Genomic DNA, 144,179 nt, shown 5'->3' on the forward strand with positions numbered 1-144,179 from the left:
AAATATAAAAGAACAGCTCAACTGGCTGGACGGTTAATATGCTCATAAGTGATGGAAATGGCACCTAACAGAATTAAAATGTTACCTTTCACCACAACTGCGTGGGCGTTGTTAGAATAACACAACGAACATGATCACTGAACTAAATCTTTTCATTAATTACATATATATTACCTTATATATTTAAAAAATGACTGCATTATATTAATTATAATACGATAAATTTGTTTTACACAGCAATAGATTTTATTGATAAATATTTTTCGAGAAGTAATGAACTCATTGATTTGTTCGTGGTAATTTCAACATTTAAAGGGCTTTCCCTCCTATGTTTGTATTTTGATTTCAGTTGTTTACACCTGCTGCTGGACCAGGGGACACGGAGAGAGGCCGAGTGGTCACCGAAATGAACCGAATAAATCAGGATCAATCGAACAAAAACGAACATACACAGTACAGTAATTTCAGTACATGAAATGAAGCAAAATTTAAATTAAATTATAGCTGAGCTATATAGTGTACAATATATATATATATATATATATATATATATATATATATATATATATATATATATATATATATATATATATATATATATATATATATATATATATATAATCTTCATAAAATCACACGGGAAAATGGAAACAACGGAGCAACTGAGTTGCCTCTGAAGATGTCTTGAATAAAGACGAAAGCTAAGGTGCTCCGTTGTTTCCATTTTCCCGTGTGATTTTATCAAGATTTATCTTATCCACGTTTTCATTGTGGATTTACATGATATATATATATATATATATATATATATATATATATATATATATATATATATATATATATATAAATATATATATATATAAGAATTAATTCAGATACGGTACCCGATATATGTAAACTTAATTTCGATGGCTATTCTTTACGAATGTATCCGAGAGAGAATGTTTTAAGTGGTGTTATGTGCAAGGCGATAACACCTATGAAGAGTCTATTGTGAAATTAAAGTGAAGGGAAGCGAATCAAGCGACACACGTATGTGTGATGTGATCACTAACTTGCAATGAGATCTTTGATGGACAACTCAACAACACAAAACCAGTCAGCCTCTGGTAATGGCTATGGGACGAGTTGGTAGGGGCGTGAGTTGGTAGGGGTGCGAGTTAGTAAGGGACGAGTTGTTAGGAGACGAGTTGGTAAGGGACGAGTTGGTAAGGGACGAGTTGGTAAGGGACGAGTTGGTAGGGATCGAGCTTGGCTTGGCCCGGATTGACCAACATTCTACCAAATAGAGTTCATCCAAGACCAGATATGCCTGAGGCATGTTTCATCACACTCACACACACTCACACACACACACACACACACACACACACACACACACACACACAAGTTCATTCCAATATCTTAGTGTTAATACTGTACTTAATGTAACAGTGTTGTTGTGGTTACATTAAACATCGTTAGTACAACTATTGGTATTATTTGTTTCATCACAGCATCGCATTAAGGTCACATACTTGGCGTTGTTATGGCAGTAGTGAGTCACCAATGTGTTGATGCTCTTGCGCTGTTATTAGAGTACCTGTGTTACTCTCCTACACTTTAACCATCAGTGAATTATTGCGGTCGTGAGTATGAGGAGATATAATCATTTCTTCAAGTATTAGTATGAGTGGTTTAAAGGTTATGTGTTACTTCTGCCAAAGTGTAACATTTTCAACGAGGTGTAACCAGCTGGTGAAGTCGTGAGGATAGGATGTTACACTGGCTAACAGGAAACGACAACGATAAGAACATACACTTCTTCAGAGCTCCGAGTTGTGTTTTAAGATTTTTTTTTTACAAGTTATCAACCGCAAAGCTATGCAACAATTATTATGAATATATTATCATAATTTCAACTACATTTTGAGATTCAATTTCTGAACAAACATGCCAAAAAGGAGCAAGTCATATCATGTTGTAACCTTAAGATAACACAAATTGTCGAGCCGCTATCGGCCTCGTATCCTTTTGGATGTGTGGAAGTCCATATTGTAACATCAGTAAACCACAGAATAGTGCCAGAGGCAGTTGAAAAAGAAGCACCGTCGTAACGACTGTTTTTCTCAAATTTAATAGGCTTCATCTGACCAACTACATTAAGTGTAAGTACAGTTTCTCCCACCATACATTGTATCTCTCTTGGACGGGTAATAATAAAAATTTAAAACCTAAATAAAACTTTGGTAGACACAATAAACTAGACGTGTGTTGATCATTATAAACATGCGAGTGATTAGATAATTCTATATAGTATTCACTAATTTCATAGGAACACAACTGGCTGGACCTAACCTAACCTCACCTAACCTAATCTAACCAACATTATTCCTACTTGTATCACAGTTCTACCAACATTTCTGGTAATCCATTTTGAAAGTTATTAGAATTACGGAAGTCGTTGTTTTGACAGATGGGAGAGAGCAAGAAGTACAACGTACCCTCCGCGGAATTCCAGGATAACACTATTGGATGGTGCGGTGGGCGGTTACTGGTTAAGATAACTATCTTCATCAGCCTTATCATCTACCTCACTGGCTCCATCATAACCGGCATTGCTTACCGTGTTTATGAAGGCCTTCCAGGTTAGTCTTATGTAAGGAAGATACTGTACAGGTATATAAAGGTGAATTATTTCTTCTATGGACGACTACCAGTTGGGTGACCGGATAAAACCCCAACGGACAAAACCCCAGTCCCATATATAAAATATAAAATAAAACACTTTTATGTTTAGGTTAGGTTAGGTTAGGTTAGTGTTGACAAATGACAACCCCGTCGGGCTTTTGTCCGTTGGGGTTTTGTCATGGAACCACCAGTTGATCTCTAGTAGTAAACAACAAGAAACTAATATTGTATACAACATACCTGTATAAATGTGATTTCTGATAAAGAAATATGAACTTGCCGTGGGGCCCCAGGGGGAGCGTGTAAACCAGCAACAATGAGTGATTAAACCAATCTAGTTTCTTCTGATATATGACCCCTCCCTTGATCGCATTATAATTGATTTTCACGGACCTATAGACCAGAAATTATTGAGTAGTAGATTTCATCAAAATAATATTAGATCGTCCCAAGTTTTCCGCGCATGCCCAAAAGAGTAGTGTGGACGCTTTGGCCTGGGTGAGAGATGTGATAAGGATGTTATCAAGTGTGACTATCAAATATCGCAGGTTTTCTCAGGGTACACCAGTTACCTCCAATTACTGGACAATAAAGGTCATAAAGGAGAACAGATCGACCGCCCAAACAGCTGGTAAGCTGATAAGTGGTGAAATGATACGTATTTGAAGGGAATATAATAGTTACGCATAGTAGAAAGGAAACCAACCCAGTTTTCTATGAGCTTTATTCTCCTTTTTGGGTGAAGGGCATCCTAAACTAAAACTACTCTCTCTCTCTCTAGTGTATACAACGACTCTAGCATAAAATAGTAATGCAGTTCTTAATGCTGAATACATTGGTGGTAATGAAAGTTTGGAAAAATGCATAAGTATTGAAATAAGACCCTACCTACCACCATGTACTAAAAGTAACGACATTATACGTATCTATTGAGTAATTATTCTGTGTTAGTAATTACACTATTTCATCATAAATTAAATCTTCTGAGATAAAACTCTCCTGACTTTGATAGATCATAATTATAGTGTAGTAATGGTACCTGCTAAATACAAGTTTAGTTGGTAATATGGTTTTCTTTTCATTTTGCAGTTAACTGTACGATGGATGCACGCTTCGATTCCACGCATATATATGTCTACGAAACCCCGTTTGTGGTGGTGGGACCCTGCTTTATGTCCGCTGGAGGGGCTGTCCTTACTTTCCTCCTTCTCCAGTGGGTCTTCTGTCGCCCAACACTCGAGAATTAGTGTTGTTTATCATCTCTGTCTTCAAAGAGCTTTCTTGTTCCTCATTTTTCTAAAGGCCTCCGAAGATCGACTACCAGGGAACGACGACCAGCTGTCTTTGAACAACGCGTAAATCCTTTCATAGGATTTTGCTTTAATTATTTAATTTTCTCAGATTGTTTGTTTACATATTCATTTATGCTCTTGGAATAACTTGGAAATGATCTGTGTAAAGATGTTATTTATCAAAATTAACCTTTAGTATGCAAACCACTTCACAGAAAAATTTCTAATCTTCATTGATCTGAAGACTCGCTTATTGTAATGAACGATAATATACTGTGGTTATTCCAAGCGTCAATAAACCAAATGATGTCATAAACAGTAAAACCATTTATAATCTCTTTTTGACTACCTTTTGCTTTATACAACATTCCTAATGTAATGTCTAGATAAATATACTAATTTAACTGTTCTTAATAATAGTGTTTACTGGGAATATTATGTAAAATACCTTAGTTGCACAGGATTATTTACTGTATGTTTGGAACTGACAAATAAAACTTTTAATGGAAAGTTAAAAAGAATGGTTTCAATATTTTCCACACAATTTCCTAAATAGTTCACAAGTTCTCAATAAATTCTTCCAGATGTGCTTTTCAGAATTTTCTGCCTTTGGATGTTAATTGTTTACGATAACAAGAATAAATTTAACTTTAAACGCTCATATTTACGGATTTGCTTGAAAAACTTCCTCAATACATATGCAGTTGAAATGATTCTAAAGCCTTTTTGTATCTTAAATTGCGTCATAGTTTTAGTAAGCTTGAATAACCCAAAATCCTGACAACATAAACCGACAATAGGAAACCTGCTTAACTATTATCAGTTCACAAAGATAATAACTCACTCTCACATGTCTCTTATTTTGATTTAGTGGAAATAAAATAATGTGTCTCGCAAATAACCATACTTCATCAACACCTGTAGAGCTGCGTATAACGTTGTTCGGTCAGACATTCACAAAAGTCTATACCATATGCACATTATATATTACTATGACATTCCAGTTTTAATAATGCCTGTATTCATGATGGCCATACAGGTAATATACAGTATATACGAGTATATTGTTTATTTTTTTTTACAAGCACTCACGCGATCTACACGAAAACCTATGAAGCGGTGTGTGTATATATATATATTTTTTTTTTCTAAGACACCTTCTGTAGGTTGACGAGTTTAAAAGTGACAGCTGACAACTATACTGTAATATTCTGACAAACACTTATCAATACCATTAAGGCTATTACCAAGTTTACCTAAAGTTAGAGAAGGACGAGTTGGAGGAGCATAACTGTTTCAGGTGGTGAGTGCCATGTGACCACCGCGAGTACTTTGTGCCACCGCTCCGACCGCCACTGGATTTCAAACTTCGACGCCGGCGCTCTGGAAGCTTTTAGAGAGTATTGATCCCGGTCTCCTTCTCTCTCAGCAACATCAGCAGCAACAGCCTCGCCATCCTTTCCAGAGCTAAGGAGAGTCCCCGTCTGTGATGTAGCACCATATTTCATTGGTGAATCTTTGCTACTAGGGATTAACACACCTTTAGTATTCTCAAAAGAGTCTTGAATATTTCATTCCGTCACCTAATGCGGATGAGTCTTGTTTTGTTATTAAAAGGATCGTTTTCCAGAGAGTGGATAAAGAGTGGTGTACAATGCTGCCACCTCTCCCTCCTCTGCTCTCCGTAGTTAGGCTTGAGGCATCACTCACAACACACTCAAATATCTTTATTACTACACTATGTCGCTCTTAGTTACACCCGAGAGTAATTAATAACACATAGCACACAGTACACTTAACCTTTTTTCTCGGAACCTCCAAAAGCTAAGATGAGAGAGAGGAAGGCCGCACAAGTGTTGGTATCATTCTTCTTAATACTGTTAGTAGCAGCTAGTGGGATTCATACTCTCGTAAGCAGAATATTAGTAAGTCTACCGAAGAGTTACTCAACTAGTCAGGGGCACGCGATATAGCATTCACTGTGCTAATGAGTGCATAAGAATGCATAAAGAAGGAATCCAATTCAATCGAACTCTTGATCATTTACAGTTTATACCAAAGTAGTTCATTGTTCTTTAACGAAATTACGTTATTTATTCCTCTTAGGTGATATTTGGTGTTAATGATACTGAGTTATATTGTCTACCATAACGGATGACATCTCCATTCTGAGATGATATGAAAAAGTGAGGAGGCTGTGAGATGAGATGATGCTGGAGGCGAGCTGTCCTCACTGCCGAGGATAACAACAAGCTCCGCCCTCCGCGCAGTGGTGGTCGCTTCATCCCCACCTGGTTTCATTCTTACAATCAGGCGATATTGCTCACATGCAGAACTCTGTCACGGTTAGATGAGATTTCTATAGTTATTACTGTTACCAAGGCAACAATTAGCTGTCAGGGGTCATTACCAGGACCTGACTTACGTGGCCAGAAGAGGCTATTACTGGGGTCAGACAGATGGAAATAGTTACTAGACCAGACGTGCTTTCAGTGGCTGATACTGGGGACAGACGTGTAATTTACTGTAGATGCTACTGTTGAGGCCAGACCTGGCTGCTAGCAACCCTTACCTGGGAACAAGTAGCTTTTAGTAGTTGTAACTAAGGTCAGATGTGGCTGTTGTTATTACCAGATGTGACTGTTGTTATTACCAGATGTGACTGTTGTTATTACCAGATGTGACTGTTGCTATTATCAGATGTGACTGTTGTTATTACCAGATGTGACTGTTGTTATTACCAGATGTGACTGTTGCTATTACCAGATGTGACTGTTGTTATTACCAGATGTGACTGTTGTTATTACCAGATGTGACTGTTGTTATTACCAGATGTGACTGTTGTTATTACCAGATGTGACTGTTGTTATTACCAGATGTGACTGTTGCTATTATCAGATGTGACTGTTGTTATTACCAGATGTGACTGTTGTTATTACCAGATGTGACTGTTGCTATTACCAGATGTGACTGTTGTTATTACCAGATGTGACTGTTGTTATTACCAGATGTGACTGTTGCTATTACCAGATGTGACTGTTGTTATTACCAGATGTGACTGTTTTAGAGCCAGATGTGATTGTTTGTTTGTTTCCTTTTTAAGGGCTGGACGGGATTGTTATTAGAGATAGACAGGATTGATGTGAGTGCCAGCTATGATTGTTCTTAAGACCAGGTGTGACTGTTGTTAGATCCACATGTGATTGTTAGGAGCCAAATGTGACTTTTACTACGACTTAAAGTGGGTGTTGGTGGATGTTACTGAGACATAGTTAAGATAAAATGGAAGAAATTCAGTAATTTTCACGTTAATGATATTCCCTGGGGGTAAAATATCACATTATAGGATTACTTTTATGGATCCCACCTCTTGTGGTTGATCGCAATAATGAAACTTGATGCTGAAGTCAAGATATAAAGTTAAGGATCCTTGACCTCTGCCTCACAAGACGCACCTCGCTTCTATTTTACTATACGAAACCATTTTAACTTAATCTGCGTTAGCGACCTCTCATAATGACGCCATTTTAACTCCTTGGGCACTGAATAAAAGCGACTGGCGTTAACAAAATAAAATATTAAAAGTGGCATCCAGTAGTGAAGGGCTAAACTTATGCTGTGATATTGATGATTTGTCACTAATCTTACGTAAAATTTCCTTATCACTTGAATTAGATTTTCAAAATTTCTGTCTACGTATGAAGTTAAATAAAACTTGGGACTGAACCTGTATGAAAAATTACTGCCTTCGCCTCAGTGTTGTTAAGGGGAAAAAGAAAACAAAATCAATGGACTTTATATTATTAACTTAATGAAAATAAGAATAAGACAGAAACGAATGAATACTAATAAAATATATAATGAGAATTGACAATACAGTAATAAATAAATAAAAGTGATAGGCTTACAACTGAAGTTATATGAGAGCATTACTACTTTACTGACAAGATTCAGATTCAGATTTGCCCCCGAGGGGGCTAGTTTATTGGGCACCCCCTTACTTTACTGACAACTAACGTAATGTGATCCTTCCTTCTCTTTGATTATTTGTAAAATTTGAATCAACTGGTGTCTTCAAATTTTCCATATTCAAAAGCAGCGATAGTGGATGAAAGAGGTATTTTTCGATCATGCAGTCGTAGAATTTATGAAGCAAATAAATTTAGAAGAGAAATCGAACAATATATGGGATTTATAATAACAGTAAGACAGAACAGAAGTACAAATTGCATAGTTACATATCAATGTACAGTTTTACGGAAGGCAGACATAAAGATATTTGTGATGTCTCTCCATTCTTTGTAATTTGTATACCCAAGTTGCCTCATAGACAAAACGCCAAAGATATATATATATATATATATATATATATATATATATATATATATATATATATATATATATATATATATATATATATATATATATATATATATATATATATATATATATATATGACACTCAGTATTGTCTTTTATGCCCAAATGGAATGAAATTAGTGCATTATTCTTTTACAAGGATCAACAGAGATGTAACCCTATGATGAACTGAATCGATGCCAAACTATCTTTCATCAGTTTTGGTTTGTTATACATGTGAAGACAGCTCGTTGCTCACGTCAGGAAGCTTTACACGAAACCTAACAAGTGCCAGCAATGTCTGTCTGCACCTACGCCCTATATACTGCCGACCGCACTACTCTCTTCCTGAAGGCTTCACCGCCTCCCACCTTCCGCTACACTACTCTGCTGCCAGCAGCAGAAACCCTCCTATATGGTCACACTCCTTTACCAAATTTCTCCTTCCAGTACCAACACTTTTCTCCTTTTAATTACACAAGCTTCCTTTGTTGCCAACACCAAACCCTTTATGTCGCACACGTCACTCCCCTGCCAGCCACACTACTTCCTATATTGTATATTGCTTGTCATATCAGCCACACTAACCCCTTTCTGCCACAAAAACACTTTTCTTCTGCTGGTCACACCATTTCTCTCTTGCCGGCAGCAGAATTTGTTTCCTCATGGCCACAATACCCTTTTTCAGTTGGTTGAACCACACTTCTTCTGTCCAGTATTCCCCTCGACAACCATCAACTCAAGCCAATCGTTTTATACCCTCCTTGAGTTCCTCGTCTATACCACACTCCTGTCCCTTACACCACCCACACTGCCTTGCGGCATGTCGCCTGTCACGGATACACATGGCGATTTCATGCCACATATCACCGCACGTGTTTTACTATCGTGAAGAAATTCTCTAATTCATGTTCAGACATTCACCGAGTTCCATATACTTCCATAATAAATTTTCAGTTCTCCGCAAGGAACACTGTCAAGGTACATTTTGTCAATTATCACCACGTTCCAGAATCAATGGCCACACATCCACTTATCTCCAGCAACTGTGTCAAGCAGGAGCGTCCGGTCAAAAATCTGTGCTGACCTTCCTTCACAAGGTTGTTCCTTTGTAGGGTCACTCATTGCACCGTATATACTATTCAGGTTAAACTCACTGACCGTGCTGCACGGTAAGTGTTTTGTAAAGAGCTCTAGCCGCCTGCAATTATATCCAGACTGCATTTATACCTTCCTATATGGCCTGCACCTCTCAGACTATGCCTACACTCTCCTGTCAGCCTGTGAACACAAGAGCTCTCACAGCGCACAGCAGGGAAACATGTGGAGATCATGATTGCCTTCTTGACTCATGCTCGGTGGGTGAGGAGCGACTGTTATGTCGTCGCCTTATTTATAGGGTGATTGAATGCGTGGCTATGGTCTCTGATAACTGAATAATGTGGTTTAGAGTCTAAAACTTTTCGACAATAGTTGGTTGGTTCTGAACAAACTTCCATTTAGCCAATAATAATCTTTTTTACCAACTCCTACCTCTTTTACATAAATTTTCATATTGAATGTCTTATATTAATGAAAAATAAAAATTTAATGTAAAAGTGAGTGAACCTTTTAAAATATATATATACAATTTTGGTTATGAAATGTACTTAAAAATATATCGTACTTACTTTTGAGGGCGCGATAATAGTTTACCTATCGGGGACACGCGACTGTAAACAAGGTCGGGGTTAAACTGGTCATCAGCCAACCACCAGTCTACGACACGGGATGTTGGTTATGCCGAGCTCACGGCTCGCTCGAGAGTCGAGCTGTCGAGGGACAAGCCCCAGTGTTGGTCTGGACCCGGTGTAAGGTGGTTGTGCGCGAGTTTACTCTCAGCACAAGCTCTATTTCCATATAAAATTCATCTTCTTGATGGTTGTATTAAGTAAGAATGTAAAGAAATAATGGTAGTCTGTAAAATAAAGTGTATATTATCTTTTGTAATGAGTGTCAATAGAGTGTAGTGATTAAAGTGTCAACATCAAATGTACATCCTATGGTATGCTCCATCTTATGGTTAATTGATGGCATCACCTAAAGAAGACGGAATGAAAATATACCCCAGAATGATATAAAAGGAAAGGGGGGGTTGGTAAAGATCCTGAGGATCGACACATGAATGTTATGTCAAAAAGACTAGCTGGGAAGCTAGACGATTGGTGGTGGTAGTGTGCGGTGAAGCTAGTGCAGTCTAGTTCGTGTTGTCTGCTCCATGTTATTATATCACTCGTCTTAGCTGTTCACATCTACGTTAAGCTTTTTTACATATAAGTTCTCGAATTGTCACTTGGAACATGTCCTTGTAACTAAATATATTATATGAAACATTGAACACCATACAACTACACAACTGCTCGCTACTCACAAACGTTCGCGGAACACACGAGTTAAACCCAAACATAATAGTAATTGGCAACTCCCCACCCTGCCACTGCACAGTATATTGTCCAGTAATTTTTCATCCATGGCCATTCCTTAATTTATTATTTTTATTGTTACGGTTAAATGTGTGTCTTAAGATGAAGCAATGGCTGAAGTAGTGCATCTACATCAACAATACAGTATATGGTAGTGAAGGAAATATGGTAAACTGGATATATGCATACTGTCGACTATATAATTATACAGTACATGCATGCATGCTAATTCATCTTGGCAGAAGCTATTAATAAATAATTGTATATTCTTCAGCTACTTAAGTGAGTTTTGTGAAAAACCTACACGCCAGTATTAGACTTTCTCCTTGAAAACAATCTATCGGACAAGTGTGTGAATACCGTGACGTCACGTATCTCAGGTGTGTCAACAGCGTCGTAGACATTCCATGCAACCTTCGCATTAGGTGAGTATATAAGTGACATTTCGCATGGAAATTATCATATGTAGTCATAATAAATATTCAAAAGTGTTTCTCCCTGTTACATATTTTTTAGTAGGTAATAAGTACCATGGAACATTATTCCCTGCGTTTACACAGATGAGTTCTAAAAAGCTAGTTAATTCTATTTGTCTGGAACCCATAATGAAAAGGCACAAGATGATCGCCTCGTTATTGTGAGTGAAGTTAATTTGTGTGGACGCTAGGTGATGGTTCCAGCCTGGCCCTGGGGAGGTACACGTGACCATCAGGTATTAAACTCGTAATTGGTTAATCTCAGGTAGCTTTTCCCTTGTCTGTCCGTCGTCTTCTTTTATCTTGTGTCAATGATTTTTTTTGCTGATTATGGTGAGTTGCTGCAGAAAAATGTGTTTCTTCCGCCATATTGTTTGCGCACCATATTGCTAACTTTCATTGTGTGAAAAATGTGTTGCTGCCACATAGTGTGTGGCAGCACACACACACACACACACACACATATATATATATATATATATATATATATATATATATATATATATATATATATATATATATATATATATATAGTTCCACAATAGAAACGTGGACAAGATAAATCTCTATAAAACCACACAGGAAAAAGGAAACACTGGAGCACCTTAGCTTTCGTCTTTATTCAAGACATCTTCAGAGGCAACTGAATTTACAGTGACTGAAGGAGGCTTATATATAGGGTGGTCTTACATAACAGTTGCCTCTGAAGATGTCTTGAATAAAGACGAAAGCTAAGGTGCTCCAGTGTTTCCTTTTTCCTGTGTGGTTTTATAGAGATTTATCTTGTCCACGTTTCTATATATATATATATATATATATATATATATATATATATATATATATATATATATATATATATATATATATATATATATATACAGTATATATTAAAAAACAAAAACATATTCGACTCATTGAATTGAACTTGTTTACTCCCATAACAGCTATCCTAAAAGGAACATTCATCACATAAGTTTCCTATTCAAAACACTTGTAATCTTCCAAAAGTTACTGTACATCAGTGTTCACAAACGTTCTTTCATGATACTGTTTCAGATGTCTTATTAGGACCCGTACGGCAGCAACTGTTCATCTGGGTTCTTTATTAATGTACTATATAAAAGAATATGTAAGATATATTATTTTTATTAACCATCAATGGGCTTCACTTAGCCTACAAGCATTTCCCCCAAAAATATTAAAAATTTACAAAACAAACGATCACAAGAACAACATAATGTGACTCGAAGTTGCACAAAGAAGACCGTTAAGTGAGGAAGGCAGGCGTTGTGTTTTTCGTCTGTTTTGTTCAACTGGAGCAGATATTTAACCATTTTCATTCTACAGAGAGCTGCACGTGTGAGTACTCTACTGTTAGATTATTAATTCATCTTAATGGCGTGAAAATTCGATGGCTATCAACTCGAGAATTGTTCATCATCGAAGATCCTTTAGCCACACACCTGTACCGTATACCGTGCAGGAATAACAGCCTAGACGCAGGTGTCACTAAAGGACATGATTTCTCGTAGTTTAATTAAAGTTCCAACCTGCACGCCAGGACCCAACTTAGGACAAAAATGACCTAAGGCAAAGGGTCATTAAAGGGGCCCTTTTCACTAAGAAACAGCCTGCGTTGCCTCCTTATTTACAACCTGGGAGCTCCTGTATCAATATGGCTAATCGGGCAACATGTCAAAAGGTCATCATGCAATCCCTCTAGATTTGATAACGTTTTAACCTGTTTTTCTTTAAAAATAATATATTTTTGTGTTACTGTATTCATTTTTATCCATAGTTTCTTCTAATTTATTTCTATTTCTAACATCTTGGGGGGTCCTGTTTGTCCTGACTCTAATTAGACCATGTACCGGTATTGCACATCATTTATCGTGTATTTTAAATCTGATTTACTGATGTCACTTTAGTTTCCATAAGTGATGATTCCTTTCCAATAACGAATTTATAACATGTGACCTTGAAAAAAGAATATCCTTAACCACAAAAATAATCTCTTGTTGATTATGTTTGCAAATAGTTGAATTTTTTTTGGATGGGTATTACTCTAGTACTGGAGCGCCAATATACCGGTACGTATCGCTTCTTCCATTTTAATCACTCACCTACGTGCAGTCCTGAGGCTACCACCAGCACCTTGGCAACCACACTTTCTCTCAATCAGTCCCTCTTATTAGATACATAACCATGAGTTTGGTTCTGTTAATGGCTCCAACTCTTTAGTACTATAGATTCGGTTCTCTAATTATCTCATAAGTGTTGATGACCCTAACGACCCTATGGAGAAGTTAGCTGTCCTCCTCCTCCTCCTTCTCTTCTTCCTGGTTATGCACATTAATCTCTCCACCGGCCACATTCCATCACCCTCCATTACACTGGGCCCCAACACACTCCAGGTTTTGGATTTTATCAAGCTCTTCGGCGTCGCTAAAGATAAACCGGACTGGAAAGTACACATCAGTACAATCAAAAAATCTTCCTGATATCGTCTCCACATGATTTGACGCCTCAAATCCCTCCAAGTTCCCGCGTTTGAGGTGCACTCAGTACATTGAACCTCTCAACTCTCTCTGAATATCACCATGACCTCATCTGTCAGTTTGGGACGAAGCAACTACACTATCCTCGACACCCTCTCCTGCTACCACCTGAGATCCCTCGTCTTCAAATTTCTGTTCGATACCACAATCTTCTTCCAGCCCATAGGACCACGTACTGATCGCTATAAGAACAGCCCCATTCCAATTTCCAACCACTGTTAAGATCATCAACAACTCATAGATAACTTGTGTTTTCACTCATTATCAGTCTCTTGTAATTGTAACTTTGCTGAAATTCTTTGTTAAATGGCCCTTCCCCCCCCCGCTTGTCATTAACATATACTGTGTATGTGTACCACTATTTGTATATTTTTAATTTATGGCTGCTATATTGGTTAACAAACAGATTATTATTATTATTATTATTGTTGTTATTATCATCACATATATATACTGTACACACAGTAATAATAATAAAAAATATATATGTGTGTCTAATTTTATCAGTCCACCGAGTAAGGCTCCACAAGTGTCTATAAACTAACTAGCAGTATCTTTAGAGGTGTTCTGTCCTATGTGGTATATGGTTTGACTACAGGTGTGCGGTATGTGTGTTAACTAAGTGACTTTTTTGAGGTCCCATGTAGATGCACCCTCTTTATAATTGCGTTAAAATAAATAAATACAATTGTTAATTGAAAATGTATATTTTTTGGCCCCGAACTCTCTCATTCGTTTTGTTAAGATTAAGACTTGTTGTATGTAAAAATTGTAAAATGTTGGAGAGAACCCGTGTCATTAGTGGAGCAATTATATGATTGTTCGGTAGTGAGTCTGTTTATCATTATTAATGTGTGTATGCACCTTTGTAAAATATACTAGTATGCTATAAATTTACCTCTGCATTCTTTATATAACATGGAGTGTGTGTCCAGGTTATAGGTGTGTAAGTATGTCTAGTATATTATTGTTGTACGTATTTACTGTATTGTATGTACTGTACCTAATATTATGTGAGCAATGTCTTAAGTGGAAGGTACAGCATCTATGAATTAACTGTATATGTTACGGAATTTTTTACGAACTTGGTCCTTTTGCAAAAATTCCAAACAGCATAATGATATTATATGTGAGGCCCCCCACCTAACCTAACCTAACTTAACCGTACCCAGGCATGTTAATGACATTTTGCAATCATGCCAGCTGTGTGGTCAGGGTTAGGTTAGCTTAGGTTAGGGGCCTGGCATTTAATATCATTATGCAAAAAGGCCAAACAGCTATTTGGCCTTTTTCAAAATTAGCTAACATAGATATACTGTACAGGTATATGGCATATGTGTCTGGAATATGGAAGTGAAAGTGCACGAGTAATCTGTGAAGTGCATAAAACTTGCATCCATTTATGTTTCACATACCGGTACATGAGGTGAATGAGCTTGTGCGTTTTTGTTTGTGTTGCCCGCAGGTACGTACTGTATTATTTGGTGCGGATGTTTTTGTAGGTTGTACTGAAAATGTTTAATTTATCCTCTCACCGTTATTAGTATTCCTTATAATGGATAGCAAGATATTAGTAATACTAAATTTGTTATGTGCCTGCTGCTACTAACTACCGTGGGCAGGAATAAAATGTTACAATTATTTTAGATGTGTTTTCATGCGCCACCATTTCCGAGTTTACAGTAGTCTACATGTAACAGGAGAATGTTTTTGTTAAGTTTTGTCTCTGTTTTACTGATTCTAATGCAGAGCTTACTGCAGGCGGTCTCAGAACGCTGTAGTATGTACTTTATAATCTTTACTGTATATATACTGAACATCAAACTGAAAATTTATCGAGAACCGCCTAAGACGGGAAATATTTTGACATGTAAACGAAACGTAATGACAAAGCGAAGTTTGCCGACTAGCCAAGGACAGGGAGAGTTGCCATGTAGTCCAACGTACAAAATCTAATATTGATTATTCTGGTGAACCCTTCGTCAGTTTGTTGTGGATTCATCATTTACAATTCATCAGGTCTTTTAAATCTCCATTCACGCTTGGTTTTTTTTTTCAATATAAAAAACTTCTTGATATCAACTTACGGGATTATAATGACCTACGAAGATTTTCAATGTTAATCACTTGATATTAAAAGTGGTAGTGTGAATGAATGAAAATAACTAATGAAAAAAGTTGTACATTTATAAGAACTGGCGTGAATAGAGTTTATCTGATTTCATCAAGTTTCCGTGATGTAAAGACTAAAATCAATAGGCTTCACCACTCAAACGGTGCTCCACCCAATCAGCTCTTTGAAACGGAAAGCCCTTAGGCCTCCCCCCTCACCCTGCACCTTCCTTCCTTCCTCTTGAGTGTCGTACTGAAAAATCTTGCTGTCCTAAACTAATCGACAACGAGGCAGCAGCAGTCAGAAAATTGATGGAAGCAGCAGAGAAGAATTTAGAGACCAACATGCCTAATTGTCTATATAAATGATAACGATTTACTGAACGGATGAACAAGGCTTTTTAGGATATGCTGTGTGGAAATAACTGCTTAATTCGGTCAATAAACTGGTAAGACTGGAAATCGTTACTTTTACCATTGAACAACATGATCTATTTACAAATTATTTTATCTGAGTAAATAAATCTATATCAAGAAAATGAAAGACTGTAGCAGCGAAACACGTCATTAACTGAACGACCCCTGCATGGCATTACGCAAAGGGTGTAACATAACCCGGCGTACCTATAATTATATTGGAAAAAGTATGTCTGCCATATATTTATAATGTTATAAACTAATCTTGATATATTGTACTGTATATTTTTTTCTTCTTACATAACTATTCAATTTCTGATATACATTTCATTTCTTGATCTCTGAAATCCTTCATTTTTTCTTGGGAGTATAATATAGGTATAGCCTATGGGAAAGTCTAATTAAGCTTATATTATTAACAGGTTAACGGGATCACATTCTCATTAGTGGGAATGTTTGTTGTCGAATGAGTTTTATGATTGTGTTATGGTGAATGTTTGGTTTATACTACAGGGTAACTAAAAAAAAATAAGTAGATAAACTGCCTTACAGATTTTCATGGATATCGGGTGAATTTTTGTATTGTAACTGTGAATACATTTTACTGAGACACCCTGTAGTTGGTAAATGTATTTGTGGTAGATGGTACAATATATTTTGTTTGTAGTTGACGAGGCGAATGTTTCTGTTTATGTTTTTGGAGGGGTTTTGTTTGTAAAGAGTGAATGTTTGAATGTGTAGTTTGTTTGTAGTTGGTGAATAATTATTTGTGTTTTGTTCATAAATAATGAATGTTTATGTATCGGTCAGGTGGATTTTGTTTGCAGGTGATCCATGTTTGTGTTTGACAGTGGGTTTTGCTTGAAGCTGCTGTTTGTGTTTGATAGTGGGTGGATTTTGTTTGTAAGCGCTGAGTTCTTGTGTAGGGATGTACAGTTTTGTTTATTGAAGGTAAATGTTTGTATGTTGATTGGTGAATGTTATTTGTATGTTGCTGCGGGGTCTTGTATATTACTATTGTATGTTTTGTACGTTCAAGTGAGAGTTTGAATGTGTTGATGGTGGTTAGTTTCTTGTATGTTAATGGGGAATTTTTTTCTTGGTTTATAATGAATTTTATGCGTTGTGAATTTTTTTATTTATCGTAATTTTGGTTTTATTTATCTGGAGGTTTGAACTGATGATTTTTTTCGTTATATGTTATTGATGTTTTTTATTATTTTTTTCACTTAGCTACTGTGGAATGACTCACAAGTAACGTTTCTTTACTCAAATTTGACAGACTACTATCAGCAACTTTCTTGAGTAGTTATATGGAAAGATAACTGTGGTTAAAAAATTTACACTGAGCTGCCTGGTATTACGAACTAATGAGGCGGATTACTGAGCATAGATAACATTTACTCCTCATAATGAAGTATTAAAACGCAAACAAAAACTATTGTATAAAACCGGAACTAGAATAGTCTCTCTCTCTTTAGCTTTTACTAGAGGCGAGGTAATATTTCCACACATGCAGCTAGTTCCCCCGAGTGCAATTCCCATAGTATTGTTTTTCTACTAATTTTGTTTGCATACTGAATGAACTATGAGTGATTAAGCTTTACGAATTGCTTACTACAAAACGACTAATATCTCTTCCCGCTTTTCTTTTTCTTTCCGTTGTCAGTTATCTCATGATGGGGGCTCTATATACTGCTTCCATTCTTCACCATCTGGGTCGCTAAACTATACCATTCTCATCATTTGTATGCAGTCGGTCTTCCTCTTTATCAGGCTTCTTTTGTACTCTGTTTATCCACTTTATTCTTGGTCTTCCCTTTCTCTCTTTGTCGTTCTCTTTCTTCCACACACTCCCTATTTGTAAGAGGTAAGACACATCTCACTGTATAATTTATTCAACAAAGTCTCCCCCATCGTTACAGCTATTTGGAACAGGATAATTTAGAACTGAGGGGGAGGGCACTAAAGTAGGGAGTCCCACTAAGTCATTACGGTTCTCTGACACTAGCCATTGATTTCTTGGAAAACTCGCTTCTTTTACTTAATCTTCAAAGCCCATTATATAATTATCTATTACCTTCAGCCTCTCTTCTTGTATCTTCGTTAATTTTACTGTTACTAAACCTAATTGCCAGCTCATAAATTTGTATTATTCGCATCTCTAGATCATTCACACCTTTAATTCTTTCATATCTTCCTATCTCACAAAATTCCTTGCATTTTTTTTATACCTTTGCACCTAGTTACTTGCTATTATCACCATCCTTACTCATTGTCATCTCACTGTTGTTTGTAAATTTAAATCATTCTCTCCCACTTTAGCTATACATTATCTCTGTCTACTCCAAGTTTATTTTGACTTCATGTATCATATAACTCCACTATTAGTCTCTTTAACCCTTCCAATGCTCTTCACTATAATAACTAAGTCATTTGCATGTGGTTGATCGAGTATCTTACAATTACAAATATGGGGAGTATCTGACCTATAGGCTCTCTCCCTCTCAAACTCCCCAGTTGTTTGTTCACCCACTTAAACAATTATTATTGATGTGTATATATTCCCTCAATCATCATCGTCTTTATTTCCCCTACCTCTTCCTCTATACCTCCGTCCACTTTATGAACTTTAAATGTGAACGCGGGACAGTGTTATGTGTCTTTCAAGGTCTACAAACTCGATGGCTATATATTATCTGAACTTACTCTTTCTTCCCTGTTGATTCTCTGCTAACTTACTCACTCCCGCTTGTTTTATCCTTGCTTCTATAATTTACCCCTATAAATGCTTAACTGAGTTGGATAATGCCTCTGTATCGTACTGATTTCCACAAGTTTCGTCTATTACTTTCCCATTATGGAAGTATCAGCCCCTTCCTACAGCCTCCTTGTATCTGCCTTGTCCTAAAACACTCCTTAAACAAGAGGTTTCTGCCCCGCTCAACTCCTGTTTGCCCAGCGCTCACATCATACCCACAATCATATCATCCCTTCCATATTATTTCCCACATTTCATCCTCTTAAACTGTTCTCTTCGCTGCTTCTTTCGTTATGTCTTCACCTTTATCTCCCTCATCATTGGGTGTGGTATTCTCTTATCCTTGTGGGTTCAACAGGTTCTCAAGGTATTCCTTCCATGCTGCCACCATCGTCTCTATTTCCGAAACATTATTCCTTCGTCTTTATTTTTAATGCTTTTTGTAATTTACTCTTGTTTTAATGTCCTCTTTGATGTATTTTTTATCGTTGTATATCAATCTTGTTATCTCTACTTCCTCTTTTTTCTTATTTCTTTACAATTCCAACATTCATATATTCATATATATATATATATATATATATATATATATATATATATATATATATATATATATATATATATATATATATATATATATATATATATATTTAAGATATGTTGGCACTTTCTGCACTTTAACTCTAATCTAACTTTTAGTTACTAATCCGGACTACGTAAACAGACTAATGCATTTACTTAAACAAAAGTTGAGTTACCTTCTACTCCATGGCTGGACTTCAAGCAATGATATATTATTACTTTGAGGACGATGATATTCTACCATGACGATTTCAGAAGACTGTCATGACGACTTCACCAAATTAAATTTTTAAGGGAAAATTATTTGATGAAATCGCGAGTACTTTTTTGACGTTAGGTTAGGTTGGTTTCCAGTCTTACCGAATGCCAACAATACCGGTCGTGATTTTACACCCGTATGGGATATCTAATGTGTTCAACAATATAAGCAGCACTTATTTAAGAATTAATGACAAGACCAATTTATTTAATTAATGTTCACAGGCGTGTAACATAGCATTTGTATCAAGAGTTTTGCCTGGCTGGGATTTCAACACAAGTCAAACCAAATAAAAGACAAACGTGGAGTACAGCTTGTTAGCCGAGTAATCATATTGTTTGCCTCTGTGAGCACGGGCGGCTGATTACTTTTCTTTTGGCCAAACGTAGCCGACAGACTCTGGTATTTTTCATTTCCAAATTAAAATAAACTTGGTACCGTACTGAAAAATGTGTTTGGTCATAAGCAAATAATCGGGTATAAACGATGATTTTGGAAAAGAATATTGGTAAAATTTGTTACTTGGCAATGTGATGAAGACGATGGTAAACAAAGTTGAAGATGCTAGAATATCATGACGCGAACATGACGTAAACATATATAAATCACGGAAAAAATATGATTCATTCTCTGTTAACTTGTATGACAGTAGAGCCAGAGCGGAGGGCGATGACGGTCACTTAACAATAATAACTGGTCTGTATGACTCGACTCAGTGATGTATGAACGAATGGCTTGATTTCCGCGCCAGTCATTCTATCACATGAAATTAAGCTACCCGTTTATTGCCTTGTCATAGTGAAGGTTTCTGTGAATTCAGTGAAAATTTGGTAATAAAGCAGTTTACTCTATTAGGTAATGAATTTCGACGCATCTGCTAATGGTTGTACAATCAGACTTAACAACACCTGTAAGAGATATTGAAGGGCGGACTGCGGCTAGCTTGAGTGTGGTTCCAGTCTCTCTCTCTCTCTCTCTCTCTCTCTCTCTCTCTCTCTCTCCATCTGTACAGGGGGTACAAAGTTGCATTTCATATCCTCACAATGTTTGGCTCCACTTGCTGATGTGAGTCTGCTTTCTCTACCACATATTTAGCGAAGAACAAATATAACTCCATCACCAGTGACCACCTTTATCATTGTCTTAGACTAACTATCACATCATTTGTACCAAATTTCAGAGAATTGACAAGGACAAAGTGTCACTCTTCACACTAATGATCATTAATCAGTTAATGAAGGCCCCACAGGACACACCCTGACCTGCAGTGTTTTAGGTTGTAGAGATTTGGGTAAATTTTTTATTCACCCCCCCCCCCAGGGTCCCACTTCAACGAGAGGGAACGATGGTTACTTTTTATCCCACTGTACACATCATGACCTCGCTATTTTTTTTTACAGGGAACTAATTAATTTCTTTAATTCATTTGCATTGTCAATGCAATTTGAGATTATAAATACATGTAGCTGCAAATAAATCGTAATATGTTCTGTTATTTGTTATTACGTCATGTTAAATTAAGCCTTTCAACCAGGCCTTTGCCACCTAGGAAATTTATGTGACTGGACCTTCACAAATAGTAATTGAGTAAACCCTGCAGCACTTATCTCTACGGTTTCCAGACTTGCAACTTAATAGAATTTTGAATGAACTTTTCAGGAAGGTGTTCTCCCCGTGTAAAGCAAGAAACACGTTTACTTATTTAAGCAAATTTAAACTTAGTGCAGTGTACCAATTCAGCTCATTCGGAGTATGCGGTTGACGCCCTCCAGGAGAACCTCTTATACACGTGAGCTGTTTCACAAAATATGATAATGTTCCGAAAAGGTGACCATAAAGGGCCACTTTTTTCTTCTTCTTTTTTAACTTGCGATAGGCCCCACCCAAAGCCTTTCCAAAGCGGATCGGCCAAATCGGATTTTTTTTTTTACAGTTTTTCACCGCTTGTGGTGTGGTGGGCAGTGCTCAAATATTATTGGAATTCGTACCTGAAAAGTTCGGGAGATTTATCCATCTAAAGCAATCCCCAGAAAATAATGTACACAATAATGAAAATAAAAATTGTGATAACCGGCAATTATTAATTTACAGTGTAAAATTATTGAATCAAACTAAATGATGAAACTTGTCATATTTTGTTTTATTAATTTAAACCACGCTATTGTTTACACATGGTATCACTTTAAAACTCTTGAACTTAACAAGGTAAAGTTCAGGACATATAATTTATCCATGCTGAAACCAGACTCCTGCTTCACATGACTCTTATCCCATTAACCTAACCTAACCTAACCAACAGTCCCATTTTAAGGTCGTTAAGTTAAAGGTTTGGTGGTGTTCTGGTGGTCGATATTAATAATATTCGAAATTATTATTTTTTTTTTACCTGCTTTACTGGATTGGCATTGTCTGGAATTCTTTTTTTTGGACAATACATATAAATAAGCACAGACCCTCCATGAATTTGACCAAATCTTCATTGATTCATTAATTGGAAATATCACAAGTTTTCTCAAAAGTTAAAACAAAAAAGTCTGCGAAATTATGAACTACCAGAGCAATATGTCAGGTTAATAGGAGCAACACACGATGGCAGGAGATGTCGTCAACTTTTACCTGAGTTTTATGTTACGTGTTGTGTACTACAGGGGAATGTTCTGCTCTTCTGCGTGTTGTACTTATCGATTGTGGTACGAGGAGAACGATTGGTGATAAAAGATAAAGTAATTTATATTATTGAATGGGTAGAAAAACAAATATATGCACCTATATAAGTAGACGATGTGGTAATGGTGAGTGGAAGTTCACGGGCTAGAGGAGAAGAGGAAAAAAGATGGTCTGACAATCAACGTATGAGAACTGAATTGGTAATGGAGGATGATATTATGGTGGGACGTTGAAATATTTGGGTCAATTAGTAGACACCATGGCTCGCTTGAGAGAATGAAGAGAGTCAATCAACTTATGGGTATGTTGACTAAGGTTTGGAAATCACATAAATTGACAATCTACATCAAATCGAATCTATACGTGGGTTTGGTGACGACTGTTCTAGTTAATGAAACAGAATCATGGTACGATAATGAAACTATACTGATGGTTTCAGACACTCGAAAATAAAGCAAGAAAATACTGGGAATAAGACACCTGGATCCAGTCAGGAATGAGATCATAGGGGAAATTACGAACGTTGAGGACTTGTTGATGAGAAACCGATGGAGATGGTTTGGACACATTATTGGTGTTCAACCTGAGAAATAACAAGAGAAGCTGTGATGTGGACACCCGAGGGAATAAGAAGAAAGATGAAGACAAGACCCACTTGGAGTCCCATCATGAGGAGAGAGACGAGGACAACCGAGACGATACATATGAAAGAGCTCAAGATTGGGTTGGTTAGGGTGATTACGTGGAGTCTGTATTGGTCGTACGGCGTTGAAGACGATAATTGATAACGTATCTCGCTGGTGACATTTTAATTGGAATGCCAACCTTTTGAAGTATCAAAGATAAAGTTTAAGAAAACACTTACTCCTCTTAGATTATCCAACAGGAAACTGAGAATTGAGGCAAGATCTTCTCTAAAGGTCGAGTGGGTTGGGTTGAAGTATAGACTGCACTACATGACCACTTGCTGGGAAAACGCTCTTCGTATAGATAGACAATGTTTCCTGCTGTAGAGTACTGGCAGGCTTTGGCCAAGGTCACAAAGAATGGTGTGTCTTGCGCTTCACTCATGGTAATTTTTTTAATGAATTTTGCTGTTTGTGTATATACTTTGTACCATTACAGTAAAAACTTTGCTGGCCGGACGCTTAGCTGACGAGGGTTTAGGGTGGCTGGACTTCTTTATTTTTGTGGGGGGGAAAATTAAGTCGGAATTTTCAGAGGAAACTTGGTGCTTTTCCTTTAATTTTCGTAAAAGTCTGACCAACCATAAATTAGTTGAGCTGTTGAGAGGATTACGTGACGTGCAGCAGTAGTCTCTCCTATACCTTTTACCGGTATTGTGTTTGCCGAGTTCTTTATGTTTCTATAAGGTCTATTGTCATTTAGCAGTTATAATATTAATGCTCTACTCTGGCTTAAGGAATAATCTGAAGTAATTTGTATAGTTTTAAAAGCTATACAATCTATAAAGCTTTTGTGGTACAGTGTAAACACACTCGTCTCGCTACTTCGTTCTAACTTTATTAACTGGGTCGGATATGGTAAAGACGTGATGGGCGTTATACAGTGTGGCGCTACCAAACATTATAGGTTTTCTCTGTGTACTCCGGTTACCTTCTGCACTATCACTGGACAATAAAGTATAGTTCATCCATTACGTTTAGTCAAATTTGGTGATGATTTGGGAGAGATTCTTCATTACAGTACTGGCGATGGAGTGGAAACACAGTCATCCACATCCGCACACATACAAAAATTCAGTAAACATAATTTCATACATATACATTTCGTCATACACACACACTCAAGCACATGGTCACAAATATAGATCATTGTAGGAGACATTATGAAGTTTTGAAGTTTATTGTGAGGTGACTCCAGGTTAATAAAAATGGCCGCTGATTATAATTTTGAGCCACATACTTTTTCTAATTAAATATAACATTACAGGGCACTTTTAAGAGAGAAAAGGAATAACTAACATAAAATTTCGAGAGACATTTTAGTTATAGCTTCACCTTTTGATGTAATAAAACGATGTTTCTGAGCATACTGTACACACCCAGACATCTTTTGTTTCAGGGACATTAAGTAAAAAAGTCTTGTGTACCGGAAGTTCTTCACTTACAATAACTGATTTTATACACACCTCTCAATTGTTTACTGAGGAGAACCGGTCTGTGAGAGGTATTTCAGTTTTTAATGTTTCGCCATATGAATAGTTCAGCTTTAAGAGATTTGCGCGGCGTTGAATATACATGTGACGCAGCCAAGCTCCAGCTGGGATACCTGGCCCGACCAGGGGGATGTATGGGGCGGTCAGGCCTTAGGCTCCACTGGTCTTCCTGGGGTACATGGGGCGGCCAGGGTTCCACCTGGGATATATTGTGCGGGCCCCCTGGAATAGAGGTTATGGGCAGGGTCCTCCTGGATGAGGACGCTAAGGCTTCACCAGACATGCGTGGCGTGGGCAGAAACATGTGTTTAATGTGCACTATTAAAAAAAAATTACGTATGCGACACAAGCCTTAAAAATAAAACCAAGGCATTGGTCTATATCGCCTTGGTAGATGTTAACAAGCTTCGTCACAGCATCTTGGATCTCTTCAGATTCAAGTTGACTCAAAAAGCCAAATTGGGAGCAGATTAGCTTCTTAGCGCCTTTGAAACGGGGGTAGCCTTACATAAGTGCTTTACTGGCTTCCTTCCTGAATTACCAGCGCGTGATATTCTCGTTTTATGTGCACACATCTTACTGGCAGTTCTCTACGATTTGTATCAGAACTATGTATCCACTGTATTTATTCTTTAGTTTTATTTGTAGACTGTCGTTGATTCTTCACTATTAACTCATTAAGTGATAAAGGTTTCTCTCAACTGAATAAAATCGTCTGGCGTGAACTAGAATACAATAACCTGTGTGACAACTACTACTGTTTTCAGGGTTAATGTACACGTTAACTATGGCAGGTACTACAGTCAAATTCTACCTCGTTTTAGTCATACTTTCCTTCGTTGTGTTTCCCTCACTCCCCCAAACTCTATTTGTCATTCCATTAAATTTGATGACTGCAGCTGATTTGTCGCCCAGTCCCCTAAACCTCCTCTCCTTTTGCGCGAGGGGAGGCAGAACTGAGGGGAGGCAGAACTGAGGGGAGAGAAGGGGGACGAGCTGATAACGGGGAGGGGGGAGGGGTGGAGGGGTAGGTAAGTGAGGGACGGTGTGGAGTGATGAGTCCCTATTCTCCCTTTGTCATTAATTATGCAACAGAGGATAATGATCAAAGCAATTATCAACGTGTTGTTCAGTTTGCTGCTCTATATACGTTGTGTTGTTTTCCTTACCGTCGTCGACACTTCCACCACTTGCTATAGGGGTCGAGAGAATGTTTTAGTACTTATAGAGAATTCGCTCAGTACTGTATATTTATCTTGATTATATTTGTCTGTTGTCCAAAAATCATCAAATTAGTGTGTTGTTTATTTTGTTTGTCCGTCTCCTTGCTTGTTTGTATGATTGCTAACGCTTGTCCTTTAAGGTATTGCTTAAGAGTGTTATAACATACAAGTTTCAGGCTGAAGAAAAGGAAATTTGCGTCAAGAACAGTTTCAAGGACAATTTTGACAGTGAGCGATAAATTGTTTTACCTCAGGTCTTTTGAGTTCTTATTGATGTCGATAACTGCCACAGTCACTCGAGTTCTTACCTTCACTCTTAAGATTATCCAACTAATGGCTTCCTCGGAAACTTACTGTATATGTCTAAGTCTTGTCAATGCCGGATACAGGACTAGATCCAGGTCACACTCATTTTATATGGAGAATTGAATATCTACCTCCGAAATTTTATGGACTACAGCCTTCATATTTACTGAGTACGTTACTATATTTACACATGGAAGCTATGATATATTTATTGGTCAGCTGAATCATGATGCACACACTATTAAGTTCAGCACCTGAGGCACTTATTGAACACTGGAAATTAGACAAAGATCAATGACAAGAAGAGTTTTTTCGATCTACTGTAAGAAATTGCCATCAAACTATTAAATTAGATTGCAACTTTTATTTGATCTTTACCAGACAAATTATAATAATGTTTACCCAGTAGCCAACCTGCCGCCAGATGAACGGTCTGAATAAGAAGTCATTAGGGAAGTTGGGATGTTTATAAAGATTGTCCTTGAGTCTTTATTAATGGTTTGTGTTGGTTTGTACATCACGATTATTACTAAATACTGTATATAATGTTGATCTGTTTGTTATAGCTGATTATTTTTGTATTGATTTACTCGCTGAATCTCTTACATTTCGAGTTGTGTCTTAGACTTTCATTTGTTAGATATATTACAGGTAACTATAATTGTCTCACGAGCAGCAACAGACTTACTGGTCCAAGTTAAACTACTAGAAAAGAAAAGCTAGACGATGATTTACACGTTTATAATAGATAATATTGCTTCAGTTTGTGTCAGTCATCAGTGAATCGAAACTATATCACTTCTATTAAGATCACAGATAAACATTTCAGGAAACACAAGGAAATGCGTCAACAGAAGTAAGACGTATTTCTAAATGTGGTTGAACACCCAAAAAAAAAAGGAATTAATCAAATTATGCTGAGATCAATGATTATTACTACTACTAAACCCAGAGATCACGTGGAGAAGTTAAATAATATGAAGCCAAACTACGCAAACTATATTTTACCTTTATTTGTGGGGATATACCTGTAACGTCAACATTCCGTTTAGCGAGAATTAATTACGTTTACACTCTGTATCAAAGAACTCGGCAGTTTATTCCACTCTTCTACTATCGTCTTTGTGTGGCTCCGTAGAATTGCTTACCGTTTAATGTGAAGGTTTTAGTTTAGGTGTTTTGGTGTACATTACTATATTATCTACTGTAGGATTTTCCACACCTCAGTCATGTCCGCTCTCAGTCTTTCCTACTAAGAGGAGTAAATGCTGTGTGTGGGTGTGTGTGTGAGTGGATTGTTTGGTGTGTGGTGTATGCGTGTGTGTGTGGGGACTGTGTGGGTGTGTGTGAATGGATAGTGTGTGTGTGTGTGTGTGTGTGAATGCACTGTGTGGGTGTGTGTGTGAGTGGATTGTGTGGTGTATGCGTGTGTGTGTGGGGGGGTACTGTGTGGGTGTGTGTGAATGGATAGTATGTGTGTGTGTAGTGTGGACTGTGTGTGTGTGGGAGGGGGGTGTATTATGAAGTAACAAGTTATTGATCACTGGGTCAAGTCACGTTATAGTGATCTAACTCAGGAGGACTAACATGGAATTTGTTAATAGTCATGGTGAGTTAATGGTCCACTAGGTGCAATTGTCAGGCGAGGATTGTGTGAAAAGCGGCCGCTGGCAACATGCACTTCGGTAAGGTGCTTATTTTCATAGCAGTATATGAGACAATAACCGGGTAGACTATTATTGTTGTGTTTTAGTGACAAATATTGTTGTAAGTTTGATGTATGATAATGATAAGTTGTTCGAATTTATAAGTAAATTACGTTGAAATGCTCAAGCGAAAGGTGTGATGGCAGAGTATGCGGCCAGATAAATAATGAAAACAAAATTACCCATAAGTTTTGAGGAAATCTATAAACCAGTGCTCTTAAATAATGATATTGAGTGAAATATTCGTGGAAGGGATTGGATAAGAGCTTCTGATGGGGCTAATAAAAATGTTCATTAAATTAGAAATATATTACAGTCAAGACATAAATAGTGGGGAAAAAAATCAAAATTGTTCAAATAATTATGGTTGACTCTCTAAGATTTCTAAATTCTGTAGTGAGAATGTTCATTAAATTAGAAATATATTACAGTCAAGACATAAATAGTGGGGAAAAAAATCAAAATTGTTCAAATAATTATGGTTGACTCTCTAAGATTTCTAAATTCTGTAGTGAGATACTGTACTCTTTCAATTGGGTTCTACTATCAGTTAAAATCTTATCTAAATTGGTGCAATCTAATGGCGCACACACACACACACACACACACACACACAGTGACAGTGCACACACACACACACACACACAAACGGATAAAAGGACAATGAGAAATAAAATTAGACAAATATAGAGAGGAACACAGAGAAAAAGATATGAACAGAGAAACGATGAAGGAGGGAAACATCAAAACAGTGTTAAGAATTTTAAGTAAGCAGCAGTGAACCATAAACAACAATAGGTCTCGGGGTCAAGTTCCAAGAAATCCATCGATTCACGACAGCTAGGACGCCGTCTGTGTCACACCAGCATGGACACTGCATAGATAGACCCGGTTCACCACAGTTCACCAGCATGGACACCGCATAGATAGACGGTTCACCTGACTCACATCAACATGGAGACCGCATAGATTCACCGCATGAGTTCACACTGGCATGGACGCATGAAAATCTTAGTAACAACATGATAGAAGCAGGCATGGACACTCCCAGTAAGAGGCAAGAGTCGAAGTCGCCAATGATGAGGGAAACACTAATGATGTCACAAGAGCCAACAAAGACCATTGAGTGATTGAGTTGTTAACAACAAACTATGAAGTGGAGTTAAGTCACAAGGTGGAGTTTAGTCACGAGGTGGAGTTTAGTCACGAGGTGGAGTTTAGTCACGAGGTGGAGTTTAGTCACGAGGTGGAGTTTAGTCACGAGGTGGAGTTAAGTCACGAGGTGGAGTTTAGTCACGAGGTGGAGTTAAGTCACGAGGTGGAGTTTAGTCACGAGGTGGAGTTAAGTCACAAGGTGGAGTTTAGTCACGAGGTGGAGTTTAGTCACGAGTTGGAGTTTAGTCACGAGGTGGAGTTTAGTCACGAGTTGGAGTTTAGTCACGAGGTGGAGTTTAGTCACGAGTTGGAGTTTAGTCACGAGGTGGAGTTTAGTTATGCATCTTATACGCCAATGTTCACCGGAGACAGACAGATATTACAGGATTTACAGAACTTCTGGAGAGCTTAAACGTATCTGTGAGTTGATACGTGTCTTATAGCCTTGTTCCCCACCTCTATCCCTCCACTCGCCATGTTTATCACGTCTCTTCCTGTGGTTGCCAAGTGGGTGTGCGGTCAGTACCTCACCCACACCCCGTCTCACCCTACTCACTATCCTCACTCTCACGCCATCTCAACACTCATTATCCACCCACATTATCACTACACACAGTGAATAATATTAATTACCTTATTTATATTAGTGAATGGAAGTGTATGCCTCATTTTAGTTTAATAGATAATGTTTTTTTTTATCTTAGCTTGAGGGTGAACAGAGGATATTTTTACAGAAGGTTTATTATATAAGCATTTATAAGAGCATGGACTCGCAAAGGGTTTATACCAGGATTTGCTACAGCATATGCACATGGGGGGTTCATTAGAGGATTCACACTTCCTTGCCTTCCCCATGGAGACCTCACATCATAGCACTTAGAGAGAATCTGTGATGCAGGCTTCTTCCTCACGCCATTGACCTTGTGAACAACCACCCCACAGCGTCCACCCGGTTCATCACCCACAGCAACTACCCTACCCATTATCCACGGCATCCACGCGGTCCATCACCCACACCAACTACCCATATATCCACGGCATCCATTCAGTCCATCACCCACACCAACTATCCTGCCCAATATATCCACGGCATCCATTCAGTCCATCACCCACAGCAACTACCCTACCCATTATCCACGGCATCCACGCGGTCCATCACCCACACCAACTATCCTGCCTAGTATATCCTCGGCATCCAGTCAGCCATTTGATTTCACATTAAATAATTGCTGTTCACGTAAGTAATCACGTGTAGTTCCTCTTAACAACTAAATGGCTCCTAACTATTTGTGGTGGACGGGTTACTCTCATCTTACAGTCAGTGACATAAATAAGGTGGAACTCTAAATGGCTTATTGTCTAAGTCGTGTTTACGGTAAGTTTTCATGTCCCTACCCCTTCACACCTCACCAGGGCTGTCGATTGCTCTTGACCTCGAGCTGAAGAACAGAAAATACATTTCTATGTCGTGTGATTGTACCGAACGCATATAGCTCCTTAGACACTTGTTATAAATAGAAGATGTATTACAATTTTATGCACATACTTGTAATAAATGTTTGTGCCTTATTCTGTACACTAAAAATATGAAGTCATGGAATGTTATATAAATGGTTATGACAAACTTTCTATGTTACTAAAAGCAAAACCTAAGTAATAAGTCGGTAATATATGGATGGATTATCGATCTTTGTGAGGGATAGACATTTTAATAGTGAACATGTAAAAGCAGTTGAGGATACTGTGTCTGTATGCTCTGGTTAATAGTTGACAAGGGGAGTACCCGAAGCCTATGACTCCAAGTTGAACCATAAAATCAACAACACAACAAGTTAATTAAAAAGGAAAAAACCAAATAAGTTATGAGGAAATTAACATCTATTCCTTTAAATGAAGCTGAGTAAGTTATTAAAACTCTTAAAAGCATTACAGAAGTTACAGTTTGTAATAAATGACAATATAAAAGTCAGCCAAAGTTCCTCTCTTTTCACCATGGTATCTTTGGTACAGTACTATACCTACAATGTGCAAAACTTGAAAGAAAAAAAAAGTTTATTGTGATATAATGTGTCCAATAAAAAATAAAAATAATCATTCAACAACTTTCTGCAAGGTTCGGCACTCGGTGTGATGTATCCTCAACAATTAGCACTGAGGCTCACAGGCGTTAACAGGCTGAGTAAAGTTGCTTCAGTATATAGAGTTATAAGCCAGAATTTCATGAATGTCCCTTTAATGTATTCTATCTCTTCTAAGTATTCCTGGCTGCATATTCTTATGGGTCATAAAACTAAACGACAACTCCTGATATCATCCTTTCACTGTGGGTTTTCTATATATATGTACTGTATATATACGGAGAATTTTGATCCTTGATAACTCTTTCTAATGATCGTATCCAAAAACGGCAGTCTTCCTTGTTCCCCCTCTTCAAAGGAGGAAGAATACCTCCTATTTTCACCAGATTCCTGTATAAGGGAAATCAGAGACCAGCTGATGTTGAGAGGGTGAGGAGAGGGGTGAGGGACACAGTGCTCACCAGTCAAGGTCATAACACAGTTAGTCATCATCCATTCATGATGTGGATACCAGCTGTGTTGAGAGTATTGTTTACCACCGTGTACTGTCATCTTTGTTTGAGTGATGTAGATTATCTGTTCCGTCATCTAGTGAACCCGAGGGTTAGTGTTACCTTGGGTATCATAGAGGCCGGGATTGGTCATTGAATACCAGGCGGTGCGTCATTTTGAGGTACTATTAATGTAAGTTATTATTTAAAACATCTAGGTTGGTGGTACTTGATACTTGACACATATACTGTACAGAGGAGGGTGGGGGGGGGGGGGGGGCCACTGCAACCAGTTACCAGGTGTTTCCATACGGCATTTTATCTGAAAGTCAACATCACATGGCAGCAGTAATTAATTATTCGATGATTTATAGTTAAAGAATACCAAGCAAGAGAAACTTCCACACAGCATTACTGGCAACACTGCCGTGAGCCCTACAGGTGGCAGCTGAGGATCACCCTACCTACCATCCTTCACGTGTTGCCTACATCCGAGGAGGTTTATTAGGTACTTTGTGTTTGTCAGGGGACTTTTGTTCGCGAGTCTACCTACCGTAACATAATTATAAAGTTAATACTACGAGGATGGATTTTAATCGTATGAGTTCGTAAAGACAGAAGTAAGGACCTCATTGCCACACCATCAACATGTGATTATAAATTCTATGTCATCGGAAAGGAATGCAAGGCCCGTTTTTTTTTATTGAACTCCAACTGAATCTATTATATAATATATTCGGGGTTCCTTTAGAAGTACATGTGTGAAAAACCGTGATTACTGATTTTTTTTCTTTTATTATTTTTCATTCTATCTTAAAAGTTATTAAATGTCTATATTATTCTCATAACTTGTACACGAAATTGAAATTAGAGGAGATTGCTAACTGGAGAAGCCAAATGAGAGGCCTGATTGAGAACCTGATGCGTATAATTGAACGTAAACATCATTAACCAGGGATTTCTTTCATGTTAAGTCAAATTTAGTTAGTTTAACCTTTAATTTGGAAGTTTAATTGATTATGACCTTATGAAACTTCTACTACCACTTTTATGGTGAAGATAACATAGTGTGGTGATAGATGGTCTTGAACGGTATGGTAAGGATGGCTGGGAATGGGCATGGTGGGGATATGATATGGTGAGGGTGGATATGTTTTAGAGTGGTGGTATGGTGAGGGTGGATATGTTTTAGAGTGGTGGTATGGTGAGGGCGGGTATGTTTTAGAGTGGTGGTATGGTGAGGGTGGATATGTTTTAGAGTGGTGGTATGGTGAGGGTGGATATGTTTTAGAGTGGTGGTATGGTGAGGGTGGATATGTTTTAGAGTGATGGTATGGCGAGGGTGGATATGTTTTAGAGTGGTGGTATGGTGAGGGTGGATATGTTTTAGAGTGGTGGTATGGTGAGGGCGGGTATGTTTTAGAGTGGTGGTATGGTGAGGGTGGATATGTTTTAGAGTGGTGATATGGTGAGGGTGGATATGTTTTAGAGTGGTGGTATGGTGAGGGCGGGTATGTTTTAGAGTGGTGATATGGTGAGGGCGGATATGTTTTAGGTTGCGGTAGTATAATGGGGATACGTTCACATGGCTCCTGAAATTGCACAGCGTTACTGAAACACTGGCGGGGTAATGACCAGCAAATCGCCAATTTTCATTAGATCAAGTTTACTCAACCTCTTATCAATCCAGAGTTCTAATGGGGCCGGGTGGATGGAGTCTTGGTGGGTGGAACGGTAAACACAATACACAATATTCCCCAAAGACACAAATATTGTAAGTATGAGATATAGAAGACTATCAGCATACAGCAATAAGTACTGTCTATAGATTGTCAATAAAACACCACGGACCCTAAAATTGCTGCCATTTGAACGTATTGTAAAATAGGGTTTTGTTATAATGCTTTGTTTACGACTTTGTATGTGACGTGATATTTATTATATGACTCTTATGAAGCATATGTATAATGCTGTCACCTTTTAGCTTTTGGTAATAACGCTGTGACCATGACTGATTGGTTGTTAATTACGCTGTGACCTTCTTAATAACGGTGTGACCTTCTTAATAACGGTGTGACCTTCTTAATAACGGTGTGACCTTCTTAATAACGGTGTGACCTTCTTAATAACGGTGTGACCTTCTTAATAACAGTGTGACCTTCTTAATAACGGTGTGACCTGAAGTGTTTTACCTCTTGAAATCTCAACACTTTAATGCTACGTTTTCATTTCCCGGAAGATACGATGGTAAATATTGTTATAATAACTATAATGGTCTTCGTTAGTGTTATCCAAGTCTTTAATAAGGAGGTAAAGGTGAAGACTTTGATAGTTCCTTTGTAAGCTTTGTCAGAATCACATGAACAATCTCGAGAGAATCATGAAATAATTTAGGTTTTCTTCATTCTGTGATGGCCAGAGTATAATCTTTCATCATCTTTCTTCTCGATTCTTTCCTCTCCTCTCTCTTCTCTCCTCTCCCTTCCTCTATATATAAATTTCTTTCCCCCTTTTATTATTTTGTCCTCCCTTCACGTCTGTCCTTATCTTCTAGCTCATTTCTTCCTCTGTTTGATTGTTCTTACGATTCTTTTTAAATTAATTCCTTCAATCTCTTTCCCTCTTTCCTCTGTAGTAGTTCTGTTTGATCTTTGCATCTATCTATCCCTCCGACATATAAAACTTTTCCGTGCAGGATTCAGACGTTCTGCTGTGATCACTTGCTCCCCTCACCTCGCCTGGGTCTGGTCTCTCTTTTTCACACATAATTCCTTCCGTATCCAGTTATTGTGCAGTCAACCTCCCCGGATTTTGGTTGGTCTCCCTACCTGTAGTGGCCGCCTTCCCCTCTGACCCATTACCTGCCTCGTACATCTCAGCCGTTACTAAACATTACACATTCAGCCTACACAATTATTCTCTCCTTATTTACCGATCCATAACTCGCAAACAACATTTTTTCCTTCACCTCAGTAATGGTTTTTAATTTAATGACCACACAAAACAAGTCTTCCGTACATCACAATCTTCCCATACAACAAAAGCTCTGGACGCACTTGAAGTCTTCCCACGCAGCAAAATTTGATGAGTAAAACAATTATTTTAGTTAACGGAGTCCTCATTCCAACACAGTCTTCCCACACAAAGTAATTTTCTCACGTCTTTCTATCAACACACAGTACCAACGAACACCCTTTAAACACATTACACGCTCCCCGTGGAACACAATTTTTCCTTGCGGGGATATATTTAAAATTATTGTGCCTATATTCTTGCCCTTGACCACTCTCCACCATCCGTCCAGCCTTGACCCTGGCACTCACAGTATCCAGGTGTGATTTGACCTTAGCTAAAAAATTCCCAAACCAAAGGTTCTTTCCCTCTATCCTCTTCTCTTACTAAATCTACCTTGCTCTTCAGATTAACCCATTGACTGTTCTAGACTTTACAAACATGTCTCATTAAATTAATTAATATAAGCGCCTTAACTTCTGATTCCCAAACTGGTAACCGGATCTCTATTTCTTCTTAGTTCCTTTACCTCCACTTCATCATTATCACTGTGCAGTTTTTCTACATATCTTCTCTTCTTTCTTTTACTCCTCCTTTCTTTTACTTCTGCCTCAAACAGGGTCTTACCTTCTAAACTCATTGAATTTATGCTCTCTTTCCGTTTTCATTCCAGTTTTTTTTCTATACCTCCACAACTACATCTCGTGTTGTCACATTCTATACCTTGCCTATCTTGTAGAAAATAACAATCTTTTGCTTGTTTAACATTTCTTTTTTTCTTTGTGTAGGTCTTTATAAGTATCACCTCATCACACAAACTTTCTTTTATCCATTTGGTTAAAATTTCTTATGTGGTCTAATTAGTTTTAGCTTCAATACTATTTTATATTATAAATTTCCCCTAATCTCACATATTACTTCATGGTATTAATCTCATTGTTGATATGTTTCAAGCCCTGTAAGTTCTTCCACTAATGATAATAATAATTTGTTTTGGGTTTCAACATCACAATTTAGCCCTGCCTCTGTTCCAGCTTCACTATATCCCATATGGTTGTGTCCATCTTGATTTGTTTTGTTTTCGTAAGATTCATAAGTTTTTTCGTCACTAAACTCATTACTGGGACATCTGAAGTAATTCTTAGTTTGATTTACCAAGTTCTTGATTTTTTTAATAGTAAACTGTAATCTCTTTCTTTCCTGCCATTATTATTTTATCCTAAAACTCTTCATTTTTTATAGATTTTTTTTATAGATATTTATGCATTTTTTTGTGTGGAACTGTTCTATTTTTTACCTATAAGTTCAAGGTATTCTTTTCCAGGTTCATGTGCTGTAGTTTTCTCTTATGCAGTGCTATGTTTTTGCTCGTTATCTCTGGGTATCAGTTGGCATGTTAATTTACACTTGGTTATTGTGTTTGTATATCACTTGATTGTCTTTTTGTGTTAATGTCTGTAAACTTTATAGTATCACTTTCCCACAGGTGTTACGTTGATAGTGATAATTGTTTGTTTTCTAATATTATCTAAATCAGTTTTGATGAAGACCTAACCTAACCTAACCTAACCCACACCACACACTATCCCCACGTATGACACTTTTCACCTACAAACGCATCGCTCACTTAACACAACCTCGTCAAGCATCGCAGTTTTCAGTCTTCACAAAACAAAATCTCTTTATGTAAACACAAAAGAATCTCCTCCCCGACAGCACATTTGGAAATACTGAAAGCTATTCATTTTAGAACACAATTTTTACATAAAAAGTTTTATTTTTTAATGGATAGAATAGACACCTTTATTATGTCATATTATCTTCCTACACAACAAAGACCCGTAATCTCTTCCCGGTATTTTTATTTTCGCACTTTCCACATTCCCCCCATTTACCATCTTCTTATCTTCTTGTTTCGACAATTATCCTGCGTTTTCTTCCACACAAACTCATACCAGTATAATTTCTTAACTTTAGCATTTTCGTATTCGTATTTTCATTCTTCCATTTACTCTTATTCTCTTGGTTCACATTGATTTTCTTCCCTCTTCATATATATCCACGGTAGTATTCATCTTTCGTACCCTTTCTTCTCTCCCCCTTTCCCCCCCTTTCTCCTCTCTCCCCGCACAGTTACTACATTTGGCCAGTGTTTTGTGTCTCCCCTCCGCACTCTCTTTTCCTTTTCATCTCCATTTCAATAGACGGTGATTATCATTAGTCTTATTTACATTATTCTACGGTTCTACCCAACACGAGTTACTTCCCCCCATCCCATATGTCTAAAACCTCGCGGGTAAATTCTATACGTTGTCATAAAATTTCATACTTGATTTTTGTTTATATACAAATAATTTTCATGGAACTACTAACACCCAGTGAGGTGACTGGTGAGCGTAAGTGTAAACTCTTGTATGTTATATCGATTTACATATCGCTGTTTCATCTTTAGTTTTCCATTGACCAGAAGGATGTTTATTGAGATTAACTGCTGGGAAAAATAATCACGAGGGTTAAGTTGGAACAAGTTGGTGTGCTTGATACAAAGATAAGGAAGAGATTTGGAAAATGTCAATATCACAAACATGTTAATCGTTTTGAGTTTAATTCTGGTTAAGATATGTGATATGAATGTCAGTCAGGTTTAAGTTACATATAATCTGGGTTCTGTTCAACGTGTATAAATAAAACGTAATATAAACTAATAACAATTATACTAATTTGGGCAGTTTTTTCTTTTATGTTTATTATTTACAACTAAGAGAGATGTTCACTCCAGCCCTGAAAACAACTGCCCGACTTAAATCTATTTCAACGAGTCTTATCTCCGAAAAGTTCATATGTAATATCAATTAAAATATAAAACTCAGATTTTTATATTTTAAAAATAGATTAAAACTATTTTTGTTTAGAAAGTTTTACCGACGATTAGGTGTTTTTCTTGTAATTACGATACATCATCAGATCGGAGTGGCGATTGGTTGGAGCAACAATCAACCGTAATTTCATGTTGAAGAAGGCAAGCAATGCTATACAGCAGACCTGCCTACACCATCCTTATTCGGCCAAGAGGTGCGTCCTTGGCAATGACCCTGGGGTGGTGAGCTAGGAAACCTGTACCTGCCACCAGGGTTGGCCAAAACCAGATTTTTGTTAAAACAAAGAACATGCTGGTTTTAATATGATGTTATTAATCATAACCATTTCATTCGTGATGATCTAGCAATCATTATACTCTTTTCCATCTAAAAAAATCACTGTGAAAAGGACAAATTTGAAAAACACAAACTTTGATCAGTCACCCAGACTCATCCTACAAGCTTAAAGGCAAAAACTAAGTTTAAGTTCATCTTAATTCATGGAAAAACTAATATACTTTTACATTGGAAAGTTTTAAATAATCAATTTAAGTACAGAGAGAGAGAGAGAGAGAGAGAGAGAGAGAGAGAGAGAGAGAGATGGGCAGTGGCAACTTGGCTTCACTGGATCCGTATAATACGTGATCTGAACACATTAGAATTAGAGGCTCAGAGCCTAACCATAAACAGAAGCAGTCACCAATGATACTGGACATGGGCAACTTGGCTCCCTTTTAATCAGTCCTGTAAGAAAGCTTATTATCACCACTTTCACCAGTGTATAACAGCTCACAGCCATGTATATATTGACCAACCACGGGGGCGTAATGCATCCCTATCTAACACTAACATATATTTCAAATGTTCTACTCTCATTCCCATTTACTCATACTGTTGTCTTGCTGTTTTCATAGAATGCCCTTTACTCCCCTTGATAACCTTCCTACCACCACATACACTCGTAATACCTCCCACAATGCTTTTCTGTTCACCCTATCATACACTTTTATGAATCTACCATAAATCATCAAAAAACATCTGTAAGTAATACAAACCAAGAAAAACTTATTCAAACCAACAGAAAACTTATTCAGACCAACAGAAAACTTATTCAAACCAACAGAAAACTTATTCAAACCAAGAAAAAGGGCATAGATTAAAAACAAAAACGAATTAATGTTTTTTGTTTAATCCATAAACCATTGGTTTAAATTGGCCAACCCTGCTTGACACATTGGTATCTTGTCTCAGTTCAGTAAACACAAATCTGTTTCAAATATTAGAATTACCATCCGCGTGTTGGTGTTAAGAGCCAGTCCCTACAGCCAGTTCTGGGAAGGCAAACTTTTCCCTCAAACGTGTCAAGACAGTCTTAAGTAATACAATGGGTGAAGATATGCTTAATACCCTATAGTTGTCGCATCTACACAAGAACATAATTCGTATGTATATTACTTTCACGTTCATTTGCCTCCCTGCTAGTCAGCCTCCTTCTTAGTCTTGATATGTGGCAATGGGAAGTCGGCTTCGACCAACCCTTGGCAATACATTTTTCTGTCACCATGAAACACTACGGTTCAATAATCATCCCTGCTGGGCTAAACCCGTTTTTTACAAATAATGTTTTGATGACTGTTCTCCATTTGGAGTTTGCTAACTACATTTTCCACCCTTTTGCATATATGAGCTCCAGTCGTAGCAACACACACACACACACACACACACACACACGGCATACTTGATTTTGTCCTGAAGGCAGGCAGGTAATACTGTGTGTGAAATATTATAATAATAATAATAATAATAATAATAATAATAATAATAATAATAATAATAATAATAAATGGTAAATTGCAAAAAAGTTGTTAAAAGCTGAAGATAAATAAAATAACATAACTGGTACACTACAAGGGGAGAAGGTCATTTAGTAATGATTTTCAATGTACTTACAGTACGAAAAGGAGAAGAGACAATGTGTGAATACTTCTCAGGTTAACTACGAATCGTTGATGATTTTTTAAGGTTGGAATGTGTGTGTGTGTGTGTGTGTGTGTGTGTGTGTGTGTGTGTGTGTGTGTGTGTGTGTGTGTGCGAAATCACAGGCAATAAGAGTTGCACTTGTGGAAGTAAAAAAATTGAAATGAAAATTTCTTGCAAATTAGTGTAAAAATGCAGCTCGCGTAAATAACAGACTTTGTATTGAAATACAATTCCATAATATTCTCTCTGATATGCGGAGAAGTGGGTCAATCGATAACGGGACATCCCAGTACCACACAGCCAAACACCTTCATCCTGTGATGAATATTTCCACTAACGGGGAGGAGAACATCTTACGAGACATATACCACCTAAGAGAGGCCCAACATCAGGTGAAGTACCTGATATATCTCCACTAAGAGAGACACATCTCGCCAGCTGTACGAGTATATCCACTCAGATATTCAGGAGAACATCACATGGCGCAATTTCCACCAAGAGAAACTGGTCATATATCTACCTTCATTAGAAGAAGAGAGACGACAGCATGAAGCAGATGTTCATCATGAATGACTATAATGTTCTTGCCTCTAGAGTGTGACAAAGTGCAGCTGAAATTATCAATGAACTGTTAATGGCTTAGTTTCTCGTCTGAAGCTCCTCTGGTATCACTTGGTGAACCGTCACCTCTGGAGTAAATTATTTAGTTCTCGAGTTTCAAATAATGGTAAAATAGAAGTTTTCTTTTACAGACAATGTAAACTAAAGCAGGGGTTAGGTTTGTTACGGTGAAGGTCCTCAGTAAAATGAAAATATCTTTTTAAATGGTGAGGTTCGTTGTGTTGGCGGGAGTGAGTTGTTTCTCGGCGATGGTGGTGGTGTGTGGCCCACGAGCTGGAGCAGTGCCAGGTCAGCACCCCCTCCCCTCTCTTCTTGTTGCTCCAGTCCACAGTTTGATGTTAGTTTTGAGAGATCGACAACTAGACATAATAGAGATTTGTTTATTGTTCTGTCGGTTATTTATGATTCCAATAATTTTAACGTACAAAAACCACTGTTTTTTTCCACAGGCGTCTTTAAAAGAGCAATTTTCATTGTTAATTTATTGGTTGAGTGGAGTAAATGAGCATTTTGATCTCGCTTGCTTGATGGTAAAAAGAAGTCATTACACAACCCAGGTGTCGTACGGTACTCTTAGGTATAAACAGCGATGAGATGTACGTCAATATGTCCAAACTTCTAACGACAAAAATGCAACATGTTACAGTTAAAACGAGTTACCTCCATATAAAGTAGGCCAATGTGGTCTACTACTTCTGTTGGTAATTCAGATGTCATCGTTGTCGTTGTTATTGGTTCACACAATTTGTAAGCTTTATGCCCAACTTCATTTATACTTTAACGCAAAATTATATCGATACATCAAACTTCTTGGGATGCTCGCTTAGTGACCTTAGTTCCCTCTTTGAAAACTAGATCACTGTGATTACCTTCCAGGAAAATATAGGTTACGATTAGGTACTCGTCCTCCGAACAATGTCATTTTATCATCAAGACTCTTCCCTCTTTAAACAATTCCATTGCAATATAAATACAGCTAACAGACATACTCTTCTTTTAACTAAGTCACTTTAGTCTACTTTTGGGTCACTTAAGGTAACCCTATGTTGATCTTTGACTATACAGTGTGGGCGATCATTTAATGACATCCAGTCACTTCACAAACAAAACACGCGAAGAGATATATGTTGCAGACTTTTTGTTAAATTTGTCCTTTTGCAAAAAGGACAAATAGGTTTTTGACCATTTTGCATAATTACATTCAGTGCCAGGCCACGGTTAGGTTGGGTTAGGTTAGGTTGGGTTAGGTTAGGTTAAATTAAGTGAAGTTAAGGTAGGGCCAATTATGCAAAAAGACCGCACCATATACACTAGTAGTTGGGGATTTTAAGCAACACTCGCCTCCAGGACCTAAGAGCCCCTGAGCAGCGCCTGGAGCACCCTTAGTCGACCCACCCGTGAAGGCCTTTTAATATGTACCACAGAACTCCGAAATTAGGCGGGGTTTCATTCCTGGGTCCTCTGCACTCACTCATTTTCGAACAGAATATAGGAAAAAATGAGATTTGTAAGTTTCCTATCAAGAGATAAAATAAAATTCATTTCAGTAATTGTTCACTAATGTGCAGACTGCTTTAGAATTTCTCCGACACTTAGCTTAGTCTTAGAACTAATGTATGTGAAAATGTTTGACAATTCTTCTTACCCACCGAAACTTTCAGCCTAACTGAACAACACTTAATTCCTCAGTTAGCGGCCCCCTCATCCCCCCGTCATTTCCTCTCTCTTTCCCCTAGATCCTCTCTCACCCTCCCCATCCCTTTTGCTTTTATTGATTAATTGATCCTCTCCCGTGTCTGTGGGTTTCGTTCATCTGCCCGTGTCATCCTAAGTGACACATTCAATCTACAAACCAGACTCACTTCGTTTTCAATGTTTACATCTTTCCGAATTTAATAGTTTTAATAATTTTGTCACCCGCGACTGACGCCTGTCATTTGAATATTATTTTCTATGATTCTAATAGTGAACTTATCGAAACACTACCGTAATATTACTCAGGCTTTAGCGTGTGTGTGTGCAGTAAATTTCGCTCAACTGGTCGTGGAAGGAAAATTGACAAATACTCTGTAAACATTTTAACATAATTTTGTTGACGTGTGTTTACAAGTCTTCAAGTTGGTATATTTCTCTAAAAAGGAAATTTGTAGTAATTTCTGTGTATTATCGAAATATGATGCTCTTTTGTCTTTACTGTATGGTGGATTCCTCCAACCATTGTTCCCGGGACCTCTCCTTTTTCACAACGTTGATATAATGGTATTTGTATACAACCTTGAATTAATGATTTTGATTTATCTGAATTTAAAACCCATATAGTCATAAGGAAATAGCTAATTCTTATCTGACTAAGTAAATTACATCGAAAACGTTTCCTTACTGCACTGTGGCGTAGATACAGCTCACAGCAGCGTTGGGTTTGATACGATGAAAAAAATGCAACATTCCCACAGTAAAACTTATCACATTCCTTTGGCATTAGTATGGGTGTCATGTCATGCTTGTTGTTGCGTCAGTGTGTTGTGGCGTCGCGTTTTACGTCATTATTGCTGTGAATATTTTAGTTATTTTCTCATTCTTGTTGTGTCAGCACTGATATGGTGTCAGTATTGGTAGTTTAAGATTAATATGGTGCTAATGTTGTCATGACGTCACTTCAGTTGCCGCGGTAGTTGCCCATTGTTGTTAGGTCATTGTTATTGTGGCGTCAATACTCAAGTGGCATCAATATTAACGTGGTGACAGTATTGTTACGTGGACAATAGTGTTGTGGATTTTACCTTACGTTTACTCTGAATCGATTCTGTGGCTTCCTCTACCTTCTCCTCTCAGTCTAGGTTTAATCTTCCGGATATATTTGAGGTCAAGCTGGCTCTTTATTTATTGTATCTGTAATCCAGGATGACCACGCCACCCTGATCAAACACAAATAATAAGAAAATGGTTAAGTTCCACATTGAAGACTTCCACTGTTCTCCCAGATGGTTGATGAGTTACGAGTCAGCACTTTCTCATTACTTACGGCGGCACTACACTTCTACTTCTCTCTCTCCCTTCAACAAGACATTATATTTGTCTCGTTTAAAGATTAGGGAACAAACATTTAAGTATATTCAGAGAGTAAATCTTGATATATCTCTCTTGTCTTCGTCTATAGGTGCACAGTCAAAATGTGTTAAAAGCTTTCCAGTAAATGAAATGTTTGTTTAGTCAGTGTGAACATGGTCATTGCGCTCTTATTGTTTCGGAAATGAAACACACAACAATATTCAGGACGGGAGAGTAAGACTACAAGTGGTTTGTCATCCCCCATTTTAAAAGTTCTCATATCTAGGAGATGAGTTAAGGGTTTCCTAGAAGTCTAAAGAAGTAACGTACAGTGCTCTGAACGTTGATATGTAGCGTTAAATGTCGCTTTTACTTTATTCCTTTGTTCATTTTGATTTAAAACTAAATTGTTTCCATCGTCAAGCTTGTCTCTATTTGGGACAGAGAATTGAAGACTCCAACACCCTTCTTCTTTGTCGGTATACTGGTGCTGCCACCGTCGAGAGGGGAACGAAAATATACCGTTGAGTGACCTGAGTGAGCCATCCACCTATAGTACAGAATCTTTGTTGACGCTCACAGAGCACATGTTATATGACATATTTATTGCAAGGGAGGTTTTGAAAACTTGTGCCCGATTATTATGTCAAGTATGAGATTTGGTAGGTAATGTATGTTAATATCATACTTCACATAATTTGAAAGAGGTATGTGAATGTTTTTATCAACATTTCAGTAAACTTAATTTTTTGGCTGAAAACTGAGTCGTCTTTATATTTTTGTACTACAGTATACATACACAGACTACATGAGAATCTATGACAATCTTAAAATTTTTATTGAAACTTTACTGACCTTAATCCTGATATACTGTACATATAGAAACGGTCGAGTATAAGCGCCTAATGAAATTCAGTAATCAACAAGAACAAATGGAATGAACGTAGAAGTCTATGAATTATTTAGGATTTTTACAATGGTTGACAGGGGGCTGCTCTTGCAGGGGTTTGTGCGCGGTTGCCGTATAGGGTTGACGCGGTTGTATTGTCGAACTGCAGCTCATGGGTGAGGAACCTCAGATAACTGAAAATAATAGCTTTGTTCTACACCTACGGCCAAAGTACTGCGCTCCTCTTTAAAGGTGGAGTAAGAGGGAAGGAGATTCACCTCGTACGCCCCTTTTTGCAGCTTCTCCAGTAGTCCTGTTTAGCAGCAACTAAGGAAAAACAGACTAGGAAGGTCTAGGTAAGTTTGGTCATTCTGAGCGTTGCGTGGATATATTTTTTAAGTGAAACGGAAGTAGTTTAATGATTTTTAGTCGAGGAGGGACGTGGAAACGGTAGGTCGAATATTTGGTGTTTGTACTGACCTGTTATTTCCAGCTCAATTTGCCGTCTTTAATGGTACCATGAACGTTTGGTAGAACTGCATAACTTGGGGAATAATGGGGCCCACTGAGATACTAGGAGGTAGAATATGGTTGTATTAGAGGTTAATATGTATAACCATGACCTTATTATGATTGATATCGTAGGCGTCGATACAATTCTAGGTTGCTAAGGGCATCCTGGAAGGCGGTGTAATCATAAAGCAAGTTGTTAACAATTAAAACCAACAATGAAGGTTTTCTATGACAATATCTCTGCCGAAGAGAGATAAAAATATATATTTCTGATAGTCATCGTACTGAAATGATATGAACAAATCTCTGTCAACTTCCACCAGGAGATCCTATAACCCGAAGAAGAAAAAATGGAAAAATCGTCTTTAAAACCTGTACTCTAAGGCCGAAAGTTCCAAGCGACACTGATGGGATGCCGTCTGCACTCACGATCGATACTCTATAAATTACTCGACTATTCGGCCAGGGAACTATACTTCCTAAGGCGGGTTGGTTCCCCCGGGTGTTATTGGAGAAGACGTGGCGGTGGAGTCGTGGTAGATGATGACCAGGTGTTGTAGAGTTGACAGCCCATAAACAGTGAGAAAAAGAGAACAAGAGAAAGTAAGAAACGAGTGAGTTGTGGTGGGTGAAGGTCGAAGGCTTACTGCTTGTGATGGATTAGTGGTGGTTGGAGTGTGGCTCTGGCTGTGTATTGTGGTTTCATTGTGAAAGTGGCACAGTGGTAATTGCATTGTGAAGGTAACACAGTGGTGGTTTCTTTGTGAAAGTGGCACAGTGGTAATTGCATTGTGAAGGTAACACAGTGGTGGTGTCTTTGTGAAAGTGGCACAGTGGTAATTTCATTGTGAAAGTGACACAGTGGTGGTGTCATTGTAAAGGTGACACAGTGGTGGTATCATTATGAAGATAAAAAAATGTACTACAAAATACATACAGTCAGTTGCCTCATTGAAGTACAATGAAAGACAAAAGTCGTGTCGTGAAATTTGGTGAAAATATATGCGGAAGAACTAAACTTTTGGTGCGCTCTGCCTTGTGGTAAGCCCCTACCACAAGGCAGAGCGCACCAAAAGTTTCACGAGTTATATTTAATCTTCGGACAAAACCGCGACACGACTTTTGTCTTTGATTGTACACTGCTTACAAGGACGTTACAAATTACAAAATTAATCACGAAAGAACCAAAATATTTATTGCTAAAATTCATGCTGTCAACAAGTAGTAGCAGACTCCCGGATCTTAATACTGTACTTAAGACAATTACACACAAATGAACAAATATATTACATTGTTCAAGTTCTTTCATGGTCTTCAGTTCTCAGTTGCTTACTTATCCAAATGTAGTTATTGTAATATTGGTCAAACCAAACGATAATGGGTCACTACTGAGGTCACTCAGGTAATAAAACGTTTCGCCTTTTGGGCAGTAAGCTGTTCCCCTCTCCCTACCCGTCCCCTCGCACGCTGGTGGGTACTAGCTGGTCATGGTCACTAGCCACTCACTGTTGCCTGGTCATCGATTATTTCTATGATGTCAGGGAGAGGCGCCGGTGGCCATGCAGAACCAGGAATAGGTGTTACTTCTGATATTTTTTCTCCGCTATAGAAGCCTGGTATTCCATGATGAGGGCCACACCCTTTTCGGCTTTGTCGTTCATCACCCTTAATTGGTGAACCGCCTCCTGTCCCTCTCTGTAATCATCTCTGACCCCTAATATTCGCGGCCAGATTGTTGGAATCCAATCAGGATACCGAGATTAGGGAAGAACTATTGGATGCGTTTCTGAGTATCATCCGTACCCTCCCGTTCATCAACCACCGTCACCATCTCTCATGTGGATTTTGTTGACCCCGTTGGATATAGAAATGCCATCCCGACAAGTTCCTTACTCAGATATCACAAGCACCGTGAGAGTTTTGAGTGAAGGACCCACTCCACCTAGCCCATGCACTCACGGTGTCTTAAATACATCGGAACAAGAAGGTGGCCCCTGTCACCTTGGATCTTGATCAGGTACAAGGATGACTCCACGGGAGGTCTTCAGAGTTCGTCCAAACCGTCGACAAACCCAGCTTCACTCCCTTGCTGCGTCTGTCTTCCTACCGCCGTTCTTCTTTAGCCTCGTTCACTATTTATACAGCTACTCGAGCTTGGTAATATAGGTGATGTTGCAAACGAAAAAGAACTGGACCCTTGTCGCAAGAAAACGCGTCCTCTTTGGACCTTTTGACCCCACTTCTTTGTACTTCAATAATGACAACACTTGCTGAACGAGTGTAGGACAAAAGTCCCCCAGGAGGAATATTAAGAATTTTTAAAATAATTATTTCATATTTTTTACAGTATTTGAACACTTCTGTAACATAACCTAACCTAACCTTCGGGGATTCTGTTATAGTTATAAAGACGTATACAAGGAATGTTTATTAAATCTGCAATGACGTATGTTTTGTCTACTGGGGTAATTACTCCCCTGACATTCAGTGACCTCACTGGGCCCTAGGGTCAGTAAATTCATATTTAAATCTATATATTTTTAATATTTCTAATGACCCTCTCTTTAACAAAAAAAAAAAGGGGGCTTCTGTCCTATTTTGCACTTTTACTAAGGGGCTTTTGTCCTAGGGGCTTTTGTCCTAGGGGGCTTTTGTCCTAGGGGGCTTTTGTCTGGGTCATAGCTGCGGCCTCTTTGACCTTGACCGGAAGGGATCATTGGCCTGGCACGGTCGTGTGTGGGGTGATCGCTGGGGGAAAGGATTTAACTCACCTTTGAAAATTTCGAAACAAACGAGTTAATAATTGTGGCAGCTTCCTAGAGTGAGGTAACCTTTATCATGACCTGTGACCTTCTACTCTGTCCTGTGTTCATCAAAAAAGTTCAGTATATATTCTACCGCCACCATGAATTTCTTTAACTACACCTTGTTCTTCCTGCCCCATAAACACCCCAACACGCTCCTCACCCAACACTAATATGATTTATCTGTCCATCCACAATAACTAATATATTTCCTCACTACCCCTCCTTAACACCCACCATACCCCCCATTGCCCCTACATAACACCCATCATACCCCCCACTGCCCCTACATAACACCCACCAATCCCCTACGTAACTCTCTCGTTTATTTAGGAAATATTTAAGTTTTCTATAATAATCTCGTTTTTACACATCACAGTTCTCTATATTCCTGTAGCTGGGTTTTATGTATCCTCTAGACTTGGATAATTAGGAAATTGTATTCACCTCTTCTTGTACTTATTGCTCCCAACATTTCGAATTTATCTGTACTAACTATTGTATGTATTGCTCAACTGTTTCCTTTTGTTTACACTAAAGTCCCGCCACAGTTATGATTTTATGCATCTTCATGGAAATTTTGGGAAATCAGAATGTTAATCTCTGTGTGTGTGCTTTGGTTCTCAGTGTAATACTTTCTATAATTTCTATGAGTACTGTATACAAATAAAGTTAGCAAATGTGTTTTTTTTAAACGTGCCCACCATTTGCGTGAAAATATTTAATATTTGTTTTTTCTTAAATTCTGTCGCTCTCTAATGAACTGGTTTTCTCTTCAAGTCGCTTCTCAAAAGTCCAAAACTCCTTCACTAAACAGTCTAGCCAACGTACCCTACCGTGACCTAATTAAGTGCGTTCCATCCCGTGCAAACAAAATTTTTCAATAGTAATAAGCTTCCAGTAATCTGCTTCTTGCATAAAATTCCGAATCTTTTGTTTATTCTCTGGATACTGGAGGTAAGGTTACAGGGGGTAGTAATGAATCCTTAGAGAGCAACATGTAGGGCCAAAAGGATACAGAATCAAAAACACAGAAATAATATGGAGATGAAAGTCATAGATGCCATAAAATTAGATAGAGTTTACTTACGGTGCTGAAATACCGAGCGAATGGGGGGAAGAATATAAAGTGGTAGATGGTAGGTGAGAGGAGGAAAGCTCAAAAAGAAGATAGAAATATTGGACAACAGAAGCACTGGATAGGAGGGGAATTGACATCCAGGAAGTAGCTTTATGCATGTAAAATAGGGGCGTCCAGGGGTTTATGAGGATGGACGTGCTGCTGATGAGTGATGCTGGGGTGTGTGGACCGACGATAAAACCGTGAAAAGTACTGGGGTCATACTGAGAGAGAAACACCTGAGCGGGACGCACTCGACAACAGTTAGAGTGTGTGACAGTGAATATATGGAAGCGACTATGTTGCTACTGATTCTTCCCACCTTGCACTGTGTAGAACAAATATTGCAAGAGTGAAACATACGAATTATCAACAGTGGTTGTTAAAAATATTTTGGGAGTAATGACATGTACTGTACATGAAGACCAAGAATCACTAATGATATATTATTACCGACGCCTTGCTTTTTGCATGGTGCAGCTTACGAGAATACCAATCGGGTCGTCAGGAAGAGCAGCTGGTGCACCTCTAACTTCACACTGGCCATGTGGAAAAAATGTGATTGACAATTACCATTGTCAAAAGGAATTTTTTATGTAAGAACAGCCACGTTTACTGAACATGGATGACGGTTTGATGATGGCATATACTCGTATTTTTATAATGCTGGTTGAGAGAGAGGAGTCAATCACCCATGGTTCTAGGACTAGGAATACAGATAATGGAGCCAAGTCGTCGTGTTAAGGACTCGGATATGTTCTTAAATGCTCACATTTAGGGCTTCGCCACAGCTTAGCGGGGGCCAGGGTGGGGCGCCCAGTGGTCCCTCAAAGCATACCTATTCTTTCCATCATAGTTCTGTATATTATCTATTATGCCGGTACTTTAGATATTTTAATATTTGGTCTCATACTTTGATTTTGGCTTGGAAACAACGTCAGCGGTGTTTACCATCTTTGTGTTTATATATTGAAAATATCAGCTGACAGGCTAGTTTTGTGATTGGCTGAGCGGCCGCCCCCAGTAGTTGTTAACTATGTTGGGATTGGTCGACAATCCGTGAGGTAGATCGTCGACTGTGGCGTCATTGACTAAGTCGTACGATGTAACCACCAGTTGACGTAATAATTTTCTCTTTGAGAATGCGGTTATAACGAACATCGTAGGCAGGTCACAGCTTCCTTAGTCTAATATCGCTTACAACCACCCAGCAGGTCACAACGTGTTACTACTTTTAAGTATCCTGTTCCAGAGTTCGTTCGTTAAAATAAGTACAATATTTACATTACGAGGGCAAACAAAGCCAGTTTTCTGTATACCGTAACGACTGCTAGAACCAAAGAGATGTTGCGTTCTTGATTTTTAAATATTGATGTCTAGTGTCGTAGTTCTAATCTAGAATACCTGCTTAAAGGCTCTAGATGATGAAACGCATTAATTCGTTATAACACCAACATTAGGAGCCAGAAGTCAGGTGCCTGATGCAGCGTATGTTACTACAGTAGTGGAGTGTTTTCAGCTTCAGTATCAAGGCTTGTGTACAGTACGTAACATCTAGACCAAAAAGCTGAAGTGAAAGATGTTTACGTCTCATTAAACTTGCAAGGGTTAATTATGTATTGCAAACATAATCAAGACAAGCCATGCATCTTTTACAACACACATCAACATCAAAGCTTCAGTGAATATGACATGAATATTGCAGCGCGGCAACACACGACTCCTGTACGATATGCTTAAGATTGTAAGAGTTAAAACACACACACACACACACACAGAGCCATAGCAATATCCACTAGTGTCTTAGTATAGCCTAAGTTGATGAGCAGCGAACATATCGGGGAGTTCGCTTCATGACTGTGTACAAGTGTAGGAATGTGACACTTCCGGTGAGCTCTAACCTTGACCTTTAACCGACTTTGTGAAAAAATACTTGGGCGCCGAAAAACTAAGAAGTGCACATTAATGTTTATAAATAATTGTGAGATCTTACCTGAACAAAAAAAAAAACAACCTAATGCAAACTGAGCCAACCAACAGCCCTTACACATTCATAGTTTTTGCCAGACTGATCAATAGACTTCAAGAAATTTTCAATTGCACCAAGTAAAACAAAAAATATATATAAAAGTCTCGTCCCTGGATATCCTTTCTGGTGTAGCTGAATGCTTCTGTTGTGTTGCCCTCACGCTGTATCGATTGGTTCGTCCGCTATGTTTGGTTTCACTTATCCCCTAAGGTCAGTGTGGGTGTCTGCGCGTATGATTAAAATAAAGTTGGGAAAAATTCATATTTTAGGTGTAAATGGCTTATGCTTACAGAGTAAAACTACATAGGGTATACAGTCCAATTTTGTTCTTTAAGATCAGGATCGTTAGAAGTATGTGTACTGATGGAACAAAATGTTGATTCTAATTACAACTTCTGTACGTTTGAGTCATCGTTTTTTTGGCGCAGAGGAAGCTGAAGCAAAAGCATGGAGTACAAAAACAGTGTGTGTAAGCTATTTACCCAGTATGTTTGCTCCGGTGGGGGCGTGGAGGGAACCCACTTGCAGCCGTGTGGCGAGCCTCGCCCTGTTGACATTGATTGTTTGCTTTCTGCGACCAAGGGAACGAGGGCTTCACTGCCTCGTAGTTTATTACCTCAGGTATCTACAGTCCTACACATTTACCTAATGTGTAATTATGATATGTTAATATACGAAACACTAAAAATGTGAAACATACGGGCGTTCACAAAGGTAGTAGTTCCCGGGAAACTCACAAAAGAAAGGATTAAATCTTAAGACGTATTCTATGTTGATCAGTAAAGGAGGTACTCAGAATACGAGGATTTTTACTTAAGATTTTTTACAGTACAGTATTCCCAAGGCTCTTCTTTAATAAGGAGGACGTGCTAAACTAGTAAATATTCCGTCCATATGTTTACATGATATTTTATCACGCCATGAGTCACGCTACACACTTGTTGCTACTCAATTCCTGTTATAAGTGGGAATTCCTCTAATGAGTAATGTACTCAGATCTGATTAGCATATGGTCATGGATCAATAGTTTTCTGATTGGTCGAGAAGTGTTTGAGCAGTTTCTTTTCGACGCGTCACCCAATTATCTGGAATTAAAACTGGAAACTCACGAGTCATCAGAAACAGTTATTACGTCTTACAACCCGCTGATCGCTCCTGGCTTCTGGGGTGCCGAGGAGGCGAACCATCACCCGCTAGGACAGGAGATGAGTGCTGTATCTTTACGGTGGTCATTTTCGATCTTTGTCCGGCTATAGATGATAGCAGTAAAAAAAAAAAAGCTGCCAGCTAAATTTCATAAAGATACCTGGTATATCACTGGGTTATGATCACCTCATTAGTCATACTTTGACTTGTGTCACGAATTACCACAAACAAGCATCAAGTCTATAAGTCAATTTATTCGTGTCACAATAACAACTGTATAATTAACTCAATAGTGTACCAGATAACGTTTAAATAATGATAATTTGAGTGTAATAATTAAACAGTAATTGTTATAGCTTCGGTATGGTAATGTAATTGTAAGTCAGTATTGCTTATCGTTGTAATAGTTGCTAGTAATTTGATTGTAAGGCTTGATTTAGTTTATATGTCATTTAGACTTGCGTACGTATTAAAATTGTTTGATTACATACGAATGTCTCCAAGGAGTGATTTTTAGGGACTGTTCACACTATAGTGAGGGTCACAGCCCAGGCACGCTACGTTCACGGTCCAGTCAAATATTATTTAATGCATGTTAATGGGAGTGTACAATACATACTAGTGATCACATTCAAGTCAAGGTCCAGTCACGATCAAGAGCCGATCCATTGAAAGATATTTTGACTGGAGCGAGACTGTACTCTGAGCGTCACTTCCCGTGGCGGACCGTCAGTGTGAATTGGTAACAGCGAGCTCACACCAGTCTTGTTTCAGTCGTCACTGAATTTGGTGTTGTGAAACATGGATCCAAAGAAAAGGAAATTATACAAGTGGGATTATGAGAAAGTTTATGTCAATTTAAAAAAATAATAATGATTGTATCACTCTAATACATTTATTACTAAAAGTGTAGCCTTTAGAAATTAGTATTATTCAAACGCGTTTATCGCTTGTCTTCAGAATAATTATTAATTTAATTAGTGAAAAACATGGTTGAGACAGTTATGTGTATTGCCAACTCTGATGAAGAGAAATCACACATCTTACTGTAACCCACAATGGTCAACCGAGGGACTCAAGACGGTGACCTGTATCCTAGTCCCGTGACCGGAACGAGATCATCCCTTGACTGGACCGTGACGTCACTAGTGTAAAAAAATGCCTTTAGGCATGGACACGAGTTGGCAGGAGGCTTGGCTTGGTCTGGCGTACTACAAGGCAATTACCTGAATCAAGGTCGTTCTCCCGGACTGGACTCCCACACACCTATACCGGGTTACTGCTTCATGCTTGCTTTATTATCGGATCTAGTAATCAAGAAATTATAAAATAAACTACGGTAGACGATAAATCCTTACAAACAACAAGTGATTGCCGTATTGTTTTTCTCAGTGTCTGTCACCTCCTCAGTGTCTTGACTACACCAGCTACACTGCCTGTCGCCTCCTCAGTGTCTTGGCAACATCAGCTACACTGTTTGTCACCCCCTCAGTGTCTTGGCAACATCAGCTACACTGTTTGTCACCCCCTCAGTGTCTTGGCAACATCAGCTACACTGTTTGTCACCCCCTCAGTGTCTTGGCAACATCAGCTACACCGTCTGTCACCCCCTCAGTGTCTAGGCAACATCAGCTACGCTGTCTGTCACCTCCTCAGTGTCTTGGCAACATCATCTTCTATACTGTCTGTCACTCAGAGCTGATATGCCATTTTTATTGTTGTCTTCGTTTCTATTGATGATCTAAGTACCAGCTGACAGAGACATTTTCCACTGGATTCGATACCAACAAAGGCTATGTGTTGGTCAGGGTTCTGTAATTTTAACTGTTCCTTGAACTTCTCAACTCTATAAAGGAGTTTTGCATTGCTATGTAAAGTTCATTATTCCCTTTTTTCTGACATCAGCCCTACGTTTCTGTTTACGACTAACTCTACTGCAAAAGGGGTTCAGCGGATCAGCGAATACAACACTCGCATCCTGTCATAAGGGTCGCTGGTTTGATTCCAAGGCACTCCAAACTCCAGAGAGCTGTATGTGGGTTCTGAACTTTGTAATTGATGAAGTAAAGGCAGTCGAGTGCAGTGCCGGCAACGTTACCTCTTTGCGGACCGAAGTCTGAGTACAGAGTGAGCTGTATCTTGGTTTTGTAGGTGGTAGAGTGAGAGGGTGTGGGTGGCAGTGTTAGTGGTTTTGTAGGTGGTAGAGTGAGGCGTTGTAGATGATAAGAGAGAGGTGAGTGAGTGAGTGAGAGGTCTGTCGGTGCTAGAGTGAGGAGTATTGACGAAGTAGAATGGAGATGTGCAAAAAGTTGTGAAAAGAGGTGTACAGGAGGTCGAGTGTAAAGTGTTTGTACTATATGGCTTGAGTTTATCAGTAAATTGAGTGTGTGAGAAGTGAGTACGTGCGTAGGAAGAGCAGCGTGGAGTACAAGTGGAGTGTGGTTAGTTTAGAGAAGTAATACGAGAGACAGTGTTTGGTTGGATGTATGCGTGAGTGGCTTGTGTCAAGGTAGAGAGCGGGAAGGCAGAGGAGGGAAGCCCGCAGTGGGAGCCAGGGAAGACTGTCGACGGGGTTATGAGATTAATAAGGGAGGGTGGCAGAGTGAAGTAGAAGGTGGGCAAGCGTGTTACCAAGGTTGACTCAGTTAGGGTTGACCACAGTTATGGACAGCAGGTAGTGGAGCAGGGTGATGGTGATAGGGAGGGGTAGGGGGCTGGTGAGGTGGTAGGGAGGGGTAGTGGAGCAGAGTAATGGTGGTAGGGAGGGGTAATGGAGCAGAGGTAATGGTGGTAGGGAGGGGTGGGGGGCTAGTGATGGGGTAGGAAGGGGTAGTGGAGCAGAGTAATGGTGGTAGGGAGGGTAGGGGCTGAGTGATGGTGGTAGGAAGGGTAGTGGAGCAAAGTAATGGTGGTAGGGGGGGTGGGGGCTGGTGATGGTGGTAGGAAGGGGTGGGAGCAGGGTGATGGTGGTAGGGAGGGTAGGGGGCTGGTGATGGTGGTAGGGAGGGAGTGAGTGGAGCAAATGTGGGTGGTAGGGAGGGTGAGTGGAGCAGAGTAATGGTGGTAGGGAGGGGTAGGGAGGCTGGTGATGGTGGTAGGAAGGGGTAGTGGAGCAGGGGTGATGGTGGTAGGGAGGGGGTAGGGGGGCTGGTGATGGTGGCAGGAAGGGGTGGGGGAGCAGGAGTGATGTGGTGGTAGGGAGGGGGTGGGGGCTGGTGATGGTGGTGGGGAGGGGTGAGTGGAGCAGAGTAATGGTGGTAGGGAGGGGTAGTGGAGCAGGTAATGGTGGTAGGGAGGTGGGGCTGAGTGGTGGTGGAAGGGTAGTGGAGCGGAAGTAATGGTGGTAGGGAGGGGGTGGGATGGTGATGGTGGTAGGAAGGGGTAGTGGAGCAGAGTAATGGTGGTAGGGAGGGGTAGGGGAGCAAGGTGATGGTGGTAGGTAGGGGTGTAGCAGTAGGGTTGTATAGCACCTGGCAGGGTGTGGGGGAGAAAGGTAATAATACTTACGGGGGATGAGATAGGAGGGCTCTGGTGACTACGAGAAGTGTGGTAGCTGTGTGAGGGTGACTAAGATAGGTGTGGTAACTGGTGTAGGGGAACATGTTGAAGATAAGAAGCTTAGTCGCCGGGTGAGAGTGAAGGTCTTCCTCGTCCTCAGTCTCTGGCTCTGACGCACAGGTTGTCATAAACTAGCACCTGTATCTTGACTCCTGGTCGGCTACATCTAACCTAAGCTAACCAAAGCTAAAACACCAAAAACTCCATGAATGCTGTTGAAGGTGTGGTCAAGTGATGATAAAAAGTAATTGAAAGGTGAATGAGGCCCATTGTCTAAAGTGCTCATAAGTAGACAGTGAGGAGATGAAACATGTAAGTGATGTAGTGTTGGGAATATTTTATAAAGTAAATAATGACGCGATAGAAGGCACAAACCTGAAAGATTAGATGATGACGTAATGTATAACATATATCTGAATGATTAAGTTATGACATACTGTGTAGTGTATACCATACCTAATAGCCCAGGGCACCGCGGGAAAAGTGTGTTTGTGCATACTCACAAACTATTACGAGTCATTTTGTATAAATTTGGAATGTTGAATTTAAATCTGCCGTATAACACCTTGTCACCTTTAGGGAAATTGAGATATTCAAGTTGGCGTTCAAGATGGCCGCCACGCACCAGACTATTACTTTTGCTGTAAATTCAGTATCTCCAGATGCGAAAAATGTAATGGAATATTTTGCAGACTTTCAAAAAATACTTTTTAACCTAACGGGAACTACAGTATAGGAAAAATGTCCTGAATAAGTAGTAAAAGAAAAATCTTCACCCCTGGGTCTGACTGCCTTCCTAACGACCACTGACTGAGGCCATGTTCATTGTGTGGATGCATTGTATAACCAGTACGATGTATTATGTATATCACGTATAGTTAATATAGAGTAACTGGCAACTCTATAAAGCAGTGCTACCAACAAACACCTTAACTCATGGGTGTTATTCAGAATTCAGAATTTTTTGTTGTTGACTGTACACCTGCAGATAGATCGCGTAAGCATATTGTTGTCTGTTAAAGCAATCAGGTACACTTTAATGTAACTCCTTCTGGGTGCAGTGTGAATACTTCCTAGTCTGGATTACTTTTAAATTCTGGATGACTACAAGAATAAACCAAGGCAGTAACAGGTGCTATGGCAAGGTGTGTGACCTGCCCTCTCGGAGCATGCAGTGCGACTACTGAACTTTTTACGGAACATCTCCGACTTGTGTGGAGGACGATGGCAGCTGGCTGAGTCTTGGCAATATCAAACGAGAAGGAGAATCCACCATATTGTAGACACTAGATAATCATGATAAGCAAATGGTAGATTATGCTTGCGTATTATACATCACGGATGACAGTTTTGCGTCATGCATTTAAAGGTATGAATCAGAGGTCAGGTAATCGTAAACTAAGGAACCTACAGCCTCAAACCTTTGGAAAAATAAAGCAGTTATCCCCATATTTAATGTCTATATGTTCAGGGTTTTAGGAAAAGTCATTACTAAAAAATACTGTGGGTCAATACTCACGAGCTGGACCACCTGAAAATAAGGAATACGCGGTGCTGTTATGTCATGCGCAGTACTTTTAAGATGCCTATAACTACAAGTCTACGTTGCGAACAATGTCACTTAAGAGGCGGATATTTCATATTCTAAATGAAAGATTGATTGCTTCTCTTTTCAACTGCATTCAGTAGAATTTTGGAGCAAAGTTCAGAAAATATTTCAACTTTTCAATATACTGTACAAAATCTAAGGAGTTTGAGATAATGTTCCCATGATAACCTTTGTGATATCAACGACAGTCATTCATTCCACAAGAAAGTAACAGTATCCTCACTTACCATTATTGTGAATCTTTAATTGTTCTGAGTATTTCCTACTACTTGTAATTCCTTCTTGTTATTTGTATAAATTTTAGGAAATAAAATGTTTATGTTTTAATGATGTATTCCGGAGTTGTAATTGTGTACCTTACAGTTTAAATGTTTACGCAGCTGTATTTTATTTCATGTATTTTAGGTCTGATGAGGACAAGAAGTATTGTCGAAACGTTACCAAATAAATACTTTGATTTTTATCCATACGTTGGTGTTGTTATTAATATTACGTATACGCTTCCCAGAGGAGAATCAATTGCATCGGGGAGAGAGAGAGAGAGAGAGAGAGAGAGAGAGAGAGAGAGAGAGAGAGAGTGTTTACATGTTGTCGCCTTAACAGTATCACAGGATTTAGTTGTTTATGTTATACAATACTTAATCTCATTCATTTGGTTAAACTTTACAATAGCTTTCATGTGAGTAACGACTGAATGTACTGTATAATGTTACTGAAAATTTGTTGTTTTGTTGTTACAGGAGATGTGGTCGTCGGTGGTGGGGGTGGTGGGCAGTGAGGTGCCGAGTGCGCGTCACAAGCATGCCGTCTGCACCGACCACCCTCACGTGTACCTCTTGGGCGGACGTCACGGGAACCTCCCTCTCAAGGACTTCTGGATCTATGACCTCAGTAGGTTTACCTCTCTTTCACCTGTGTAATAACGACCCATGTCATTTATCCACCTTACTATTACTTTGAACATTAGTATCATAAGGTCACGGTGGCCTTATTGACCTCCAAGTGCCCTGGCTGAATTTAAGACCATTAATGATCACTTATGTTTAGAAGAACGAGATCCAAACAACAGTGACCTTTGAATTTCTTTCTTGGGGGTCTTCCAGAGATCTTTAGCGGGAGTGTCTTTAACTAGTCGTGAATGTTAACTCACTTGTGATATCTACCACAACTTTTCTCATTTGTAAAGTCCATAATAATATTCCACAATCTGTCAGTCCAGAACTTGTGACTCTGAATGATTCTTGACTTTTCAGATTTTCTGGCAACCATCATCTTTAAGGTCATTATGTTCCGTAGATTTCTTTTTTTGATTCAGTTTCTTGGGCATTCGTTTTCCTCTTGATCTTGACACTTGACCTATTGTTAGTTCCTTTTGCATGTACTTCATGTTTGTTGTTATCTCGTCTCTCCTTCATCTTATTAGCTTCTTCATTCTTGGTGTTGTGACCCTTTCCCTTACCCATCATCCCCTCCGACCCTCTCCCTTACCCATCATCCCCTCCGACCCTCTCCCTTACCCATCATCCCCTCCGACCCTCTCCCTTACCCATCATCCCCTCCGACCCTCTCCCTTACCCATCATCCCCTCCGACCCTCTCCCACACCCATCATCCCCTCCCACAACCCCATCCCTCCCTCACCCATCATCTTCTCACCCTCTAACCTTCCCTCGCACATCACCCTCTCACTCTCCTTCTCACCCGACCTACACCCTGGTTGGCGGAATACGAAATAAGGCCTTCAAAACACTCATATATGAGATAGGGTAGGCTGTCTAGTGCCTGTGTCGACAAACAATAACTAACCCATGACACAACCCTAACTTAGCTAACCCGTAGCAAGGCGGCCAGCCCTCCCTCTCCTTCCTCCTCATAAATTTCTTTAATTTCCGAACTAGAGCTTCCTTCCTCCACCTCTAATCTTCTTTCACCCTTCTTTCTCTACAAAAAAGAGCCTCACCACTTCCTCACTCTCTCTTCCACCAACACCCTCTCACCACTCCCTCACCCATCTCTCACACATCACCCTCTCTCCCCTCCCGCACTCTCTCTCCCCTCTCTCACTTATCATCCTCTCACCCCTCCCTTACCCCTCCTGGCAGGCGGGAAAGGTTTCGTGCCATCCCATCACCCCTCCCTCACCCATCATCCTCTCCCTTCTCCCTCACCTCTATTACACCCTCTCACCCCTCCTTCACCCTCTCACCCCACCTGTGTGTGGATTAACAACGCATGTACAGTATACAACAAGACATCACTACAGTAAAGACAGGTACAGTGTCAGGCATGCAGGTGCTTGGTTGTTTCTTATTGTAATTTATGGTTGGGATGAAGAGGGTAATGAAAGTGGCTGAGACAGAAACGAATCTGTGACTGTTTGAAGGGATACGGAGGAAAGGGTGGCGAGTGGGTTTGACAGAGCAAGGAATAAAAGGAAACGGTAATGGTATTTGAGAAGGAAAAAAATGGTGCGAGATTGAAACGCAAAATTGTGGTGATGAACGAAATATTGGTGGTGGTTAAGGACATGTGCCCGAGAACAATATCATACAGTATAGTGAAGGAGGATGGCGGGAGGGTATCATTAAGGGAAGGAATGCCAGTTATATTTCTCATAATTTTTAATTGTTGATGGACTAGTGTAGTTACTAATCTTGTTACGAGATTAAAGACCTTTTTTTGGTTAAAGAGCAATAATAACATGGCAAATTTAACGTCAAAGATGGTGAAGAGACGTGTAGTGGGAATAACATGTACGGTGTCAGCCATGCTGGTGTTGTGTGGAAAGTCCCTTTGTGTTTGTCACAGTACCTTCCTTCCGGTGTGTCGTACAGATAATAAACACTGACCATGCTCATACTTTTTTTCGAAATGAAATTGTCACTTTCATATCAGTCATAAAGTGTTCATCATTTCCTGCACTGTTTCGTTGGTGGGAGTTTGCTGGTAAATCCTGGGAGAAAGTAGTTGAGGGGAGGGAGGTGCTGGAGGCGACAAGTGACTCTGGCAGCTCACAACATGGGGGCAGATACCGAGTGTGGTACGAGCCATGTTCGAGAGATGAGGCAGTACAGCTTATGAGGTTTAGTTGTATGGATCATACTCGTCACTCAGCCTCGCTTCTTGGCTAAGTATCACAGTTCCTTCTAAGTCATCATGACTGACGTTCCTCAGTGAATATCAGTGATGATCCTCAGTCAGTATTACTGGTGATTGTCAGTCAGTATTGCTGGTGTTCTTCTGACAGTATCAATAATAATCTTCCTTCATTAACATTTAGTATCATCTATTTTCCTAAATTAAAATTACTGATGCTTCTCGTGGCTATTATTGACCTCATTCATTATAACACTATCACTGATACTCCTTCCTCAGTAATGATACTTCCCCAGCAGTTTGTTTGTCGTTTTCCACAGTAACCCCGAAATGTCTCCTCAGTAACACCGATGTTCCTTTCTAAGCAACACTGATGGTACTTCCGTATTATCAGTAGGGTTTTTTTGTGAACCCATTTGTTTCTTTCACCGGATTCCCACTACAGGATTTTCTGTGTTCCTTCCGCTGAAACACTCGAGTTCCACTCTCAGTAACACTGTAGTTCCTCTGAGACATATGTTCCAACCTTAGTGTTACATGTTTTCCTTTCACAGTAGAATTTGTGTTCATCTCTCAGTAGTTTTTCCTTCCCTCTGTAGCATCTGTGTTCTTCAATAAAACTACGAACCTCTATTGAAGACTTAACATTCACTATAGCCAACACTGGTACACCGTCTTCTGTTGGGCTGTTTTTTTTAATTCATTTAATTTATACAAACCAAAATTTCCTTGACAGACAATGTTAAATCAGTTTCACTAATTAAACATTATTTCCATATTTTCAGGATGGGTGTCTCAGTTTTCTACGTTAATTAAAAAATTTTATTAACCTACAGATTAAAAAACAAGTATTTTTTCTTATGGGTGAGAATATTGTTGAAGAAACAATCGTGATGAGGGTGAGGAAACTTATATTCATTGGTCAGAGAGAAACATTAAGATGCTTGTAAGCTTTTCTCTATATACTGGTCGTAGAAATTCAGGTGTTTCTTGGTAGCATTAGACTATAACACAAGCATCACGGATAATCCTCCTTAATATGGTGGGTATTTTCCCCTGAGTAACACTTCATCAGCGTCGTTCATATCCCTTCCTGAACAACACTGATGCTCCTTCCTCAGCCTAACTCACCAGCGTCTCATCGTTACGAGTATTTCTTCCCTAACATGACTGGTATTTTCCCTCCATAACAACTGTTTTCTTTTCCCATGACTCTCGGGTTCTTGGTTAATAAGACAATTTTCCCCGGCAGTGACTCGGGCGTGGCGGGAGGTGCGGGAGGACACTGGGTCGAGGCCGCCCACCTTGCAGCAACACACTATGATAAAAGCAGGAGACAAATTCTTCGTCTTCGGCGGCGAACTCTGTATGTCCAACGAGACGCCGCTCTGGATATACATTCCTCAGGTATGATTTGTTTGCAGTTATATTCGGCAGTAAACCTGGTGTAGTCCGTGGCTGTCTTCTGTACTATGCGTGAATGATACAGTTTCAAACGACCAAGGAAATTCCTTTCATAGTAAATGAACGAATTTGTTTACCTTTTTGAAAGGTTCCTCTATGACACTGTAAAAACTAACTTTACGTGTGTTTCAACTTTTTAATTATGTTTTTCGGCAAATGTTTGAACATTGTTCATAGTAGACTGATGGTAGTGAAGGAAACACGACTAGTAGATGGAGCTTTATTCCTGACGTTTCGTCACTAGACTTTTTCAAAAGAAGTTTAATGACGAAACATCAGGTAAATTATGCACAGTAAATATTTTTTCTATTTAAAAGTATGACTGCTAGAAATAATATTGATAAGTTATTGAGGAACAATAAATTTGTTTGTGGAAAACGGAAAATTTCAGTAATTTGATTTTAGGATACATGTTTTTGTTGAAGTGGAACAACACAGCGTAATGTCCTTGTAGACAACACCTTAGATGGAAAGGGGGGAAGGGGGGGGAGGAAAACTTAACGAAAATTGTTGTGTAGCGTAGGAGAAATTTTTAGGTGAAAACAGGAATGACCCAAAAGTTTAAGGATAATAACTTACAGTCAGGTGAATTATATCTAATCCTGTGACCTCGACCTTTAACAGAGTCTTATAGTAATTGTGTTTAAGAATCTGATGGGATAGTTTGATAGAACTTCTGATGTTTTGACTTCGAAGATCAAAGATTCAGAATTAATCACATGTAATTTTTAGTTAAGTTTCATCAAAGACGGAGTTCAGAAAAAAACGTGAAGAGGGTCTAGTGTACTTTAGCTCGAGAATATGTATTGCAGGAACTTTCATTGTCTGCCAAAATGTTTCTTATCCGATACCCGAGCAGGTCAGTCTTCTTTTTTTTTAAAATTATAAATCAAGGTCAAACTGTTGGCGTGGAATTCCAGTGATTGATGACAAGGTTGATCACTTTATTTACAGGACACTTCGAGCTTTTACTAGTTTTTAAACTTTCATGAAGCCTTTCCGAGGATCATCTCAGGAATGAGTTATTTTGGGTTGAGATCGATGGTCTCACGGCATAAATTATGAACACGGTGGCAGGGTAAGTAATCCTATGAGTGCCTTCACCTACTCCCTTCTGATACTCCTGTAATATTCATCAGTGTTATTTTTACGTACGGGAGATCTCTGAAACGTTCGATCCTATGATTTTTTTTAATACAAATATTTAAAAAACGTAACTCCTCTATAATTATCTTACTTGAGTGGGAGGTCTTTCAATTGGCCGTATATTTTTATAGAAGAGATTCATCCTTGTTTCGCTGACAGTACTCTCCGGGGTGCCATTGTCATAGAGCATATCTGTGAACCTTTCAAGCATCCGGAGATACCGTATAGGTTATTAAGCAGGTGAAGTGAAGCTGTTCCCTTACCAACGAAACCAAACGTAGTATGACAACGCCTAATGGAACCGGCACTGGTATGTAAAGAGCTTTTCATTCCGTCCCTCTCACAGCAAATCCTAGATCCGGGCTTTAGTATTGGCATTTCATTCGTTGTTCACCTCTCACTGTGATGCTTACATCCTTATAGGAGAGTCTTCTAAAACCAAGAAAACACAAGAATGAAACTGTTTGCTTCGTAGGACAACAGAGTATTACACTTGAACAACTGCACAAATTTCTTTTTGATGAGTGAAAATAAACATGAAATTTGGTGTGATGGTAGATGCTTTCATGCTGATTATTTATACACACAAAACTACCTTCAGTACCCATCGTTAAGCATGTACAGTACATAGGCTTTGCAAATCCATATGCCAGAGAAATGCTTCCCTCTACTTTATCATACAAGTGCTTCCATAAATGACATAAAACAGGAACTAAACTTGAGCCATTCATCCACATCCAATTCAAACAAATACGGCGATGCTTTATGAAGCCTTGCGCAATGTGAGTAACATGTCCAAGATATTTATGCACTGTAAGGAAGAGAGGTGGGTCTTTAGTCTCGATGTGTTGTACCGGCGGTATCAGGTGTTCTGTGGGTGCTAGTCGAGTATTATAACGGGACTAGCATGTATCAACTGCAGGTGCAACGTTTCTGATGAGAGCCAATAGACCTTCTGTGTTTTGCTGGGCCTGTCATACGTTTTTGCAAAGATTCTAGACGATATGCAGTGAAGAATTATCCATGGCAATAAATATATGAAACAAGAGAAAAATTGAATCCACAGAAACATGTTTTTTCTTAGATGAGTTGGTCATCGTTTGATATAGGAGCATTTTCCCTAGAAAGTTCAAGTCCCTTTAAAATCCAGACTGTCTCCAACCAAAGAACCGAGCTTTTCACCACCAGAGAACGAGGGCGAGGAGAGCCGGATGCAATTAGGCCGCGCCTTGTCAGCGGTTTCTGGCTGGCTCCTCTTCCCATCCACTGATATAGGCTACCACTATCGCTTTCTGCAACACCCCCCACCCCAGTATAGAAATGTTTTATGAGATTTCCTAGAAGGCAAGAGAGGCTGTAAAATTAACTTAATCCTGAATTTATAATGGAGGCTTTTAATGTAAGGATAAAGGCTGGGCAAGAAACACCAGGAGGGGGATCAAATACGTCGTTTAATTGAACCGAGAGAGGAGAAAGTTTTGTTGACTGTTGATATGAAAATAAAATGATTATTTCAACATCACCCGAGGGTTTTTAGTATTGTATATGGATTTCACTTCAAGATTAAAAAATATTATTCTCAGGATTGAAATAGATTATATTTTATTCCGATGAAAGTTCAAGAAATTGGTAAACTTGAATAAGATTGAAGGAGACTATGTGTGGGTTAGACCATGATCACAGTAGACATTAATGAGGCTACAACTTAAGATAGTAGAGGAGAAAAATTTGATTACATTAAATGGGGTTTCTAGAAGCTGAAAACAGAGGCACGGATAACATATAAAATTAAAACCCAAAACAGATTCTTAGTTCTGTTTGATGAAGAACTTGAAGAACAAGAAATTGAACTTTATAGATGTGCCATTGCTTACAAAATGTTACCTAGATTATTAGACAGAGTAATAGACATATGATGATCTTTGTGGAGAAATGAAATAGAAAAGTAAACAAATTAAAGAATATTGTCTTTAAAATAATTAACTATGGAAATACATACAAATAATATTAACTAACTAGAAAATATTAGATAAATGACACTGAAACATGAAAAGTAAAGATAATGAGATCCTATTTAAGTAAGGGACAGGTGGTCAAACTATATAGAGAAACTGTGGAATAATAATGATACAGTTAAGGTAATGAAACAGAAACAAAAACTAAGCTGCCTTTGGGGGGGAGGAAGGGGGTGGTAAAAGAAGTTGAGGCAAAAGTTAGGAAAATGAAGAATAATAAAGCTTGTGGTGTTCATTAACTTCCAGCATAATTACTGAAACGACTGGGTAGGGATGGGTTGGGGGGGTATTACTTCACTAGAACATATAACTATTAATACTAAAGGACAATACGCAATAATGGAAGAGAAAAACAACACGAAATTTGTGCTATTAATCAGATAACCAGGAGCCTTACAGTGACCCCAGTTGTGGATAGTTAAATGTGAAAAGGCTTTAGCGTTTGTTACGTCGAAGATCATAAAGTTTAATTGCGTTTACTACTTGTTGCAAAGAGGCAAAACAGTGTGTGTGTGTGTGTGTGTGTGTGTGTGTGTGTGTGTGTGTGTGTGTGTGTGTGTGTGTGTGTGTGTGTGTGTGTGTAACAACTGAGGATGTGTGTATATGTGTGAAAGTGACATGTGGCTGATTTGTGTGACAAGTTGCGGGTGTGTGAGGTGATGACTAGTGAGTGATGTGTGGTGGTGACAGAGGTGCAGTCGTGAGGGATGTGTGGTGGTGATGGACATGCGGTGTTTATCACAACTATTAACGAGTCAGGCTTGAGTGGTGTATAGTATGTGAGTAGTACAGCGGGTTTTGCTGGTCCACGATCTTGTCAACACACGAACTGAGTTACCCAGACCGACACACTGTTCAAGATAGAGTTCTGTGAGCCGGGAAGGGTATTTGTACTTGGGAAAATTCATACTCGAGGGTATTGACTCACAGATGTATGTATTGCTAAAAAGACTGACGAACGTGAGTTGACAAGTTGGAAGCTTTCTCGACCTCTGTAGAATTTACTATATGTGGGCTGCGATTAGAATTAGCTCCGTGGTCCGGACTGATGACGGCAGCTGTCCGCCCCTAGAGGACCACGGTCCGTCTTTTGAGGACCTCTGCAGGCTTAGAGCTCACCAGCGAAGGTAAGGGATCTCGCAGTAAAATCACACGTTATCTGTCGTTTATTAAAGAAAACGATGAGGGTTTTCTGGCGTTAAAGAAAACGATGAAATGAAACTCTCCAGCGATGACTCCATTAATTTAAAGTAACAGCATCTTTAGCGCCATAATACTGTATATAATCTGCTATAGTAACGGTTTGCATCCACCCAGACGATGTTTAATTTGCTTTACATCACTCGTGACATATTTTTATCACTGTAATGAATGACCTTTATTTCTAGATATATTGTTACATGTAATATTTTACTCTCCGCCAGACGAAAGTGTGGCGGAAGTGGCGGTGGGAGGGCAGAGGACGAGGGGTAGCACCAGCTTGTGGTGGTCGCGGGCTCAGTGGCGGCGCGTCTGGACCCACTGGTCGCAGAGGCCATACTGCTCTCATGATAGGAGACTCCATGCTCATCTACGGCGGCTACCAGGACTTACGAGGTTCCTCTGCCGAACTGTGGAGCTTCAACACACGTGAGTACTCGTTGATCCCTTACCCAGCATGTTTATGTTTGTGATTGTGATTATTGGAAGCTTTGGCATGGTGGCTGGCTCAGTCCTCAGGTTCACCTCTCCCTCACCCTGATCTCTATCTTCAAGTTCATCCCTAGTGTATACAAATTATCACAAAGACAATATAAAGGTGAATGAATGGAAAACAAGAGCAGATGGAAGATTATCAGGGAGATTTCACAAGGGTGTAGACGTAGAGAGAGACTAATAAACTGCTCAAATGGGATCTGAAAGGGGTGTGAAACAAAGTGTACAAAAGAAATGACAGCTAAAAAATAAAGGAGGGATATATTGTGGGAAAGAAAGGGGAAAAATTATGAAGAACTAGTAAATGTAACATGAGAATGGACGATAGGTAATTAGCCTGCGACAAAGTTGATTAGAGTTTGCTCAGACGGTGTCGATGTACTTAGAGAATGGTAGGTAAAATATTGACAAGAGGATGTGAAATTGAGAATTGGTGAGAGAAAGAGAAAGATAGGGAGAAGGATATACTGGAAGTGAGGAATGTGGATATCCAAAAAGCAGCAGCGGTGTGTGTGTGTGTGTGTGTGTGTGTGTGTGTGTGTGTGTGATATTGGATCGTGGAGCCCAGTGTTTTTAGGGTAATGGTTGACTGTGTGTAAAAATTGGGATAAACCAAATGATTTTTAGGGTCTTCTTGTGGAGCCTCACACTATAGCGGGATAAAACCTGTTACTGCAGCAAGAATGAATGAAAGGTAACGAATAAGTAGACTGTGTGATTGCCCTTGACTACAACCATCCTACAGCATAGCTAAAATTGACCAGGAGTTACATATGACCCGTAAATTAAATACCTTAATATACAAATTATATGTAAAATTTATTCATGACACCGTTGATACCTGTTACTGAAATTTACTCTCAAATTTATCATCAGGAAGAGTTTGTCTAAATATGTGTCATATTGATCTCTAAGATAATGATGAGAAGTATTGAATGAGTACATCACACTCCCTTGACAGCTGTTCTTACTGCAGTTGTATGTATGACATTACTGGATAGTTATATGAGGTGTTGATAACGAGGCGACTGATCTCTGTAACGAAGGAACAGAGATTGTGTACCGGCATATCCTCACCCCATCCCTGCAGCCTCTCTCCTCTCCTAATTGCCACCTCTCTCCAATCAGATCCTGACAGCTGCCCTCTACTAACTCCACTGTCAATTATCATCTGCTAACTTTCAGTACTCCTCTACCTGCCGCTGTCTGCCACCTCCTCTCTGTCACCTTCTCTCTGTCAGCCGTCTTTTATCAACTCTATATCAGTTTCCCTCAGCCATATCCTCTCTGCCAGCTGCACTGTACCACCTTCCCTCTGCCAGCTGCACTGTACCACCTTCCCTCTGCCAGCTGCACTGTACCACCTTCCCTCTGCCAGCTGCACTGTACCACCTTCCCTCTGCCAGCTGCACTGTACCACCTTCCCTCTGCCAGCTGCACTGTACCACCTTCCCTCTGCCAGCTGCACTGTACCACCTTCCCTCTGCCAGCTGCACTATACCACCTTCCCTCTGCCAGCTGCACTGCACCACTTCCCTCTGCCAGCTGCACTGTACCACCTTCCTCTGCCAGCTGCACTATACCACCTTCCCTCTGCCAGCTGCACTGCACCACCTTCCTCTGCCAGCTGCACTGCACCACCTTCCCTCTGCCAGCTGCACTATACCACCTTCCCTCTGCCAGCTGCACTGCACCACCTTCCCTCTGCCAGCTGCACTGCACCACCTTCCCTCTGCCAGCTGCACTATACCATCTTCCCTCTGCCAGCTGCACTGTACCACCTTCCCTCTGCCAGCTGCACTATACCACCTTCCCTCTGCCAGCTGCACTGTACCACCTTCCCTCTGCCAGCTGCCTCCCTTGTGCCGTGGTGGGTGTCAGATTACACCAGCCAAGACCTCGTTATAGGGAGGCCGGTCTCACTAGTCCCCCATATTGATTCTTCAGCAATGTGTCTTGTCTCTTGATGACTCATAGATGGCGTTTCATTTTTCATTTTGGCTTAATATGAAAACACTTCCAAGTGTGAATTCCTATTATAATGGGATTGATTTTATGTTTTGATCATCTAGGCATTAATTTAAATACGAACAAAAATGTTATTAATTCACTTGTAATAGATAAAAAAAAAAACCAGAAACGTCTCACTGATATGAATAAAAAGATGTTTTGTTTCCTAAGAATATCAACTGTTGGTATTATTGAAAACGTTTGCTATATTCTTAAGGGAACAAAATCCTCTTGCATTCATTGGAAAAGTTGGTTCTCGTATACTGAAGCTCCTGGGATATTGGCTTTTGTGTGTAGACGTAATGTTTACTGTCCTAACCAAAACCTAACCTAACCTATTCAAGGATATTTCTAAATAGTGAAAAGACAAATTGATTTTTCTGGAACACCGGCTGTAGTTTTACTCCCTTTTGTCTCCTTCCTCTCTCTCTCTCTCTCACTCTTTCTTTCTTCTTTCCTCCATTTCTCTCTACCTTCATTTCCATTTCTCCCTTTCTATCACTCTTCTTAGTTCTCCTCTCCCCATCTTTCTTCCCCCTTTCTCTATTTCTCTTGTTTCTTTCCTGCATTTTCGTTTTCTCTCTCAATGTTTATCTTTTCTATTGCTTATTCATTCTTTCTTTCTTCTTCTGTCTCGCTTCTTCAATTCCCCTTTTTCCTTCTATATATTTTGTCATAAATGGTTTTGTGTAGGCTAAAAATCCCATAAAATGCTAATTTAATATAATAATAAATACTACGACAATCTTGACTAACACCTAATAGTCGAGTTCACATTAATGAGGAAGTCTTTCGAAAGGATTGGAAAAACGAAATGACGAAATAACATGTGGAGAGGTTAAGGAATTGTTGATTAAGGTTCCACTCCCATACTGCCCAGACTTGAGTTATATCCTTCATATTGTGCCCATTTTACTGTACTTTTTCACGCGTCTCACCTTCTCACCTAGTTCCTCATTACTGTAAGTGGGGGTCTGTCTGCCTGACTATGAGTGTCTCTGTCTGACTGTTCCAGCAATAGCTCCAAAATGGGTCCCAAGGACATGGGTCCAAAGGCTGAGCACTTTATTATTATTATTGACCACGGACCCCCGACTGAGATATTGCCATGGTGATTGCGGGAGGTGGCTACCCATGTCAAGGAGGGTTAACTGTGACAGTCAAGGTTAGGTTAGGTTAGTTTAGGTTAGGTTAGGTTGAGATGGTTACCCATGTCAGGGAGGGTTAACTGTGATAGTCAAGGTAATACAGTATATACCTAACCAGAGTAAAGCCGAGAAATTTTGCAAATAAAAATATATTTTTACCTACCGGATTCCCGAGCATATTTATGGGAGGAAGCAGCAGACCGTGCGCTGAGGGATCAAGTTTTGCAAGCTGACATGCGGACATAGAGGTCCCGGGAACAGTAACCAGATTAAAATTTGTAACGTGGACTTAGAGCGAAGTAACAGAGCACCAAAGAGAAGGAGTCGAGAGAGGTGTTATGGAGGCAGTAGGCTGAGGTGGATGGATCTCGACTCACCTAGGAAGCAAGTGGAAAAAAATATCATTATTTTCTCTCCTCCTCTTCCTCAGCATCAATCCCCGGTACAAACCCCACTGCACGCACAACCCCCAGCACAACCCCCCAGTACAACTCTCCAAGAAATTCCCGCACCCCAGCACACTCCCGCCCTCCAGAACACACCCGGTCCCCACCACACCTCTGGCCTCCAGCACACCCCCGCCCCCAGAACACCCCTGCCTCCCACCACACCCCCGCCCCCCAGCACCCCCCCCCTTCTGCTTGTTGGAGAGGTTCACAAAAATAATTTTACTTGAGTTCATAATTATTCCGCCCGTAATAAATTCTGTGACGCTAACATGAGAGAATAAACAAGGACCCAAGGGAGGTTGCCCTTATGTGGGACCTAACCAGTGGTGTTTGTTAGCAGGGGGAGGGGGAAGGGGAGAAGGAGGGGAAGGGGGAGGGGGAAGGGGAGAGGGGGAAGTATGGGAAAGATGGAGAAATTGAAGGGAAGAATGGGCAAGAGGGAGAAGAGGAAGGGAAGAATGGGAAGGAGGGAGAAGAGGAAGGGAATGATGGGAAAGATGGAGAAAGGGAAGGGAAGATAATGTGTAAATAGTGGAGAATGGATGGGCAGAGGGAGGAAGGAGCAAAGACTGGTGGCCTGAGGGATGGGAGAAGAGGAGTTGTATTTAAAGGGAAGACAAGCGTGAAGATAACTTGGACGAAAGAGAGAGAGAGAGAGAGAGAGAGAGAGAGAGAGAGAGAGAGAGATGATGCAAGTGAGGGTAAGAGATAGAAGTGATGCTGAGAGATAGAAGCGAGAGTGAGAGATAGTCGACAGAAGATTGAAGCCGAAGGGTTAATGGGTGGTTGGAGAATTTGGCTGCCAAAGTTACCGGGAGAGGAAGACAAGTGATGCTAAGGCGTACAGTGCAGCCAAGGGTGTACAACAAGGGATGGCAAGGTGTACATAGGGCAGCCAAGGGTGTACAAAACGGATGGTAGGGTGTACAGCAAGAAATGGTAGGATGTACATAGGGCAGCCAAGGGTGTATAGTACAGCAAAGGATGGCAGGGTGTACAGTTGGGGATTTTTCTGACTCGTACAGTCAGCGTTGTTATTCCACCCTCCCCGAGAGTATCGACTCGTGAATCCCAAGCATTTACAACTATGGGGGAGAGGGGGGGGGGTAACGGTGGCTGGTGTGAGGGGGAGGGGTAATGGGGGCTGCTGTGTGAGGGGGGAGGTAACGGGGGCTGGTGTGTGAGGAGGTGGGGTAACGGGGGCTGGTGTGTGAGAGGGTGGTGTGTTATGGGGCTAGAGGGATGGGAGAGGTTTAAGGAGTTGGTTGTGTAGTTACAATGCTGTACTCGTATGTATTGAGCAAGGATTAAAATACAAAAAGCAAAATACAACTTATGCTTAGAATGTCTTCCCACACATTAGAGTGGTATTCCCAGCTTGTGCTACAGGTCGCAATATATGTCTTAGACAACTCTCATGTATGTTAGGGGTGATAGGGGGCTGGAGTCTCAATGTGCCCTTTTATGACAGGGTGACTTTCTGACCCAATAAAGAACGGATGTATTTGATTTTGTTTACATAAGCATTAAATAATTAATATTATGTAATCTGCAATAAAAACATATCATGGAAGCGGTAAACTACGTTTATCTTAAAAATATTAATGTGTGTATGACAATGATGAGTTAGCAGACCGCAGTTCCACCTGCTGCAAGCATTTCCTGTTTGGTTATAGTTTCAATACAATTATGCATACTGTAGGATTTAAGCTAATAGACTAACTTATGTATTATGGTTTTCATTTTTATTTATTTATATTTTAACGGGGATTAGCCCAACCAGGCATAGGTCACCGACCCACATCGGGGCCGGGGGGGGAGGGGCGAAAAAATTAACTAAAAATAAATACAGAAACGAAAATAAATGAAATCAAATCAAGAGTGAGAAACGATATATAAGTTGTGTTGTCAAAAAAGGTGAAACAATTGAGACCCTGCAATTGTGTGTGAATGAGTCAGGAATTCAGATCAGCAACCTGGGACTTGGTCACAATTTTTGTGATGCCATATGGCAGCAGGGTCTACCATTAGACAACACAATATGCTTCCAATATTTTCCCTGGCGGTATTATCTCCCTGTTTGATAGTTGTCTACTACTACTTTGTATGATTTTGTCATTTCATGCATCACTTACAAATAACAGATCCCCGTAACTGGTTCCTACTTAGACACGAGGTGCAATTCAATTATTGTCAGTTTTTGATGAAATAATGTTGTCAACATAAAGTAATATCTGCCTTTTATTTATCGAGAGGTTTACGCTCTAATTTGCGGGGTGATCAGTAGTGTAGCCTCGCACCTACACAGGCCCCTCTCTTATTATGGTTGTGTGCAGGTTTCTAGAACCTAACTAAGTTCTGCTCGAGACTCAATGCACTGAAACGCAGGCGACGAGATTCGGCAATGGACGCAAGGTGAACTGCATTTTCCTTGAATATGTGTTGTAAGAGTAAACGGCCATGAAAGAGAAAATATTTGGCCAGAAATATTATATTTCTCTTATTAGTTTATTCAGATTTTTTTTTTAATATTCAACGCTTTGCAAAGACTAAGAATTACCAGGATTTTTTTACAGTTGTCCCGGGAAAACACGATTCACCATCACCTCTCTTACCACCATTACTACCATCATCACAACCACAACCATCACCACCACCCCACCCCCACTACTACCCCCATTACCACCACCACCACACCCTCCACGTGTCCCCTAACCTAAATGGCTTCACGCATGGCAAAAGTGTATTTAATTGCATTACTACATTCCCAACTGTGCATGGGGGCGATAGTCACACCTCGTGTGTATTGATCCAGGTAATACTACGACCATGAAACAGCAAGACTATTTGAGTCATGAAATGGTGAATCTCAATGTATCAAGTCAACAACTACACATATTATGATGTTTGGACTAGGCGGCTTGTATAGAGATGTCACAGAACGGTACTACTTCCTGCCAGCTGCCACCCCTTGACATCAAAACACCTATATACCCGTCAACACAACTGACTATAAGTACATAGCGTCACATCCAACACATCACCAAAGTAAGGGCTCTTTAAAACATACACAACCTAGAGACTGAAAGCAACATCACACACACACACACCATCTACTCTGATGGCTTTCTCAACACTGCCTGTGGGAGGGCTGCAAGTGCTGTCACTGTCACTCAGCCTAACGGTAATAAACTAGAGGATGGAGATAGAATCAATAAATGGGCATACACTCTACAAACTCACCGCCCTCAAACTTGTAGGAATCACTGCACAGTCTCATCATCATTGACTCCCTAGTTTAAATACCTACCCTAAACTCAGTGTCATACACTCATCAATGAAGCCAGACACATGCTATTTATGCGCGGCGTGCTGTCGATGGTGTCAAGGGTCAAGATGCTGTGGATCCCCTCTCACATAGGCCTCAGTGACCACGACAGAATGGGATGCTTTAGCTAGACTCGCGTCTAACAGACACACTGTTGAATGCCATTTAGGCCTGTCAAACAGAACCCTAACAGCCAATCCATTGTCTACCGCAATGAGATCGAGATATATGAAATAAACAAGTCACATCTGATGGTAAGACAGGTGAAACTTGCTTTGTGAATTTTGTTTTGAACACGTATTAATTTAAAGAAAAAAGATGTTAACATTTTATAATATAATTTGTATTATATTATTACACAGTTAACTTAAATTTGATTATTTTTGTGTAATTGAACAAATGAAAGAATTCCTGATTTTTCACTGAAAATGAAAATGTTATCAGAATGGAACAAATCAAACAATTATTAAACATAAGACATAGTGGTCAATAAAAATTACTCAAGGACTCCTACTAATAGTCCCTTTCTGGGTTGCAGTTTTTCCGCCATTTAATTAAACATCAACTTTCGATCACTGACACTAAACACACAGCTCCTCTTGCCATTAGCACATCCACACCTTCTATTACGTGGCACTGTTGGAAATATCTGGATTCATTAATATTTTCACTTCTCCCTATAAGGCAACTTGGCCATGTCTTGTCAAAAAACGTGGAATGTTGAACTTATCGTCCTGCGACCCGTTCATTGACTGTATAAGACCTTGGAGTAAGAAGGGGTGAAGTGAAAAAAAATGAGTGAAGGACACGGATAGGATATGAAAGGAAGAAGTGGCGTGAGAAAGGCAGAGGTCAGGCAGACAGAAGCAGTAAGGGCTCTCCATTAAAGGTTTTATAGGGGAACAATGGCAAGAGTGAGGGAGGAGGCTCAGGGAGTAGGAGAAGAACGGGAACGGCGTGAGTCTAGTTTAGTTTAGTAGTGGTACACAGGACTTGGACCTTTATTGCCAAACTTCTCCCTCTCTCATCACACACGAAGCAGTGCTGAGAACATTAATTTCCTCCTGCCAAAACCATACCTGACTTAGATTAATGCTGTTTAATATACTTCTTTCAGTCACACACCTGAATCATCTTCACTAATAGATTATGTAGGTTATTATTGACAGTCATCTACCTTCCCTCAGACATAACAGACAGATTACACAAACCATTTCTACCAATCTTAACCCTCCTCCCCTCCGTCCCCAAAGGCAAAATAATACCAGTGTTATTATTTCCTGCAGCCTCGCACTATCACCCTCAGATGACGCCAAAACTTCCCCTTCGTCGCCACCCAGAAATGAGACTAGCCAGTGTAGCCAATTCTGTCGCCCTCCTCTTCAGTTACAGATTTCATCGATCTGTGATAACACCAGCATCACAGAGAAGGTTCAGTACGTGTGTGTGTGTGTGTGTGTGTGTGTGTGTGTGTGTGTAGTTATATACTTGGTAGGCCTATGGGACAGTCTACCAGTACAAGTCATGTGGCCGCAGTGAGTCAGATTATGATTTTTCCCAGTAAATAATGCACTTTAAAACAGCGGATTTGAGTGGATTATTATTGACAGAGGAAATTTTATATTTTGGGCCGCTAGAAGAGGCATTGAGAAAAATGAGAACAGAACAAATCTTATCATGTGAAGGGGCGCCGATCGTTCTTCAGTGACATAATAACGTGAACTCTGTCGAATCATTTTGGGATAAAGTCTGTCATTATTTTAGTAGATCAATTGTAACGGAATTATATACGCTCATGTGATTTAAATGTATTTGATAATAATACAATCTAACTCAAACTCATCTAACTTGACCTAACGTAACGCTGCCTGACCAAACCTAACTTAATCAAACTTCATGTAAAGTAACCTAACCCTAACCTAATTTAATCCAACCCAACTCAACCCAGTCGAATCGAGCTTAATCTAACTTGATGATATTAAGAATAAATAACAGTTCAAAGAAATTAAGATTTTATCTTGTGTACGAAACAAGCCATAACTTCTGAGTAACTTGGGAGGTCACATTCTTGGCTGTGCTTTATATTAGTCTCAATACGATAAAACATAAAACGTACAACATTTGTGTAAGTCATTAAACGTTTCCTACTGGACCTGAGGCATAAGAGCACCGATTTCAAGTCCTGGTGAATCAGTGAGACTTTAAATATCTTACTGGATACTTGTTTACAAGCGGCCCACAGGAATCACGTAACTCTTTACAAAGGCCTGCTAGAACAGTATTGTCCTCCATGGCAATTTGTGGATTTTATTAAATAATTATTCGCCAAATGAAGTAATCGTTCAGAAATATATTACTGGAACACTGAATCGACCAGTGAAGCTGCGGGCTCGGTGGAGGACGTCAAGACGATCGATCTGGTCACGTTGGGGTGACGACGCCAGATGGGTTGTGTTGATAACCCACTGAAGGGGCTTTGGTCCTCTCTGTCTCACTCTCCCTAACTTCCTGGTCTTCCTTGCCTCACTCACTCACTTCTTCATTCTCCCTGCCTCCTTTGCCCCCTGAACTCCCTTCCACCCTTAGTCTTCCCCGCCTTTCACAGTGTTTAGTCTCCTCTGTCTTTCTGTCTTCCTAGTTTTCCGTGCCCCACTTAACCCCTAGCCCTCCCCCTCTCTCCCTTACTCCTTGACCCTTTCTGTCTTACTCCCTGGGTCTCCCTGCCTTACTTACTCCCTGGGTCTTTCTGCCTTATTTACTTCCTGGATCTCCCTGCCTTACTTACTCCCTGGCTCGCCCTCCCTGCCGTTCTTCCAACATTTCTCTTCCTGTGTAAACTTCACCTTGAGCGTCAGTTGGTCAGCCTTTAATGACCCTGAGATGGGCTAATGGTGAGGCGGGGAGGGAATGGCGGAATAAGAAAAGAAAACAGGGAAGGAAGGAAGAGAGGAACAGGGACAGGAAGAAAGTTAGAGCCAGGGGAAAGAGAATAAAAGACGAGAGAAGGGAAGAAAAGAGAAAATCTGTTTGTCTCGGTAAATTGTCGTTCAGTAGTCATTTTCATTGTAACTGTTACTGGAGGTTTGAATTATATATTTTGTGTGTTTTGTGTGTGTGTGTGTGTGTGTGTGTGTAGATGGGTAGAGGAAAGGTATATGTAGATAGTGTTGTGTGTTGAAGGGATGGTGTATGCAAGCGGGAGTAGCCATTGTTTCCAGGATGTTTGTCAAATAGTGATTAAAGTAGATAGTGCCCGCACGTGTGTGTGTGTGTGTGCGTGCGTGTGTGGGTATATGTACATGTGTGTGTATCATAACGTGCACAGGTAGCATAGGGATAATAAACTGTAGAAGAATTATTTTTTCTTCTGTTCATAACCAGAATATTTTTATATTTTCAGAGTTATATTTATATCATAGAACCTCCCCCAACCCTCCCAGCGCTTCCACTATGTTTCCTAAAATGGGGAGTGTTATACCCTGTTTCACTAATAATAGAGCTCTCTCTCTCTCTCTCTCTCTCTCTCTCTCTCTCTCTCTCAACCTGTACATTATTCCACATCATTTCCCAAGCCACAAAGAACAGATAAATAAATGAGTTTTCTTGGTAGAAGTTCATTCATGAAAGATATCAGAAATCAATGGTAATACCCTCACTCATTCAGGTTTACGCCAGGAGCTAGAACACACGGGAATATATCAGAAGGAGATGCGTTGGATAAGTTAGCCCAGTCCTTGAGCGCGAGGTCTAGACTGTGAAGACGGGAACTCAGTTTCACCCAACTTGGAGCTATTCCTGGACGTGGTAAAAAAAACACTGCAATTCAGATCGTTGCTTGTCATCACTGATGAAAGGAAGCGACGCCCTGGAATTCTCGCTGGTTGTCGTTTATATCGTTATGTGTATTTGATCATAGCTACATGTTTATACGTCCATACATATATGTAAAGTACCTAGGGGTAATTGGCTGGACATATAATGAAATTAGTATGAAGTCAACAATATATGTCGCAAACTTGTTAGTGTGAATTTAAAACACTACAAATTGTACATTCTTAAAATTAAATCGAAAAATCTAAATACTGTAGCTAGATGAATATAAATTTTGAGGCGAAAGCAGTATAACGTATTTTTTTTTTTTATTCTGCTCTATCTCTCTATATAAAAATCATTATAGAGTTCCATGGCTGTACTCTACCGGTCCTTAACCATTTGGCTTTTCACAAAACAACACAAAGGTGCCAAGACAAAGATGAGGTTAGATTAGGTAAAGTTCGGTTAGGTAGAAATCGGTTGGGTTAAGTTAGGTTATAAGTTAGTTTAGGTTAGGTCAGGTTTGGTTAGGTTTGGTTTAGTTGTTTTTTTTTTGCGTAGTTTTACCACACAATTTGCGTTGGGTTGGTAACATTTTCATGAATGCACCCAAGAATTGAGTGTGAAAACCATTCAAATCACACCGAAGTGTACAGGAAGATATAACTTCGTCTAAAGAGTCGTGGGCGGTTCTATCACGAATAATAACCTGAAATTTGAGAGTTCCAGCCTTCTGAAGAATGGAACTTTATCAGTACTAAATGCATTTCTTCTGAATAAAAAGAAAGACAGGTTTCTGTTCTTTTTGTGTTGTTGGAGCAATTAATAGGTGCACAGTAATTAGGTCTCATTGCAGATGGTAAAAAAGGGCACAATAAAAAGACGTGAATTCACCGAAATGCTCACGTCTTCCTCCCTTTAATCCTTGCCTGGCAACAATTTTGTATACTTATCAGTCGCTTGCCGGCGCCACATTCGGGGAGTGAGCTATCGTCCTACAGTATAGAATCCTTGGTGTTACACAAACGGGGGACGATAAGAGTCGTAAACCCCAGACACAACATCTTCTCAGAGAGGAACTTAACAAAGAGGTAACAACCCACCACTAACACACTCCGCGCCAGGTGCTACCAGCGGGAAAGCGAGTCTCACTCTGCCATCGACTAGTCATAATCTTTTAAAATTTAGTGGTGATATTTATATACCATTTTGACGATGACGGTCAAGAGTCATTCATTGTTACTGAGACTTCAGTATCCATTCAATCTCGCATACACTTATTTCTTCTACACTGGCCTTCCTTATGCAGACGTATTTTCCTGTCATAATTTTCCCGAAAGAATGTCCATATGTGTGAGTCATTTAATTGTTTATATGGATGCTAGACGAATCAAAGATTAACAAAATATGGTTCAGGTCTTCTTATATCTTGAGTTAGGAGGTCAAGAGAGCGGTAGCACTTGGTCATTGTGAGCGCCACCTACCGCTATTGTTCCCAGCACAATGCACACGTTCCCAGGTAGGTGATAGGCTCACACTTCTCACACTTCGTTCCATGCACAGAAAATTGTCAATTCACCCTTCACTGACACTGCACTGTATCGTATTTAGCAAGAATACGTCCACAATATTTGACCTAATGGGTGTTAAATCTTTTTATGTTAAGATGCGAACTCTTCCTCCGCGTCTTAAATAAGATAAAACTATAGTTAAGCCAGGGTGTGGGGTGGTGTAAGTGGGGTCCGGGGTGTGGGGTGGTGAAAGTGGGGTCCGGGGTGTGGGGTGGTGTAAGTGGGGTCCGGGGTGTGGGGTGGTGTAAGTGGGGTCCGGGGTGTGGGGTGGTGTAAGTGGAGGCCGGGATTGTGGGGTGGTATAAGTGGAAGAGTCGAACATGAGTGGCGTGGATTAGAAACTTAAGGTGGCAGTTGTGCTAGATGTTTCCAGTAAGTGTGAAACGAATAGGAAAAGTAATGATAATTTTATATGCAATGAATGAATGTTATGTCTGGTCTACTTTGACTGAGGCTGTGGGCAGTAAACACTTAAAAAACGGTGTGAAAGAATAATTACTTGTTCTGTTGATATATAAACTCTACAGTGGTTGTACGTAAGACAAAGTATAATGAAAATATATGACCTGAGTGTGATGACCTAAGTATGATGACCTAAGTGTGATGACCTGAGTGTGATGAGAAGTATACAGTTTTGAATTAGAGATTAAAAAAAACTTGTAAAGAAAGAATGGGTGATAAAAAGAGTGAACTAAGCTTTTAAGGGAATGAATGAAAACTTCACCCAAGACTGAGGAAGGTGTTGATGAGAGATTACAAAATTTAAGGTGAGATGGAGAATATTTTAAAGAGATCTGATGAGGAGAGAAGGACGAGATAATAAGGCATATCTAAGACCGAATAAAGATTGGGAGAAAATAGAAGAACAAACAAAATAACAAAGGAAATAAGGCAGACGATAAAGCATTTAAGAATTTTCTAAGTCAAAATTTATGGTAAGTGAAATTATTAAAGGTAGGAAAGACATGGTGGAATGAATGGGGAAAAAACAAAATTACTTATCTTGTATAGGTGTGCAGAAGTTTATAGAGGCTGTCAAGAAATACGTGTGAAAGTAAATGGATGGTATGAGTACTGAAATAATCGTGAGAGCGTGTCAGTGACCTGTGTTGTTGCCGTGGTTATTCATTGGGTTTTTTTATGGTTGGAACAATGTATAATACGAAAGAATATATAGGTGAGAAAATATGAAGTGAGATATAGTTAATTAGTGTTGGTATTGATACATCTTGAGTGTATTGATGATGCTACGCTTGATAACCGATTTTCAGGAAGAATTGGAGTGAACGAAAATCTCTTGTGTTGGGGGTCCATGGAAGAATATTACAGATAGTGCTGGAAAGAGTAAAGTTATGGTGTTCGAAAGGGAAAAGTTATCTCAATGTAATGTTACTGAATAGAAGAGACTTGAAGGCTATGAATTAAAAGTCCGGGGTTCTAAAGCACGGACACGGGAGAGTGGAAGTAAGTGGCCAGGAAGGGAAGAGTCTGAACATTAAAAGTATAAGGAGGACTGAATGAGTGAGCAGTTATTGGAGCTCTTTTTTATGGATATGAGAGTTTGCCATTTCAGAGTGTGTTAAAAATTCATTCGAGTAGCTTAAGGAAGTGTTAAATTAGGGACATTATTTGTAACTTTGCCTCAAGACTTAAATGACGTAATGTTAGTAATAATGCCTAAAATACACACGAGTATGAACATTATTTTGATTCTTGGTGATTATTTACACTCAATTACACACTAGTGGACTACGAGTGAAGTTTGGACGAAGCCGATTGCTGTACCTTCCCAGGTGTCGGCGACCCGAAGTGGGTAAAACAGTTTCCCAGGTTCTTAATGTTAGGCTTAATAAGGAATGACGCAGCTCCTGAGAAGTCTCTTGACCCATTCTGGGACAGCCTCTACTTGACCTAGTCTCTTTGTTTAGTGAGGATCGCCCAGTTTCTTTTTATGTCTTCATGACGCCACTGATATCCTTCAAGGCTTGATACTTGTATTTTTTTTTTTACGAAACATCGACCACAGCTGTAACTATGGTGATAAAGTATTGAAACACGTAAGAGTGTGTTTACATGTCGGAAAAGTGTTTTAAAATATGGTCGATACCCAGTTAGCAACGCGACCTGAGGTGTCAAATGAGCATTATTGAATCGATAGCATTTTGACACTCTTTCTTGAATTTTCCAATATTTATCTAACGTAAATCGATGCCGTTTCGACATGTTTTTTAATTAATACAAAACAATAACAAAAACAGCAGGGAATCAATTGTTTTAGAGTTATTTCCTTAATAATTATGTACAAATGGCGTGAAATTTAGACCCAGACCAGTAGATATGGGGTGAAGGTAGACAATGCTTCTCAATTGGTACGTGTTAAGGCAGCAACATGGAGCTGATATGGAGATGGAGGATATTACAAGGAAAGAGTTGCTAAGAACAAAGTAGAACGACATAGTGAAAAGTGACCGAGAAAGAACGGGGAAAGATGTAGCGGTGCAGATGGAAGAGGATTGTGGAGTGGAAAGAACTACACAGTATAAGATAAAGACGCCATGCTCATTAAACTGTAATTGGTTGTTTGTTGTATGGCATCTATGTAATGAGGATGGTATTTTTACCTCGGTTTTGAAAGAAATGGAGATCTTAAGCATAGGCCGTAATTACTTGCAGCTTTGAAATATAACCAAACCGCTTCAAAAGTACTGTACATAATAAAAAAAATTATCTCCCTCAAAAGCAAAGTTTATTTTACAACTCATGGCTTCACTGTTCGAAGGTTGTTTGGCCTCCTGAGCAGCTGTCGAATGAGTTTCTAATTTTACTGTTGGGAAGTAACAAGTGGTGGAGTGCAGTACTGGCCACGTTGTCTCTCTGTGTATCGAAGCCTTAGTGCTCTATCCACAGTGCATCAAATGGGTCGTTTGGTTTATGGGAACCACTTACACACACACTGATTATTTTAATAAGTGCATCATTTGGCCATAGGTTATCAAAATTCTGGATCATATAAAGATTTCTGGCAAAGATAAAACCTGTGTTAAGGCGTTCCATACATTCTGAAATTTTGTAGTTTGAGTATCTGCCACAAAATCGAGACAAAATGAATATAAAAACACGAAGAACAATAAAATAGTTCCCTTTATCTATATTGGTTACCTTTAGTGAAGAGCTGCCAATAGCTTTCATCGGTGTCCAATTATTATACGAGTAAACTTCATTTTGATCAAGTAAAATGTGGAATAATTGTTAAAGACTGGCTGAAAACGTTTGGTGTGGAGGGCCCTAGTCGCCAACCCTTTGATTGGTATCTCTTTAGGAGTCACAACAACACTTTTTAGAGAGACTGATGCAAGGTAAAGGACCAATAACGTACTTTGTGTGTCACTGTATGTCTTTAGTTACAACACTGCTTTTGGTCACATCACGGTACAGTTGACACCACTACTATGTCAGTCTCCAAAACTACACAGCTGTATGAAACCTTATGTCAAAATATATTTAACACAATACATGGGGGTGACTGGCTTGCCTTACAGTCAAGCCAGTCACCACATGTGGTACAGTATCCCAATCATGTTGCGAGCCAGTGTGAGTAATCCACGATTAACTATAATTAGTTTCTGAATAAATGAATCATTAAATTTCTTTCATAATTACATAATTCATCCACATCAGAAAACAGCTTTGTATACAAACGTTTGATCACCGAAATCTTATATAATTTATTCCATTAATATTTAAATCACGACTGTGAGTTAGAGCATCACGGGGTGAATGAGTCAGCAGCTTACATTACTGTGCCACTTACAGAGGAGGAGACATGGACGCAGCTATCATCGCGAGGAGAGCAGCCGGCGCCACGCCACGCCCACTCTGCCGTCATGCATGACCAACAGATGTGGGTCTATGGCGGCATGACCGACCTCCAGGAACGGAACGATTTCTGGCGCTACGACACAGGTGAGACACACTGGTGATAGCGACTTGGATCAGTGAAGGAGGCGTTGACTGTTGGAGGGGAGGAAGGAGGCTTTGACTGTTGGGGAGGAGGGGGTGTTGACTGTTGGAGGGGAGGAGGAGGCTCTGACTGTTGGAGGCTCTGACTGTTGGAGGAGGGAGGAGGAGGGAGGCTCTGACTGTTGGAGGGAGGAGGAGGCTCTGACTGTTGGAGGGGAGGAGGGGAGGTTTTGACTGTTGGAGGGGGGAGTGACTGTTGGAGGGGAGAAGGGGAGGCCTTGACTGTTGTGGAAGAGGCTTAGACTGGCCTGGGGGGCTTAAATAAAATAAATTGATGAATTGAGGGACAGACTGCTGAGAGAGAGATTTAGATAACTAAGGGAGATTGACAACTGGGAGGCGACTGATACTTATGTTGTCAAGTTTCAGACTGGAGAAGACGGTTTCAGAGGACTCTTACATTGGTGGTGACAGATTAGACTGACAAGTGAACATAAAACTGCTGAAGGAAGCTAAGAATATTGCAACAGAGGTTAAAAATGTCGATGGAGGATAACAGTCTAGATGTTGACCCCCGTAGTTGCAAAGGACACGGCACTACAGCACTTGAAGGGGGTGGAGAGTGACGCTAATACGAACTTATGATAATAGACTTAGCTCGTTTTATTAATATACCTCCCCATCAAGTGTTATAGTGCTATATCTCTTGGACACCCTATCTAGAAACTTTATTATATCAACCATATAATGTGTAATTAACATTGGGTTTGAATATGTAGATTTGGCTATAACTTACAACACATAGGCTTCAAAATAACCTTTATCATTCCCGCTGGGTGAGATCCGATTATCCTGCCGCATAAAAGGTTATCCTATGGCTGCCAGTAACCAATCGATGTCAATTCGTTATATCGGCTAACCATTTCCTCCCAGGCCACCATAACGGGCCTAACTTATAATATATTAGGTATTTTTTGATATAGTGTGGTGAAGAACACTCATGGTCGACAACCCATCAAAAGGGGAATTAGAGTGAGCTAATGACTCCTAATATCAGTGAAGTAAGGTGGTGATTAGTTAGTCTTACCGATTGTGAACAGATTATTGAAGAGTTAGTGACAAATATGGAAACAGATTTTTAGTGTGAAGTAACTATACGTTGTTTCAGCCTGGAGTCCTTCGTGAAGTTAGTTTGAATCCAGGTTCGTATAGGAATAACAAACTTTTATTGGACGGAGAAAATGGCATATCTAATTTAATGTGGAAAAATGGCAACAGTGGAACAAACTATCAGGTGAACAACGTAGATATAGATAAAATTTTAGAATATGAAATGGAGTTACGATTTTAGAGGCAATGATAAGTAGGGATCAAAAACCTAGACAACAATGCGGTTATGCACAAAAAAAAAATATCAAAGTACGAGGGTTCATATTTAGGAATGTTAGTAACAGGAGCAGCGATGTTAAATAAATGTGACATAGCTAAGATCACTTAAACTATATCAAATCTTGAATGAACTTGAAGCAATGGTTTTAAATGAGACAAATTTACATTTAGGAGGAAATTAGGTAAACACTGGTTTGGAAATAAAGTTTTGGATGAGTGGAACAAGTTGCCAAATATCATTTTTAAGTGGAATTCGCTGGGAAACTTCAAATATAGGTTGGACAAATATATGAGTGATAGAGTTGGGTGTAAACAGTGCTCCCGAGTACAGTATAGGGCAGGCCATTGGGCATACAGTTTCCTCCATTCATATTTTTTCATGTATTATATTAACTTGATGAATGTTTTTTTAGCAGTATTTTAATAAATCTTGATTTAGACAGTTTGTTTATTCAATTCTCTGAATCAGCTGTAGTGGTCCCTCTCCTGAGAAAGGTTGGGAGCCATTAAATAATGTAACTAGACAGAAACGTGCGAATAAATACAACATGAAGCAATCCTGTAAGTGTTACATTGCACACAGATGAAGGCACACAGTTTGTGAACTAGTAATGTTATGTACTTTACAGCTAGTCGGACGTGGACACAGGTCAGGGCCCGGCCTAACCCCGGCTATCTTCACTCTCACGTGGCCGCCAAGCTTCACTCCTGCATGATTGTGTTCGGCGGTGAGCGGCAGGGCGAGATGCTCAACGACCTCTGGAGGTTCCACTTCGGTAAGTTAGACGCAAGCGTCGCGGTTTCAGTCTTCAGGGAAGTTCTAGGCCTACTACTTTTAGTTTAGTGTATTGTACATTAAATGTATATCATATATCACCAGTCACTTAGAATTCTTAAAGTATATTATCACGTGTTGTTCTTGACATCATGACAGGTTAATATAGGTAGTAGATGTTTATTATCTCTTGACATATTATTGAGAGAATCGTGTTGCACCTGGAGTTATTAATTACACATACCACAGATGTTAATGAAACAAACGGTAGTTTCTTGACACCCCCAGCAGTTAGTAGTAGATGTTGCTGACGCCACCAAAAGTAAGTAGTGGTAGTTTCTTAACACCACCACCAATTAACCCCTTGGGTACGAGGTGTCTCTACTGAATATAATCGTCTGGCGTTAACGAAATAAAATATTCAAAGTGGCGTCCAGTAGTGGAGGGATTATTTGAGATAGTTTATGAATAAATTATATCTATTACATTATTAGTAGTTAGAAGTAATAGGAGTTGACCTCTACAATACTAACTGTAGATCTTAACGGCACCATCACTTTGGAGAATTACAAAATATTGCCATCATGACGTCATTAACATTTAGTTCATGATACCATAAGCAGTGTACCTGCAATTTTATCCTAATTTATTGGTAGATTATGACAGCAAGTTTTATTTGCATTTCTTTGCTTCAGTCAACCACTTGTGAATAGTAAAAAATCTTGACATCATCAATAGTTAGTATCTATAGTTCTTTGTGTCTTTAAGAATGTGTATAAAAAGTTTGTAGATTCAGACCTGTAATATTTAGTAACGAAACCTATAATTCTTGATGTAACGGATCAATTTAGCGTAACAATAATTTGCATTATCCTCAGATGTGGTAATGATAAGATATCTGATGTAAGTTTACGAAGGTGATGTGCATTAAAATATAAATGTATTCCAGCTTACTACCCATAATAGGCTTTGAGATGATGGGATATTTCTTCCACAGCCACCAGCACCTGGGAGCGCCTCGTATCTTCAGGTATCAGACCTCAACCGAGATCTCAGTTCTGCGCCTTCGTGGCACCATCGCACCACATCAAGGGCCCGCGCTTCCACACACCCTCCTCACGCCTGGGATCCTCCTCGGCTGCAAGTAGCAGCAGCCACAGCAGTAGCGGTTATAGCAGTTCTCATAGTCACGACTCATACCGCACTAGAAAAGTCCACCCAGATGACTCTCTCAACTCAGGGGGTGCCTCCAAGAGTAGTGGGGGCAAACCCGGGGGAATGTATGAGGGAAGTGGATGTGCTTGTAAGGAATGTGTAGATGCAGATAACGACGACGATCTAGATCCGAGTCGTCTTCGATCGCTTATCCAAAGGAACTGTTCTAACGCTCCCACTGCACAGTTAAAATTGTCAATATCCAAATTTTCTCAGTTAAATTTGTCCCACTTGGGTCGATATTATAGCTACAGCATGCTTAGTAATGACAGTACAGAAAGTATAGTAGAAGAATCACTAGCTAGTACTTGTGATAGTTTGGGTAGTAAGATTGTGAAATCTCAGAGTATTCATGTTATGAATAAGGATAAAAATGGAAAATCAAACGGAGATAAAAGTGGTATGACAAGAGACATAGTTTCAGTGCCAAACTTTGGAGATATAAAAGACAGTGAGGAAGATAACACTGAGTCTTCCCAGATGCCTGTCAACCACGTCAAAGTCATCACTGTCATGCCTGCTGAAGGGTCAACTGAAGCTAGTTTAGAGGACGACTCCAGTGACCTAGTAGCTGGGATCAAGGGCCGATTAGCCTTCAATCATGACGATACTATTCAATCTGCTGATACTAGTATTAGTGAGAACCTTATGTCTTTTTCTTGCACCACTGATAGCAATCTCAGTAGTAATACGAACCTTCATAGCACCAGTAACTACAACATGAGTGGAGTTAGTAGTTTTGCTAACCCAAACTATGTAGGATTTGATCCTGGCAGAGACTCGGGGGGGCTGTTAAGTCAAGATTATTGGACAACTAGAGCTCTGGATTTAGAAAGTATTCGACACAAGGAATTTGCAGAGCTGTTGCGGACACCGCCAGATTCCGGTATTGGACTCGGTGTTGAGATGGAGAGGCGAACTCCACTTGACCTTACTCTAGCAACCCTTGAAGATTTTGTTACTTTTGACAACCAAACTGCACGCTTTAACAAGACTCGCACAACGGATCACCCAGCTGGGACTAACGGAACCTCTACACATAAGCCAACCTCCACTGCCAAAGTCACTTTTTCATCTAGTCACGTACGAAATTCAGGTGAATCGTCGGGCCAAAATTCACAGAGGCACTCAGAGGATTCCAGAGAGCCGCCGGCACCTCGAATTAATCCCTTCATCAAGGAAGAACCATCTTACAAATCTCAGTCCCCGAGCGCCATGTACATAGTCGGTGGGAAGGAGATGGACCAAATGACTGCGTTTAGACGACCCATCTCCGTGTGGAAGTTGGACTTGCCTTTTTAATATATTTTTATTATCCCTGAAGCTCCATTAGGTATTAAAGGTGATGATGTAACATAGTGTTGCCTTCCATCCATTATAGAGATGCATTTTGTACAAACAACACGAGGAATCACATTTATTTCCTGTTTGAGCTTTCACTGGATATATTTTTCCCTGTCTAGGCTCCCAGGTAGTGGTGTACCCGCCATTCTAGTATTTCACAGATGAACTAATTATATCTGTCCATGCATCCCGTCCTGTGCTCTCATTAAGCAAGATAAGCTTTCATCCTATGGTTTCCTGTGTCATTAGCGATGTTACACTACAAGTGTTGTCACAGGTAGACATGCGCCATACTAATCGTCGGCTGCGGAACTAGAGCTGATGTTATAATTTTATGTCGTGTCCTTCATGTCAGTATGACGTGACAAGTAGTATTTCGTGCACGTGTTTCACTCTATGTTTCATTTCAATGTTGTAAAATAAGTTATTAGTCAACTTTTAATGCTTATAGGTTGGTTCAATTTTCAATGATAAAATACATTGAACTTTTTTAGCTTATAAGCCATTTAATTGATATTATGAATCTGTGTATTAATAAATCTTTGTTTGAAAAATATATATATTTAAAATTTAATTTAAGCAAACAAATTTTCATAGCTTTTAAATTGTATAATCATTTTATTATTTAATTTTCATTATTTTAACACCCATAGGAGCTATCACTGATGTCTTGTGTGTATGAAATGTGAAAAACAGCTATATAGATTCAGCAATCTTTCGACAATGTATTTGAACATCATCAGATCTATAGATACCTAAATAGATTACAATCCTATAAATCCTATAAATACTGTTACCGGAATATATATATATATATATATATATATATATATATATATATATATATATATATATATATATATATATATATATATATATATATATATATATGACTCTTAAGATACAAATACTGTACACCATAGTAAACATTCACTATTTATGTGTTTTATGTTATAAGCAAATTGACAAATCAGGCTTTTGTAAACTGTTCTGGCAAAATGTAATTTACTGTATCTGGGAAAATTGTCTATTTCATGAAATATGTCATGGATATGCTGTAGTGTGGGTAAGTTTGGTTAGGTTAGGTTTTGTTACATTAGATTATTCAGTTGAGATCTGTGAAAACTTGAATTATTTTTCCACATTGAACCTAACCTAACCTATCCTAGCTTATCCTAATTTAATTATGAATTAGTTTAGTATTTATCCTGGAAAAAAAATCTTGCTATTTGGATATCAGTCCACATAACATTCCTGTATTATTATTTTGTGGTACAAAATAATGAAGTTAACACATTCTCACCTATTTACAAATTTCACATATTTAAAAAAATGCTGAGGCATTTTTCCAAATACCCGATTGACAATTTGCCTACAACACACACACACACACACACACACACTTAAACTTAATACTCAATTAAAAAAGATGATCTTACAGCGAGAAAATTACATAATTCGAAAAGACAGATGAACACAACGTACTCATACAAATCAAAAAGAGTAAAACAGTGAAGGAGTCCTGGGTGCCCAAGAATGGTTGGACTTGGATAAGGAGTGATTACTGTTGTGTCATGCCGTCGTGGCAAAGTGGTGAAAATTGCAAAGTTTAATCGATATGTATAGTGATGAATTGTTGGTGATTGTTCATAAGTAGACAATAAATGATCTGTTCTAAATGATCGACTCAGATGTTCTGTAATCAAAGATGTGATTGTATTACTTATAGGAAATATGACAGTACCTTTATATCATGTTGTTTCATCATAAAGAGAGCATTTCAGTGTACCCAGTCAGAAGTGTCATTGTAAATCTTCAAGAACAATTCGAGATACCGACTGTTTTTGAGAGTTATACTACGCTCGTTATGCTCTTTCCTGTTGTGATCTTTGGAATAAACGAGAGAGTCTTTTAAGAGAGAATATGTCACCAATAAGTCGAGGTTAAGTGAGTTGTTCTCGAGTAGGAGTTGCTCTCGTACCTGTAGTCGATAACAAGAGTCAAGGTTTATGAAGTATAAAACATTCTTCATTAAACTACATGTGATCATTTAGGAAGTAAATAGTATAATTCTTGGTGTTAAACATAGAAGTTCAGGCTATAGTTCAGGATTATCTCTGAGGGTTGTAGGAAGTATATGAACGATTCATAGTATATCAGTCATAGAGTCGCATAATTAACAGACATGCAAGAGGTAACCAGAAAAAAATGTGCTTCTAGTTTAATAAAAAGTTCTATAAAATGTTCGCACTGATCCATCACTAACTGTGTAATTTATCTAAGACAATGTAATGAAAGACACAAATGAATTTGCAATACTTTTTCTGGTAAAATTCAACTAAAATTTCTTGTCATTACGGACGTACACTGAAAGACACCACTCAACAGCCGAGACTCACACCGTGGTTAGCTAACCTAAATCTTGTAAAATCTAAGAAGTTCAATTGCTCTATAATCTGTACTGTGAATATTATATTAACTTAATAAATATTTTTGTAATACCCCTGCACCTACCTTTTGAACATTAGCTATTCTTAATTGTCCTGAAATTACATTTTTGTTGTATAAGTTATTGTTAAAGTAATATTGTTTGTTAAATATTAACATAACTTAAGTTGTAATGTGTGTGTAGGTATCTCCTCTAATCTGAAGTAGAAAGATCGATGTTACTTACTCTTGGAATTTGCGTGTGTTTACAGGACAAAAACTTACAGAATAAACGATACTCATGATAGTGATAATAACATAATGACAGTGAGCAGACCGAGTAAAGCATTGCGTCCACAAAGATGTACTTGAGTAAACGTTGAAGTCATATCCAAAAGACAATCCTAATCCCGGTGAAGACGTAAATCGCTCGTGGTCCTCGTGAGAACTATGACATATATATATACATTAGACTAACATTAATATAGTAAAGGACCTCATGATAGAAACTTTGTAAAGAACACCGTCTCTAAAAAGTAACAGACAGCAGCTCAGTATGTAAAGGAACGTGAGAAATACATTTTAAGGCCTGAAATGAGTTATAGACCAGTTACAGTATATGTGAAGTATAACTGTGAAAGAGCAAGTGTGATTCTGTATGGTCTTTGTATACAGACTGACGTTGTGTATATGAAACAAAACAAAAAAATGAACTCTATTGCAGTGCCTGTATAAGTGTTATTACCTGTATGTTAAAGTTGATTTCCACGAGCTAATGTTAAGTAATTTTGTTGCTTTTGGATACGAGTGTGGGATCGGTATTAGATAATTTGCATATCTGTTGATGTGTTTGTTTATGAATCAGTGTGTTGTTGTGTATATGTATATAAGTTGATGTTCTTTTCTTGTAGTGTTTGTGTAAGAGTTATGTGTTTCCGTCTGTGTTTACGAGTTTATGTGTTATAGGTCTGCATCTGAAATTCATTATTTGTCACATGTGTCACTGTTATATCTGTTACCGGTAAAATGTGAAATCCAGACATTCTATAAAATGTCGTGTTTGTTTTAGGCAATGTGTGTGAAACGAGATGTGTTTATATGTATTTATTCCCGTAACCAAACCTAAGCTAAGGTGAGTTTAGGTAAGGTTAGGTTACGGGTATAAACGTGTTTAAACAGGTTTCGTATCAGGCATTGTTGATTTAGCTAATAAACAACAATGTGTATTTACATTTATCCTTTTAATACTTTGCCTAAGTCCATTTACACATTTTATATAATCCCTAAGTATTTTACAGACTCAAATAAAACGAAGCTTATTTCATACTTTGCCTTAAGCACACACCTCGGCATTGTATAGAATAAACTAGGCATTTCATACACTGTCTGGATTTCACATTGTACAGGAAACATATTCACTAATTTATACAATATTTATGTTGAATTTGTACAAGATCCATTGAACTTTTCATATTTTAATTATACAGGAAGTTTTGTGGCCCTTTGTTTATTTGTTATTTATTTATTTATTTATTTATTTATTTATTTATTTATTTAATTTTGTGTACAAGAATTTGTTTACTTTAGTTATGGTCTATTTATTTATTGCCCGCTATGATGTTTATTTTGATATTTATTTACGATTTAACTCGTCTATGTTGTAGGTGTACATTTACATGTTTATTTATGTGAGTATGCGCGCGTTAGCATGTGTACTCCGATAGGTTTTGGGATTACGGCAGCTGCTGCATATCTTTTTTTCTTGACTGATAAACTTGAACAAATTCCTAAATCTTATCTAAAAGGCTTGTGGCATAATCTTATTTATCCTTTAAAGGCAAATATATATATTTTTTTTAGTAATCTGCAATTTCTGATGGTGGCTGGCTTAATATGTGCACGTGTTTATAAATGTATATTACGGTTGTATCAATTTCTATATCTGTGTTTTCTTGTGTATTAGAGTTGAGTTAGTTTCTATGTGCTTAATGGTTCCTGAGGTTTAACGTGTGTGTGTGTGTGTGTGTGTAGTGTGTGTGTGTGTGTGTGTGTGTGTGTGTGTGTGTGTGTGTGTGTAGTGTGTGTGTGTGTGTGTGTGTGTGTGTGTGTGTGTGTGTGTGTGTGTGTGTGTGTAGTGTGTGTGTTTGTAGTGTGTGTGTGTGTGTGTGTGTGTGTGTGTGTGTGTGTGTGTGTGTGTGTGTGTGTAGTGTGTGTGTGGTGTGTGTGTGTGTGTGTGTGTGTGTGTGTGTGTGTGTGTGTGTGTGTGTGTGTGTGTGTGTGTGTGTGTGTGTGTGTGTGTGTGTGTGTGTGTGTGTGTGTGTGTGTAGTGTGTGTGTGTGTGTGTGTGTGTGTGTGTGTGTGTGTGTGTGTGTAGTGTGTGTGTGTGTGTGTGTGTGTGTGTGTGGTGAGTGTGGTGTGTGTGTGTGTAGAACTGTAAGTGAGTTTGTGTGTGTTTTAGAGGTATTTGGTGGCTATATACACGCATCTCACAAGGGAACTTGGGTCTTATTCGTCCATACAGTATTCATCATTTGCCGGCACGCGCCATAACTATCATAATCCGCAAACGATCGGATATAAGAGAGTGTATGGGATTAGAGGTTCAATAGATACTGATGGTGAAAGAAACGGTTTTTGTTTAAAATCAGTTATTTACGTATATGTTGATTCATAGTTTGTCACTGTAATTTCCAAATTTAATCGTAATTTTATGTATTGAGTGCTGTTGGAAATGTAGCTTTTGAAAAATATTGATACTCACATTCTGCAATATTTATAGTTTTATTATGATATTGATATTACTTATGTCGTTTCAATTTAATAATATCCTTAGAATGAAAAATAAGACCTTTATCAAAATCTCGTGTACAGTCTCCCACCTTCTGGGGCAAGTGGTCATTATTGTATTTTTCTCTATTCATGCGTCGCTTCGCTACTGAACCCCGTTTCTGTGAAAACCAAGTTTTAGGAATGGTCGTGAGCGAATGTTCACCTATTATATATTTTCTACAGAAAATTCGTCCCTTCTTATTGACCATTCCTGGTAATCGTAATAATCTACCTGTATATTTTCATTTATCAGTATTTCACAGCATTGCCAATCTTGATGACAATGACGGTGGGCCGCTCCTCAGCACACCCTTGTGCATCATCAGACACAGTAACAATCAGCTATAACACACCAACAGGGAGGCTGAATACCCAAGTGGGACAAACATATAATTTCCTTAGTTAATAAATGCATATTAAATAAAATATTTGCCGTTTTCAAATTATGAATTGTGTTTGTGGATTTTTAATTGTGTGAGTGATAAAAATGTCAAGGGTCTTCAGGAATCAAGGTAATGATATAGCAAAGGTTGTTTGTCAGATGTAATTAATAAAAAACAATTGGTACAGTACCTTGACAGGTGTTAGAAATTCAGCCTCTCTGTTGTGTTTACTCTGTGTATTGTACATCCATTTGCTTGTTGAAACGTTGGAATATTTCTAGGTTAAATTTATACATTTGTAGATAAATGAGATACAAAACAGTAAATGTAAATAGAAATGTATTTTATTTCATTGCCCTATAGACCCCGTTTATGTGACGAAATGATTCTACTTATAAAACCTAACTGTTAACCTTGCTATTTAATACGAAAAGAAGTTCACTGTTTCTGGTAAAAAAAAAGGTTTCCATTAATTAAATTGATGGAACGTGAAAACATACATATTACCTTAGCGTCAAGTCCAGTAGTCAACTTAAAGTGATCTTAAAATTGGCCATGATCTCGCCTCCTTTAATATTTACAATAAGTCGTGTTCTTTTTGTTGCGATCCACATCTTACCAAAATATTTACATTTTTAATTCCTGTGGCCTGAATTGATGACACACACACACACTAGGAGGCTGGCGGGCTGGATTAACCATTAAGCAAAATAAGCACGTGCTTAGGGCATCAAGGGAAGGGGGGCACCACAGAAATTTTCCATAGCCGTAAAAACAAGATTCAGTCATGCTGAACTTTATAAAATGATTGTAGAAGACAATATTGAGTGTGCCTTTCCAAATGTTGATATTGGCTTTTGTATATTTTTAACATTAATGGTCACAAATTGCTCAGCTGAGCGTTCATTTTCTAAGTTGAAGTATATTAAAAATCCCATCAGAACAACTATGCAACAAGGTAGGCTGGCTGCCTTATCTCTACGAAGTATAGAAGCAATTAAAAAAAGTAGGAGAAAACTTTTCAACTATAAATAAAGTGGACGTATACAAAAATAAACATTATTTTCCATCTTACTGTAAATTTTGTTTAATTTCGAAAAATAAAATTTTATTTTATGGTTTATTATTGTTTATATTTTGAATTACATATATATGGGGGGGGGGGGCACCAAAATCTTTTAAGTGCTTAGGGCCTCTAAGGGTCTTAATCCGGCTGGGTTGGAGGTTAAAGAAAGTGAGACTGGCGGGAAAAAATATCAGACAGTAGATTGTGTCAAAATAGTTTCAGAAAAATGACGGGCAAACAACCACTGGTGTCTACAATAACGCTCAAAGGACCAGAGTTAGGGAATTTACAAGCATAAGTAACATCAGCTTATCAATCACATCTGTAGTGCAAATGATACAGAAAAATAATCGAATATAAAGGTAGAGTCAAAGACAAAAGTCGCGTTACAAGTTGGATAAGTTTAGGTTTAGGAGGGAGATAGGAAGAAACTGGTTCACAAATAGGGTGGTGGACGAGTGGAACAAGCTTAGCAACTTTGTAGTAAGTGCTGGAACTCTGGAAAGTTTCAAAAGGAGGCTAGATAGATTCATGGATGATAGAGAGTGGTAGTAACTCTCGACAGGCGCTGCCATGCACAGGTCAACCGGCCTATTGCAGACTCCTTATTTTCTTATTTTCTTATGTTACACGGAGCTCGCGTTATAATCTGAGTTACATGATGAAGGACTTACAAAGTTCCCCCTCAGTCACTTAGCAATATTGTCAAGTGTGATTCTTAATAATCTGTAAATTATTTGTCACTCATCCTTTAATAGAGTTCACCAGCGTGACATCACAATCACAAACGGATCGGAGGTGGGTGGGGTGGAGGGTGGGGTGGGAGGGTGGGAGTGAGGGGGTGGGTGAGAGATGCCTTACCAGCTCACAACAATACATTTAAGTTTTTACAACCATATGGGAGGCCCAGAGATTAGATTAGGTTAGGTTCTGTGCATTGTCGTTTCCATTTTCTTATATACATACAATTAACATCTCCAGAAAAATTGGTGCTATTCCATAAGTTATTTTTGGTATTAACCGTCTCTTCCAACAATAACAATAACAATAACAATAATAATAATAATAATAATAATAATAATAATAATAATAATAATAATAATAATAATAATAATAATAATAATAATAATAATAATAATAATAATAATAATAATAATAATAATAATAATAATAATAATAATAATAATACCATGGATACGATTAAATTAGTTTGCCGCTAAAGCAAGGGTTACAGTTTTCTTTCATCTAAGATATGGAGAGAACGAGCTAAAACATGTGTAACTAAAGAGAAAAAAATATATTTTTTTTAACTTAAATTTTAATAAATCTTTCACCACTTATCAGTCGTTTATTGTTCGGTAAATATTCGGCAAACATCCAGTAAATGAGCTCAGGTTTCGATTTTTTCATAAAAAATACGTTTTCCTATGGGTCTTGTGACGAACGAATCTGACCTTTGTTTCTGGTGCTAACTGCCCGTTTTCGAGTTAAGCCCCCTCCCCCATGACAGGGATGCGGGATGGACCTAATCTGACCTAACCTAACCTAACCTAATCATAAAAACTATGAAAATCTTGACCTTGGATCCCCCTCAGTGTTGATCGCGTTTTTACCTTAAAAGCTGGCGTCGACGTCAGTATGTGCCGTGTCTGGCTCCTCTCTGGCTGTGAGCGTGTAGTTTAACGGCCCCAGTGCAATACCACTGGTGCCTGTCTCCTCTATAAATACACTGTCTATTACACCTAGGGCACTCGAAAGCACTCCATAGTCTCTCAAAAAAAACCAACGACTGTTCGTTTTCCTTGTAGAAGCGCTTGATAGTTTCCCACTCCTCGAGAGAGCACCCTGCACGTAAGGTAGACACGTTGAATCCAAGTAGAATTTGATTGAGAAGGCGGCTCCTTCTCCCCAAATCGCTGTGATTGGTCAATGGAAAATGAGTAGTGGCTAATTAGCTTCCGCCTTCCCACAGTGCAAGAAATTAAAAAAAAAAATACGAACGATGACGCCAGGCAGTCGTCGCTAATTGGCTACCGCCTCCCCACAATGCAAGACATTAAACAAATTACGAACGGGCCCTGCGTTTCTTATAATGCTTCTTCGTGGTGTAGCTTAATATAGTCTTTTTCTCTTATTTTTTCGCCCCCCTAGTCCGGGTGGACTATTCTCCGTAAAAAAAAATCCCCTCAGTTCATTGTTTATCTATTGCAGAGATCAGAATTCTTCAAGGGGATGTTGTGTTTTTTTTAAATCGCTATATATACGTTATTTATTGTCAGCGCAGAAAGTGTCATATTAGAAATTCGTCTTATCTTTGTTAAGTAATGTGGTTGCAAACAATACAATAACGAAATTCGAAACCCAGCTACTATCCTAAATTGACCGAGCTCAAATCATATGCTGGTGTCGGCCCTGTCTGGTTACATGCCTAAATCATAGCATTTGCCAGGCGTAGAGTACAAAGACACGATTAAGTTAGGTTCTTTTTGCTGTTTTAATACCACTATTGCAATGCAATAAGAAAATACTTGTGTTACCCCTTTAAAATGTCGTATTCTATGGTACTAAATTTTAAGAAAACCACGAATGATAAACTCAATAGTTCTTTTCCTTTGGAACTTCAATATTACATCGTCAATTCCAAATATTTATCTTATAATATTCTCGTATTCCTCTGTTTAGATTACTGCAACAAAGATCTTGTAAATAAAAAAAAAATAAAAATAAAAAACCCCGGTTAATTCATAAGACCACCACTACCATCAGAAGTTGTTCGATTTCATTCATTTTTTCTACAGATGTTCTTATCATTATAGTAAATATTTTAAAAGACACGAAACCTTTTTATTTTAACTATAAGTATTTTTATTTATTTTGTACCTTTTTTCTGTCTACGATTTTAAATCACCTTTATTGGGTAGGGCATGAAGGATAGGAGACATTGCGGGGTAAAACACGATGAAAAACTGATTATATTACAACAAAATGATACCTCTACTTGCTTTGTACGCTAAGAAATGAATTATTTATGGTAAATACTCCTCCGAAAAATTTGTCGAGACACTGTGTGTCGTCGGTTAGTGTTTACAACCGACCCGCTGTCTGAGCTCGCGTCCACACAAAACGTAAAATTACACCATAACGCTTCAACAAAGTTGCTTTAATTGGTACCAGATATGAAAATAAGTACTTTATGATTAGTATGTGCTAGATTTTAGTACATAAATGCTAAATCTGATAATCTTGGTCGCTATCATTTGCAGCAGATAAGCACGCCTGGTTCTGTATGAAAACACCCACAAATAAGTAAGAGAATCACTCAATGCTCCAGTTAAATAAGGAAAGTTTTTATTTTATTTTATAATTTGGTCTTGTTTTACATTAGGTTAGGTTAGGTAAGGTCAGGCTACCAATTTTTCTTTCTCGTGTTTTTACCTCACATTTTCCTGCTCACTTGGTGAAAACTATTGTTATATCTCCATAAATATACTTTAGCTAAAATTAGCGTAGGTAAATTCTCATTAATTAGTTTTGTTAGTAAAATTTCATGCTAAACCCTTGGACTTGGTAATAGTAGAGGTTTATGTACCAACAAATGATAGTGAGGATTAAGTTTAAGAAAACAAAAATATGAAGATTAAAAACAAAAAAAAGCCACCATGAAGTTTAATGAATGTCTGATTATAATGGAAGATTTTACTGCAAAACTTGGTAAAGGGAAAGAAGCATTGGAAGCAGGACCACGTGGATTGGGAAATAAAAATGAGAGGGGAGAAATAGTAACTGACTTTAGTAAGGGAAAACAAGATGATAATTCCAAATACATTTTTTGAACAACATCCTAGGCATCTCTATACACGAATCTCACCTATTTCTCTTATCAAATTTCCACAGGGTCTCTCAACATGATAAACAGGGCTACAAACTGCTGGGGGTTGTGGTGGTAGTCTGGGTATCATAGTTTTCCCTCTCTCTTGGTTTGAGTACGTAAGGTTCGGCTAGGTTCTTATGAAGGAATGGTAAGATCAGGTGAAGTCAAAGATTGGTAAGAGGAGATGTAGGTACATTTTAAGTTATATTTCTATTATTCAAGTTGGATTAGCTTAGGTTGAGATAGTTTTAGGTACAGTACATTATACCTTTTTATTCACTCTTGATTCATTGTTACTGAACTAAAAGATGACGAGCAGATTCCATGATCCCGGATTTATTTTCTTTGTATAAATACTGTATTCTGTTGATGATAGTTTGAAGCGAGTGATTCCGTATTTTCAAGTCGGTCCTGAGGGGCCAGTTAGGTTATGCTTACATTTTGACACTCAAGGAGACTGTTTCGATTCTATGACATCCGAAATTTATTTAAAACACCTAAATGTCAGCAACTATCGACAATATATCTGATGTTGACATTGAAGAAGATCTAATAAGTTTTTTTGTCTAGCTTTTTCTTCTATACACATAAGGTTTAAAGCATTTCAAAGACTCCTCAAAATCGAAAGCCATTTATCGATAGCATTACTTTTTTTTACTTCCTTTAAAAAATTGACTGGATAATAGCGTTGATTACAGTTTTCTGGGAATTTGCTGTAAAGTTATAATGAGATTATTATGATCGCGGAACTTACCTGGTGAACACGGGGAAAACAATTACCCCGCTGATGAAGCACGGTAAAAATACACCTTGACTGGCAATTTATTTACTATGAACCGAGGAATGATTTACAAGTTTATTTACTATTTACTGTGAATTGAAGAATGATTTACAACTTTATTTACTGTGAACTAAAAAAAAAATGAGATGATTGCATGAGGAGACACCAGCATTCACTCAATATTCTTTAGTATTACATGGAAAACACTCACATTGAAAGTTGTTTTATATATCACGAAGAAATTATGTTATTATTATCATTCTTTTTTTCAATGTTTATTGTGTTTTTTTTTCTATCATGGGCTGTTTTATCTCGTGTTGATGTGTGGTTAGATGGAATGAGTTTTTCTCTGCCAAAATCTTTATTATGTCACACACTAACTGACTACATGCAACAATAATTATCATATAACAGCAGACTATAAAATACTGTAATACTATCATATGTGTCACTATAATTACTGCTATAATACTACTACTATTACTTTTTTTTTCATAACGTGGCCTCCAGCCTCCCCCAATAGCCACACCTTCGCCACCATTTTATTACTTTAATATTAAGTATCCTAATACAACAACTACTACTACTACTACTACTACTACTACTACTACTAATAATAATAATAATAATAATTATAATAATAATAATAGTAATATCAATCGCTTAGAATATCTCAAATATAAATCATTAGTGCCCAAACTAAACAGTGTGTGTGTGATAAAGTTAGAGTTTCTTCATTATGACTTTATATAAACTCCAATCGTCATGAATAAGGAAAAAGAGTATTTCAGGCCATTGCGAGTCATTATGGATGCAAACTGTCATTCTTCTTCTCAAGATGATTTATCCAAAGAGAATCTTCTTGATCATGCCCCAAAATCTTGTCTTTCGTGTTCTGCAACAAATACAGTGGTTAATCATGAGTGTTCAGAGGTAGCTGCTACCTTGTGGAGAGAAAGAGGTTGGAAACCCACTCAAGTACGTGGTAATAACAAAGTATAGGCAATTGATTTAATACGAAAACAATCCTAATAATTATCAATGATTTTCTTATTCATAAACAGAAAAATCTACCGGATACTCATGATAATATTTAACATGGAGTTATAATGCCCTTAATTCTATGTTTTTTGTGGATATCACGTGTTCCTACCTTCAATAAGTGACTATTGATATATCGGACAATATTTTATGTGTAATTTAACATTTTTAGTGTGATTCTGTTCACCATTTGCTTTAATCTTCAATAAAATATTTTTATTTACGAAACACAATACTATTAAATTGAAAATCAAAGATTTGATTTACCTTATATAAATTTGTTTGAAGAAACTGATGAAAATTGAAAATTCCCTCACGATTTCAAGTATTATCCAACTTCTATATATAAATATTAAAATTATTCATCTTTATTAGTTAATTTCATGAGAGAGAGTAAACGTCAGCCAGAGGTTTAGTCTTACTTCTCTTCGGTGATGGAGATGTCAGCACAGAGATCGGTGCGTTGGTTGGAGGAACACGAGGGATCTTGGGCACACTGCTTGGTGATCAGCGTCCACTGTGTGAGTATAAGATCAACAAGTTCAACACACGCCTTATTTAATTGTGAAGAAAACCTGAACTTGTGGTTCACTAATCATAGAAAAAACAGTGAAAATTTCTCACAATTATGACAACTACACAATCATGATAATGTCAATAGAAATAACATTCTTAGTACGAATAACAATGGGCAAATATGCGTGATATAAATACTCATACATCCATAGGTTGAATAGTCGGTCAATAATTAGAATGATTTATCGATTGATATAAATTTACGAATAGGTAGACAGGTACCGACCATAATGGTGCAGGTCTCACAGGTGAGACCCTGGGGCAGTAACAGTGATACTTCGTACTGGCCGCCGGGATTCTCAGATTCTATCTTAAACTGATGACCACCGCCTTCAGCCAGCTCCAGAGGGTACCTGAAGGAGACCTTAATACTTTAACTCTTATTCAACACCACATAATAATAGGTATATAATCACAAAGGCTCATACATACAAATCGTCAAACTTCCTGTCCGATTTCACTTTCACATACTAAGAGCATAAATGATTAAGCACAAAGATACACAGACAATTTCCTTGAAGCAACACTTAATAAAGAATTCCTCTTTTTATTTATCCTTCATGGGTAACTTAAATATATTGAAACTTCAATTTATACAACAGACTAAGTGTGGTTGTTTGTGATACTGATTGACTCTGAACGTTGTAACATGTAGGCAAATAAACTGTGAGCTGGGAAGTCTCTGGACGCTGTGAATCTGTAGACAACTTACTTGAAAAGACAGTCCTCGTCCTGAGCGTCAGCCCTGGGACACAGGTCGAACTCAAATGCTCCACTTTTCATGTTCGGTACTTGAGCCGTCACCCTTATTGTCTGCAGCAATAATGTTACTTAAGAAAACACTTTACGAGATTATATATTTCCTAATAATATTAATTCACACTATTTTTATACCCATATTATGTACATAAAAGTAGTGATAGCTCTGAAGTACAGGCACAATAATTTACCATATAATGAGAGTTGTATATACTGCATATGTGCTGTAATATAAATATGATAAACCTCACAATAACACATATTATTCCAGTTTTCATGGGAAATAATTGACCAACACGTCAATACTGTTTGAATATCCCATCTCACCCTCATGAAAAAAGTTGAGGAAGGAACAGGGCAAAATATAAGTACGTACTGTACAGTGTTTAATATGCTTATAAATACTAGAATGTTCTTGATAAATTTATTAATTGGGAACTAAGGATTCTAGAACAGGATGTCGAGTAACTTTTTCTTGTTAAATTTCTGTAAAAACATTATGTTCCAAGTGTAGGGTGTAGAAACACCGACTGAGGCTCACCTGGCCAGCGCTGTACTTGGGAACAGAGGTTCCGTCGTTGACTCCACTATTCATGGCTCCCTGAAACACAACAACACCAAGAACATGTACAAGAAAATGCTATAAATTTATATACCAATTTTATCAAATAGTGTCGTATGGGACGGCGTTTCTATCCTTTTGATGCCATGATTATTTTCAAACTTTTTCATCCAATTTAAGTTTTCTTTAATCGTTTAACATAAGAGTCGAGTGGTACTCACCAGCTCCCGGCAAGCACGCGAGGGAGGACTGATCAGCTGCTGGGCAGAGACCGTCCCCACCTGCAGGATGAAGGAGACACTTGGTACATTAACTTGCTGTATACCAGACATAGGGCCAGGTCTTTATGAGAACATCATCCGTCTAATAAATAAGTCTCTGATTATCATTCGTGTACTAACATTTACTATAATAAATATATTAGGAGAAATATCTAGGAAAAAGTAAATTTCAATCGGTTGTAAAGTAACATCGAGAACCATCTTGGGAAAAATAATTGTAGTCAATAATCATTTAGAATTTAAGTCATGATACTCTTTAACGAAAAGATGTTCATAATATAAGTGTACGACGGAGCATTAATTTGACACCACCAAGATACTCACAGCCAAAACGAAGAGGAGTAAGCCAGGGTTCATCTCAAGGGCGTTGTGTTCTGGTCCAGAGATGAAGAGGGAGTGTAGCGAAATGAAATCTTCTTGCTTATAAACGATCTCATATCTGCACGACGCTCTCTTATCATGGGCCCCCAACAGTACAATCCCACTTATCATTGTTTTCCTCCAAAGGCAGCATATCTCTTCTAATATCTGAACTTTAGAATCTAAAAAAAAAAAAAAGATATACGAAACGACACCTGGCCAGTAAAAAAACAAAAAAAAACAACAACACAAGCCCACACGCCCATGAACACTTCAGCAGATGCATGATTAATTAGGAAGGTTTACCATGGAAAGTGATTAGGACGAAGCAGATGGGTATTGTAATATTCCTTCAGATAAAATAACGAAGAAAGGCGGCGACACCGATTATAATCCTAGTTTTAAGTTTTATTACATTGGGTCTGCTCTTTGGTTCTATTTTCCATTGAACATTATGTCTTTCATTACGATTATATTTAAAAAAGAAAATAACAGTGAAACCCATTCGTTGGGACACCAAATTCCTCCCCAACGGTTGTGTCCCAATATATTTTGGGATGATGCCAACCACACACACACACAGTAATCTGCTTTAAAATCCGTATTTAATATGACGAATGATTTTGGGTCCCCATTTTTTATTTAATACGGCTCTTAGTCTCACATCTGATGGATAATGGTAATTACATATTGTGTAGAGTTCATTTTAATTCTCCCATTATATTCACGTTACACTGTATATAAATCTTGTGCCCAGGGACTATTTCTTTATCAATCGTCTCTTCCCTTTCCTCCCGGAGTATCAAATAAAGATAATGTTGTAAAAAGTCTCATGTAAAATCTTATGAAAAAAAAAATGCAAGTCAAATAAAAGAATAAATTAAGATGACTGAAAATGGTACCAGTTTTAGAGCTGCTAAATTATGGCTGCGTCAAATAGAAGAACTAATTTGCATATGAACGTCCTGCAACACACACATAGGGAGTGCTGCAAGATGGGGGGGGGGGGAATATATTGATACTGAATAATAATACTAAAAAAAATGTGAATGATACAACAGATAAACATGTGGAAGATGGACTCCAATGTTCTTATTAAGTTATTGTGAAAAGGAGAAGTTAATTTTGAGGGAATTCATTAAAAATTAAATAAAAAGGCAGGTGAATAAAGTACTAGTGTCAGTGAAAACGCCAGAGAGTATATTGTAAAGAGAATTAAACGAGTGAAGGTGTTGTAGGAAATGTATGTATGTATGTGTGTGTGTGTGTGTGTGTGTGTGTGTTTTAGTTCAGTGTTAGTTCAATACATTATACTATACCCCAAATCGTTTTTCATTAGCACTGACAATATCCGTAATTCTGCTGAAGAAAGTAAGAAGACCTTAAGAGAACAAGTTAGAAAGTATTTAACAATTTGGTTTTTGTTTAGGATAATTCACAATGTTCACTTATTCACGGTAGTCAGGAAATCATGAACAATTTACACATCATCGAATCTGATATCATAACCCCTTCAGTGTAAACGATACAACTTATATCTCAATTAATCCACTGAATTAGATGTCTCCTTTCCAGCAACTATATTACTTAAACCCTTTGATTGGCAATGTAATCTTATCCAAATGAGAAAATGTAATCCTATACAAAGCGTTTAGATATTGCATTCAAAGGATAAAGTCTTTACTCACAAGTTGTTCATTCATCAGACATCAAAGGTTTAATGTTGAAAAGAGACACTCCCCTCTAGCATTTTTAGTTCAACCCGTCATAAGTACGACTGCTCTTCGCGAGTGCTTTATTCAAGTGTGATTTAGCTCCACATCTGTGTGAGAAACTTTCTGCCTCTCTCTCCCTAATTTGTTATATCAGGATTCTGTTGCTCATCGTACCTAGAACAAAAAACTGTCCTACCTGCCTATAAATAAGATGACCCTAGACGCCATCTAATGATTATTTGAAGATAAAATTTATATTCTTAAAAACAAAAGATCAGGATTAAGAATAATAAATAAATAATAATACATAGGCAATAAAGAAGAGAAAGCAATTTATAATAAGCATAAGAAGAAACCGTTACAATGTAATGCCCATTTTGAACATTCCTCAGACATGGTCATGTATGGAGTTACATCCATTTGTTAAAAGATATGAATAAATTCGTTTTCCAGTAATATATATATATATATATATATATATATATATATATATATATATATATATATATATATATATATATATATATATATATATACTCACCCCTGAAGATGTGAATTACACGAAAGCGATTGGGAACTTCGTGTTTTCTTCTTTCCTTGTGGTTATCAGCATATACCTAGATCACGCGCACCTACAGTGATTTACTTGCATATATATATATATATATATATATATATATATATATATATATATATATATATATATATATATATATATACCTCACTAGTCGGGAATCGAACCCTGGAACATTGCGTGTGAACAGGGATCACTACCACCGCGTCACAAGTACAACGAAAGCAATCCTATGCTTTGTTATATTCCACACAGGTAAAACAGAAACATTTTGACGAAGTTGAGACTTTAATTAATAACGTTTCGGAAACTCATTTAACATCATCAGAGCCAACTGTAGAAAACAGACAAAAAGTTTACAAAATTACAGGTAATATACAAGAAAAACGAAATATTATTCTGAAATTTACCTTCCGGAAAAGTTTTGAAAATAACGTAGCATTACAATTTAAAACCACTGAAAATAACGGGAGATCTAAATAAAAAAAGTATAATCAGAACAAACTAAATTATACAGGATGTTAAACCATTGGCAAATATAATAGTACCTTTTCTTGTAACAGCGTTACCACCATTACTACCGTAATATTACTACTGCTACTACTCCTAGTACTACTTCTACTATTTTTTTTCAGTCGTGACCTCCAACCTTCCCTTATGGCCACACCTTCGCCAATATTTTATTACCCTAAATTTTAATATCCTAATACAAAAGTAACAATCCTAGCTAAGTTAGTTAAGCCGCAGATCTATGCAGCATTCAGTGACTGTTGCCTCATAGTCAATATCTGCGACTGTTGTTGGCTTAGGGGCCGATGATCTCTTTCCCCTGAGGCAAAGCAATGCAGACCTAAGTACAGAGAAGGACAGATGACATCTCAACCAGGTTGCAACGTAACTTCCGGGCTGCTGCTTCTGTTCAGATAACACCTCGGCCAGTCTTGCGTAAAAGCATATTGCACTTGGTTTCATCCTACTAGATGTTGTGAATACTAGAGGAATGAATTGTCTTGCTTTACATTCTGAATTCTTGAGTTACGATCTGTTCTTGTCATTCTCGTTCCTCCCGTGTGCAGCCTCAAGAAACAGGTTACAGTGACATGCGGTCATGTTGTCGAATATCCTAATATCAAAGAAGGCTCACCGTCTCTGTGTCCAGAATCCTCGAGCACTACTACTATTACTACTACTAATAATAGTAATATTAACCCAAAATATCACTAATATGAATTATTACAGGAAGTGTCAAAGCTAAAACGTGTATTACAAAGTTAGATTGTTTTCATTTATGTGTTTATATTAACTCCAATGACCATGAAACACCTGAGTCATTATTGGTAAGGACTGCCATTGTGCCATTCTTCTTCTCAAGCCGACTTATTGAAAAAATGATGACAGAACGCCTTTGGCCAGCCTGCCCCAAAATCTTGTCTTTCGTGTTCTGCAACAAATACAGTGGTTAATCATGTGTTCAGTGTTAGCTGCTACCTTGTGAGAGAGAGAGAGAGAGAGAGAGAGAGAGAGAGAGAGAGAGAGAGTTAAAACCCTTCCAAGAATGTGGTAATAAAAAAGCATAGCAATATATTAATTACGAAAAGAATTATAATAATTATAAATTATTTTCTTAATCATAAACAGAAAAATCTACCGGATACTCATGATAATATTTAACATGGAGTTATAATGCCCTTAATTCTATGTTTTTTGTGGATATCACGTGTTCCTACCTTCAATAAGTGACTATTGATATATCGGACAATATTTTATGTGTAATTTAACATTTTTAGTGTGATTCTGTTCACCATTTGCTTTAATCTTCAATAAAATATTTTTTTTTACGAAAAACAATACTATTAAATTGAAAATCAAAGATTTGATTTACCTTATATAAATTTGCTTGAAGAAACTAATGAAAATTGAAAATTTCCTCACGATTTCAGGTATTATCCAACTTCTATATATAAACATTAAAATTATTCATCTTTATTAGTTAATTTCATGAGAGAGAGTAAACGTCAGCCAGAGGTTTAGTCTTACTTCTCATCGGTGATGGAGATGTCAGCACAGAGATCGGTGCGTTGGTTGGAACACGAGGAATCTTGGGCACACTGCTTGGTGATCAGCGTCCACTGTGTGAGTATAAGATCAACAAGTTCAACACACGCCTTAGTTAATTGTGAAGAAAACCTGAACTTGTGGTTCACTAATCATAGAAATAACAGTGAAAATTTGTCCACAATTATGACAACTACACAATCATGATAATGTCAGTAGAAATAACATTCTTAGTACGAATAACAATGGGCAAATATGCGTGATATAAATACTCATACATCCATAGGTTGAATAGTCGGTCAATAATTAGAATGATTTATCGATTGATATAAATTTACGAATCGGTATACAAAGAGAGACAGGTACCGACCATAATGGTGCAGGTCTCACAGGTGACACCCTGGGGCAGTAACAGTGATACTTCGTACTGGCCGCCGGGATTCTCAGATTCTATCTTAAACTGATGACCACCGCCTTCAGCCAGCTCCAGAGGGTACCTGAAGGAGACCTTAATACTTCAACTCTTATTCAACACCACATAATAATAGGTATATAATCACAAAGGCTCATACATACAAATCGTCAAACTTCCTGTCCGATTTCACTTTCACATACTAAGAGCATAAATGATTAAGCACAAAGATACACAGACAAATTCCTTGAAGCAACACTTAATAAAGAATTCCTCTTTTTATTTATCCTTCATGGGTAACTTAAATATATTGAAACTTCAATTTATACAACTGACTAAGTGTGGTTGTTTGTGATACTGATTGACTCTGAACGTTGTAACATGTAGGCAAATAAACTGTGAGCTGGGAAGACTCTGGACGCTGTGAATCTGTAGACAACTTACTTGAAAAGACAGTCCTCGTCCTGAACGTCAGCCCTGGGACACAGGTCGAACTCAAATGCTCCACTTTTCATGTTCGGTACTTGAGCCGTCACCGTTATTGTCTGTAGCAATAATGTTACTTAAGAAAACACTTTACGAGATTATATATTTCCTAATAATATTACTTCACACTATTTTTATACCCATATTATGCACATAAAAGTAGTGATAGCTCTGAAGTACAGGCACAATAATTTACCAAAAATGAGAGTTGTATATACTGCATATGTGCTGTAATATAAATATGATAAACCTCACAATAACACATATTATTCCAGTTTTCATGGGAAATAATTGACCAACACGTCAATACTGTTTGAATATCCCATCTCACCCTCATGAAAAAAGTTGAGGAAGGAACAGGGCAAAATATAAGTACGTACTGTACAGTGTTTAATATGCTTATAAATACTAGAATGTTCTTGATAAATTTATTAATTGGGAACTAAGGATTCTAGAACAGGATGTCGAGTAACTTTTTTTTGTTAAATTGCTGTAAAAACATTATGTTCCAAGTGTAGGGTGTAGAAACACCGACTGAGGCTCACCTGGCCAGCGCTGTACTTGGGAACAGAGGTTCCGTCGTTGACTCCACTATTCATGGCTCCCTGAAACACAACACCAAGAACATGTACAAGAAAATGCTGTAAATTTATAAACCAATTTTATCAAATAGTGTCGTATGGGACGGCGTTTCTATCCTTTTGATGCCATGATTATTTTCAAACTTTTTCATCCAATTTAAGTTTTCTTTAATCGTTTAACATAAGAGTCGAGTGGTACTCACCAGCTCCCGGCAAGCACGCGAGGGAGGACTGATCAGCTGCTGGGCAGAGACCGTCCCCACCTGCAGGATGAAGGAGACACTTGGTACATTAACTTGCTGTATACCAGACATAGGGCCAGGTCTTTATGAGAACATCATCCGTCTAATAAATAAGTCTGATTAACATTCCAAATGCTTGTAAAACACCATCGACAACCACCCCAAAAATAGTAATTGGAGTCAATAATCATAAAGAGTCTTGGAACATATTTTCGCATAGAAAAACATGTTCTGAAATATTAGTGCACGAGGAGCATTAATCTGGCACCACCAAAATACTCACAGCCAAAACGAAGAGGAGTAAACCAGGGTTCATCTCGAGGGCGTTGTTGTGTTCTGGTCCAGAGATGAAGAGGGAGTGTTAGCATGGACTCCTCGCACTGTATTTATATAATTATATTATCTACAGTAGAACAAGCCCACATATCAGTACTTGTCTTCTGGGTCCACATATCCTCTGACCTTTTGAATATAATAGACTAAAATTAAGATAAAATGGAATCTGATCAGCAAAAACAATATGAACTTTCCATCGCGTATTCGTCAGGGTTTTAGTACACAATGAAACAACTCGGAAGATTTACCTTGATAAAATGAGTAGACTTCAAGGAGATAGGTATTTAAATGAGCTTTTACCTGGGCTGCATTCCATCGTTCTATTACCCAATTAATATTTTATTTGATATTTTCCTTCAGTTTTGCCACATATATATATATATATATATATATATATATATATATATATATATATATATATATATATATATATATATATATATATATATATATATATATATATATATATATATATATATATATATATATTTGAATTGTATGTGTGTTTATGAATTTTCACAGTTTTGGAGATAGAAGCTAAATTAAGATGATTTTGCATTTATAATTTAGGCTACGCCCTCTACTCATTACTTACATGATTACTTCAAGCTATAATAATGATGGACAAATATAACGTTTTACTTATAAAAGAAAAACAATGCAAAAGAAATGGGAGAAAAGAATTGAAGGGGATAGAAAAACTGACGGAGAATTGTTGCAGTTTTAGAGTTACTAAATTATGTCATTATAAGACACTAAAACAGATACAACATGATGAAACAACAAGAGAATGGCTGTGCCAAGTAGAAGAAAGAATTTGCAAATAAACCTCCTAAACATACAGCGACTGATGCAAGAAAGATGGAATATATTGATACTGATAGGATACAATAGACAAGCACTTGGAAGATGGAGTCCAAAGTTCTCACTAAATGATTGAGAGAGAAGTTGTTTTTGAGGGAATTGATCAGAATAAAAAAGCAAATTGGACAGAGCAATATTGTAGAGAATCAAAGAAGTGAAAGAATGTAGTAGAAAAGTTATTGATCAACTGATGAATGTAACAGATGAAAGAGAGACTGATCTATCCAGTTTGGAACGAAGACGATTACAAATCATCCAGTTAATATAAAAAAAAAAGATTAAAACAAGTAGGTTAAACCTGCACGCCAGGTGTGTATGTAAGTACGAAAGGAACCCTAAGAATGCGCAGTGAAAATATGATAGCAACGATGGCAAAATTAAGTAGCATACGCCGAAGGAAGAATATGTATAGTTTTGCAACATGAATAACTGTAATCTTGCAAAGAAGCATAAATTTCAGGGTATACATATAAGAGTTCTGTCGCTACTAAATGGAATCACTTATTTTAGTTGGTCAGCTAAAGCATAAAATAAAATCTTCTGTTGGTAGTCTTTAACTTGCTATACAAACGATGGATAGTAACATGAAGTGGAGGACATTCTCATTTTTTAAGTCTTAAAGGTTATTTTCAATCCACAAGGAATTCATTCATCGTCCAAGCTCTCTGACATTTTTAGTAGTAGCTAGACTACACTCGAGGTTTATTTGTTAAATATGAATATTGTATCTGTAATTATACCTTTCTGGACGTGTACATACATACTTTACAAAGGGAATTTAACATTTGACCACTACACTCTAAGAGGCACAGCAGCTCTAGAGGGTTCTTGTAGTGGGGAAGTACTCGTATATGAAGTATGAACAACGCTAGTCTTTACTTCATCTCGAGTACTGGACTGACTGACCTTCTCACTCGAAACGATCCCTCCTCCTCCTCCACCTTATACATTTCCTCCTCCTATATTTTTTGCGGGGGGGAAGAGCGTATACAAAAGTGACACTCACGTAAACAAACAATATAATATTTTGTACACACACACACACACACACACACACACACACACACACACACACACATACACAGTTCAGTATTTCTTTTCGCAACAGCAGTATACGTCTTGACATAGCAGTTGTGTCGTGGGGTTGGCTGGCTAGGGATGAACTAAACAAGGGGATCAATTCATACACACAAATATGTTATGGAAGTACTGACTACAAATTCCTGTCATGTGAGGTTAACATTCTTCCTAGGTCCTGTAGATTTTTAGCCTGTCAGCTACTGTGAAGTGTAGGCTATATGAGGAATCGCTGCTAATGGTCTCCAGGTCATTGATATCCCAGTTTGAGTTTGCTTTGGGAATTCCTCACTTGAAGAGCGATTTACAAATTTCTCCGGTGGGCTAAGTGTATTTTGATCTATGTACAGTAAATATCTATACCTGTATAATATTACTTTTTAGTCATGCTAATTTTTTTTTTGTCATGGTATAAAATGGTCGGAATTAAGAGGAAAAGTCTCCTTCCTCTCCTTCATCCATCACTGTAACTGCTGTAAAATCGCCATAAACCAATCGACGCTGTGATCTTCTGTTCCCCATTTCTCTGCTGGTTCCCGGAGGAGGAGAATAACAGGAGAATGGCGTAAGACAACCGTGGAAAACAATACCATATTACAAGTAGAAATATCCACACATGCTTATGAACAAGGACACACAAAAAGTCATGAATTAATATGTATAAATATAAATCAGCAGACAACGCCAACATTTAAGATATTATTATAATACACGTGTGTAACAAAGGGTTAATGGCGTAGTACACTAACCACACTGTGATGTTGAAGGATGATGGAACGATGTCGCAGTGTGGGTGATGGATACCCTCAAGTGACAGGTTAAGCTGAGGCTAGAGGAGAAAAATGAACTCAGAAATTTTCTTCGCTTCAACAGTTTTATGTGTTGACGAAAGTTAAACTAATACTCCCCTTTCTTACGCTAAATACAGATAATCGCTGATTAAGCCTTTAAAGATAACTGTAGTTTATACCGAATAGGGATAACTTCTTATTGCTAAAACTTAATGGAAATTAATTCGTATACGGTAAAAAATTGTTGTGCTTCATTTAAGGCGACTTTTATTATCATAAGATGGCCAAATTATACCCATAGAAGGAGGTTAGGTTAGGTGTTATATGAAGCTATTGATTTATATGCATTTTTATGATCATATGGTAGTATATAATCAGTACGTGTGTGTGTGTGTGTGTGTGTGTGTGTGTGTGTGTGGTCTACATGTAAAGCCAAGAGAAATAAACGCGAAGATAAAAGATAACTTTTAATGTCAGTGTTATAACAAATCGCAGTTTGAAGAATAACATATCTATTTGCCTAGCGAAAACGACATCCTGTTTATACGTATTACACAGGAAGACGAATATCACAGTGTGTGTGTGTGTGTGTGTGTCGGGCTAGATACGATAAATCGCCAATTAACCTTTAAAACAACTTATGTTTTTGACAGATGATAGATTTTTGTTTTATTGCATTTTCGATGGAAATTAATTCGGATATGATAAAATGTCCTCTCTTTCATTTAAGACGTCGTTTATCATAGGATATCCAAGAAGGTCAGTTTAGGTTAGGTTTTTCGTGAAACTTTTCGTTTATTTATTTCTATGTATTTTGATGATGTTCATGACTCTTTGGTCAGTCATTTCCTGAAAACAATAATACGTGGAAGTTATCTCTAATCGTCAGTTATCCCGATTTAGTGTAACATTATAGATATAAAATAGCCTTTAGCTCTTTAAAACTAGTCTGTTGTAATATAGATGGAGCTACAACAATACACACCCACAACACAGGTTCAACAGTAACCCTTGTTTACTCTTGACAAAGTATAAAAGATGAAGCTGCAGCTCACTGGCTCAGGGAGGATCATTTTTCTCCTTGATCCTGAGTTCATCCCTTCACATGTGGTCATTCTTCACGCCCTCCTCGACACACCCACGCCCAAACGCCTCGGGAGTCAGTAATGAAAACAAGAAAAAATATGTCAATTGATAAGAGTAAAGCAGATAGTTGTGTCATGGAGATGCTATAGATGAGTGCTCGGAGTTAACATGGCCTATCTGATCTATTTTTTTTGACCCAAGGTTCTCTCAAAATATTTCTCCTATTATTTCTTTCTTCCCATGGGAGTTTTTTGATACATTATTAAAAGTTAAGTGTATGCTAATGCTCTCAAACTTTTCACCTGGCTTAACTTTGTAATAATTAGGTAAGAAAAAAGTACATATATTTCAAAATATATCTTCACGTAAGACTATATATATGATAACGAGCTTTGGGTAACTCGTTCCCTCAAGCACAGACTCCAGGCTTATTAAAGCGTAAGTGTGGTCATGGTGATAGTAGTGGTGAAGAGGGAGACACTACTATGGGCCCGTCTGCCTTGGATCTTTCACAACCTATCCACTGTTTGTGATGTGTTTTCTGTTATTATTTATGATGGAGTTTTTATTTTTAAATATTAAATATTTATTAACTTTTTTGTATCGTTATATATTTTTTTTTTATTTCGTGGTTTTTAATGTTCTTCTTCTATGGTTTATTATCAATTTGTTCGTGTTTTTTTAACTCACTGATTTTTTTAATGTTTTAGTTTCGCGTTTCGGTGGTTTCATTTGCTTTATTTTATTTTTTTGAGGGATTTTTCATTGTCTGAATGTTAATCATTGTAAAATGTGTTTTGTGGTTCTCATCAAGACATGACATATTAACTTCAGAATGAGGCACTTCGAGCTATTCTTTAAACCATACCGTATCATACTAGTCACCGACTACGTGACCATACTGCCACCATAGTGATCATAGTGTGAAAAGCTTCTCTGGCGTTTATTGTGTTAGAACGAGTTAATAGTCTCCTACGTAAATTAATATAAACCAAATTAAAAGAAATGTCGTCCTTATGCTCTTTTGATGTTATATTAAGTACATATATTCTACTTATCAATGTACACAAATATTTAATTTATATGAAAAGATGTGTTGAGACAACACTTCGGTGCGTCCAAAACAACATGCATCTCAGGTGTGGACACACACACACCAAGTACTCCACGATCAGCAACCAGGTGCACACCTCTACAACCACACTGTAGATTTATCAAGGCAACATTTGGTGACTCATTATAAGGGGTACCTAGAGATGCTAGCTGCAGGTACTTTTAGGCAATACGTCCAGCTGACACTAATGTGTTGGAGGGTCATACAGACGACAATATAGTGCAGGTATCCAGCATTGTATCTCACGTTTTTTATTATATTCTTGATATCGACTCCTCCCAAAGGTTGATGGTGAAGGGATAACTTCTACAACCCAGTTATCGCCTCCAGCACTCTCACGATACTCTCAAAAGTTGGAGTGTGTTGGTGTGTGGCTCGAGGAGGAGGGAGTTTTAGTTTGATAGAGTTGTGAGGCAGAAGTTATGGGAGACCATCAGGCGGAAAATTGACATAATCCAGAGTTGACGTATCAGTTCACCTCCAGCCTTCATATAGGTGTGTGTTGATCCTGGGGGCTGCTCATCGTCTCGGGGGAGTATGAAGGATTGGTGCTCTTAGTGTGAGGGAGTGGTGATCTTAGTGTGAGGGATTGGTGCTCTTAGTGTGAGGGAGTGGTGCTCTTAGTGTGAGGGATTGGTGCTCTTAGTGTGAGGGATTAGTGCTCTTAGTGTGAGGAGTGTGCTCTTAGTGTGAGGAGTGGTGCTCTGTAGTGGTGTAGGGAGGGTGCTCTTAGTGTGAGGGAGTGGTGCTCTTAGTGTGAGGGGTGGTGCTCATAGTGTGAGGGAGTGGTGCTCTGTGAAGTGGTGCTCTTAGTGTGAGGGAGTGGTGCTCAGTGGGCTCTTAGTGTGTGGTGCTCTTAGTGTGGTGTGTGGTGCTCTTAGTGTGAGGGGAGTGGTGCTCTTAGTGTGAGGGAGTGGTGCTCTTAGTGTGAGGGATTAGTGCTCTTAGTGTGAGGAAGTGGTGCTCTTAGTGTGAGGGAGTGGTGCTCTTAGTGTGAGGGATTAGTGCTCTTAGTGTGAGGAGTGGTGCTCTTAGTGTAAGGGAGTGTGCTCTTAGTGTGAGGGATTAGTGCTCTTAGTGTGAGAGACAACAACAACAACAACAGCAATTGAGACCCAGCAATTGTGTGTAAATGAGGCAGAAAGTCGGATAAGCAACCTGGGAAATAGTCACAATTTTCGTGATGCCATATGGCAGCAGGGTCTACCATTAGCCAATACATTATGCTTCCAATATCTTCCCGGGCGGTAGTACCTCCCTGTTTGGTAGCTGCCTACGACCTATCTCGTGGTTAATGTATGTTATATATTTCATAACCTGAAATACGTGCTTTAAGACACTGTTGAAGGCCAATTATACATTTTAACTTCAGCATCACCGTCTGTGTTCAAGTCGGATCTTTTTATGTAGTTCTTATCTCTACCATAATGAAGAATATATGTCTATGTCTTTTTTGCATACCTCTCTCTCTCTCTCTCTTTTATATTAGTCCTATGGTATTAAGTCGCCCCTATAACCACAGACCATGTACGTTGGTAATTTCCCCTTGCGTTAAGGTCCATTTGCATAATCTCATTAAATCTTGGCAACACGTCACGGCCATCGTAGCAATCAATGATGCTAATGAAGGGTGACCCGAAAGAGAATGAGAGAAAGGCGAGAAAGGAGAATGAGAAAACGAAGGATGAGAAGTGAGTGAGTGGAGGAGACAATTAGGAAACATAAATAATAGTTAAAAGAGAAGGGAGAAGATCAGAAAGAGGGAAGAAGGAGCAAAGAATATGAAAATGAAACGTATAGAAGCCGAGGGAGATGGGGAAGAAGGTGAAGACAATAGGAAAACAAAAGAGGAAAAAAAGAGAAAAAAAGGAAGAGAACAGGACTACAGGGAAGAAATGAAATTAGGAAGAAAAGGAGGAAATGTAATTAGGAAAAAAAATGAGAAGGAAAAACACTGATTATTTTGTTGTTGTCGTTATCAGTGTTGTTATTGTTGTATTGAATACTGTTATTTTTGTTGCTGTCATTGTAACCATTTTATCATCATTGTTGTTATTGTCGTTGTTATTTTTGTTGTCATTGTTGTTATTGTTGTTGTGGCCATAATAAGAACCTCAATAAAATAGAAAAAAAGAAAGTACCTAGATCTGGTTCATACTTTCTTAAAAAAAGTATACCTAAATTATTAATGACAGGTAAATACACGTGTATCTTACCCTCCTCCCGTCTACTGTGTCAAGAGACCAAGGGAAAGTTTCCTACCAACGGAGAAGGGCAAAACGTTCGTGGAGAAAGCGAAATAACGACAGAGAAAGTAATTTAACGAAAGATAAATTAATTTAACGAAAGAGAAAGTGATATCACCGTCGTAGATACAGAGAACACAACATAACAAATGAAAACAGTGACATTTATATTCAATGTTATGAGCAAGAGGAAAAAACACTTGAAATACTGCAACGAAGGAAAACAACTAATAAGATTTTACACACACACACACACATTTCCCCCAAAAAACAAGACCAAAATCTGTACTGTTCTCACCACACTAATCTCGCCCTAATCTCATTTACAGATAAACCTGAAACAAACAAGTTGACCTAAAGACAGGATGAGATTAGTGTGATGATAACGCTGCAGATTTTGGTCTTATCTTTTGGGGGAAATGTGTGTGTGTGTGTGTGTGTAATAATAATAATAATTAATAATTAACGGTTTATTGAAAAATTCTGCAGCCCGAAGGCTGAAAATATACATTGGACATAAATGACTTATTACATACATTGGTGGTTTAACAAAAGTCTTCATTAGAGAAAGGTAAAGGAACATACAGTGAACATACAGATTAATGTAGGTGTTGAACAGCAAACACGTAGTGTAGTAACTCCCTCCCAGATGGTGTTAGGAGGGACCTCACGTGGTGTAGTAGTTCCCTCAGATGGTGTTATGAGGGACCTGCGTGGTGTAGTAATTCCCTCGCAGATGGTGTTATGAGGGGCCCACGTGGTGTAGTAATTCCCTCACAGATGGTGTTATGGGGGCCTCACGTGGTGTAATTCCTCACAGATGGTGTTATGGGGGCATCACGTGGTGTAGTAGTTCCCTCACAGATGGTGTTATGAGGGGCCTGACGTGGTGTAGTAATTCCCTCACAGATGGTGTGATGAGGGACTTGACGTGGTGTAGTAATTCCCTCACATATGGTGTTATGAGGGACATGTGGTGTAGTAATTCCATCACAGATGGTGTTATATGAGTGAGGTTTGGTCCCAGGCCTTCCTATCGTAGACGGATTAACACATCGGTGGTTGTTGTTGGGTCTCGCGGGGGCCGTTATCACTGGGTACCTGGGACCTCACTGTGTGAAGGTTAACTTGGGTACGACTGTCACTGTTGAGTTGCTCTCACTGACTTAAGCACTGTTCACCACTGTTCACCTCTGTTTAACACTGGTTCCGTTCCCCTCCCAAATGAAATTGCAACTTCCGGCGAGAACTTGTTGATATTCCTGTGGGGAGGAGGGTTCAGGGGAGGGGGTTGGTATGGGCCAACTCAACAGTTGACCTGGCTGCTCCGAGAGGAGCGCCAGGTACGTCTTGACCTTCGTGTGTGTGTGTGTGTGTGTGCAAATAATAGAGTACATGTGATTCATATGATATGCAGGTAAACACGAGGGAAGATAATAATAATAATAATAATAATAATAATAATAATAATAATAATAATAATAATAATAATAATAATAATAATAATCAACATCACAAAAGCACTTAGATACTTTCTTATGTCTGGAGGTATTCAGAGTTTACAGGCTGAGAATTATACACCAACACTCATATGATAGAAAGTTATCGCCTGAGTTAGTGTCTGGAAAAAAAAAAGGAAAATCAAGAGAGACCGGTCACAGATATGTAAACAGAGAGAGAGAGAGAGAGAGAGAGAGAGAGAGAGAGAGAGAGAGTAAATTGGACGTAATACCTGGATACTGTGAAGGTGCATAAGAGCAGTAAGCCTGTAGTAACACTGTTTAATGAGGGGAAAGAAATACGTGCATGGCCGGGGTGGGTGTGAGGCAAGACAGGGGCAAAGTTTTCCTTGCTAAGGTGAAGCCTGGAAGACGCAAGTTTACTGCCCTACACTGTGTAAACTTGAAACTTTAATTGGGTTGCGACTTTTATTGTGCAAGAGAAGCTGAAATTAGATCATAATGCAGGAAGTTTGTGGTCAGGCTTGTAGATTAGTGCGCGCCAACTGTAGACTTTCTCTCCCCGGGAAAGCGAGTCTTTTTTTGTGTGATTTTCTCTGTATTTTGCGGTTTAATGGGAAAGGAGAGTTCCTGATTGAAATATTTATATATAGAAAAGTGGCCTCGAAGTACTGAAATTTATACAACATGGCCTCAGGTGTTAAAGTATATACATAAAGCAAGTGAACCAAATACTTTAGTTAGTATCACTGGCTGTCGCAAAAGACTGCTCTATGGTAGAACTATGTGCACTACTGTAGATAACTAACCATAAGTCACCATAAAAAGTCGCATTAAAGAAAGTGAGAATATTGTGGCGTGCTGTTATGTCATTTTGTAACCTTAAGTTTAATACACTATCTGTGATTTGCTGAAGTTGTTAGTTTGTTAACAGAAGCATCTATTGCTATAGTTAGAAAGCATTTCACACTATAAGACTGTTCAGATGAGTACTTCATACATGCATCTAACATTTTGTGAGATGAGTATATATCTAAACCTAAAGAATGGTTTTTAATTTCATTTAGTAAAATATATGTGCAGTATATAGTTATCAATGGCAAATTTAACCGATAATAGGCACTGTCGATAAACGAGATAATATAAGAGTTACAGTAATTTACAGGGCTCCTTTAACACGTCTGTCGGGTGTGAGATACGGGGCCAAAGTCCACTGTGGGCTAGGCACTTGGTGATGACCTATGTAAACTAGAGGTACGTGGAGGACAGAGGACTCACCCACCACGCGAGAAGGTAGTGATAAGGTGTGTTTAGTTGCTGTTATCTAGTTCATTCGGGAAGTGTTACTCTACACTTACTGTATATAACTACTACTATCAAAATGTTGACAGAGGCTTACATAAAACATTATCTTAATTTTTAGTTGTTGATGACTAGTCAGATACAGCTTTAAAAACAGGACATATTTGTTTAAGAAAAAAGAAATCAGAATTAACTTAAAACAAAATTATTATTATATATTTTTTTTGGCAACGTCCACACACTACGGCAATGACGAGACGTATCACCTCTGATTTCTGGGAGGATAACAGAGATCTCTGAACTTTGCCAGAAATTGTGTTACAAAGCGGAGGAAAGCTTGTTGGGAAGACCAAAGATCCATCCAAGCCCATGGGGGTCGTGACTCCATCCAGCCCTCCCCTGCACTACACTCTTGACACAACCTTCCATGATGCTGTTTGCTGGAAATTTTGTTTTGTTTACATAATGTATAGGGAATGTGTACAGTAAACAAAGGTTCTTAACTATTATGTGGGTTATTCATTTTCCTAGTGCTCTCTCTCTCTCTCTCTCTCTCTCTCTCTCTCTCTCTCTCTCTCTCTCTCTCTCTCTCTCTCTCTTTCTCTCTCTCTCTCTCTCTCTCTCGGTTTCTGTTTGCCTTCATGTCTAGTTACCCGTCTGTCTGAATCCCTTCCTTCCTCTCTCTCTCTCTCATCACCATCTCTTTCATTCCTCCCTTTTTCTTTCCTCTCTCTTTTTTCCTTACCATTTTTCTTTCTAGTTTCTCTATCTCTCTTTCTCTCATTCATATCCTTTTCTCGTCACTGTTACCCCTTCTTTCTTTCCTTCTTTCATTTCGAAACATATCCATTAACGAAGTCTTACGTAAGAGAACTTGAAGCAGCCCAACTCTTAACTCGACCACAAATTACGAAACCACTGCCTCTTCCTCCACCCAGCAAGTTACTAAATTCTGCGGGATGTCAGCACCTCGAACCTAGAGTACCTGTAAATCCTTCTGAATGAACAGTATACAATTCCAGTGAGTGTTGGCTCTGCTGTTTTGACTATAACTCTACCGTCTTAGGTGATGGATCAAGAATTCGTACGCCAATTGTTTCCCATGTAAATTTGGTATAAAAGATTGATATTGATTTAAATAAAAATTTCAGTGTAATCTAGGTATCAATAGCTCACCGCCTATTGTAGCTCAGTAATTGTGAACCACTTTTTATATTCTCGCTTGTCTATTTCGGGCCAAAAAAAAAAGATCCCCTAAGAATATTTGAGAATCCGGACGTAGAGTTCATGGTTTGTTGCTTAGGTTTCGTAGGGTGTGTACTGTGTAGCTGGGTTAAGTGGGAGGGAACTTATAGAGACAACCAGCAACCCGTAGGACAGGAAGCGAGGGGTGTATACACTGGGCAGCCTCCCCCCAAACACCACCTGAGTCAAATGAGAGCTGCATCTCTCTTAAAGACTCGCACGAGGATATATACTTAAAATCATTAAATATAGATAGTATACAGATAATTCACTCATCAATTGCCCACACCCGACAGCTGCCCACACCCGACAGCTGCCCACATCCGACAGCTGTCCACACCCGACAGCTGTCCACACCCGACAGCTGTCCACACCCGATAGCTGCCCACACTCGACAGCTGACTACACTCGACAGTTGCCCACACTTCAACATCTGTCCCATTCGAACGCTTCCCAAACAGAAACCTTCCAATTGAGAACTCCTCGCCGATAGAGCAGTAATTAATACCCTATTAAATGGGTTCCCTTCTAACCAACTTCCTAATTGACGACCTCGAGCTGGACAACTTACCGGAAAACTTGTAATTAGACAACCTTCCTCTGAAAACTTCCCAGCCTGGTAATGACCAACACCAACGTACTCTCCAATTCCGTTCACTCTTTCTATAATGTAACGTGTGTTTTAAGTTGAATCTAAGACGTTTATTTAATTCGTACATTAGTGTTTTACATATACATATATAGTATTTATGCAAAGCTTAAGTATGATAGCCGCTTAAACTTTAATAAGTGACATATTTTTGCTACATCTTAATGAAAATCAATTTGTATCTTCAAAAAATTGCCGTTTCATTGAAGACAGTGTTTACTACCATAATACAGCCAAACTTTGCCTCAAGTACGTAAGGTAAGGTTGTAGGTTAGGTTAGGTTAGGTTAGGTTAGGTTAGGTTAGGTCAGTTTAGGTTAGGTTAGGTTAGGTTAGGTTAGGTCAGTTTAGGTTATGTATAAAGCTATTCATCTATAGGACTAAGTATGAGATTAATGTTTATCAACATAAGGATGAAATTAAGTGTAACTCGTCATTACATCCCTACCCTGTGCAGCCATACAGCAGGAACTGATGCGTTGTTCCCGGATATTTCACGAACGACAAATGTCCGACAAATCGCCATTTGTATTCGGATCATGTCTATTATCAACTCTGTTCAAACTCTTACAGATATTAATGTCACGCCCAAATATAAAGAAAATCAACCCAACCGTTCATAAATTACCACTGACACAGGTACGGTGGTGTGCACGATCCCATAATATCTTGTGAAATTGCTCCTTCGGGATTCAGAAAAATCGTTCTGAAAGTTCCTCTTTTTTTCACGGTTATTAGTCCGATATATTTTGATTTAAGGTCTTAAGCGATTGAGAGAAACGAAGATAAATGACTAAACTACGTGGAAAAAACCCAAGGTTATAACTTTTCTTGCTCCTGCCCCTAGGTCCTTAACTCTTGGTGATCTTCCGCAAGGTAACGGGGATTATCCAGTGAATCTCTACGAGGAACATATAAGGCGTCTATTATAGATGGTGTCCACCTCCTGTTGTTGCGGTACGGCCAAAATCCCATCAGAGCAAAATCACATGTGAAAAAAATCGCACCTGAACAGAAAAATCTTCCGGAAAGAAACCCACTGGAAAAAAAACCCTTACTGACAATTCCCTCTTAGCAAACTTCTATTGAAATAAATCTCACCTCTAAAAATTCTTACCTGAGCAAACTCCTATGTGGCCAGGTGCCTTCACCATAATTACAATTTAAAATAATCCTGCCTATGAACGTTGCACCTGGAGAAAACCACATTAAGAAAGAAGATCCCCCAGCTTAAATATTTAAAGAGTGGATATCAACTTGCTCCAGTTGGCTCAAGGTTCAGGTTTACTCCAGGAAATACAGTTCACTCGAGTTCATACTGCAGAGTGACTGATGTACTTTGCTCACACCGACTAATTGGTGAGGGAGGAGAGAATGGACACACGCTTCATTTCATAGTCTAACTTATCTCAGTTCTTACTCCCTCCCTTAAAGCAGCCTCTCCTTCTGACTATTGCCTCCTCTCTGTTACTAACTCGCCTTCTCCTTTTATCTTTTCATCGGATCTCTTGTCATGTTCTCAGCCACGCTTTATTCTGACGAACTGTTAGCAAACATCTACTGTATGAGGATCATGTGTATTCCCAGAAGGATCACTACTGTCCTCTCTGGGCAAGGTGTGATGATATAGTCGTTAGTTCCCTCGACTCGATGCATAAAAAGCCATTGTAACATTCAGCAATAACAATCACACCTGAAAATTTCCAGCATTGCAAATTCGCGGAAACATCTCACATCACTTCCAGTGCTATAAATACATCCACAATCACTATTCTGACGATTTACACTCGAGAGTGCCACCATCTCTGCTCTGCCAATATTTTAACCTTCCAAACTGCTGCCTACTAAAATTTATTTATACCCTGAACTAACTCTCTGTTCAACAAGACACATTGGTGGCAGCTTTGACAATAATTTTTATCTGATCTCTCCCTGCAGTGTTATTTGTTTAGAGCTATTAAAGTTACGTTAGGTTAGACTTAAGGTAGGTTAACTAAAATTTGGCACAGTTAGGCTTGGTCAAAGGTAATTCAAGTTAACAAAGATTAAGTTAGGATTTGGGTCCAGTTCCGGGGCTAGAGAATAGTGTCTCTGGCTCTCTTTCTTTAGAAGGAAAATAACTATTATTTTGGTGTATTTTTCCTGTAAACTTGATGTCCTTTACAAAGAAAAAGCGAAATGAAAAATCGATGCTTTTAAATCCTATTATAAATATAATCTGATTTACCGCTCACACATACAGTATAACTCGGCACTGTACTGACCCACGTAAAGTGGCATGAAGACACCACAGTGAGTTATTGGATTTACTCATTAAATCTCCAAAGAAGAAGGTCCTTTGCACCAACTCTCCCTTAGAAGAAGAACGGACTCTCCACTAGGTTCCCACAACATTGCGGCCCTCTTGCTTGCTGGACATTCACCCTCACCCTTTCCTGGACGTTCTGACCCAGCAACGTGGCATACTTAATTACGAAAGAGAATTCTTCTGTGAAAGTTTTGTGCAGTAATTATGCTAAGTTCTCTCGCAGATGCAAATTCTTATGCACCGTGTTCGCCATCATTATCTCCATAATTTAGCGAATATTCAGGATTCGAGAAGTTCAGTCCGGACCGTATTATTAAACTCAGAGGGTCGGGGAAGGCTAACAGGCGAGTGTCATGGTGGGGGGGGGGGCATTAGCCGCAATTCCTATGCTGAGCGCTCACCACTGCCAGGAGCCGAGGGTGTTGCTGGAGCTTATGGTCCACCCTGCTCAGCTGAGAGGCAATTTGCCAGCCGTATTCCGGTTTGCTGTACGAAGCAGCCACCCACCCTGTCTCCTCCTGTTTGGAAGAAGCTATACCTAACACTGGCAGTCTACTGACAGTAAGTCGCTGAGATAGTGTGTCTAGAAGTATGATGACCAAGAACCTGGCTCGACCCAACACTATCATTTTGTAGATAATGTGTTGAATCAATAGTTGTCACACTACCCAAGGCGAGTTACTGTAAAATAAGTCTGTGGAATTTTTGGCAAGGGATTTGAACGTCTATGAGTTAGTGTGTGCGTGTGTGTGTGTGTGTTTGCGTGAGGAATTATTATTTTGTTCACTGAGAGGTAACTAATGAATGAGTGAATGAGCGAATATTCGACTGTACTTTGATGCTCGATTTTCCCATGGAAGTTGGTTATCTATTCTACCACAGAAGTTCGTAATTTATTTTCCCAGGGAAGTGCCACATTAAATTTCCTGACAATGTAGTGAGATATCAACACAGTTACTTTGTTATATATGTAGGCATCTGTACATGGTAAGTAAAGCGAAGGTTATATGTAGTGTTTCTCTGAAGGAACAGGATTGGTAGAAATAAATCGATTCAAAGAAATAAGTGCAGCTAAACTTTTTTTTTAAATCGATGAATCAATTTTCGACTCTTGTGTAAATATCATAGAAACTCGTTTAAAAAGCATTATTTTCCTCAAAGATTCTAATTTCACAAAAAATGCAATAAAAAGTCATCAAATGTCTTATGTTTTTGTTAGGATCAGTTAACAAATGATTTTTCAACCCACTGTCCCTCTTCGTGTTTGCTCTGGCCTCACCATTATATCCAAACGCCAAGAAAATTGAACACATCGAGCCCTCCGAGTCCTTGGTTAAGGCAATTATTTCCTTCCACAGCCCAATTTCAACCCTAGATTTTATTTATACAGAATCTTATCTGTTCCCTGAAGCCGAGATTCTAACAAGCTCTGACATGACCTGACCTGACCTGAACAAACCTGACCTGACCTTTTTACCCTTGTAAGAGTTTGAGAGTTTCAGCAGGTCACTTACTACCAATAACTTGATATACTGTACTAACGAAACTATACAAGTGATCTTTTATTGTATTTCACTAGATCACTTCATACATTGCTCGGGTAATAAGGCATAGGAAATTTATTGAAAAAAATTATACGTTGCCTAATACAGGCTTTAATCCCCTATTAGATGGTATTAGTTTCACATTGGGTTTTCCATCTTTAACATATCTCTGTCCGCGCTCTGTTCTCTAAGCATAATGCGGAGACACTTACCTCGGAGTTGGTGAATTTGAAATTTCAGCCATTGGATAAATTACACAAATTTCTTGAAACATTCCTCTTAAACAACATTCTTCCCATATCACTGAAGACAGAGAAGACAGGGAGACGACGAAACGCACAAAAGGACAAGAGGAGGAAATATTCCACCAACGACTCCGTCAAGTTACCCTATTCCCTAAAACTGTAAAAGGAAAAGAAAAAAGATTTCCTTCCCATGTTTATTTTCTCTCGAGTAATTGTGTGAATCTTCAGCAGTAGTGAGGTTGACGTCTTCTCTACCATAGAACGTAACCTCATTACCTACACTCAACCTCCCCTGAAGGTTCCCAGCCAGTGGCGGGAGGTAATTGGACCTTTGGTGAAAAACTTTATATCCACAGGTTAAATATCAACCTTAATTGGGATAAATGGTGAGTAATCGTTAAGTAACAGCGCTTAAAAAAATACATAGTTTGATTTGTGGCATTTTCCCGGTAAGGGTACCGCAGTAATTGGCATAATTTCCCTGCAGGGAGATCGTGCAGCATAATATATTATTGTGGATGAAGAAAATATGGTTATTTGATACGGTTGGGAGTGGAGAAGTACAATCCAAAGTTCACAGAAAACGAAACTTAGAACGCACATTCTCTCACTCTCTTATAACATAAACAAGTGATTCTCAATCGCGTACAGTAAATAGTAGGGTGTATTCCTGGGGCAATTCTAAGGCACAATGGCGATATGACAAAATTTCGGAATCAGTATAGTTTTCGTGCTACAGTACTTGAAAAGAGGTTTAAGGTAATGGTAGGGTAGGGTAGCCTTGAGATGACTTAGGCTCAGCAGAAACATCAGACAAGGGAGTTGACACGACAGTTTCCTTTCCCGGAAGAGCATAATTTTGTTACATCCAGAGAGATTGATCAAGTGGTAGAGCATGACCCGGTTCACACTGCTGCTGGTTACTAACATATAAGTGGGAGTAATGTGTTGTTGGAAGGATCGGAGGTACTGCAGCTAGGATAAGCGAGTGGAAGTCACCCTGTTACGTTGTGCTTAAGTAATAGTTAAATATTGGCCATGGTAATCTGTATGACAATTTCACAAATGCTAAGTTATGAGTAACAAATAAAGAGTAATGATTTTTGTTATGGTTTCAGTTGTGTAATAAGTGGCATTTACTGCACATATATTTTCACACCATAAAAATTAACCTCTAGGATGGCAGTCAAGACGATTGAATAATTAAGGGAAGAGTTTCCTGTGTCCACTAAGAGTGACTACTGTAGGTGACTCCAGCTCAACCACGCCACAACTTCTTGACTTTGCACGCCCTCCCACTAAATATCTTATACTTCTCTTTATTATCAAACCTTCTCATTATATATGGAAGTCAGGGTTAAACAAATGTGATATAACAAAGATGTTTAACTATCCAACCAGGAGCGAACTCGTAGTGGTGAAAGAGTTGATCTGACTGTGGTGACAAACAATTCAAATCTGTTGGCCAAGGAGGTGACGTTGGAAAGCAATAAAGATGGGAGACTGTACTGTACCATATTAGGGGAACTTCAGACTGTTGGTACGGTCTGTCAGGAGTGGGTTTCCTCAGTCTTCTAGTAGAGGAGGAGGTCCTGGTGGGTTTCTGTACAAGGCGGCCTTGTCTGCAACTATGAGTATGAAATATGTTCACTGATTTCAATAACAAAGAGAGAGAGAGAGAGAGAGAGAGAGAGAGAGAGAGAGGGGGGGGGGGTCATATCATAACAGCTCATCTTTTTAAATGGGTCTCGATGTGGAAAATTTGTTTAATACTGTTGCGTTTCTTCCTCGAACGACCATATCTCCTGGGAAGAAACTAGAAAGTGCTGTTATTTCGACTTCTTGGGCAAGGATATTTATTACTACTATTATTATTGATTATTATTACTATTATTATTATTAATATTATTATTATTATTATTATTATTATTGTTATTATTATTTGCTACCATTTTTATCGTTATTACATTTACTATTATTGTAGAGTTTATTACAGGACACTAATTGCTTCGTCATAAACATAACTTACTTTTGTTTTAGTTTACCTGATAAAATAAAACCCTATAGGAGTTATTTTTTCCCTTTATAATGTTTCCCTCTGCTTCTTCATTTATTAAGTTAATTTAATTTACCCCATTTTATGAAGAGTAATCATAAATTTATCAGGAAAATACTGACAAAGATGAGCTTGGCGTCCATCTTATACTAGCAGCATCAGAAGAGGCCTGGCAAATGTGCGTTCGGCGTTCACCTGAAGTGTATAATAAGGCGTAAAGAGGAACGTTGAGACGACCTGGCCACTTAATACTGGGCGGAGTGGACTGGAATGGCTGACAAGGTGTTCGATATTGGCCCTAAAGATTTTAGTACCTGGTTAAAGAGGACTGGAGTTTCTATTAAGAGATGTTCAGCCCTAGGTGCTTAGTCATGAGGAGGTAATCACTTGTATTTACGATGCCAACACAATTTTGTCAAGTTCTCCCTGATTTTGCGGTTTATCATTATCATCATTATCATAAATATAAATTTTATTATTATTATTATTATTATTAAAGAATATTGCAGGGCCATATTGCAATGGTATTCATTAACTCAGGACTACGGACTAACCTGAGTAATATATAGATTATTTTATTACTCCAATATATAACATAACGGTAAAGACTTGAGTATTGAATATAGAGCGTGAAAGAGTGTGTGAGAATATAGGAGGGTGTGAAAGAGTGTGTGAGAATATAGGAGGGTGTGGGAGACGTGTCATGGAGTGAGTGTGGTAGAGATGTCAAGGAGTGAGAATGTGGTAGAGATGTCAGGGAGTGAATGAGAATGTGGTAGAGATGTCAGGGAGTGAATGAGAATGTGGTAGAGATGTCAGGGAGTGAATGAGAATGTGGTAGAGATGTCAGGGAGTGAATGAGAATGTGGTAGAGATGTCAGGGAGTGAATGAGAATGTGGTAGAGATATCAGGGAGTGAATGAGAGTGTGGTAGAGATGTCAGGAGTGAATGAGAATGTGGTAGAGATGTCAGGGAGTGAATGAGAATGTGGTAGAGATGTCAGGGAGTGAATGAGAGTGTGGTAGAGATGTCAGGAGTGAATGAAAGTGTGGTAGAGATGTCAGGGATTGAACGAGTGTGGTAGAGATGTCAGGAGTGAATGAGTGTGGTAGAGATGTCAAGAGTGAACGAGCGTAGTAGAGATATCAGGAGTGAATGAGAGTGTGGTAGAGATGTCAGGGAGTGAATGAGTGTGGTAGAGATGTCAAGAGTGAACGAGTGTGTGGTAGAAACGCGAAAACTGGGCCGCATCTTATCTGCCACGAGAATAAATAGAGCATTGTGGTCTGATAATTTAGAAAATTATTGTAGACTAAATTTTGTTGCCAGGCCAAAAAGCCCATTTCCGCTAAATTGGATGAGGTCCAATATACAGTTATGTTGCTTAGGAAATGGGATATGCATCGAGAACCTGAACTCCAAGAGGCGTTTTTAGAACTCAAGCAGTATCCTTCACAAGGCATTATGAACACAGAAAATATAGTTCGTTAATGAAAAATGGTTCTTATTGGTATCAAGAAAAATCATTAAAAGTTAGGTACTGCAATATGGATTTTAATTGTACCTATAAAAGAAAACAATCATAAAAGTTGGGGAATGAAAAATAGATATGATTTTTATTGAAGCAAAAAACAAAAAAACAAAAAACAAATGAAGTTGGATATTTTTTAGTATGATCTGAAATGTTACAAAACTCTTTAAGACTTAAGACAAACAAAACAAAAAGGGGTTTATAGCTCAAATGTAACAATGGTGATAATTATGATTAAAAAAAGACGTTGCCTTGTCACCAAAAGAACACGAAACATATTGTGATGTTATTTAATAGGTATAGGTATATTCTTACTACATCAACCAGCAGCAAAATAAATAATAAATAAATAAACAAAATATATTATAAAACATGAATAAATAAGATGAACACACACACACACACACACACAAACGTACACACACACACACATTATTTTTCTCTATTTCCTCAGAGAATTCCTTTGTGTTTAAACCTTCCTGTTACTCCTCCCGTTTCATTCTCCCCTTCTAAGCACCGCCGCAGGATGTCACAGGCAGTGTCTTCTCTCTCAAAGTTTGTTTCCTGTTCTCATTCGTCTGCTATTCAGTGTGAGTTCCTCCCTTGTCCTCTTAACATTTTGTCTGGCGTTGTTTTCCGGGCAGCGTTCCGAATGATTAGTATTTTATGCAAAGTTTGGACACGATGTAATGAAACCTCAGAGTTTGTTTTGTCAACTTTTTCGCTCAAAACTTGTTTACTTGCCGAGTAAAGTCATCAAGCATATCAAACAACTCGAAGCCGGTAGGAGCGACCAGGTTATCCCGTCTCCCAACTTGGTAACTATAGAGAAGTTAGTCCACTCCCTCCCTCAGAGACTCTACCTCCCTGACCCATGATAATAGTACAGTGATACTTGCTGATGTATCTGTTTAAAATGCACTACAGTACTACCCAAAACACCACACTTTCAGCTGATTATCCACAGATGGAAGTTATAATTTGGATAGAGCATCAAAGTGACAATATTCACCGCGTGCATTACAAAACTATTATACAGTGAATAGTCAAAATATTATTCACTAACCGAATTATACACAGGTGATGGTTATAATTTGGTTAGGGTAACAGTACCGATAATAACGATGCACTGTTCATCCTAGGCAATAAGTTACCTTTTTGGGTAGGGTTGGCTAAAGGAGATTGTAAGCATGATCTTATCTCGTTAAAATGTTTCTGGAATATTGCCACAAGTACAATAGGGAATGTTTATAACACAAATAGAGGAGTTATCAGGAGGAGGGGCGGGAGACAGTGACCATAACCTAGTCCACCTGCATCATGACACACACACACACACACACACACACACACACACACACACACACACACACACACACACACACACACACTAAATTAAAAATGACAGACAAGCTCGAAGGACTTGGGTCTTTGTTTATGCAGTACATCTCGAAGATTCAAGAGGCAGTATGATACTGGCACCTATGGTATATAAACTTCCTGTACACGATAAACCAAAACCTAGAGAACTTTGTGTCGTATTTTGATTTTAATTTTATTTTTATATTATTTCATCGGCTAATAAATCACCAAAAATTGCAAAACTTTGGATTTGGGTCACATTACTCAGCTGAATTTCAACTAATTTCCATGGGACTCGATGAAATAATGTATACCTACAGTCCGCAAACAACATCATAAATAAATTATATATTCTTTGTTTTTCTGGCTATTTTAAAGAGAGTAAGGATCACTGCAAAAGTTAGGCCGCTATAGCCCCTGGCAGTTCATAGGGGAGTGAATGGGGAGACGAGTATTACCGTACCATACAGTTACATTTATAGCTAAACATAAAAATACACACAGATAAAAGCAATGGACACTGTAGGTAAATCATAGTGGACAGTATAGAGAAAAAAAAATACCTAACTTTTGGAATCCAGAATTTACTGTGGACGAGGAAAAGTCGCAGCTGGATTTAAGAAGATTGTGCAGGGCGTCGAGACTGACTTTCTTAACAAAATAGAAACAAAAGTAATATATATCTTTTATTTCCTTGCATCCTCTCTCTTTATTTCCTTCTTTACGGCTTTATATAAACCTAACTACAACCATTGGAGAAGTATCATAGTTAAAAAAATAAAGAATAAGTTCCGGCATTGTTACGAGGATGACCCGCAGCTTGGAGGAGACTTGACTATTGTGTGAACTGATACAACAGATTAATGATGCCAACTAGAAATAAAGGAAAGTCTTGCAACAGATAAACTTTGACTCAAGATTTCTAATGTCATGAGGGCCAAATAACTTAAGGGTAAATAAGCCAGCTTTACATAAGGATAGCGTGTGGTAATTTTCTCCAACCTTTGAAAAAATAGCCTTTTTAAACCAAAGCCTGATCCCATAAAATGCAAACTAAGAACATTTTCGTGAACTAAATTGAAAAAAAAGCTAACTTCATTTCATATCATCTTCGGTATGTTTTTTTAACAATCTTTTAACAAAGGTTTTTAATCTGTAAGGATCGAACACCTGTAAAATAAGAACTGACTCTAAAGCAGAATTTAATGCAAATGCAGGTATAACGATGACATCCAATCGAGACTTTAAGGGCCATGAACCCCGTCCAGAGGCAGACATTTCTGAGGGAGAACCTATACCAAACTTTATAATCGGGACTGTGTTACCATCTGGGGGTGATCTTACAGTAACCAGACTTACAAACTGCTAACATTACTGTAAATACACCAAACTATTTTCCGATGTTGTAAGGGTATTTGCCAGTTAGCCAATCATAATTACTCTTTCAAAACATGAGGGTCAATCACAAGCTATGGTTATTAGTTGGCTTGGTGGCGCGAGATATATAAATAAAGGCGGCTAGCATATATATATATATATATATATATATATATATATATATATATATATATATATATATATATATATATATATATATATATATATATATATATATATATATATATATATATATATATATATATATATATATATATATATATATATATATATATATATTATATATATATATATATATATATATATATATATATATATATATATATATATATATATATATATATATATACATATATATATATGATAAAATGATTTGCTCACCGTTAATGCAAAATGAATTTGAGGAACTTTATGCTGGGCTAAATCCCCGAGTCCACCTGACTTCCCAAGAAGTGGTTTAAGTAAGCGTATGAGGGAGAGGTATTATCCGCCAAAGAGAGAGAACTGGTTAAATTTTAATTTTCCGCACTACTTCGTAGAGAAGGATTTAGTTAAAAACATAAAGAGAGCCTTGGCGACTCTAGAAGTTCTTTATTTTCTCAAGAAAGTGAGAATTTCATTACCAGTTCTTATTTATATATATATATATATATATATATATATATATATATATATATATATATATATATATATATATATATATATATATATATATATGTATATATATAGTATATTCATTTGTACATTAAATGCGACTATGAGAATCATTATATGTCAACGTGGAGTTAGTAAGGAAGAGAATGTTACACAGGCTATATAAACGCCTTAATAGGTGTAAAGAAACGAAACGAACAAATTATTAATTACAAGCTGCATCTGGAAGTGGGGTTATCGGGAGTAGGGGGGGAGGGGGGGTTAAAATGTTGCCCCTGTCAATCAACACACATTTGAATGAACAGCTAAATAAAAGTAAAATTCTATTCGCCAGCATCATCGCTTCTTCCAATAAGAAAATAAGAAGGACGAAAATGTATTCCACGATACGCATTTAAAAGCGCGACGAGAACACATCCCTCCACTGCCACACCCACATGCTGGACACTTTACCACACATTATCTCTGGACCACCTTTGTTCTCCGCCGCCCCTTCCCTTCCCTACTGTTCTACCCTCCTATAGAACACACACACGCCGAGTTCCTCTATCTCTGCTGATGCAACTTTTTATCACTGTTCTGTTCATCCCTTCGTTTATGGTCGTTTTTTTCCGTGATGTGATGCAGGTCTGTGTGGGATTGGATGCACCTGGACCGCTAGGGGAAGCATTCATTGTTGATTCAGCAAAGTGTGATAATCTTACTTAGGTAGCGCATTAGTGTCGATTTCCACACTATACTCTATATCCAAGAGAGTACTTTTCAAGCCATATTAAACTGCCGTGTATCGCCGATGTTTACAACGATATAAATGAAATAGGTAAACTACAGGTAATTGTTTTTAGTGTGATTTATTGCGAACAAGTAAAAAAAAAAAGTCACTAATACATCTTCATCTTTTTCCTTTTGTACTAAAATAAATTGTTCCGGGAACAAATACGGAAAACAAAATTCAGCAAGACTATTTGTGTTTAAGTACGAATGACACTTCATAACCCCATAAGGGAAAAAAGTCTATCTTTTTTTTTTAGTTTTTCTCAGAAGGTGAAGGATTGGCCCGCGTGAAGGATAAACAAGGTAAGAGGGGAAGGTTTTGAGAAATAATACGCCTGAGTGAAGGAGCCCGGGGCACAATAACCTCCTCTCGCTCCTCCTGTTGACAGAATCAATATGGAAATTAGTATTTAACACATCCCGTCGACCTTTTTTTTTTTGGTTATTCTGAGATGTTTAATGAACGCACGCACACACACACACACACACACACACACACACACACGAAATATAAATATATATACCGACTATCCCATATATGTTAAGCTAAACACCTCCAGGTTGGAAAAGAAACAATTGGATATCTCAAACCCATCTTACTAGATATTTTATTATACCTCAAACAGATATAATGGAATAACAGTGGGCGACAGGACAGTTATTACAAGAAAAGACTTCATAGTAGAAAAAAGGGGAACCTCAATCAGACGCCACGAGATATAAAAAAAAAAATAATCATAAAACAACAACTTAAGACGAACTACGTATCAAATGGTTGCCTAAGGACTTCAGATTTAGTCTACGCAATCATCACACGTATAACTAAGGGAACTACGGTCACTGGCATAAATCACCCAAACAAGTGCAAGTCCATTCATCACAGGAGATACGGTACTAAGACTCTAAAAACACCTTTTCATGCGATGGGACCAAAAAAATTAAACTCTCTTTCCCAAATTTGTACCGGAGGCTGCCATTATTCACCGTACTATCCAGCCAACATCACCTGGTTTCATTCACCGCACACAACCAGTGGTCCTGTTGTCATAGAACGAGTACACAGAAGAACACAATAACATGTTTCCTGCTGCCATACGTCGTTCATCAACTGATCTACTCGTTGGTGAATAAGTTAAACGTGAATATGAATACGACAGGTGCAGGTGGTGAGTAAGCTTAAATCTGTATGTGTATCATTTCATTAAAGCTGTGGCTGGTGAATAAACTTGGTGACTAGGAGCGCCCTGTAGCATCATTTCCTTCACTGGAACTGTGATACTGGAGTGAATTACAGGTGAGTATACCATCTATTCATAGGTCAGTCACTCTCCATGCAGGGTCACTCATCGATTTCAACCAGAGGTAAAGTCAAAATCAAAAGCGAGATTCGAAATAAAAATTCAAGTCAAAATTAACAGATATTCAAAGGGATACTAAAACATATATATAAAACAAATATAAATAGATGTCCTATTTTATTTATGTAGGCAATGAACCAAATTCCTATAACTCAATCATATGACGACGATGATCTAGTCTCTCTCTCTCTCTCTCTCTCTCTCTCTCTCTCTCTCATTCTCCCCTGTCTCTACACTCACTCTCTCCCTATCTCTCCTTATTTCCCCTTGTCTTTCTGTCTCCTTTATATTCTCGTGTCTCTCCACTCTTTATTTCTTTCTCTCTCTGTTTTTAATCTCCTCTCCCCGTCTTTCTCTCTCCCCAGCATGGTGTTCGACGTGTGTCTCCAGGTATTCTTCTCCCCAGCTTGGCGGTGTGTTATTTTTAAACTCTACAGGTAAAACACATCTCTTGTTCCTCCTTCCACCTCCCGGCGGATCACACACCGACCTTTGACGCCGTGGCCTTATAGAATGAATATATAATGGAAGCTCAAAAGACACCCGGAGGGTTTTTGCACTTAAGGGATAAAGCCAAGGACCAAAGCCGCTTTTACCTGTGTATAAGAAACAGGTTAGAGGCAATGGAGGTGTCACCCGCGGGAGTCTGACACAGGTCGAGGCGTTCACAGTGAAAAATACGGCGGTAGTAGTGATTTTTTGGGGTCTCTCTCTCTTCATATATATATATATATATATATATATATATATATATATATATATATATATATATATATATATATATATATATATATATATATATAGTTTTATAAAATACTTTGAAAACTAATTATTTAGTGATTAAATTTTCTGCTAATTAGAACTTCATCTACAGCCAAACTTTCTGATCGTCATTAACAATAAAGACTTTCCCAGTTCTTACTGTCTCTCTCCTCACATCAAACTAAATTATACTAATTAAACTTTCCTTCCCGAAAACAACGCTCATAACACCCCATTACATAATGAGTCACTCTCAGTTTAATATTGGCCTTAGACAGAATACCAACAATAGTTATAATATTATCTTGGAATTCTGAAAACTCGAAAAATTGTCTCTCATTGGGAATTATTTTAAAATCATTTAAAAATCTACGTCATTATCTTCAGCATCACGAGGGTTTGTTATTAAAGAGTGATATTTGGTTTTAGTGCCTCAAGAGACTGATTTATGTCAACGATGAGAGTGTTAGGGTAGGGTAAGGGAGGAGATGGGACGGGAGGGTAGGGGAGGTGATGGGACGAGGGAGGGAGGGAGGAGATGGGATGGGAGGTGAAGGGGTAGGAAGGTAGGGCTGGGGTGGGAGACGATCTGGTAAGCAATGGTACTTATTAGAAAAGATTTGTGTGTGTGTGTGTGTGTGTGTGTGTGTGTGTGTGTGTGTGTGTGTGTGTGTGTGTGTGTGTCTCCTGTTTCTTTTTATCAAGCTGAAGAGAAAAAGACTAAAAGTAAGTAAAAAAAACAAAAAACATGCACAAACACATGCCCAGTGTTGCAGTTATGTGGAACTGATGGTTTTCGTTGGAGATACTTAAAGAAAATGAAGCCCCCCCAAAAAATAAAACAAGCAGACTTCATAAGACATACATGAGGCCAAATATTCCGAACTATCACAGACACCTAGTCGTGTTGTGATCCTGATGTGGCCTGAATTTAAAAGTCAAACATGAACAGTGACTCTGATTTGACCTGTGGAAATTAAGGGTCAGTGAGATGAAATGATCCCAGCTGACCTGAGAGAAAAAAGTGTGGGGGAGGGGTAGAGGGATGATGGGGTACGTACACCTCCCTATAACACATTTTAGCAAGCACTCAAAAATAGGCATTAGATTTACGTACGTGCAGTAGACTGGGTTGTGGTTCAGGCAACAAAATGTATATTCCACACAGGTCTTGACTCAAATTACATCACGCCAGCAGAGAAAACGGGGACCTGCCTGATTTGCATGACGCTAATATATTCTTGCTCAGGAGTTGGTGCAAACTATTTCAGTTCTATTTTTCAAGGTTATTCTCCTGGGTAAGACTATGACTATGTCTCTTTTTACGCTGTATAATATGATACGTGGGATCCAATGTGGTACTCGTGGAGGCAGTACAGGTGTTGTGAATGGAGTGGAACTGTGCCTATTGTGGAGCTGATGGTTATATGTGTTGTTCACCTAGGCGAGAGTTGAGGCGTGCAAGCAAGATACATGTCGATATGAATGTCTGTCTTCCTTACTTTATCCACTTGTTGATACAGTAAGACATGAAAAGGCTTGAGTGATCCTTAGAAAACTTGTATTTTATATATTAGTTAACTCAGCTGGGGTTGGAAGGTGTGTGTGTGTGTGTGTGTGTGTGTGTGTGTGTGTGTGTGTGTGTGTGTGTGTGTGTGTGTGTGTGTGTGTGTGTGTGTGTGTGTATGTGTGTGTGTGTGTGTGTGTGTGTGTGTGTGTGTGTGTGTGTGTGTGTGTGCTTTTGGGCACATGTGTGTGGAAACCGTTAGTTGTGACTCACACACACACTTTCCTCTCTTCAAATAAACCCACTATTCCCCCAAAGAGCCTTGCCCTTTTATGGCGTCTAAGGGTGGACAGGAGAGCACACAAAAGGTTCACCACTCTCTTCTCTCTCCCACACACAACACAAACATGGAGAATACGAGTGTTATGATGTACGGCGGCCAATAACTCTGTCTTGTGTTGGTCCAGCTTCTGGTGTTGAGGCGTGAGTGACTTCAGTGAGAGGAGGTGATGTTGTGGAAGTGATGCGCTCTGTCTGCTCCGTGTCGTCTCAATAACCCGAGTTGTGTAGTCAGCGCCTGCCTCACTTTTATGGATACACATACACACACACACATACACACACACACATACACACACACACACACACAAACGGTTATCGCCATCCACATTGTAATTCGGGTTGTGTATTGGACTATTAATAATAGCGAGATGAACTTTCCTAACGATGGAATTAATTTAATTTTCTTATTTGTTTGGTATGTTCCCTGATTTCTTGTCATTTGCTATTTTTTTTCCTTATATTTTAGTCAATGCTTCGGGTGGATACATATCTCGTCTTATATCCTAAGGGTGATTTTTTGCCTCGCCCGCGGGATACCCCCAGTTAACCCAGCCGTGAATGGGTACCTAACTCTACAGATGGGGCAGTGTCCCGTTTAAACTATACAGCCAGCTTTCTTAGCGTCCGTTGTCTTGTATACACATTGTTCCCGTTATCGTCCTGATTATTTTTACTGTTATCCTTATCATAATTTTTTTCCCACATAGTTCCCGTTGGTCGTGTTCACGGACTCATTAGTTCCACGTGAAGACCAGGCCCGGAACCTTTACCTAACCTAACCTAACCTAACCTAACCTAACCTAACCTAACCTAAAGCTAATTAACTTATTTAGCTAAATTACAAGTAACAAGATCTAACCCTCCTGCTAACGTTATTTATATTGACTTAACCCTCATCCCGTTTACCCTTAACCTACCCTTAAGTTATCCCATCCTAATTTAACCGAGATCAACTTCACCTAACCTCCTCCTAACTTATCGTAAACTATCCTAACCAAACCCTAACCTAACCTAACCTAACCTAACCTCCCCAACCCTCATCAAACCTACTTCAAACTTAATTTAACCTAACCAAACATACCCCAAACTTAACCAATCCTAACCTAAGCTGTCTTTGGGTTCGGTTATGGATCGGCTCCGAGTTAGGTTGTGGGGACCGGTTCCGATTTCATAAAATTAGTTTTTGCTAGGCTGTGCTCGCCCTGGAAACGGTAAATTAAAAAAAAAAAAAAAAACTTTTTAGTCAAGTCCTCCTCAGTTGGTCGTTTGTCAACACGTCACACACATTTGTCTTTCATGCTCTGCACCCTTCTTGTTTACCCTCCACCCACCCTCGCCCACTTTACCCACCTGAACCCACTTTACCCACCCCGAGCCCATTTATCCCAATCTTAATTAACTTAATCTCCTTTATGATCCAATCCATTCTCACCCATACCTCACCCACTCTCACCCATACCTCACCCACCCTCACCCATACCTCACCCACCCATTGCGTCTCTATGTACATTACAGTCTCTCCCAATTCTCTATATTACTTATTATTCCATTTTCTTCATCCACTTCATCTTTTCTCTCCACTTGAACAACTTTTCTATCTCTCTCTCTCTCTCTCGTCTTTATCAGTATCTCCTCGCTAAAAACTCTGGTTAGGTTAGGTTAAGATCCTGGTCTGGCTTTAAGTTTCTGGTCCTTCCTTCACTTCCCTTCCATTATAAGCCATTTGATACAACAAAGAAAATCAATAAACTCCAGCACGTATTTCTGGACAGATATTTTTTTTTTTTTTTTAGGCAATTTCGTCACCATTTTCATAAAGCTGTTACGTATAGAGAAAAAAATATATAAAAAGACTTTAATAAATATTTAAATTGTGGTATTTCTATTTGTTACCAGATGTTTTTTTTTGTGGGGGGGGTTCATTTTTGCATTTTTCGTTTCAAAGTGTTGCGCTAAAATTGGATATTGGTTTCCCACAACTGACGCGGCGCGATATTGTTTTTCGATTGTGGGCTTCAAATTAATTTAGGGATGTTCAATGCTATTATCTGCCTACACCGTGTGCTTATCCCTCACTGTCCCGTCTCAGCAACGAATATTGTGGAAGCTAAAGCCTAGATTATGTGTAAAAAACGTATTTCTTGTAAATTTGAGAATGAACCAGTGTCATATTCCTCCTCTCTATTTCTAAAAGAAGAATGTACTTATGGAATTGTCGAGTTAAACACTGACTTGACCCAGACTGACGATATTATACTATTAGGTTAGGTTAGGTTAGGTTCGGCTTATACTCTTTTTATCCTATTTCTTTATATTTAATCTTCTCTCTCTCTCTCCATTTCTCTTTATTAATCTCTTTCTCATCCGCTTTCCGTCTATTCTAATTTCCCTTTCTTCCTATCTCATTCTTTACCTCCTCTCTCCATCATTGTACTCTTCCTATCCTATCTATCATACAGCTCTTTGTCACTCTTTCCCGCCTAGCCACAGGAGTCGTCTTAAACACGTCATGAAGCGGCTACAGGATTAAGACACTATTGAACGTATGAGACTTTGGTGATTGTGTGTTCCTCCTCCTCCTCCTCCTGCTGCTGCTGCTCTCTAACCCAATCTCTCGCCTTAATGACTCCCGCAAAGATACACCGAAGTTTATAATCGAGATACAGACACCATGTTCTTCAAAGGGAGGGAAGGGACGGTGAGGTGTGAGGATGGTGAGGTGTGAGGATGTGTGAGGTGTGAGGATGGTGAGGTGTGAGGATGTGTGAGGTGTGAGTGATGATGGTGAGGTGTGAGGATGGTGAGGTGTGAGCTGTTTCTCGATATCTGGAGTATGAGTTTTAACGTCATTCTTAATTACTTAGCATGTTATTCCCCCTATCGGCTGATGAATACGGTGAGGGAAGAGTGTTTACTATACTGGGTTGGTAATCTACTGGTCCTAGGGTCGAATTCATTTATGATATCTCATGGGTACTCAAAGTCTGTCATGTTGATTTCTTATCTATGTATATTTCAATCACACTCTCAGGGTGGATCAAGGGGGTACATGAACCTCAAAGAAGGATAGAGATTGATAGAATGTGGGGGAGTTGGTACATACGATCACTTAATATAAAGAACGAAGATACAAACTCAGCTTGTAGTTATCTAGATTCAATATAAAGTTAAATTGATCTTCCACTGAAACTTAAGGAAATTGAGGAGGTATATTTATGCAGAATTTTAAGTTAAAACCTTGATGCAGTAAAGCGAAGGGTTAACTGTGTATACAGTAGTGTGTATTAGAGAAATCTACTTTTCATATACACTATCGTTCAGGACAAGTATGATCACATTTTTCGTTCCATTTCGTTAGTGATAATGCAAACATCATCTCTATAGGTTTCAGAATTAATTAATATTTGTTTATCGCTTCTCTAAAGGATAACACCTGTTATAGTCACTCAGGAACAAATGCTGACATTTTGATCATATCGTTTCAGGATAATGCCGGATATTTTAGTTATTTTAGTACCATTTCATGATGGACAAAGTTCGTTCACTATCAAACTGCTTGCTCTATACGTTGATGACCTTCCTCGATCCAGGTCACTGAAACAAACAAGGAATATTCTCAGAACTCATTATCTTGGTATGGCTGGAGGACAACAAGCTCTAATGAAGCAGAAATCACCGGGTGGAGTTCTTCCAGGCATGTCACATCCAGGTACACGTGCCTCTCTCTCCATTATAAAAGACCATAACACAAAGGCTGAGGACGTAACACAAGAGCTGGAGCCGTAATACAAGTGCTGGAGCCGTAACACAAGAGTTGGGGCCGTAATACAAGTGCTGGAGCCGTAACACAAGAGCTGGAGCCGTAACACAAGTGCTGGAGCCGTAACACAAGAGCTGGAGCCGTAATACAAGTGCTGGAGCCGTAACACAAGTGCTGGAGCCGTAATACAAGTGCTGGAGCCGTAACACAAGAGCTGGAGCCGTAACACAAGAGTTGGGGCCGTAACACAAGAGCTTGAGTGGGAATTCACGAACCCGTATCTTTATACAAGAGCTGAAATATATCACCCAAGTTATGAAAAAACAACAACAACAATGAAAAAAAAACAATTATCACAACTTGATTATACCAGTAAACTGTTTTTAATTCATGTGCTTGAACTGCCAGGGTTATAAAGCACTACTCACTATCTCAGTTTTTACAAGACTCGCCTTTTGAATAGTATATTTAGTTGATGCATCTGTTTCATGTGACTAACTAAAGGGAATATCTCGTACTAGTGAATAAATGGTTAAAAAAGATCGATGTTCTTTTTATCCTGAGTTAAGTAGTGATTAACGATGGTAATTTTCAGCCTACAGCTTTTATACAGTTCTCCCACACCAAATTTTCGGTTCATTTCATCAGTTGCTCCAATATAAAGAGAGTGGTTCCTCGTCTGCTTTATGGAGCAATTATCAGATATTTAGAGAGGTAATATTCTACGTGATATATTATGTACATATAAATTTGATTTTCCTAATGAACTGGAAGAGTGAAGAATACCTTTCCGGCTTTCCTACTAACCCGAACTAAATTTCTCTCCTCTCTAAAGTTAGCTTCAGCGAGAGACAAATCCTCCACGTAAGTAAGACTCGTGAAAGGTTTGCTCTCCCACTGACCTGAATTGAATTTCCCGATTTTGAAAGTTGGCGCAAAGTGACAGACCTAAAATCCCCACAATTAGATAGATTTGGTAAAATGGTTGGCGGAACTGTGTGAGCTGAAGGAGTCGTAAGGCTGGTGATGCTAAAGCTAGTACATTACGGTGGCAAACTCTCGGTCAATTTACCTGAAACAGCGTCAATGTCCCGTGAAGGAGAATCACCTTATTGACATCCTCGGTGATCGTGTTTACTGTCACTACCCAAGTTTGACATGTGTTATAAAACGTTCCACTAATGCGCATTTATCAGTTTCTGTCATTATATAGTATTAGTAAATATATATAGAGTTTAATGTAGTATCTGATAAGGTCTTCTTGGTGTACAATATGGCTCCATGTGTTTGACGGCCTATAAGGGTCAGCGCGAATGTGTGTGAATTGAAAAGGTTATTAAAATTTACTTAATAAAAAACAAGAGGGTGATAATTATATGTCAGAGAGAGAGAGAGAGAGAGAGGGAGAGAGGGAGAGAGAGAGGAGAGCGATGGAGGGAAGGACGCAGGATTATTTCTGCCCCCCCACCACATCAGTATTCCCGGCACCTGAACTCGGGTCATCTACGGTCGTACCTCACATGCCACTATTTCAATTGGCTCGTATGTCATGCCAGACGTTCCTCCTTCCACCATCTTAAACTCTTCTCTTTTTTTTTTGTTAATACCCTTCACGTTATTCACCAGTGTTTCCAATTCTCTTCTACATCTTTATGGTTAAGTTTACCCCGGCTGATTCCCTATCCCACCTCTGTAACGTTACACACCCACTCCCTTCCTCACAAACTTAATCCCCGGAAATTCTCCTTAAGACGGTTTACAGATCACTAACTTCCCCCCAACTCCCTCCGACATATCAGAATCCATAGTTCGAATTTTTAAAGGATGGTAATTTATATTTTTCTCAGGTGTGGAGGCGTAGCAACACGTCTAATTGGCTAAATTCAGATAAAACACGAAAATAAATGACCAAAATGGGAGCATGCTTAAAAAATAAATAAATTAAAAGGCTATGTCCTCTTAACACCATTTAGAGTGCAAAATTATCGTTTAGAAAGTTAGTAAATAAGAGTCTACTTCTCCTCCAGCCTACTTCACGTTATCCCTACAGTCTACCTAAAGTTTTACCTCCAGCACACGCACAAATAACTTTCATAAAGTTCACGGATAATTTGTCATTTATACTCTAATATGTAATGTTTAAGGAGATAATTTAATCTATATTGTGATATCTTCTGTACGGAATATTAGAAAAAAAAATATGAATTACTACTATTGTATCTCTCCTGTCTTTTACATCTATCATAACATCATTCATCAATCTCTCATCGATCTCTCAACTCTAGCCTTTCTCATTCTCGCTTTCTATTTAAACTCTCACCCATTTCTTGTCGATCTCTCTCTCTCTCTCTCTCTCTCTCTCTCTCTCTCATCACCCTCTTGCCGATATCCACTCGAGCTAAAAATTATTTCATGGCGTGTTAGCCTTTTGTTATGGCTGACTTCCCTTCTGAGATGACACCAGCCTCTTCTGTCTACCTCTTGGCGTTTTCCTTCCTGAGTCACACAAGGGAGGGAGTATGGGCTCCAGTCCTATTGTGACTCAGATGTAATGGTCTCAAACCCTTGTGCCTATATGAGGTTTGGTTAGGTTCCTTTGAGTTCTTTCAGCATCGGTACCTGTTAGTTCTCGGGTCTATTTTCAACCTACTGTAGTTCGGGTTATATTACTCAGTATACGTAGTTCTTATCAATTATATTTCCCTTCTCATTATACAACACACGGTACTTATAACAACACCTGTGCTTCTGATACCTGAGTAACCTCTTAAAATGTAACACCGCCAAACAATAATAACTTGGTATCTATTATCAGCTATTCATTTATCAGTATAAAAATAAACGAGTTAGGAACGAGCCTCTCCTATAATGATACGTAATACCATGTTGCCCAAACTAATGAAAGAGTCAATTTATCTTTCACGGTATTAATCGAAAATACACAACGTCAGTCATGCTTAGCGCTGTATCCATTAACCTGAAGTGAGCTCCAAACCTAAACAAAATATTTACATGTATACCCACAACTTATGCCGAGTGTGACAGGATAGATTGAATCAATTTTCCATATTAATAGAGAGCTTAATATCTATTCGCTTTGCATATTGAGCTGTCAGAAGAGACTTAGAGTTCCTATTCACGTACTCACTCATACATAAAACGCTTCCAATACCCACGATCTGGAGTCATTATTCCGTCTTATCTCTTTAAGTACGTTGAAGTCCCATGAACGTGTTGACCCACTCTAGCTCTGCCTCTCTCTAGTGTGATTCGCTCTGTTCTAATATATATGTCCGGGTGGAGGGAAACGAGATAGTGCATACGACCATGCCCTTGGCCACCCGCACTTTCTTACAAATATTCAAGTCTGTCTTCACAACCGAAGAAATGCATAAGGAATATACAGACACACATACTCTCTCTCTCTCACACACAAACACACAGAACAAATACAAAAAAGGCTCACACAACAAAAATCCCGTTGAATATAAAATATTATCAACTCTCCTTTGTGTGAATACAATCATCCAATACGGTGACTCAGCAAAATAATACCTCCAGTGATGCTTATTTATGAATATATATATATATATATATGCTTCTATCGTTAATCACGTTGGAAAACGGAAGCAGCACTCCTTCGCTCATTGATATCAACACAACATTCAGATGAACGAGCCGTGGGGCGGTACACTTTCTCTGTGCACGACAAATGTTAGCAGTTTGCCTCACAATGGTACATGATTGGAAAATATGATCTAGACTGCAGTGACTGTGACGGGCATTACGGCTCAGTATCTTTGGTTACATGGTTATGTCCATAACAATTCTGTCATGTTATAAATATCGCCTCTCGCCTATCTACAATATTGGAAATACGAAATGGATTGAAATAATTAATAAAAGAAACACAAATAGTAAGCTTGAATATAATTACATATACATAACCATTAACAAGTACAATCAAACGACGTCCATTAAACTATATAAACACACTCACATAATTCACCTAACAAACACACATTGAAGTCCGTCAACATACATAAACAGA

General features: G+C 38.6%; 4 protein-coding genes across 8 annotated transcripts in view; 1 reads left to right on the forward strand and 3 right to left on the reverse strand.

Annotated features, from left to right (window-relative positions):
• The window catches only part of LOC121871469 (ubiquitin-conjugating enzyme E2 T-like), an 11,523-nt gene extending 11,344 nt beyond the window's left edge, over positions 1 to 179 (reverse strand). For 2 of the 4 annotated variants that reach the window (XM_042373818.1, XM_042373817.1), the window contains exon 1: positions 1 to 74. This exon is cut by the window's left edge and continues 95 nt beyond it. The gene's annotated coding sequence lies outside the window, so the exon portion shown is untranslated. The other 2 variants (XM_042373816.1, XM_042373815.1) reach the window with 2 other exon arrangements.
• A 9,979-nt stretch (positions 180 to 10,158) lies between these two features.
• On the forward strand, positions 10,159 to 88,152 carry LOC121871468 (tip elongation aberrant protein 1-like). 2 transcript variants are annotated; one of them, XM_042373813.1, is made up of 8 exons: positions 10,159 to 10,258; positions 11,057 to 11,207; positions 57,680 to 57,830; positions 61,287 to 61,441; positions 66,084 to 66,288; positions 82,487 to 82,636; positions 84,652 to 84,798; positions 85,795 to 88,152. In XM_042373813.1, exons 3-8 carry the CDS (start codon positions 57,683 to 57,685, stop codon positions 87,312 to 87,314), a joined length of 2,325 nt encoding a protein of 774 aa, XP_042229747.1. In that variant the 5' UTR covers positions 10,159 to 10,258; positions 11,057 to 11,207; positions 57,680 to 57,682; the 3' UTR covers positions 87,315 to 88,152. The 2 variants fall into 2 exon arrangements, with proteins under 2 accessions (XP_042229747.1, XP_042229745.1); XM_042373811.1 differs by having other exon boundaries at positions 10,165 to 10,250.
• Positions 88,153 to 99,055: 10,903 nt separating this feature from the next.
• Positions 99,056 to 102,424, reverse strand: LOC121871320. Its single transcript, XM_042373540.1, has 7 exons — positions 102,257 to 102,424; positions 101,873 to 101,932; positions 101,631 to 101,690; positions 101,043 to 101,143; positions 100,557 to 100,683; positions 100,177 to 100,271; positions 99,056 to 99,608 (listed from the first exon to the last, which is right to left on the reverse strand). The coding sequence occupies exons 1-7, from the start codon at positions 102,422 to 102,424 to the stop codon at positions 99,557 to 99,559; spliced, it is 663 nt and encodes a 220-aa protein (XP_042229474.1). The 3' UTR covers positions 99,056 to 99,556.
• A 2,426-nt stretch (positions 102,425 to 104,850) lies between these two features.
• LOC121871470 lies at positions 104,851 to 108,755 on the reverse strand. The gene is made up of 7 exons (XM_042373819.1): positions 108,641 to 108,755; positions 108,319 to 108,378; positions 108,080 to 108,139; positions 107,493 to 107,593; positions 107,007 to 107,133; positions 106,619 to 106,710; positions 104,851 to 106,022 (listed from the first exon to the last, which is right to left on the reverse strand). The coding sequence occupies exons 1-7, from the start codon at positions 108,671 to 108,673 to the stop codon at positions 105,959 to 105,961; spliced, it is 537 nt and encodes a 178-aa protein (XP_042229753.1). The 5' UTR covers positions 108,674 to 108,755; the 3' UTR covers positions 104,851 to 105,958.
• Positions 108,756 to 144,179: the final 35,424 nt, after the last annotated feature.

Source organism: Homarus americanus, unplaced genomic scaffold (genome assembly GCF_018991925.1).
Source record: "Homarus americanus isolate GMGI-L3 unplaced genomic scaffold, GMGI_Hamer_2.0 scaffold45698, whole genome shotgun sequence".
Lineage (NCBI taxonomy): Eukaryota > Metazoa > Arthropoda > Malacostraca > Decapoda > Nephropidae > Homarus > Homarus americanus.

Excerpts from the sequence above, each read along its gene's own strand:
- LOC121871468 (XM_042373813.1), top strand. The coding sequence starts at position 57,683 with ATGTGGTCGTCGGTGGTGGGGGTGGTGGGCAGTGAGGTGCCGAGTGCG. Across the intron at positions 57,831-61,286 it reads CTTCTGGATCTATGACCTCA|TGACTCGGGCGTGGCGGGAG; the intron begins GTAGGTTTACCT and ends TTTCCCCGGCAG. Across the intron at positions 61,442-66,083 it reads TCTGGATATACATTCCTCAG|ACGAAAGTGTGGCGGAAGTG; the intron begins GTATGATTTGTT and ends ACTCTCCGCCAG.
- LOC121871320 (XM_042373540.1), bottom strand. The coding sequence starts at position 102,424 with ATGATAAGTGGGATTGTACTGTTGGGGGCCCATGATAAGAGAGCGTCG. Across the intron at positions 101,691-101,872 it reads CGCGTGCTTGCCGGGAGCTG|GGAGCCATGAATAGTGGAGT; the intron begins GTGAGTACCACT and ends GTTGTGTTTCAG. Across the intron at positions 100,272-100,556 it reads GTGAGACCTGCACCATTATG|TGGACGCTGATCACCAAGCA; the intron begins GTCGGTACCTGT and ends ATACTCACACAG.
- LOC121871470 (XM_042373819.1), bottom strand. The coding sequence starts at position 108,673 with ATGAACCCTGGTTTACTCCTCTTCGTTTTGGCT. Across the intron at positions 108,140-108,318 it reads CGCGTGCTTGCCGGGAGCTG|GGAGCCATGAATAGTGGAGT; the intron begins GTGAGTACCACT and ends GTTGTGTTTCAG. Across the intron at positions 107,594-108,079 it reads CCAAGTACAGCGCTGGCCAG|ACAATAACGGTGACGGCTCA; the intron begins GTGAGCCTCAGT and ends TTATTGCTACAG.